General features: G+C 33.5%; 1 protein-coding gene across 1 annotated transcript; it reads left to right on the plus strand.

Moving 5' to 3' along the window:
• Positions 1–36,970: 36,970 nt before the first annotated feature.
• LOC149416687 (uncharacterized) lies at positions 36,971–104,246 on the plus strand. Its single transcript, XM_089641298.1, has 7 exons — positions 36,971–37,127; positions 74,466–74,599; positions 76,963–77,143; positions 89,855–89,973; positions 93,543–93,806; positions 96,283–96,480; positions 103,712–104,246. The coding sequence occupies exons 1-7, from the start codon at positions 36,971–36,973 to the stop codon at positions 104,036–104,038; spliced, it is 1,380 nt and encodes a 459-aa protein (XP_089497424.1). The 3' UTR covers positions 104,039–104,246.
• Positions 104,247–144,179: the final 39,933 nt, after the last annotated feature.

Here is a 144,179-nt window from a genome sequence, read left to right on the forward strand (position 1 = left end):
TTGTACCAGAGAAATACTGAGTATCTTCCACTCTGAAAGTATACTGAATATTATTTTAAATGAGTAAATTGTAATATTAACACCTCGACTCCGGCGATGGGTCTGATTTGACCCAGTGTTTTTTAAATAAAAGATTTTGCCGCAAATATCTCGTTTAGGCTAATTTTCTTTTGTCTATTCTTTCATCAAATATTTACCCACATTTCAACTCAAAAATGATCAAAATCGGACACGTTTTAAAAAAGTTATTAGAATAATTGTGTATAAAAACACGCAAAAATTCCATTTCTTCTCAGTTGAATTCGAGCAGCCGACGAAACAGCATATCTCTTGCTCTGTCCTTCCGTCTTTGTCTCTCACAGTCCCGCGCAGATGTTGTCAAATATTCGGGCACATTTCTAGTATTGTGATTTTTTTTTGTGATTTTGTTTAAAAAGCCTTTTAATTTCATCATTTCAGCTGGGTCAATCTGGACCCACCATCGCCGAATGTGTTTTATTTTGAACCTCCGGGTATTACGTGTTAACACAAATTATTCAAATAAAAATTACTTGCTCACGCCGGGATTCGATCCAGTGACCTCTGGCTTGCTAGTCGAGAGCCTTACCTTAGCCTTACCCCTCGACCACGGAAGCCGTCAAGCTAGTTTAGCACATTGCCAACAGAATGTATGGGAAACATCAGAAATTTAAAATATTATTAATATTATAGGGTATTTGAGAATGTCTACCTCTCTGATATTCTTATATGTGAAATGGACTAAGTTTGTGTAAATATCTATACTTATTAGTTCAATTTTGTATGGTCCACTTTATTCATCGCTTAACAACCCTGTTGTTGCAAGGGCGAACCTTGTGTTATCTATAACAATGGAACAACAGAAAGAAATCAGATTTTACGTTGGAATTCCTCAAACGTAATAAATTTCGCTTTCTTTATTTGAAGACTTGAGAAAACATCACGAATCAGAAGTTATTATTTGTAAAAGTTGAGGTTGAATAACTCAAAGCCTTGTATCATGTCCTCAAACAAAGAAAAAACATTTGTAATTAATTTTCAATTTGATATCAAGCCGAACAAAGGTCTTAATTAAATGAACATTTCAAAGCGAGTAATTTTTTTAGTTTTTACGCGTAAGGTTGTATTAAATATTTACCGTTTTGAATACCACTCGACGTTTTTGTGCTTGAAATAATGAAAACTTTTAGGGAAGGAAATTTGAATACTAAATATTTTATAACTGTCAAAAATGATATTTCTTTTACAAAAAAAATATAAAAATATAATCAACAATCATAGAGCTACAATTAGAGACACTACCGCTTACTAATATCTCATTGAAACGTGTTCCACTATTGGGACGCGATACGCAGTGCGCGTAAACTGGATTCCGTAGTTTTATTTTAGTTTTAGTTTTTAGGTGAGTTGGAGGTCATTTGGAGGTAAAAAAGCAAAACCTATGTTTATATTTCGTCTAAATATAAAAAATCATTGTCTACTATACCTTTGAGAGTTTTAAAATTTACATAAGAGATTCATATTACTTTTTTTAAAACTTCGTTATTTTATATTTCTTCGTTTTAGATAATTTTATTAACGTATTAACTAGGTTTATCGTTTGGTTTTACCCAAGATTTTGACTCCTTTTAAAATGATAGAGATAATTGATCCACCTCACTCATTTTTAACGTCGCTACGCCAGGAGAATTGTCCCACAATATACTACGCTTCAAACCTTTGCCTTACTTTAGTTAACTTTGTTTTTCTGTGCAGGGTCTGGATATTTCAATGTGCACTCTTCGGCGGTCAATGCTGAACTGATGTCTTTGTCGTTCTGATGCTTAATAATTTAAAAGTTTTTAATGCGACTTTCTTGCTGCCTTCTAGTTAAAACTAACTAGCGTGTAACCGACGCTGCTTGGAGTCTTACAAATGGTTTGGGTAAAGCTTTGTGGTTTTTAAGATATACAATTCCGAAATATACACTATTTCAATGTGCATTATATTATATTATATATAGCAATGTAAGCGTCGGAAAATATTTTTTCTACTTTCTATGAGTATTATAAAAAATGTTTTACATATTTGAAATGTTTTACATATTTGTTTTACATATCTCATTCATCTATGGACAAGTGAAAACAACAGCTGATTCTGACAGATCCATATTTAATGACAAAAGTAGTGAAATTTAAGCAAATTTAGCAAGTAATCAAAGTTGAAACATATAAACTAGTGAAAAATTAATCAAAATAATAGTGTATTTCATGGTGACAGTGCGAAACAACTTTACATATTGCCCTGAAAAATTACGCATAACGAATTCACTGTCATTGTAAGCTACAACCACAGACAATTTATGTTTTTGAATTTTTGAAATCTTTTTGAATTTATGAAGAGGTTTTTTTTTGTCATAGACAAATAAGTTAAATTATTTTTAACTCAATAAGGGGTATTTCTGAACAACTCTAAGAAACCTACCTACAAACTAAGAAATAAATCAACCGAAATGTCTAAAACTCGCAAGGTTTGCAGTGCAAAGAAAGATACATCTTCACCTTTAGCAACCACGTCTGGCCCTATTGATTCACCGTCGGCGCATCAATCAATGATTAACATTAACACTGACTCATTAATCAATTTTTTTGAGTCGAAACTTGAAATCATGCGCACTGAAAACAAGAAAACAATTGACGTTGTTCAGTTAAAATTAGATGCGCTGTCTAACGAGTGAAAGGACCAATACACAAAAATTCTGGGATGTGTGAGCGTTCTCCAAGAAGAAAACTCAAACCTCCGGCAAGAAGTCCAGTCACTCCGAGATGCACAAGATGAGATGAAGCAGCGCAGCAGAATATGCAATGTAGACATCCATGAGATTCCCGAAGCAAAAAGTGAAAATTTGATGACATTAATAGAGAAAATAGGATCCAACATTAACGTCCCGCTTCCAAGTAGCTGTGTGGTTTCTGCGCATCGCGTCGCTTGCGGCTACTCGTCGCCCTCCAACCGTCCACGCAATATAGTCGTACAGCTATCCACAAAGCGACTTCGTGATGATGTCATCGCTGCAGCAAGGACTCGCCGCGGCCTCACCACAGAACAATTAGGATTTCGTGCTCCCACCACCAATTTTTATATAAACGAGCACCTTACATTGAAAAATAAAATCCTATTTGCCAAAACACGAGCAGCCGGAAAAGCTAACGGCTTTAAATACATTTGGGTGCGGAACGGCAGTATTCTGGCGAAGAGGAACGATATCTCTCGGGTTTTCACCATTCACCGTGAGGGAGACCTTCAAAAGATAATCACACATGATCAGCAAAACATGTGACTACAAACATGTTACTGCTGTCTTCGGTATCCGCTTTCTCACAGTATTCTGTATCTTTTAATTTGTTTCTTTCAAAGCTACTTTATATTTTTGTTTACCGCGCAATATCCCTATATACCATTTTCTCACATATTCATTCACATTCTAAAATGTCAATATATTTCACATTCCTTGATCTAATAAGTAGTCTATGTTTTTTATGTAATTTCGAAGCTTCATATGCCCTGAATAATGTATCACTCGTGCGATTGTGGAATATGTCAAACGGCACTCCTACTCTGGTGAAATGATCTCATCATCATCTTTATCCGTTTATTACCAGAACTGTGGTGGTATTAGGACCAAAACCCAGGAGCTACTAATCAATGTATTATCGAATAACTACGACGTCATAGTTCTAGTTGAAACATGGCTTGTAGCGAGTATAAATACGGCTGAATTCATAGATTTGCGTTACACGGTGTTCCGACGTGATAGGGATCGTACACTCACTGGTAAAATGGACGGAGGCGGTGTGTTGATAGCAGTGCGCGAGGAGCTTGCATCTTCCCGGCTCGATGACTGGGAAAATGGTCAAATCGAACAAATCTTCATTTCTATTCCGGTAAGGTCTTTCAATCTCATCATATGTGCAGTATACATACCTCCTGCCTCACAACCTACGGTCTATGATACGTTCTCCAATAACCTGGAATCTGTATATTCATCACAACCAAATAATACTTTTTGTGTACTAGGAGATATGAATCTACCAACTCTGACTTGGTCATTTTCCGAAGACAGCAGTCAAGGTCTCGCCTCCTCAAATACGGCTGCATCAAAAACTTTGCTTCAAGCAATGTCATTGATGGACTTACTCCAATATAACTGTATACCTAACCATAATGAAAAATACTTAGACCTCGTATTCTACAGTCGTGAAACAAATTTTACACGTAGCAACAACCCTCTCCTCTCAGAGGATAGACACCACCCAGCCCTTGAATTTGATATATCCTTCGTAATTCAACCAAAAATCAAAAACAAAATTCATAAAAATAAATAAAGCTAATTATGCTCAGATTAATGAGGACATTAATTGTATTGATTGGTTATCTGAAATCGCAAATTTGTCAGCCGAAAAAGCAGTAAATCGATTCTATTTAAAAATAAACAATGTAATTGATAAGCTTATTCCAGTATTGGCACGACGAAATGACAAATTTCCCATATGGTTTACTCCAGAACTCATTAGGTTATCAAAGAAAAAAGATAAAGTCTGGCTCAAATGGAAGACACATAAAGGTCTTTCCATTGTTTTCCAATTTTCCTTCTTACGTGCTACATACAAAAAATTGACTTATGAAACCCGAAGGTTATTTTTTGACAACATGGAAAGTTCATTGCAAAATAATATCAAAAGCTTTTGGTCATACATATCCTCATTAAAATCGTCTGATGGATACCCTGCTGCAATGTCCTTCAAAGGGCGCAAATCTAACGATGCCCAGGAAATTTGTGATATGTTCTCTGAATTCTTTAAGTCAACATTTGAACCTTCCTCTACCAATGACCCAATTATTAACATTGACCAACTTGAGGAAGTTCAGGACTCTGGACTTGCGCACATTCACACAATTAAACTAACGGAAAAAGAAGTGCAATCGAGTTCAAAATCGATAGACATAAACAAGGGTGCGGGTCACGATGGAATACCGGCGTTTTTCCTTAGATCTGCTGCGTCTTTATTGTGTGTGCCGCTTACCATAATATTTAATAAATGCCTGAGTGATGGGATTTTCCCTGATAGGTGAAGTTGGCCTATATTATACCAGTCCACAAGGGTGACTCACGTCAAAGAGTGGAAAACTATAGGCCAATATCCATTCTCTCGGCGATCCCTAGACTATTGGAAAGACTTGTCCATGACAATATATATCCCCAGCTTGCTGCCAAAATTACTGAACAACAACACGGGTTTGTAAAAGGCAAAACTACCATCAGTAATTTACTTATTTACTCAAACAACTCAAAGCTTTCGACAAGGTTGACCACCTTATTTTTATTAAAAAAATTATGTACAACGGAATTAGAGGAAATTTATTACGTTGGTTTATCTCATATTTAACGAAAAGACAACAAGCCGTATCATTACGAGGACACACTTCTACATGGGAACCAGTTACTTCTGGCGTGCCACAGGGGTCAATCCTGGGTCCACTCTTGTTTATTATTTTTATTAACACTGTTACTAAATGTTTCTTGCATTGTTTATATCTTTTGTACGCTAATGGCATAAAAATATTTGCCATTGTTCGGAATTTAAACGATTGTCTGCTCATACAAAGCGACTTAGTAAGGTTCGAAACGTTTTGCAATGAAAACAAAATTTACCTTAGTTACAATAAATGTAAACAAATAAGTTTTACTAAAAATCACAACGCTATCAAACACAATTATTGTATTGGTAATTATTTACTCAAGCGCGTTTACTGTATAAGAGATCTAGGCGTACTTTTTGATTCCAAACTTCACTTCGATGCGCACATTGATAATATTGTGAATAAAGCTTACAGCATGCTAGGATTTGTCATCAGAAACAGCCGTGAATTTCGAAAACCTGAAACATATCTTCTTCTTTACAACACTCTGGTCCGTTCTCAACTTGAATACTGCACCTCCATATGGAATCCACTTTACGATATCTATAAAGAAAATATTGAAAGTATTCAAAAGAAATGTCTGCGATGCCTCAATTACAGAATGAGCGCCCCCAAACGCGGGTACATAAATATGCTCTCGAGTTATAACGTCTCCACTCTATCTCACCGGCGAACCTACCTTGATCTCATGACTCTGTATAAAATCTGTAACAACGTTATTGACTGTCCCGACTTACTGAAATTAATAAACTTCAAAGTACCACCCAGAGTAACAAGGCTTAACGACTTATTCCACATTAGCAGGACGCGTAAAAATGCTGGTGTCAGGGATCCAATCAGAAGAATGTGCGAATCACTTAATCAAAATCAAAACCTCAAGGACTCTGACTTATTTTTTGATACACGCACTTTTTCTGTTTTACCCTCTTAATTTTTTCAAAAATAATTTGTAAATTCTTATAAGGATATTGCGCATTTCTTTCATATCTCTATTTGTAAAATAATATTCTTATGTATATATTTTTTCCCAATTTATAAGTCAAAATATTTGTAAATGTTTTTATCTGCTGTTTAAGTTAATTCGTGAGAAATAGTTTGGATGCAGGTGAATTCTCTAGTTGATGTTTTTTATATTCTTGTCAATTGATATCTGTATCTGTTTTTTCTCCTAAATAAAAAAAAAAAACCTTTCGGTAGAAATTTTTCTAAATGATAGTAAAAATCCTATCAAAAGTCGTTGCGTAGCTCAGAAGAACTAAGCGTACATAAAGACAGACGCGGATAGCGACTATATTTTGTGCTATTTAATTAACTAGCTGACGTGTATCCAGCGTTGCTGGGGGTTATCCTTAAGAGATAGACATATATCATCTTCTACTTTTCTGGAGTCTTTTTTAAGATTTACAATTCCGTATTACATTATTTTGATATATTTCATGAGGTTTAACCAGCTTTAGCAATGTAGTGCCCGAAAATATATTTTTACGTCTTGATTATAAAACATCGACTTTCCTCTACTTTCTATAAATACAGGGTGCGGCAGAGAGGACGGACAGTTTTAAAAAAATCATAAAATAGTTCATTTTTACTCAAAAACAAATTTATTGATGGAATCAGGTTCGCGAGGAAATAGCATTTGAGACAGTCAAGTGTGAAAAATCACATCAGGCATGTGGTGGCCAAAATTGTTGATGCAGTGCTGGAGGCGTTCTGGGAAGTTCGCGTAGACTCTCTCCAACATCGCTCTCTCAATTTGGGCGACTTCCACGCGAATTGCGTCCTTCAATTCGTCCAGAGTTCGGGGCTTGTTCTCGTATACTCTAGATTTGAGGTGTCCTCATAAGAAGAAATCGCATATGGATAAATCTGGGGACCGAGGAGGCCAATGAACATCACCAAACCTGGAAATAAGGCGACCAGGGAAGAGAGGGCGAATAACATCCATTGATGCTCTGGCTGTGTGGGCGGTCGCCCCATCATGCTGGAACACACACGTTGCCGTCGTAATTCAGGGAAAAAGAAATTGGTGATCATTTCGACGTAGCGCTTTGAGTTCATGGTAACAGCACGACCATTACTGTCTTCGAAGATATTATGAGTATGTATCATTTATTTAAATCTTCCGAAATAAATTCTCTAAATGATAGTCAAATTTTTATCATAATCCGTTGCGTAGTTTAAAATAACTAAGCTCACTGTTAGAAAGACGCGGATAGCTACTTTATTTTATACTATTTAGAGGTAGAGAGGACTAAAATATTCTCTACTGCAGCTCTATGCGACATTGAGTAAGGTCGTTTTAAACATATTTATACTAATTAAGATCGTCACCGTATTTTTAAGAAAAATCTCACATCTTTTGCATAAATCGCGATTCCCACAAATATTCCAAGCCATCAAAAATATATTGTTAAATAATATGGTACATCATAATACGTTTTGCCACAAATAAATATATTGGCCTAGGAACGTTTCCTCACGAGAAGCCGGCGCCATATAAATCAAATGAGATTTGATCAATACACACATCAAGTTGTTGTTTGAGACAACAAAAGTATTGTCAGTACAATTTATTTCATCTTGTTGTATACTTTAGACGGGGCTACATCTCGGCGTATTTATTTAAGCCTTCTATGGATCGTGTTTCTTTTTCGAATCGCTTTACTGATTTTCCACTAAGCACATTGTAAGTGTACCACTGCCCGGGGACATTGGAATTATGGCATTCCTAAAGGGGAGTGAAGAAAAATAATAAATAAATTCTGATACTCAGATAATACTTAATTAAGAGAAATATAAGACATTGACAAATTTCGATTTAAATAAATGGTCCCTCATTAAAATGTTAATGCCATTAGAGCGCTCCCAAGTAAGTTATGTTTTCCTAAAATGTAGTGAACCACTTGGGGTTCCCGGGGCGGCGGTACCCAAAGCTGCCTCCTTTATGTTTGCGTGTCCTATGGCTTTCGCTTCTACGGAAGAAACGCCTGTTTTTCAGCCCATATGCATGCCGTTTCACTAGTCAGCTTGTTCACTAGCTGCAGAAGTATAGTTCATTCACTTGCTGCCTACATCAACTGGTAGACTATTCTATTCTCCTGCAATATTAAACGCTGTAGTTGCAATTGCATTTAATTTTTTGGATCTTTGTTCAGATTTTGTATTTTACAATCTCAAAGTATTTTATGAAAGATTATAAACTGTTTAGTAACTGGTTAGTTTATCAGTGTTTATTGATTTATACCAGGTTAACTCATTCCTGCTCTGGAAAAAAACACCTTAGAACCTTCTTTGTGGATGTCGTGTTATTAAATTTGTCATTTCGTTTGTAATTAGTTGAGTATTGGTCTTTGGGCAGATACTTCTTGAATTTCATCTAACTCATAGATCAACCATTTGAAAATTGCGCGTACTAAAAATGAAATTCCTACTCGTTCTGGTATATTTCTATTCAAGTTTTAAGCGCACATTCAGATATTATAGTACCGCCGCACCAAGAACCATTTATTGGATAACCAACACCCCTGCCGTAGGTCACCCCAAGTGTTTCGCTACGTTTGGTGATTTAGCAGGGGTGTCCGGGTTTATCTGGTGAAGTGTATACAAGCTCCGCCTGCCTAAAAGCTGCGTGGAGCACCAGATTGGGAAAGGCGGGTTTTTGGGAGACCCTTTGACCTCTCCAACTGGTCTCTAGACTCATCGTCTTGCGCCGCAGTTTTTTTAATTTTTTTAAATTTATTCATACATTTTTCGATATCTGTCTCACTAGGGTACATCTGTGTCGAGACAGACGTATGCAGGTTCTTAAAGATTACTTACAAAGGGGCCATTATATAATTATTGAATATATTATTTTATTTTGTTTTTTGAATTGTTGTTACTGTTTACGTGTAATTTGGTTTACATATATTTGTGATAGTGGGACGTCCAATACTTGATATCCATTTCTTTATTTCATGTTTGAATTTGCTCGTTGACTCTGTTCGTCTAATAGTGGCTGGTAGTATATTGTATAGTTTGCAAGCTATGTATTTGAAATGTCTTTGCCCAAAGGTGGTTTTAGCAAAAGGAGTTTGGAGAAGTTCTTTGTTTTTGGCTCGGATATTGTGTATCGTTTGAGTTGGTTTGTGTAGTGTTTTGCTGTTTTGGTGTAAATTAATCAAGATGGATCTTGCAAAGAGCTGAGGGAGGGATATGTGCATATGTCCGTCGCTCCTGGACATTTGATCCCTAGATTCCTACCCAATCCTTTTACCTTCCTAGAATTTCTTCTCCTTACTTTCCTCAAAAAGACCCTCCACACAGCATCTCAAAAGATGACATAGACCCTGAGGTGAATTATTTTTTTGGAGAATAATTACTCAGTTGAAATTTTAATAAAAACTTACTATAAATTTATGTTAAATGAACGGTGAAAATTGCGTTTTTTCTCAACAAGGCAAAAAACAGATAGGCAATATTATTTTTGTAATATTAATTCCCGAAAAAGTTAATCACTCCTGCATATATTTCATGGAATCCACGGCAAATGCGAGTACCGAACCCGTTTCAATATTTAAATTTCGTCGTGTTCGCTCCTTTTCGTCGAACCGAAAAAATGCACAAATGAAGAATGGAGAGCTTCGATACTCAAGCACACGACAAACAATGAGTTCTCCACGCGACTGTTCTCCTTTAATCGCCACAATACACGAGTATTCAAACATCCATCACTTGTGCCATTCTATCCGCGCGCGCTACGTAGCCGAACAGCGCACCGCCGAGTAAGTACTCGAAAAAGCCGAACTCGAATGTGAAAGGCTTGCATTTGTTCGAGAAAAAACTGCTCGAATTGCATGTCTCCGGTGAAATCCCGCCACGTTGGTGGGTAGATACTGGTTTCACGTAGAATTTCGGAGCCTGCAAATTTCGGTTTTCATTGTGTGGAATTGTGCTGTAGGGTGAGCCGTCAACGTACGGGTGATTTTTTTAACGGGTCTAATTAACTATCCACATTAACCCTTAAAAAAAAAAATAATTTGTTTTTTTTTTATTTTTGGAATAACTTTATGAGTAAAACCTCAAATTGTAATATTTGATTAATGAAGACAATATTAGCGATCTTCAAACGAAAATTTGAAAAACTTGACCTGATACATTTATTAAGCCCCTACAAATAATTCAAAAACACATAATTAAAGTCATATATAACAAAAATAAAACATTCTCGACCGACCTATTATACAAAGAATTTAAATTATTTAGCATTCGTAAATTATTTATATTACAAACAATGAAATATTTATTTAAAAACAAAAATAATTTCAAAATAAATGAAAACAGAATGAGCAAAAGAACAAATAATATATTTTACACCCCCCAAACAAATACTAAATTAATGCAGACACATAGCAGTTTCATTGGTCCTCGTACATTTAACCTTCTACCACTAAAAACTTAAATGATAAATAAAACAATAGAATATGTAAAGGAGGTAAAATTATGGCTGAATGACGCAGATATTGAAACGCTTTTTATATAAATTTATTGATCCTTTCTACAACTCACTTGCTGAAACTTTATAAACTATTGTACATAATGTTTTCTCTTTACTTTTATAATAACTATACACAAAAGAAAAACTTTTTCTAATTTTATATAATATACTTAGGTACTTGAAATATAGTAATGGTTTTATATTACCCGCACTCAGGCAGTGCCGTAGTGGGTTTACATTTCTTGTGTGTACAATTTTGGTAATATATATTATGTTATTATTTACTGTCTATTATTATGTATTATATATGTAAAGAAATGAAAATAAATAAAGTAAAAAAAAAAAATTTAAAAATTAAAAAACCAAAAATAGGTAAATTTCAAACGTTACCTTTTCGGTATTTTGTGGGTGTTGAATAATATTACTAGTAGGTACTATTATAATATGAGTGTACTATGATTTAATGTCATTTTACCGTTAAATAAATTAGTGAACATGTGGTACTCAATTGAAAAACAATAAAAGTTACACTTAAAAACATAAGCCAAAGTGATAAATGAAGTTAAGTATGGAACATATTTGAAAATATTTATAGGATTACCGGTATTCTAATGCAAAAATTTTGACACCACTGACATATCCGTAAAAGCCCCGAAATGGGGCGTTAATTAATAAATAAATAAATATCAAAAAAATCTCTGACAGCCACCCTATTAGGTATGTACTGTCAGTACAGGTATGACAATGATGGCGGAAACGCAATTTGTGAAATGATTGAAACCGTGTAAATATTGCGCGTTACTGTTAATCAAAGGGAACCGTATTCCATGCTGTCGGTGATGGCAGGCTGCAAAAGTAATACCTACATTTTGTTTCCACTGTGCCAGAATAGTATCAGCATAAATTTTAAATCACATGTTTAAAGTGTGTACGCGGCTTATGGCAGGACGGTAAAGGCTGCGGTTGTAGGTCGAAGATATGTCTTGAGTTATATAACTGGGCTTCTTGATATAGAAACCCATAAGACCAATGCAGCAAATTACTTACAAATTACTAGCTCGATCATGATATAAACGCACTGCGAAAAATTAATGCACTTATATATTTTTTAATGACTCTTTGCTAACACATAAAACTAATTTATAAAATTGATTTGCTTGATTTACATTATTTTAATTGTTATTTATTAATAGTTAATTACAATTCGTGAGCATAAAATTCTTTATTTTTATTTTTCTTTTTCTCTCCACTGACTTTCTTCCTTTTTATTATTGCTATTCACATAATATATTAATTAGTCATGATAAAGAACCGTTCCTCATCGCTTACCAAAATACGAAGATATTATTTGAACGTACGTAATAGGTTCTTTGACTATGTATAATTTAACATTAATCATCACTTAGGTATATCATAATACACTGATATGGGTTGAATTTGACGGATGAGCAATAAAGATCCTTTGCTACGAATCCCGAAGTCGTCGATTAAACAGGGGTACGAAAAAAAAAACTCAACCTTTATGTGTTATTTCCATAATAATCCAACTTGATATATTAGACTATCGGTGGAGGGGAACAAACCAAGTTGCGAGGAACGCGGAGGGAACGGGACCGTCTACCTTTCTGCAATTTGTCAAAAAATTAATATTACGGTATGCAGGCAACTCGCGTAACATCACTATTTAATCCGCAAGGATTAAATCTGCTTTACGATTTACTAATAATTTTTATAGTGGTGCGGAAATTGCTGGCTGCGTAAAAAACTGAACTTTAAAACTTTACAAATGTGTTATAATTTACCTACCTCACTCATTTTTAGCGTAACTACGCAATCCAATTTTACAAACATTCCGAACCTACGCAAAAAAGTCCCACAATGGACTGCGTTACAAAACATTACCTTAACATAGCGAACTTTATTTTTCTGCGGGTAATTTCAATGTACCCTCAACGTAGTTTGATGTCTTAGATTATAAAAATCATTTCGAACCCTTCTGATACTAAAAATACAGTCACTTGATTGTATCCAGCTCGTCTAAATGATAACCGGATTTCTTGCAAGAGCAAATCTATCAATTTGAATGTCCATGGTTATTTCACACAATATCATAAATAATATAAAATAACGTATTATGACAGTGTATTGGTGGCATGTTCCAGAGTGGAAGATACTCCCAGTATCGCTCTTGTAAAATAAGACAATTCTATTCATAGTTTAAAATTTGCTTGAAATGACTTATTAACAATGTGCCTCTCAATCATAATCTTTTCCATCTCCATATTTTCCTCTACTTTCTTCACTTTCACAACACACACCTTTCTTCAGAAGCCGTAGTTTCATTGGCTCCATGAAGTTGAAAATCTTTTGCTGTATTCATATAAAAAATAGTATAAATAATATAAAGACTCGGACGAGTGTCGAGCAATATATAATTTTAAAATATTTTAATATTACTTAAGTTAGAGTTATTACGTAAAAGTTTGTCATTTAAGGCATAAGCAGCTTTAAAATGTATTGAAGTTTATTTCGTCATCAAAGAGCCAAAAACTTTATTAATGTACTCCTTACTTTCTTCCTTCTTTTTCCTGTTACTTTCCCAGGGGAAAAATATGTATATTATTTCCTCCACGGGTTTTCCTTTAGACAGTTACCATTTTTTTGTTACATTTACTCCACACAGGAAGCCATGATGAAAATAATTTCCCTCGGGGCCTATGTCATCTCTGGGTATACTGTGTGGAGAGTATTATTGATGGGAGGATGAAGTGAATACGGGTGTTGAAGATACCCATGTTGTAGGAGGGAAGAAACACAGAGGCCGGCAGATCGTTCCTCAGCCAAGCTGTTGCACAGCCAAACTCAAGAACGAATTATATAAGTCACCCGTTCTCATGTGACAAATTTTAACCCTGTGTAAATTATGTTGGGCGGGCGTATCGGATGCTAGTTTTTCGAAGCATCCATTGTAATACCGGTAGAACAAGGACAGCATACCTGCCTGAAACCTGTGCTCTTCAGATTTCTATCAGCAAAGTTTGATATTGATTACAATTTTTATCACAAAAAAAATCATTTGTTATGATTACAAATTTACTTGTACAAACGTCTCAATTTTTTCGTGGAATGCTTTTGACGGATGCAAATAATAAATTTCGGAGCTACCTATCGACATTCTTCAAGGACTACAAAATTCCCAAACGGTATCCAAAATCCTTGCCAAGGAATGCAAGAACTAAATCTTATATCGTTCACAGCTTGGGAGCTCGTTATATCAGTATGTGCATTTAAAACGCTGAATATATTTTTCAAGAAATATGTTTAATAATTTCTCACATTCTGCGGTGCAAGGCAGCGGGAAGCTAACCACTATATGGCTGAATATTTTCAGACTTGCCGAAAAGCTCTCGGAATGTCGTTATTATATGAAAAGCCTTCCTGAGATGCAGTCAAAAGTGATTCTTAAATTACGATTGCATTTTAACGAGTGAAGCTCTGGATACATGCGGTGCAGCTCTCAGCCAAGTCGGTCCATTGCAAACCACTTGGCGAAGGAAGTTTGTATTATTTGGCGAAATATATGAGAGGAAAGTACCCTAAAAACATGACGCTAAGAAACTATTAGCGTTTTTTGCAGAATTACCATAACGATAATTATAATTTATATTGCGCCGTTTTTGTGAAAAATCACCTCAATGGCGCTTTGCAACTTATTACGAGTTTCTAGGCTTTATCTTATTTTATTATTTATAAACAGATTCAGAAAAACTTACTTATTATTTATTTATTTATAAATTTACGCCCGGTTGGGGCGTTATTTTCTTATTTTTTTACAAAGAACCCAACAAAATCAAAGTAAAATAAAAAAAAATCAAAAAGAAAATAGAAGAAATAATAAAACACAACCTCTTAAACAAAAACAATGTCAAATCGAAATAAAGTGGAAACTAGACACTCCACCTCGCAAGATTTTACAAACAGATACAGAAAAACATACTTACTAGTAGGTCACATCAGATAAATACACTTGTATTATATATAAAATCAAACCATTGGACATTTATTTTAAATTTGCTTTTATAATACCTTTTATTAGTATTTTGACATTGCATCTATTAAAAGATTATTGGCAAATGTAGAGTTATTTTTATAAGCAATAATTGTTATGAACAATTATTGCTTATAAAAATAATTGTTATCCTTTGTGCTATGCATAAATAAAATCTTGTCTTTAAAACATTAATTTATCAAAAAAATAATAAATGTAGAGTTGATATTTATTTAAGCCTGGAGAGTGAAGGACTCCATTTTTTTATGAAATGACCTTTAAAAGCGTAAAAATTCTTAGTTGTTTTTTTACACATTTAGTCATTTACAACGATGTCACAGATTGTGAAAGTGAAGGTTTTTTGACTTTATGGATGTGATACTTTATGATATGTCTGAAAGAAACAGTTAAGACTCTTGTACTGTTTTTTTATTCAAATTCAGTATTTTTAAGGTGTATTCATAAATAGTACCATCTTATAACCACTGAAGAGCTAAGTGCTTGTAGCTAGGGGGACTAAAGCACCCCCATATTGGGGTATCCTTATATAAAGCTGAAGAAATATTGTGGGTTTGTTAAATATAACAATAAAACGTCTCCATTGCGCACTGTACCAACTTCAATAAAACGTACGTGCTCTGAAAACCCTTAAAGCCGATTTGGGTAGACTGATTGTTGTAACTTTGGCATGTAAATTCTCCTTAACTTTCAATATAATATTTTCCTTGGTGTGTGCAGATAAATTATTATTTAAAATTGAAAACGATTTCACGCACGTGTGAGCTGTGCTCGATCTATTGAAAATACGCCAAAATTATATTCCCTCTGTGAACAACGATCCTGCGTAAAATAATATGAAATAAATATATTCTACCTTCAATGCGAAGATTCGTACTTGCAGGAAATACTTTTTCCTAGCACATTTAGCGAATTATAAAATATACATGTTGCTTTTCGAGCCGAGCTTTGCCTACCGAATTTAACATAGCTAAATTTCAGGTTTCCATCTATCAAATACTCTTTTCATTGTTTTTTATACGTGTGCGTATTTGTTTAGGTTTTGGTTGTGGCAAGACCGAGTTTTTTGGCGGTCTGTCATCTCTGCCTACTCCAGAGTAAATTAAGTTCTAAGTTATAATATAAAAAGTTTTATGTTGTGTCTTATATCCATCTTCCTAATGCTGAAAAATAATATTTTTAAAAATTATTTAACTTTGCCCTCTGGCTTCATGAAATACATGCAGTAATGTTTTAACTGTCATTTCACCTACGACCAATCGAGCTGAATAATATAAAAATTATTGTATCAGACGCAAGTCCTTTATATTGACTGTAAATGGGGGATACTGGATCTTCTAGTCGGTGAGCTACTTTATGTTTCGGGGCCTTTTTCGGTTGCTGTGATGTCGTGTATCCAAGGAGAGAGAGGTAGGTAGTCCAAGGAAGCGCAAGGTCAGAAGTCAAAGGCGGTTGTAGTGGTTCCAGCGGGAGAAGCAGTCCAGAATTCGCCGGCTGGGGAGGGTATACGATGTAAATACTAGCTTTCTTATCCTCCCATGGTCAGAAAGCTGCTTTGCGGCCTTTGGGTAGCATTGCGTAATGCGTTCGATACAAATATGCACTTTTACTTTTTATATTTTCCGATTTTATGCCCGGGTTAAATCTTCCCCATAGGAAAAACTAAACCCGTCCACACACTTTTCCAAAAATGATCATTTAGTCAATCAATATTGTGCAAGTGCATTATATAAGCAAAATAAATACAAAACAATACAAGAACAACACGTCAACTCACCAGAGATCAAATGGGAAAATAATTCACCGACTCCAGATATTTTCATATCAGAGGGTTCGGCTCGGTAGAACTCCTAATAACTACTATTTTTATTATTTTTCATCAATAAAATTAGTAACTCATTGGTATTTTGAACGAAGCTGTATAGCAATGCTACTTGATTATCATTTAAGCTTGCTATTATACTATTATAGCGCTTTTAAAATAAAGATATACAGAAATTCTCTCAACGGAGGATAAATATCTCATTATCGCCATTCCAGTCATCAAATGGCGACGTTAATTTAAAGCCTTTGAAAAGGAACACATTTAACAGAAAACGAGCCACAAACTCCTCTCGCCCGGTACCCGCAGTCCATTCAGAATCACAGACACTTTGGATTTTGAAAAGCTCACCGTAAATTTAATGGGCGACGGATTAAAATGCATTCCAATCCTCAATTCATAGTGTCAGCTCTACCACAACCCTTAGCCATTTTAGCCGGCGGGGTGACATTAATTATTATGGCAGGCGCTCTTCCGGCAGTGTTGGGACGGCGGCGGTGGTTACCGGGCTGAGAGCATCTTGGCGTGTGAACTGAGAACTGTGAACTACTGCTCAGATGCAAGGTAAGGAGTGGGTACACCTGCGAAGAGTGGTGAGGTGGAGGGGAGAGCAAGCCGCCGTAAGGTGGTCGGAAGGGGGTTTTCTCAGAACTGGGGACTTCTTGCTGAATGGCAATTTGTGAACTTGTGGGTTCACTGCCAGATGTTGTCAACTTTATAACTTCATTTGACATCATACCTCGTTATCAGAAGGCGTTTACAATATACCTACTTCGAAATTTTAACAAAATTGCGAACTTTGAATATATGAAATACAAAACATTTTTTTTAAACTACGCTTGAAGAAGCATAATTCATGTATAACTGCAGATTAACATTTTTTTATATTTGACCATAACATCCTTAAAAATATTATTACCGTGGACAAAATCTGTCGTATTTCAAACGGCATACCTACATATCTTGTCCTGTATAATTTTAGTGGGTGTTTACGTATTTAAATTCATGATATAGGTACCTACAAAACTTGCAAAATTTCATACTTCTTGCAAAACTGATCGCAACTTAAAAATGTAATGCATCTTAGAAACTCAATGTTTATTTGTATGCAAATATTTCTTTTTTTACCTTCAAATCTGTATTTATTATTAGACACTAGCTGACGTGCACATGGTCGTAGCATTTCCGCCTTAGACGTTCTCAACTTCTTCTAATTTCACATCATACATTATTTTTACACCCCTTTCTTTCTTCATCACACACGCCATATTTTACAACACTTTGATTCATTTGTTCCTTCCCATGTCTTCCTCGGGTGTCCCTGACTTTGTTTACCATTCACTAATGTATACCACATGTCACTATTAACCACTCTCTAAACATTCCTGACACTAATAAGAACAAATTTTCAGCAAAATCGGTCTCGTGGTTTTTGAGTCTATAGGGGACAAACAAAAAACATTATAGATTGTGTCCCCTCAAACATAATTAATAAAACTTCACCCAGACTTGATCCCGCAACCTCCACATCTAAAATCAAATGTTTAGAACCATTTGCTGTGGAGGTCCTTGTGTTCTCCCTACCTTTTCTCTATCGCCATGAAACCTGTAATGATTCCTTTTCTAATAACTTCGTAGACTCATAAAATTTAACATTTTTATCAAACACAAACTAAAACTTAATTGTAAATTTTAATCAATTCGTGATATTCTAAAACTGGGATAAATTAGCTACGGGCTGTTTTTTTAATCAAAGAAAAGGGTTTTCCTCCAACTTAAAAGTTCACTGGTAAAACAATAATCGTTAAACCAAAATACACATTCGTTTTATGGAACATTCAAAACACTGAAAACATTCTTACAGTCCATAACAATTTTGCGAGAAGACAGTAAATCATTTTATCATTATAATTATGTTTCTACAAAATTGATTTTAAGCCGTGGATCGCTTTGGATTCAATATCCCGTATATCAAGGCATTAGAGAAATGAATACAATGAATCCAATTTGGTCCTATCCGTTGCATTCGCGACTGCATCGTACATCCGCATTTCGGATTTACCTTCGGCAGGAAGTGGGTGGGAGATGGGGTGGTAGCGGGATGTGGGGGAGGATACGGAAGTTGGGAGAGCTTAGACTACTACTTGTCAATAGATTCCAATTGACGACGCAGTAAACTTTCAAAATTCAGGTTCTGACTTGCTTACATCCATCTTACCCTAAAAAAACAACCATTTTGAAACTAGTGAAAGGATTGAGAGTTGAGATATATACACACTTTTTGCAGAAATGTTTTATGATGTCATATAGTATTTTGTTAGGAAATCTTGTTGTTCGTCAAAGCTATTTTTAAAGTAACGGTAAAAGAATAAACATGTTTTTCAGTTTGAATATTGACAAATAAACAAAAAATGATCTTTCACGTTGATTTGGTGCCATTATCGAGGTCAGAGGGGAAAAAATAAAACTTTTTTGATTTATTGATGCAGGTTTTGATATTTGTAAAAGTTATATCCGATTTTCATCTTGAGTTCTCCATCGGTTGAATTATATATTTTTTATGGTGTGAAGAAGTACCATGCATGCTTAAGAGTATATTTCAATTACTTTTAGACATAAAATGCGCCTAGAGAAAAGGTAAAATTTGAAGTAGTTTTTATGCATTTAAAAGATGCTTTTTTTCTTTAAAAAGTTTTTTGTTAAATTGATATTAGTTTCACAAGGATATATAATCAAATATCGAAAAATTAATTATTAAAATAATTATTTAATTAAAATATATTTTCAGTTCGTTTGATTTCGAACTTCCAACGTCAATGTTTTTACCGCTTTTCGACGAAACTCGTCGATCAGAAATAACGATTATTGTTTCTAGAAGTACATATTCTAAAGGTCAGTTCTTCTTCTTTCGTGTTGTGGTGGGGGGTCAGATGGGAACATCTTAGTCAGAGAGCCAGTCTAGGACCCAGGCATCGCTTTGTGGACCTCATCAATCCCGCCGGGGAATGAATGCAGCGTGCATTATTTTGCCACATGTTCTGTGGTCTACACCACACCGCATCCACCCATTACCGAACCTTTAAGGCTCCATGTCTGCATAATGTGGGCACATTGGACAGCCGCTATAGACTATGGTTTACGAGGTAGTGAAAATCCTTTGGTTTATATTTATTATTATCATCTTGACAAGAGATAAAATTTCCAATAAAATTTTATTTATAATTCGTTGTCCATTTCAAAGAAATGTGAGCTATTTGTGTCTTTATCACGAAACTTTACCTGGGAGAACGTAAACACCCCATCCCTTAAAACTATTCAATCCCGAATTGTTAAGGTCACTGCTAGATCTTCCTAAAGGGTACGGTAAATTACAACTAGGTACTAGGCATTTCAGTCAAGATATAGACTATCGATTTCACAAAATAATTACCATAGTGACTTGCTCACCACGTAAAAAATATTCGCCTTTATCAACAAAATTTTCAAGTTACCTAGGCAATAGATTTTCTCGATAAAGCAAGGTTCGGTTGAGTTACCATAGGTAAGGTTATTATAGGTTAAATAGGTTAGGTTACGTTAGTTTAGGATAGGTTAGATTAGATTAGGTTAAGTTAGGTTGGGTTATTATAGGTTAGGTTATTATAGGTAAAGTTATTATAGGTTAGCTTAAATAAAATAATAATAATACCTCAATAAATAATAATGCTTTTTACGGCACTTTTCGGCAGTACTTTTTTTTATAATTTACGTTATTCAATTGTCATTAATACTTTTATTTTATTTTTTGAGTTCGGTCAAAATAGTACCTACCTAGTATTTGCATAGAATAAATGGTAAAAATTCTAGCCACTCATATCAGTGCGTGATGATAAATTATGTAGTGATATACATATTATGGAGTATCTATAATTGTAATTATTTATATGAGTAATACCTGTACTCTTTAATTGTTGAATACACGATGAATAATTGGTTTTTAAAATGCACTTGTATAAATCAACCACATTGTAAACTCTTGATTTCCCTAAAATAAGCCAAGAATATGTTCCAGAGCTGTGTAATTTTCAAACAAGCATGTTATAAAATAAGCTAGCATTTCCTACGAAGGAACTTCATCCGTAGAAACGTATAACGTCACTGGATTCCTTTACACGTGGGGTGCATTCAGCGTGAGATATCAACGAGTATCTTATATGCACGTGCCAGTAAAAGGAACAGCAATAAATCAAAAATCTCAAACACGCTCGTCTCATTGGATAAAGGGGTACGGGCTTATTCAATTTCGGGAGACTACTGGCGGGAACCCCCTACCCGGGAACTCGTACCCCTACCCAGGCAGCCCCGACACCCGACGCCCGCTCGCCTCGCACAATGACGCGGGAAATAGCTTTGAAAGATTCTTCCTTCGAGCAGGTAGCCAGCTAGTAGACACCTCCTTTAAGTGTATTCTCAGACACTGAGATTTCGTGGGTGCTATTGCATTCCCTTTACATGGTCGGGCACTCGTTCTTTCGACAAGGCGCGTCAAAATACCCGGATCTTAAACAACTACGTTTTGTATCGTGTGTTTGTTCTGTCTCATAAGTCTTCTGGCGGCCAGCTTTGAAAATTATCCTCGATCAATTATTTTTTGATTGTCAGATTCCTGACGGTTCTAAACCTCCTCAGGTTGTATACATTATTGAAAGCAATACTTTTTGGTTTGGGAAACTGGTATTATGAGATTTTTCATTTGATGCATTTGGATCTTAACCCTTGAATAATGTCATGGGTCCATGGGACCCACGCCGAAACTCCCCCTCTGCATTTCTCATCATATTCACCACAAGTTCAGGGCGTCTCAGTACCTTGTTACATTCTGACTAAGATCGTGAAGGAGGATAGAAATCTCTCTCAAATAAATACAAAAACTTTATACGAAATTCATATGAGTCCCTGGGACTTACTACGACGTCACTTACGTTTTTTTTTTAATTTTTTAAAACTTTTTTCCACTTTAATTGTCGATAAAGCGAGTCGAAACCCCGGACCGAGTACTTTAAATACCATATTTACCTTAAAGATATCACTATCATCTGTTGACTGTTATGGGAGAAATTGTAAAACTAAGTATAAATTGAATTCAGTCCCGGATCGCGCAAGTGCGTGTAACTTCACCTATTTTCAAACAAACTTATCGTTGTTTCCAGTACACAAGTTTTATGTCATTTTATTATACGGAAACATCGTTTTTACGAGTAGTAACAAGTATAAAAGTAAAAGATTTCATATTTTTGTAGATTTTACTTATGGATTTTTTTTTGTGGAAGGAATTTTGGCATCTTAAGTTAAACATTGAAAATATTATCTCCGATTTTTTTGATTTGTGATTGATAATAAACAAAAAATAATAAATAAATGCCATGTAACCTATAACTGTCATGAGACCCACGACATCAAGTACGTAATTTTGTTCACCACGTCACTTAAGGGTTAAGAAGTGAAGAGGGGAAGAAGATGGCAAATATATAAGATAACTGGGCTTTTCAGAACTAGTCAATTTATATAGTCATTGGGAAATTTCACCTGGCAAAAAACCGGTAGACATACTACTTTTGATTTAACAATTAATATATATTTATATATGCATAAGTGGATTCATGTATATTATAGCAGCTTTTGTATTTATTTTGCGTTTGCAGCTCGTCTATTGTGAATAATTCTCCCCCGTTGAAACGAATTACAGTACCGTTTGATTGATAATTACGAAGAGTAATTTAATATTGCCTTCATTTTGACTGGTTTTGAATTGAATATATATTCTGGATTTGTAATATGCTCAGGTTCCATGTTTAGTGCGCTTTGATTGTGATGGGTGATTCACATTAATTTGCTACATGCGAATTTATTGATATATTAGAATCAACCAGAATTACTCGTATTTAACTCATTATCAAAATTATGAAATTGGTAGATACATGTAAATGTCATCATGTTTATTTTTTAATGACGTAAAAATATATTTTTTAAAGTTTATCACTTAAACACAAGATCGATACAAACATGTATGCATAATTATGAAGTTACGATTCTTAACTTACATTGTTTTTACTAACCCAAAAAGTACCGTTGAATAAAATATGAAATGAATAATTTAAAATGATTCAGATATTTATTTATTATTTGATAATTGATACCGACTTGAACTTACAATATATAAATTCGTTATTTTTTAAGAATTTTGCTTACAGCGGTTTATTAATTTACGATGAGATTAGTGTTTATTTATTTATTTATCACAGCAATTATGGTTTATTATTGAAAGCAAGAGAAGATTTAATAGTTATTAAATAATCGAGTAAAGCATTAATAGATTTTAGCAATAGATTTGTATTGGTGTGTGGCGAGTCTTTATTATGTCTTAGGGTACGAATACATTTGAGAACCGAAACAAGAACCGCAACACGAATTACGGAAAAGAAACGAATCAACTGCAAGCAGCGTTTCGCGCCTTTTGCGGTTGCTTCGTTTCTTTCCCATAAGCTGAGGTTCAGTTTGGCAGTTCGACTCGCGGATTCGTTTCGTAGCATTACGAAAATTAGAATAAGAATTTGAGATTTTTTCAATTTATATTTGTGTTTCAGGCTAATAATTATTGCTTATGATAATTTGTTATTTTTTTATTTTTATTTAAAATTATATTTCTTTTATATAAAAACATAAATACCTAAAAAACTAATTACAATTTTTTTTTTTTGAACGTAACTACCCAATTCAATAGAGAAAAAAGTTTTTCGTGTTTGAGTTGGGGAGTAGTGGCATTGCAATATACATAGGGTAAAGAAAAGGAAGAAAGTTTTTATTTATAAAGTAAGAAATAAACAAAATGTATATAGCATGATAACGAAAGTATAGATAATGAAAATAGACTAAAATAGCTAGTTACTAAATTAGATACACAGTAAATGTAAATAAATTAAAGAATATATTTATTTACATTTAACTTTAATTTAAGAATAGTAGGAAAAAAAAATAAAATTATTATATTTCGATTAATAAGTAGGTAGTAGGTGATATAATTACATGGAGTTATTTTGTTCATTTGGAGTAAAAGGAGCTGCTCATATTGCAAGCGAAGGTACGTAATAAATTGTGACAATAAGCTGTTGGTGGTTCGAATGCTGATATAATATTTCAAGAGGATATGGTAAAAATAGATTTTTTTTGTATGTACTATCAAAATTTGAATTTCATCAATTACTACTAATATATACCTGTAATCAAAAGATACGTAAAAAATTAAATTAAAACTTATAATTATTATTTGGTTGATCAAGAAGTTGTTTTATTCGTAATTTAAAGGCTTTGATTTTTTTTCAGATTTGATTTCATATGGGAGTGCATTAAAAAAAATGTATACCTTGATAAATATAATGGTGGTGAGAAGCGCTCATTTTAAATTTAGGGATTTCTAAGTTGCCACGTTATCTTGATCGGTTACTTATTTTTGGAAATGTAGGATTGAAATGATCTTTGTGAGTTTGCAACAATGAGTTTTTTTAAATATATTATCAAGACTGAGAACCCCAAAAGAGTAAAATAACTGTGTTGTTGGAAATATAGATGGTTTACGTAGGATGACTTTTAGAATCAACCTCTGTGCCTTTTCTACAGGTAAGAGGTTAGTTTTGAAAGTCCCCCCCCACCCAATTATACCATATTGAAGAATAGATTGGGCAAGAGAGAAATAATAATAATATAAATAAAATAAATAATATTCTTTGTACTTTGCATGCAAACCTTGTCATGTAAAAACATAATTTTACATTCTGAAAAATAACATTCCATCCAAACCGCATTCTAGTATGAGCGTCTTTTAAGATCAAATACTATTCGATGCGTCATTTTGTTATTGTTCAAGATGTATGTACATATCTAGAATGCATGCATTCTTCATATAATATTGATCGAAGCCAGCGGAGGGTGGTATTCACTCAGAACCTGGGAGACATATTCCATTCCAATATTGAGAGATATCAACGAACAGCGCACAACACTTTACTTGAAAATGCAATGAATAAAGAACCGAAAGCCTTCGCATGAAATAAATGTAACCAGACGGAAAAGGGTTGCTGCACATTTGTAATGGAATTTAATTTTTTTCGTAATATTGCATTGTTACGTATTTTCTTAGAAAGTCGGTTATTATACACAAATTTTCGAAAATCTAATGAATAAAGTACGCATAGCTTACCTGATAAGGTAACTGTATGTTTTGTTAGTTTTTTATGTGAAACTGCACAAAAGTCTCAACTGCTCCTAACTATCTGGAGCCAGTTGTAGCGGTAGGAACCGTCCACTTACATAGTATGACTTCTAGACACGCGTTGTCAGTGGTTTACGGCTGTCACTCGGAGGATACAAATTTGTTCTGCCCTTTGAGTTCCAGAGAAGTCGGTAGTTGGGTTTCGAGGCCGGTGGAGGCGACACGTGTTAATGAGCTGCTTGATTGTCGGGAAATTATTCACACACGTGAGACATTTTAATAATCCTTATGAAATAGACACTTAATTTGTTAGCCATCTTAGATATCACCATGTTTTAAATTTGTTTAGATTAGATTCTAGACTGGCGCTCATTTGGTGATGTCTTATTTTAAGATGTTTTAGTTAATAAAATTTTACAAGTAAATTTCGTTGCCAAGTTCATATTAAGTTTGTGCTTTCAAGTAGCCAACCACCCCTGTCTTACTAAATGTGAGTCCTTGCTCTTGTATTAAAAGTTTTAATTAAATATACAACATATGATTATATTTCAATTGATATTCCGCGTGTTCATTTCAATTCCCATGATTGCTGCAAGGTATGGTGGATCACTTCACCGGAATAGGTTAAAATAAATACATGCGGTGATAATCGACGTTACACAGTTAGACTACGGCATCCCCAATTAGGGTATATTGTGAGGATTATCTGAAGGTAGTGGGGAGGGAAAGGAGATGGGAAAGAGAAAGGAGTTAGAGTACCTGGCTATTCAAATCTGGTCACCAAACACGGCAAAAGCCATTTCAAGTAACATTTCAATTCTGAATAGTGGTCTTACACCAGGGCGATACTAAGAGTATATACTCTCCGATATATATATACATATAAATATGTGTTATTTTAAATTATTGATTTGTGAAATTTTCACAAATTATTCAATAAAATTTATTTACGCACGCCGGGATTGGAACCTGCGACCTCCCGCTTGCTAGGCGAGAGCTTTACCTCTCGACCACGAAGGTTGTCAAAATGGTCAATGGTAATTCACTTCGAGAGCTATTTTTAACAGGTACTGCCTTTAACTTTTTAAATTGAATTGTTTTAAAAAGAGCATTGTGTACCTACAGCTATAAAATAAGGCAGAATATTTCATGATACTGGAAATTTCTTCCCAAAATAAAATTAATGTTGTCTTTCATTCATAATTTGTTTTATTTGTGTTTTTGGAATAAAATTCACTTACTGTTTTCAAAGAAAACATTAAAAATATTTTGGAAAATCATCCTTATAAATTATAAAAATTGGTATTATTTGTAATAATAATATGTAATATTGGTGTGCAGATAAATATTACCTATTTTGCTTATTATTTTATTTTTCGATTTATGAAGCGTAATTGAGAAATTCTTGGTAGGTATTACTTTTAACATCAACAAAAAAGAAATAAAAATTACTGTAAGTACTATAAATACCTTATTAAGTAAATTAATTTCTATTATAATTTCTGTAAGCTACAGAATGTTTCATTGTTCTTTCTTCATACTTTTAAAATGCGAGGATCTAAAGAATTGGGAAACAGCACGATGTTAAAGTGTGGCATTTACTATAAAAATAATCAGTCATAGTATTTGTGTTTTGGCTTAAATCGTTCTAATAAGTTTTTTAGTATCGAGTATCCACAGGAATAATTTTTTTCGTAGACCTACAATAAAAAAGTCTTGATTTATTAGGAGCATTTATAGAATGTGTCTATAATGAATATTTATTAAACCTTTACTCGTATATATATGTATACGAGTAAAGGTTTTAAAGCCATATCTCAGTGTTTTGGTAAGCCTTGTTTGCAGGATTTTTAAGGTGTACAAAAAGGAATAGGTTCTATCAAGCTAGTGTTTAAAGGTGAGTAACGACCCATTTGGCTTCTGATATATTACAAGCATTATTTACTCGGTAGCTTAAAATTCGCAGGATATATTAATAACCACGCTATTTGCCGTATTTTTTTGGCCTATGCAAACCACTCTGGAGTACAAATTATCCCCATTATCCTCCATTTGTTCCCGTTATGTTGACCAATGTTATCGGTGTGTTAGGGGAAGCAGGGGCAAACGGCGGTAGGGTTCAAAGGGGGGAGCAGGGGGGGAGTGGGCGAATTAGGAGTGCGAGGTAATTGGGAGTTTGGGGATGTGGGAGTATGAAGTGGTTTAATGGCGACGTGTAGATGTGAAGGTAGAGGGTGGGCGGTGAGGGTGGCTAGAAGGAGGAGGGGTAAATATGTTGGAAGACCACGTGACAGGCTAATCTGGATATATGGGACGCCCCGGACTCGCTGCAGATTATACAGCATTCAAATTGAAATTCTCCGAATTATCTTACGACTGATGGAAAATAAAATAATCAATTCAACACATGACATTCCATTTGACGGTAATGCAATTCTCAGTTTTCTCAGTTGCCCGAACTTTATGAATAGTTTTTAGAAATCAGACTATGATAGTAATGTTCCTTTTATTTTGAACTCCAAGTGTGAAAAATTTCATCAAGAAGTATCAAGATTTTGCTTTAAGGGGTGGACAGTGACCTTTATTTTGTTCTGAAGGTCTAGTGTGCAAAATATCATCAATCTCGTAATAAAACTGTAGATTTGTATAAACTAATTCATCCACCGACTTTCTTTATATAAACAAATAGAATATATCGTAATTTTTTCTTGTGCGGAAAATAAATTGCTCACAATTTATTGACCGGTTGAGGCCTATGATTCAAACGAGTAGTAAATTGAAGACATCAGTTTCCTTTCAAATGGACATAATAACGATCTTTACATCACAAATCTGAGGATTTGTTGTTCAGGTATAACTTCATTATATTGTTATTTTTAATCTTAGTTTTAGTTGCAATTGAGGTGGTAAATTACCAATCCGGTAGAAGCCTTCGTATATTTTAATTTCCTTTTAGAGGATAAATATACCGACGAGTAATCCTTCCAAAGTTTTCCGCGACAAAGAAACTCGTACTTTGACTAGCGTTTTTTCAATAAGGTACCCAGACGTAACAGCTTAGCGCGGACAGTTTTTAAATTTGCATATTTGTCCCCTTGTACCGAAAAAAATATGTCAAGACCATACAAAACCCGTTTGATCAGAAATACATACATAGAGTCTAAAATCAAGTGTAAAATTTTGCTTCTCGGACTTATAGATTACCAGTACGGATTTCTGAAATAATATTTCTTTCCAACATAATTACTGTAGCGCATATTCAAGTAGGCTAAGGCGAAAAATAATATTTTATTTAATTTTTTATATAAATTAATGAGTTAAACCTAAAATTGTAATGTTTTATCATTGAAGACAGTTTTAACGACTCGCAAACAAAAATTTGAAACGGAAAATCAGAAACAGCTACGTAGGTTTGCATTGCTAGATGCGACCTAATCTGTTTCTGTTCAAGAGTCGTTAATGTCGTGTTCAATGAGTAAATACAGGAAAATAAAGAATTTAAATTATAATCAAAACTCCAAACTATGGTTAAGTCACGCCAAAATGACTTATTTGTGGAATATTTAGTTCTTCCCTACTTTTATTAGTATGCAGTTTGAAAATTAAATCGCTAATAATAATTTAATCGCTATAATTATTATATTTGAATTTCCTTTACTTTCAATTTGGGAGGCTGATACGAGTACAGCCGCCCCGGGAAGCATTTATTAGATAACCAACACTCCTACAATAGGACACTTCATGTGGTTGGATACGTTTGTTGACTTAGCAGGGGTGCTCGGGTTCATGGGGTGATGTTTGTTTAGGTCTTTGCGGCGGATGCGTTTGCCCACCTACTGTGTGAGGGAGACCCTTGGACCTCTCCTGCTGGACTCTCTCTCGACCCATCGCCTTGCACAACAGTGGAAGAGATGGATTCATACATTTGTCACACCTTGACAAATTGACCCCCAAATTCCCTATCCACCTTTCATACCTTTTTCCTGCCCACAACTTGCTCTCCTTACTTTCCCTAAAAAGACCAATCCAGCATCCTCAAAAATGACATAGGCCCTTAGAAATTTTTTTCACTCATTGCCTTCTGTGTGGAGCTAATTTTAAAAATATATAATAACTCTAGTTCTATGACATTATTCTCTAATAATGTAATTTTGGACTTCATTGTTTTATGGCGACGTGAATGTATTACTTAATTGACATTCTCCCCCCCCATCATACTATGTATCTATGACATTATTATCTAATAATGGAATTTTGGACTTCATTGTTTTATGGCGACGTGAATGTATTACTTAATTGACATTCTCCCCCCCCCCCATCATACGAAAGAAGAAGAAGAATTGACATTCTTTGTTACCCGATTGATTAAAAAAATCAATTAAAAGAATTTTGTTAATTATTTTAAGGAATAATATCCTTAGCAATTTTCAGAGATATCGGCAAATCACCAATGGTAGTAAAGGTGGAGAAAATCTACCTAGGTACTGCTGTCGCTGAATTGAATAAAAATATATTCCGCGTGCAAGGCAGGCATAAAATAATAATATTTGTGCTGAAGATGGCATTGATGTTTCGCCAACAGATATTCAATCAATTCTTGGAAAACTTTATCTACATTTCCATCAGTTCACAGTAAAAGCTGGAAGTTTGAAATATTTTTGTAGATTCTTTGACATCAAAAACAAAACAGTTTTGTGGCTGAGTTAGATGTCGGTCATCATTGTAACTAGCTGTAAATTGTTTCAGCAAAATGTGAGATGGCTTAAGATCATATATTTGAAGTCAAAGGTAAGTGATAAAAAAAATTCTGCTTCCAACAACTCAGTTTTTCTCCAAAATTTATAATTTGAACAAAAAATCGATAATGGTTTAAAATTATTTTTTTATTCATTTTGTACTTTTAAAAATAATGTTAAATCATTTGTGCTTGCTGAGGATTTCAAACATTTTATTTCATCTTTGTCCATTTAAATTATGGCATAATATATATTGTATATGTATATTTTGTAATTTTTTTTATCATCTTTTTAAAATAATAGTTCATTATAACTTTTTTTAATCAATATTAATGAATATTATGTTCACTCTGCATACTTATACTGTAATGAATTGGCTGGAATTAAATTAATAAGTTCCATGTAGGTACCTAATTCTTAGAATCGTCAATGTAACAATATTGTTATTTATTTTGTAAAATTATTAACCTGAACACAGGTTTGTCCTAATGAGGTTAAAAATTCTATCTTTAAAAAATATACAATGTAAAGAAATAATAAACAATATAAAAACAATTCTAGCCCCACTGGAGAAAAAAAGAAAAAAAATTTCAAAGAAGGAGAGGAGGTTCTGGGAAGGTAACCTGTATGAGAGTTGGGTAGGAATCTAGGGATCAGCGTGTCCAGTAATGAAGAACGTATGAATATATCACTCCAACTGCGGCGCAAGACGATGGGTCGAGAGACCAGTTGGAGAGGTCAAAGGGTCTCCCTAAGCCAGCCTCTACCTATCTGGCACTCCACGCAGCTGGTGGGCAGACGCATCGTAAACACACCTCGCTTGATGAACCCGGGCACCCCTGCTAAATCACTAAACGTAGCGAATCACTTGGGTTGACCTATGGCAGATTTGTTGTTTTTCCAATAAATGGTTCCAAACCCGCCTCCCAAATTGATAAATAAAACCATGTTCAAATAATCACCACCAAATTTATAATGAGGTATTTTAAATAATAAAATGTCTGTTTCTGAACTTCTATAGGGTTTTCCAATAAGAGGTGTTATTTTGAAATTCAATCGTAAAAGATCAATGGTTTCGTTTCTTGTGTGGCACGTAGCACTGTCTTGTTGAAAGTAAACGTTGTCCAGATCAATACCATCCAATTTATTCCGGCCATAAAAAATCATTAATCATCTCTCAATAGCGCAATCCATTCACCGTAACTGTTGGTCCAGCCTCATTTAAAAAAAGTAAGGTCCAATGACTCCGCCGGACCATAAACCTTACCAAACAGTCACACGTTGAGAATAGAGAGGCTTTTCAACAATAACCCTTGGGTTTTCCGAGCCCCAGATGCGACAATTTTGCTTGCAGAGTGTATCGTTCCATTTTTATCAATGGCGTCGTTTCTAATTGTCAAATATTAAAAAATGACAGCTTCAAAAGTAACATCTACGGAAATAGCGGGCTATTCAAAAGAGCACCTCTTATTGGAAAATCCTGCAGTTGAAATATGTGGGTTTCGTCATGTCGAATAATTTATTAAACAAAGCTATGCTAGCATAGCAATGCTATGCATAGTTGCAGGCGATGCATTGATTTTTAAATATAATATAAACCTTTTGTAGGTTGTTTCATGGGTTTCTTGAGATTTCATTTAAAAAATAATAATTCTGAAGCACGACCGAACAAAACTGCGTTTTGTATGAAATTCGAATGTTGTCACTGAGTATAAACTTGCATTGTTTCCTTGTTAAATATAATCATTCAACTCCGTCTATTTTTCTAAAAATATTTTCATCCATTCAATTATTTGTATTGGATATTGTTAACAAGTAAAAAAAATGTGAAAACATAAATTTAATACATAAAAAATATAAAGCTAACACATTAAAATTACTTTTTTCCAACTTTCATTTACAAAAAACTTATTTTTCGTTTTACAGTCACTTCAGCCAGTAATTCGATTGCTTTCGGAAAGAGTTTGGAGTATTTGAGAAGGGGATTCCGATAAAAATTTTACGGATAATTTTCCAGTCGATCGGAACGGCCGTGAAAAAATTAAAACCCAATTAGGACAGAGTGAAACTGGAGTGGCATTAAGCTCATTATTCCGATGAAAAGCTCTTACAATTATTTATGGTGATTTAAGCTAATTAGCATGAGCAATAAATCGATTTTTTTGTCCACACGAGTGAATATAAATTCCATTATTATTTGTATTCTCAATTAGGTTATTTGGATCAACTATTTTTTATTATATTTTGTACTGGGTAAACTGGTTGTTTTCTGGCACGTGAGAAAGGATGAAGTAAAAATATCATTAAGACATAATGTGCGACAGTGAGATATTATAAAAAAACTCACAGAATAAGGAAAATTATATAAAAGGGGAAAAAGAGATAAAAAAAGAAAATGGCAGTGGAAATATAAAAAAAAAGAGATACATTAAAAGCGATTGCATGCGAATAATCCGACATTATTATGCATTTGATTAGATTGTAAAATTCTTAGCTAACAGAACATAGCAAACCCGGACTCGCGTGAAATATTCAAATTGGGTCTCCTGTGACCAAAAGCTTTATGAAATCGGACAATAACAAATACATTGGGTCGGGGCCACAGCTTTTCATGTTTGCAGAACCTTTTTTTTCAATGTTTGTGGTAATATTGGAGACGAGGCTTTAAGAAAACATTTGAAAAATATGATAAAAGCTGTTTGGCCTTTTTTACAGTAAAATTGATAGCGAACTCAAAAGCTAGTTGTTTGGATCACATGAAATACCAGCTGTTGTGCAAATTCCACAACGACACTTTTGAGTGCTTTGTATTGAATACACAAAATACTGTAAAATACACAAGCTTTAGCAAACACGCCTGTAAAATCAAACGAACTTAATTAAATTTTTAATTAAATTATTGAAGACAGTTTTATTGCCTGGCAAGGCAAAGGTCCTAAATTCAACCCCTGGAATCTAACATATCTTTTTCTGAAATTTTTTTTTCATATTTTCATTTAAAAATCGGAACATTTTCTTCAATAATTTAATATTAAAATTTAAGGTTTTACTCAATAAGTCATTCTAAAAATAAAAATTCATCGCACATTTAAATTTTTTCTTTTTCATATTTTCGTTTAAGAACCGCTAACATTGTCTCTAATAATTTGATATTTTTTACTCAAATCTGCTCTGTGTGCAACTTAATAGACAGTCATTACTTTACGCATTAATGATGCATTCGGATATCTATTTCACGACCAATTTGTGTAACATTTTCAAATTATTCTAAAAAACGTAATCATTGCGTTTGCAATCTCTTAAAGCATTCCGAATGAATTTTACTGTAAGAACTCGCTTTATGAAAACATCCGCATTTGTACAAAGGCGTTTTCCGAACGAATAATTAACTCTTGAAATAAATAATTATAATTATATCAGGGGCGGTACGCCGAGACTTCAAAGTCTTGATGAAATATCTTCAATCGCCATGTCCGAATCCGTTATCAGAGGAGGAAATCTGTAATCAAAATTCACCCTTTTATCGGAACAGTGGTGTTTTCTGCCAATGTAGTTGGAAACACGAGAAAAGCTACGCGATTTTTTAAATAACCCTTTTCTGTTAGAGCATTATTATAGATCTAGGTGCATTATTTACCTTACTTAAAAAATGTTGGTACAATTATTTTATATTATATGCAAGACCATTAATGAAATAACTGAGTCAATACTATGCCAAAACCAACTGTGCCAATGTGCTACCAGAACGGGTAAAGCACCCAGTGAGGCCCACATTATAAAACAATGTTTTGAAAAATGTATCTTAAGTTATTATCTTTAAAAAAATAAGAAGAGATTAAATTATAATTTTATTAATAATATTTACCATTTATAATTTTTTGTTTGTTTGTTTTACAATCCATTTTTTTTATAAACAGTCTTTTTCTTTTTTAATACACTTTATTTGTTAATAAACCATGTTCATCGTATTAAAACATTATTAGAATAATTAAAATGCATCATCCACATAAATCACAACTTACTAAAAATAAATTTGGCTGTATTTTTATAAGATTTTGCTGAAAATAATTGTATTTATTTAATAATTGAAAAGCTAGCCGAGAAATTTCGATAAGTACAACATCAAGTTTTCTCTTTAAGATTATTTGGCAGTTGGCCCAACATAATTCATGGTTGTGCATTTTTGTGAGACCCACTCAGTGCATTGTATTACTTTTTCTTTCCCTCGTACCTTTGCGGAAACCGCGGAAAAGCCGAAACAGAACTCGGAGAATTACCTCTTACTAGTAATTCCATTGGATATTATTACGCTTCTGTAATTGAAAATGAGGTTGAAACCTGATTTATTTAATATCGTTGGAGCATTATTTTTTCATTTCCGCAGTGGGAAATGATTGAAATAACATGTAATTTAATTACAGTAAGCCGTTACAATTATGAAAATTTGCTTTCGGAATTGTGGAGCGGTATATAAAGGTAACTGGTTAGCATTCATAGTAGATTGTGTTCAATCTCTTATGAGTTTCCTAGATGAACTAGCCATCAACATAGTACATATTTGCATGAGGAAGAACATGGTCAGTGAAAATCGCATGAATCGCACGAAGATATTCAAAATTGAAGATTTGAAAATTCGATAAAATATTGGAATTGGATTGGAAAATACGGAACCAGTCTTGTCTTATATTTTTACATTATTTTTTTTTTCTCAATTCATGTTGAAAATAACGTGGCGTGATTTATTAAACAATATAATTTCGAATGTGATGTATGATATAGTGACATTCTTTAATTCAATGATTTAAAATTATTATTTTCAGCACATATAATGAATTTATGTCGCCTCTCTTATAATAGTTGGTAGTGTAAAAGTTGGCGTAGTTGTCTTCCAAATAATTCATCGGGGTTCGATTCTTGGCCATGGTATTTTTTTTTATTCTGTTTCTATTTAAAAAATATATGTATCGGTATAATATTATAATCATATCTGAAATGTTATGATTATTTATTTAAAAAATTCAAATTTTTGTTATTTTGTATCCAGTGATTTTTCAGTTGTTAATTAATCAGTACAATTAGTTAATTAATTCATTGAACTGCAGACAAAATATGGTGCAAGTATATATTTTATATTTCCAACTAATATTTACAATTCCAATATTTTTGCGCGAAACTGAAGGCATTATTGGTTTTCTTTTATTTTTCTTGACAATTTTTTGAACATAAATTAGTTTTTCTTTTCATCGACGGTTGTTATCCCGTGCATTTGAATCTAATTAATCGTTTTTAATTGAACAAAAAGACAAAAGCCACTGGTTCAGTTCCAGAAATCTTGTAAACAATATTTTTATAATAATCTTCCAGTACCGAGAACACAATCGAGACTTAAATCCGTCCATTGCCGGTAGTGTACAATTCTTAGGTGCTGATAATACCAATATGGGAATCCCCCAAATTCTTCAAATGTTCAAATCTTTTAAATTTGTGTAGATCTCAGTAAAGTAAATTAATAGTGAAATTTTTACAAAAAGAGCTTAATCGGTTCCGATAGCTGATCACAGCAATCTGTACAGTGTCAATCTATGCAATATCTTTCATTTTGTGTTATTTCAAGACTAAGTTTCTTTTAAATAGAATATTATACTCCTTGCAAATCCTCTTAGCGTAAATAGTAAAGCTATTCTCGCAAAGCGAGGGCTGACCATCCGCCTGACTTTAGATCTGAAATATTCAATTTGTAGATACAATTTCCTAATCAGTTTAAATTATACCCTTGTTCTGCATATTAAGCAATAGCGACTGTATGAACAGGAACTTGCCGTTTTGGTAAAACATTTATATCTTATCCTGGTTTTGAATTTTGATTAGTACTTACCTATTTTAGGTACGTATTGTAGCAATTGTAGGTAATAATGGTAGGTAATCGTTAAATATTATGTATTATTGAATTAATTAGATTGGAGACAATATTACCAGTTACCTTGATTTAATGAAAATGGTTCCACAAGGTGGAATAATGTTGCCAGTGCTATTTGATTTGAATGTAATTTGTAAGTGTTTATTTAGTTATTTGTGCATTTAGGCTTAAAAATTACTAATTATGGTAACTTATACACTAGTAAATAATTTTTTTAATATCAATATAAGTATTCACAGTGTGATTATCTAAAAACATGAATTATCATTGATAATCAACTAAAAGAAATCAACTACCCACAATTCATTTGCGACAATAACAGTAATGTATTACTTGATGGCTATTTCAACAAAGACAAAAAGATCGAAAATTTTTATGCAATTATCTTAAAATAAATCAACAGTATTCTTACGAAGTGTAAAAATTATGTATTTTATAAAGCCACTGATACCAAAAATAATAGTAAAATTAGCTTGATTCGCAGTTGTGTGTTTTAATATGCTTTGTCTCAACTCGCGTAGGATGTAAAAAAATAGCATTAATTCATTTCTGTCATCTGTCACTTCCATTTCGCAAAACTCTTTTTTATATTTTTTTAAACCTGATAAGAAACGATTTTTTCTGTCAGAAGTCTCTTTTTACTTGTTAATAATAATTAGATGATCAGCTCTACTGCTTGGTTACTTTTTTCCAGGTAACAAGTAATACATATTGATAAATCTAATAATGAAAATCTCCTGAAGACACTGCTTCGTCGAATTCCGTCGAATTATCGGTTCGTATCAGTCCAGGAGAGCATAAAAGTTGGCCGTTCTGTATCCGGGCAATCGATATCAATTTACCATTTAGCAATTCCGATAAACCTGGAGGAAAAGATCCGGGCGAATCCAGTGGTAAATCACGAACAATTATGTGAAACACAAGCCACCGCCTGTCGAATTTTCCAGAAGTAATTACTTTATCATTGGTGCGCATCTCCGCTTCTATAACGAAACCAAAGGGGGTAGCAAAGGAGGCACGCCAGATAAATCTTACTTACACTCCGCAAAACTGAAGGAAGTTTATATTAAAATTAAATTACAATTCCAAGCCGATATTGCCAAGTTTTAAATGTCTGAGAGCTGAGTTAAATTTTTACGATATTTTTCCACTGAGACCTTGCAGGGGCAGTATACGTTCATGGAAATTTTCTGCTAGTTTAAAAAATCAGCTAGTAAATTATATGTAATAATGGCTAGTACTTCACGCATCATCGTCTTCTTACCGTTGATCTATTCGGATCGTGGATTCATCGCTTGGGTAATGCGGCTCGAGGCGTCTCTGTCCTCGGCTACTTCAGCGGCCAACGTCCATTGCAGGCCTGGCCTCTCTTTGCACAATCTCTGGAGTTGCTCTCCCCAACGTTATCTGAGGCGGTCATCCCTCTGAAATTGTCGTCAGAATTTTATGTCGAAGTCATAAATAAATTGATTCAAACCTCTTGCCTTCTTTCGTACAACAGTAAAATACCTACATTCTATATTTTATGTCCTAAACAAACATAGAAATAGGTATAGAGGTGTTGAACATAGAAGTAAATGGGATTATTAACAGCAAGAGAACTATAACCTCAAGAGAGGTGTTTAGCTTTTTGGCATGTAATACAGGAATTATGTAGAGGATTAGGAAGCAGTTATTCGTCTTCGTGGCTATTGTCACAATAGATGAGAAAAAAACTGAAGAAGATACCTTTAGATCTGGGGAGGTAAAAAATTGTAGACCTTGAAAATCTCACAATTAATCTCTAAACTAACATAAAAAACAATAACATGAAAAATTGGATAGCACAATTCTTATTATCTCGAGTGCTTCCAAAAAGCTTACAGATCTCCAACAAATAGAATAATTATGTTCATTGATTGGCAAACTACCGGTACTTATACCAAAACAAGCTTTATATTCGTTTAAAGCGTGCCCATTAAGTTTCCATTTTATTTCAGTTATTCATAAATTGTAAAACGAATAATCGGCATTAATTGGTAGCAAAATTCGAAGACTCCCAAAAAGACATGTCACGTTCAAGTGAATCAGATACTTGAGTCGGGCCATCTCGAGAGTCAGAATAATCGAGTATGTATGATACGATGTACGAATGTGAATGAGGCAAGGAGTGTGTGCCAAGACTGAGTCATTTAGCGGTACTCGCTTCTGACTACCCCTGCGGGCAAATGGCGTGATGGTTAGTTAGTAAATTAGTTGGGGATACATTTTGTTGTAAGTACATCAAAAAAGTAATTTTCATTGACATGCTTCCCATAATATTAATGCATATATTAATTATATTAATGCATTTCAGATAGTACTTGAGGTCAGTCGAATCTTTGGGTTAGAATTGGTTAATATAATCCATAAATTTAAAATTAATAAAGTATTAGCAAAAGCTCTCGAATTGCCTCAAGTCATGGAATTGGGAATTGAACGAATAACTTATTAAAAAGATTAGAATCTGAATAAGCTACGAGCGTGCGGTCGGCCTTTCTATAAATTACTAACTCTATTCAAACAAAGATGTCCTTATTCGAAATTTGAATTTTAATACCCCTTCCATTAAAGCCTTCCAAAGGAGGCTGTTCCAAGAGACGTGAAATAAAGGTTATTGTAAGGCGGTTCAAATTTCTTCCCCACAGCACAAAAGGTGAAAGATGAACCAGTTTTTATTAATAAAAAGAAATTTAAAATTTTCTTTCCTACCCTAAAAATAATTTATTAAATTGGGTATTGATAATATTTAGTTTAAATTATTGATAGTTGAGGTGTTTCAATCTAATCATCGATATTTTCGATATTTTAACGGCTAACGTTATAATAATAATAATAATAATAATATTGGACAAATTGTAAAGAGCCGTTTATGAAGCGCTGTCGAGGCCCGTTTAGCATTTGATCAAATCCCAAACAATTGAAAATAACTAAAATGTAAATGTAATGCCTTTTTTAACATTAACCCCACCCAGGAGGCCCTGAGGAAAATAATTTCCCTCAGGGCCTATGTAATCCTTGGGATGCGGTGTGGAGGGCCTTTTTAAGGAAAGGAAAGATGAGAAGATATGGGAAGGAAAGGGATATGAGAGGTGGGAAGGAATCTAGGGATTGTTTGTCTAATAGTGACGGACTTATGAATCTATCCCTCTTGCTGCGGCACAAGGTGATAGGTCGATAGACTAGTTGGAGAGGTCAAAGGGCTTGGGGTGACCTATGGCAGAATTTTTGGTAGCTGATCACCAATTAATCCAAATCTAAAGCAGTCTGAAAATCAACGTTCAACGGATGCCGTGTCAAAAAATCAAAGTCACCCCGATCGATTGATGATGGTCAAAAGTCATGAAAAACTTTATTCGTCGTGTGAAGTCGAACTTGTTAAATTTGTAATTATTGTCGTGTATTCCATCAATAACGTAAATATATATTTTTTCATATTTACACTGTCTTAAAGAAGGTTGAGTGCAACCGAAACCGGTCGACCTATATAACTCAAATGGTTTTAAACAAAGTGAAAAAATATTTTTATGAAATTTATTTATTTTCCGTTATTATGTGAAACCTGCATTCGAAATAGTATACATTTATTTTACGCAGTTGTTCCAATTTCCGTCTAAGTAGCTAAGTCATTGATTTTATCCCTAAGGTATTTAGAACGGTCGAGGTAAAGGTTTTATCAATAATTTTGGAAACTTGTTCCCAAGCAGGACTGCAGATCACCAACGAACAACAATAGTTTATGACAACTAAGTGCCCTTATTTTATTCGACGTAAACTGTTGGTGGTAGTGATCGGCAGTCGTACTCGAGAAAATTTGACAAGTAATCGACATTATCGATCGACCAATCAACCGTGCTGGATAGCCAGGTCGCCTTCTCTATTACGCTTAAATTAATAATGGGTTACACTGTTATGTTTCTTTTTTTTTTTAAATGTAATATTATAATATTTAAAATCAAATGAAATTATAGTTAATTACTGATGTGTATATTAATAAGAACAACGATTTTAATAATCATGTATTTTTAAATCACAATAAGTATATTTTTAATTATTTAATGCAGAAAAAATAATTGTGTCAGAAACCAGTTAGGTTTAAAACTCAATTCAATTCGTAGATTCAAATAAAAACATTTTTTTACAATTTTTACAAAATCGAACCTGTTATTTTTTGTTAGTACTTCTAGTATTTCGTATAACCGATTGAATTACACTGTGAATCTCGGTTATCATATTTTTTCAAATGAAATATTTTTTTCAGTACCTGTGTTGTTAGTTGTATTTTTCCAGAATGTGTGCAGTAACGTGATAAATTTCCGACTCTACACCACATATAATATTTTTTCCCATTAAAAGTACCTAACCAGATTCTGCAAACATCGGCTTATGATTTACACACGAATTTTAAAATGAGTCTGCCATGTATCATAAATATAATTTTATCGTGTTATTATTTAAGAAAATAAAAATGTATTTCTATTGGTTAACATTTTGAATATCCATCTTGAGTTTTTATTACTGGGTACAAAAGTTTTCTAGTACAGACTGTCTTTTTATGCTGTAAAAGGGACGTCGTCAACATATATTTCATCACATCCGCATATACATTGTCTTTTTGATACTTGTACATATCCAACATAACGCTATCTCAATATTCAATTATCGATACGTTTCATGCATACCTATTCTCTATCCCCTTTTGTATTAATGGATGGATAGCAATCCTAGGGAATTCTATAATAGTAAGGCCAGAATTATATACGTTTTTTAGCATTGTTTTATGAAAGGTGCTCCGAATAAAAGTAGTTGGGAGACCTTCGTTCCCTGTTTGCCAGGCTTACACAATATAAACCTTAGTTCCCTGTTTACCAAGTTAACATAATACTAACCTAAGTTCTTTTTTTGCCAAGTTTACATAATACAAACCTTAGTTCCTTGTTTTCCAAGTTAACATAATATAAACCTTAGTTCCTTGTTCTCCAAGTTAACATAATATAAACCTTAGTTCCTTGTTTTCCAAGTTAACATAATATAAACCTTAGTTCCTTGTTTGCCAAGTTAACATAATATAAACCTTAGTTCCTTGCTTGCCAAGTTAACGTAATATAAACGAAATTATTTCAAGACTTAACTATTCAGTCTAATATGTTCAGCTTTTGGTAACAACTCATATGGTCTCACAGAAATTGTCGTCTCCCTTGTTGCTCTTGTGAAAAATATTCTCTAAACTGTGTTAGAAAGAGATAAAATCATGATTTATATTAAAATCTAAAAAATAGCGACAGAAGTATTAAAATGTGCACCTTTATTGAATTTTTGATTATTTTTTATTTACATTTTATCTTTTTAACGTTAGAATTATATTAATCTGAAGGTTCCGACCGCAATTTGAAAAAACTTATGAGCCCTTGAGAATTTTTTATTCATTATTTTTTTATGTGAAAAGAATGAGAAAACATTAAAATTTGTGAAACATTTTCAAAAAAGAAATATTGTGCTTTTTTGGTTATCAGTAATTATGGTGACAAACAACTCAAAGTGAATTTTTTTATGTTTGCATTAAAAATGTAATATATAATTTATGTTTATTTGTAATAATAAAATTGAAAGCGTATTTTATCACCATTCTAAAACAGTTTTCGGATTTTTTCAGAAATATTCCATTTATTGGAAATTTAATTGCAAATCGTAAATATTCCGACCTTCTGGTAGAATACGCCCGAGGCCTGAGAAAAAATGAGATTCATGAATTTGTGTTTATAAATTTTACTTAAATAAGCTTACTTTAACAAAAGTTGTAAAAAGTTATCCATCTATGCAAATCCGATTCATAACATTTTAAAGGAAGTTAAAAAATATATATTAAAGCTTTGTTGTATCCTAACTGTTCCGTGGTCCCATTAAACTCCAGCGTGCATATCGCCAATGATTTACGTCTCAAAAGCAAACTTTTTAAGTCTGCGCAGATTATGTTTTTAAATTTATCGCGAGTAATTTGCACAAAATAGGTTATTCCGCCGGTAATTTACACAAAAAAGGTTATTTCGCGAATTATTTCGCAATATCCCGCGGTGAAATGGCTCGCGCTCGGCGCATTTTGCAATTCAAATACTGAAATTTTCATGCACTTTCTGCCGTTTATTGTGGAAACGAACCAGACCTTATACGTATTATAATGTACCCAGCTTCCCACTTTATTCTAGTTGAAGTTTGCGGACTCGCCATTACACCTCTGAGCTAATTCGATTACCAGCCCCATGGATGGCGGTTGGAACTAAAGACATTAATGAAACGAAAACTGTTAAAACACTGTCGACTCTCGTTTTTCCTGCAGCGATAAACGGTAGTTCATAAGCGAACACTTTGTCGTGTAACTTTATAAATGGAATATACCTAGGTTACTTTGTTTTAACACAACTTCTTATTAAAAGTTTAGATGTCGACTAGGTTTCCTAAATTAGAAAAATATATTGACATTTATCATCTAAACATACAAAACTAAATAAAAATAGCAAACTTTGTTTAAATCACTATTTAAATAATATATATTTTTTAACATGTTTCAAAACAAAGGGTTTCGTTTAGTGGCTTAAACGTTTTAAAATGAATTAAAAATAATATCACAAAGAGTATTTCAAATAATGTGAATGATTATAAAATCACCAAAATTATTTAAATATTTGTGTGAAACTCTTGTTTGATTCTATCTTTGCGAATCAAAGCAAAAGTTTAATATAAAAGATTTGAATCAATTACAAACTTTAATAAATAAAAAATGCATTTTGTGATGGTTTACAGTATGTAGTAATAGTAAAATTGACAAATGATTAGTCTTAAACCATAAAAAAATTATAAGTCTTCAAGGGCTAAACTTAGAAGCTTAGGAACATGATTTAGAGGTGTATAAAAGATGGACGAGAGAGGGGTGAGAGTGTCACAAGAGTATAAATCATCTGATAGTGAACGTATGACAAAGTCAACGATGACCCAGGAAAACACGGATCAAGCACAATCAACTTCATCGCGTGCTTGATTTGATTTGTCAATGACAGAAGACCATGTCTCAATATTGATTATGGATGAAAGAATAGGAGAGTAGGTACTTGTAAAAAGTGGTGAGCGTCCATGCCCATGACAATTACCCTCCTTATTTAACTATTACTTTACGTGATAGTTTGAGCTATGAGATATAGATGGCTGCAGTATAGATAGATTTTAGAGGTTATGGACTAGGTTTCTATCATCAGGGAGATTTTGAGGGCCTAATAGAGAGGACGTTAGCCTCCAGGCCGCTCTACACACTCCTTCCTAATTATAAGAGTTTTTAAACTTTTGGACAAAGTGTTTTGTTTCGAAGGAGGTGTAATTATTTCCAAAAACCATATTCACAACACGAGTTGTCATTTTCGTCTCTCTTTAGTTAAATTGTTTTATGGATCGTCAACATACCTGATTTACAATTAATTCAATTCGTGCTTGATTTAAATACATACAGAGCAAGTAAAAATATATTTTCTCTATAAATCCTAATAAAAATCCAACCGCCATGAAAATGAAACACCCAAGGGAACGCTGGTAAAAAAAAAGTATTTGTAACTCTAACCTGATGAATGGTATCAAATTAGCCCCAAGTGTTCCCCAGTTAAGTCTCGATGCATCGAGGTGGTTGGTTCCGTAACAACGAGGTGGTAGATGCCGTAACACCGAGGTGGTAGGCACCGTAACACCTTAGAGTGAACGGTGAAAGATGAACAGTGAACACTGAACAGTGAACAGTGAACTGTGAACGGTGGGCACCCCGGGGACTAGCGTGCTTAATGTGTGAAGGTTTATTCGAAAGGCGTGCAGCAATCCAAAGCCTCGTTAAGATTTAAAGTGGATTTGGGAGTTAAGAAAGCGTTTTACTTTAGCGTGTTCCGATAATTTTTAATCGTGTTATAAATTTTTTTTAAAATACGATTCATTTTTGAAATCGCAGACGTGTTTAGGCGAATTATGCTTACTACTAAGGATACGTTTTAAAAGAAGCGATTATATTTTTCGAAAGATTAACTTTATTCAACATATTGTGTTGCACTTAGAATAATTCATTAGTCACTCGAGAATAATTTTCAGACTGGGGCTGTCAAGATGCACGCTGGTTCGCCAACGCGCATGCGCAATGTAGTGCAATTTCAAAGTCTTAAAAATACAATAAATTATTTATCTATACACAAGCATTCACTTTGAAGAAGCGAAGTAAGTACATAGAATTTTACAATATTATTTATAACGAATTATGTAGATATATATTTTTTGATGTGATAAAATCAAAAGTGTCCGCTTCATCAAATGGCATTTTACGAACTATTATAGTACATAGCTGAGTTGCCTAACTGAGTTAAGTGAATATATAACAGATCGACTAACCAGATCATATAATATATATATATAACAGATCGACTAACCAGATCATATATTATATATATTTATTTCAGTATTTGAAAAAGTTTGTCAACCACTGATGCATGTTGGAGTAAAATTGATTCACGGACTTTGTAAATTCACTGACAGACCTTTGTTGAAGTTTTGCTTTGTTCAAACGCATACCTTTCACATCGGGCCTAGTAATCACGACGCGTAATAGAATGGAAGAGATTCTATTGGATTCTCCGATACCTAATTGTGTAACTGAATATGAACATAGGGGGTAAGATTGAATTCCTTTGGTCATGAAATAATTTATTTCAACCTTCGTTTAAATCTTACCCTTGTTCGTAATCAATAAAATACAGTGTGACTTTTGAAGGGATCTTGTTTCTTGATTAATCACTGATTATTAATTTACTTTAGAAAAAACTAGCTGCATTCCCCGGCGTTGCCAGGGCTTTACATAGAGTTTTTCGAAATCAGAATTAAACAGTGACCTTCATGTTGCTTAAAAGATTAGTTACCGGTCATATTTTATATTAATGCCATCCAGAACTTTGCAGATTTTCTGCGCGCCAATACTCGGTCCTCGAGTAATGTTCGGGATGGGCAGAGCATGAAACTGTCGCCAAGGCATGGGCACACAAAGGATTACAGGTTCTACTAATTGTAGTGAAATGAAAGATGATAGTTTTGTTTTTGCACATTATAAATCATGGAGAATATATTTAAGTTAACATGTTACATATAATGAGTCGACACTTACCCCCAGGGATCAAAAATTGGTTTTTAATTCTATCTAAACTGACTAACCACTGAATAACGGGAAGTGAGCGGGGAGCTTCTATCCGGCCGGCGGTGGTCTGTCCCAGACGGATCCAGCTGGCACCATCAGGGCTTTGGTCCGAGAGTAACGTGTCCAGGAGACGGGTCCAGCGTCTCCGACAAGGTGACTGATAAGCGATTCTGGAGCGTAACGGGTCTAGCGTTTATGGAGCGGATCCATCAATTGAGGAGCTGATCGGCAGATTACTTGAGCGGGTGCCGTCCGGGCGTGTGATTTTATTATCCGTTTCTCGTTTAGAAAAATACGGCTTGTATAGCGCCACTTGAGGTAAATGCTTCAATTCGCGGAATCCGCGGAATACCGATTTGCGAGGGATCGCGTATATAATCTTCAGTAGAACATTTGTGATTTTCACGAGCACACACACGGTGAACCATTATACGGACGTTTATTTAAAAGAACCTGCACCGACTTGGTTTTTGTAAAAAAAACCGAATAACCCGCATCAGGAATACTGATGTACACGTTTTTAATACGATCGCCCATCCAGGGTAAAAATAAATTATGATCTAATTGACTGTGCGATCATTACACGGCCGCCCCGCTCGTGTAACCATTCCAGAGTCCCAAAAGAAAAGGAAACGGAAACAAACAATAGACTCCCCGGCGGTCTATGTGTTGCCAGACCGTACTCTCTATAATTTTAATCAAAATTAATGCTAACAATGGTACTTGTTCTGAAGAGGTGTTTTAAATAATTACTTTTAAATAAGACTTAACACCGCTTCATAACATTACCCCCCGCGCCACACAAATGTTTGTCCCCAAACATTAATACAACCCTAAAAAAACTACAACTGCAATAACTAAGCTTGAAAAGATCCTCTGGGTTTCTAAAAAAAACAATCAACAATTATACATGAGCATCATAATTTGTAAGATAAGTAAGGAATAAGACAAAATCTACGATTTGGATAGCAAAACTTATGATGAATGGGTGTGCCGCAGCTCCAATCGCACCCATCGAGCGTGCAGCCGGATGGTTGAGCCTGCGATTCAGCCATTCTAGAACTTAAGATTAATGTAACTTAATTACAAATTTTAGAAGATATTACGTGAACGGAGTCTGCAAGCACCTACAGTATCGGAATACCGGGTGATGATAAATTGACGATTGTCGAAGACTGCCGTTAGCGTTACATCTGTGACGGAAAATATTCTTAAACAAAATTGTAGGTAAACCTGTAGGTATATAAAAAAAATATTATTGTTCTTCTCAACACATCTAAACAACTTAAGCGTTAAAGCTTCACTGGCCCTTTAATAGGGTGATAAGCCACTCAGGCAACACTTTTTTAGGGAGGTAAACCAACCCTCACTTTTCACTGAGTCTACTTCTCCGTTGGAGATAAAACACACTTCGAAGAAATTCTATCTACTCTACCTGACCTGGTTATTGGGTAAGTTTTTCGAAGAGAATTTATACAATAAGACAAAATAATCATCCTTGGAAAGCATCATTTCGTAATAGTAGAAAAAACTTTTAACCTTTACACGCACGCAGGTGTGTAAGGTGGTTTAATCGAGTAGAACTGTCAACAACCAATCTTATAGATGTGGTGCAATTAGTAGTAGTATACATCCATTGTTGTAAATGGCGTCATTGGTCGAAAATTGTATACATCCATTGTTGTAAATGGCGTCATTGGTCGAAAATTGTACACATCCATTGTTGTAAATGGTGCAATTGGTAGAAAATTGTATTATTGTACTAATTTATAGATAAAACCTACTTTTACTTAATATAACTAAAGTTATAGAAGGAATTTAAGGAAAAGACATATGCTGAACCAGCTCTTATAATTGTATCATTAATTACTATGAAATTATTAAACAAAATATCAAGAGTACTAACATAAGTATACCATTTCCAAACATGACAAGATAATTATAATAAAGTAAACAAAAACATATTTGGTAAAATTCAATTCTTAATAATAAAATTTTAAAAAACTGCTTAGAAAACAAAGATGTACTGGACCGGTACATCTTCACTTTCTAAGTAACGGGCGAACGTATACAATATGCACATAAGTATATATTAAGAAACCTAGAATATACGGGGATAGTGGGAAAGTATCACCGTGCATTCCAAGATTTGGGCAGTTTATATATCCCATGCTACCTAACTTTCACTTGTTTAGTCAAAGCCATATTTCACGTCGTTTTTTTTTTTTTTTTTTTAAATTATTGTCTTATAAGCTTATCTGAACAACATCATTGTCGTGTAACAAACTCGAGTAGGATACTAGAGTGTTATACTAAATTTATTATGTTTCTTTCTATTATTTACCGATTATACTAACCATTTTACGAACTTTCTATATTTTCTAAAAGAAAATTAACTAGGACAGGACTAAAGACTGTCATAATGCTGGGTCGCTCCAACTCGGGTGATCAAGCCGCTTTGTGCTCCCGTGCATTGAAAAATATTTGAAATATTAATTAATTGAGAGTACTTGGTAGGGTGGCCAGACCCACCAAAGCACTATCAGAAACATATTAATCCGGTATATTTTCTGACTTGACGATGTCTTTCACGTGAAAGTTACCAGTTTCCTTACCTTTGAGGTCTGCTAATGTATAGATTAAGTCTGATTTTTTCTTCACGACTATATTTTGCACAAAGCGTGGAGCTAGTTTCTGTGCAAAGTAATTTAAAGCGTTTGATTGGACGAAATTTCTACGCCAAACCCTGTCTCCGACTTGAAAACTAACATGTTTTCTCCGCAGGTTATAATGGTTTGCTCCTTTTTGATAAGCTTTTAGTAAAGCATCTGAGACTTGCTCATAAACTGATGACAGTTCTTCTAATTTTTGTGCGTAGATTCTCTGACTAGTACAATTTTGTGAATTAGATTCCGTATCAGCTATAGGGTTACGATGCAAATCGCCGTCTAATATTTGCTCCCGACCATGCATTAGAAAATAAGGTGTAAAACCCGTAGCGCAATTTACGGAATTGTTCATAGCTGATTGTATTTGTGGTAAAAATTTTGACCAATTACGGTGGTCTGATTCAACTAATATCGATAATGCGGTGCCCAAAGTTTGGTTATATCTCTCTACCACATTATTTTGAGGGGTATAATAAGAGTTATAAAACGGAGGTGGTATATTATAATTATTTAATAAGTCCTTAAATTCTTTGGATACAAACTGACGGCCGTTATCACAAACAATGGTGCGCGGTACGCCATGTACAAGAAAGATACTTTCTTCTAAACTCTTCACAATGCTTCGCGCGGTACCTTTGCGCAACGGGAACAGCCAGGTAAACTTTGAAAAAACATCGACACAGGATAAAATAACGGTAAAACCAGAGTAACTTCTCGGTAATGGACCTACCAAATCCAACGATAACATTTGCATTGGACGTGTAACTTTTTTTGGATGTGATGAAATACCGTTAGGTGAGGCCGTACTGATTTTGTGGGCCTTACAGACCGTACAGCGATTTACAAATTGTTTAATGTCTCTGTACATATTTGGCCAAAAATACCGTAATTGTGCTTTTTTATAAGTTTTAAAAACGCCGGGGTGACAAGATCGAATAGACTCGTGAACACTACTTAAAATGTCTAATCTTTTTTCTTGAGGAATTACTTTTTTCCACGCAGTGTCTTCACACAGTGCTAAACGAGTTTTCGTGTGACGAAATAGTTCGTTTTCCCGAATTTGGAAGTTCTGAAAACGTTGGGGAAATTCTTGACAACCCTTCCAAATATTTTGATACCACTCATCTTGAATATTTCCTGAATCTATAATGGAGATTTCGGCAAGATCCATTCGCGAAAGGACATCTGGGACTATGTGTTGAGTACCTTTACGATGGATTACATCAAACGAGAATTGGGATAGGCGTGAACTCCAACGCGCGAGACGACCGCTGGGGTTGGACAGAGAACCTAACCATTTTAGACTTGAGTGGTCGGTTACAACTGTAAAATGAGTTCCTTCAATGTATGGTCTAAAGTGTGTAACGGAGTCTAGTACGGCTAAAAGTTCACGCTCAGTTATTCCATAATTACGTTCGTGAACGTTTAAGCATCTCGAAAAATAAGCAATAGGGTGCTCCTGTCCATCTATAGTTTGAATTAATACCCCCCCAATGCCTACGGAGCTTGCGTCACAGTGTATAGCGAAGGGTTTCGAAAAATCTGGGCAACTTAAGACTGGGGCAGAAGTAAGTGCTTGCTTTAGTGCAATAAATGCGGATTCAGCTTCCGGTGACCATTTAAAATTACTAATTCCCTTTTTTGAACCAGTAATACTTGTTAAAGGAGCTGCAATGCTTGAAAATCCCTTGATAAACCGTCTAAAGTAACCGCACAGGCCAACAAATGCCCGAATTTGTTTAGCATTTTTCGGTATAGGAAAATCTTTAATACTATCTATCTTACTTGGATCAGTGCGAAGTCCCTGGGAATCTACCATATAGCCCAAGTATTTAAGCTCGGCTTTACAAAATTCTGACTTTTTTAAGTTAATGGTGAGACCCGCGTCTCGTAGACGTTCGTACACCCGATTTAACAAGTTTAAATGTGATTTCAAGTCTTCCGATACTAATATAAGGTCATCTAAATAGCAAAAAACATTATCATCGAAATCAGGTCCAAACAATGCATCCGCTAGTCTTTGTAATTCGCTAGGAGCATTTTTCAAACCAAACGGCATGCGAGTGAACTCAAAGAGGCCCCGCCCAGGAACAACAAATGCTGTCTTTTCACATGATTTTTTGTCCAAGGCTATTTGCCAAAATGCCTTGGAGAGGTCAATCGAGGAAACATATCTGGCACCGCCCAGTTTATCTAGGATACGCGCAATATAGGGAAGAGGGTAACTATCACGTACCGTGACGTTATTAATTTTTCGAGAATCAAGGCAAAATCTAGCTGTTCCGTCTTTTTTTGTTACAATTATTACTGGACTGGACCATGGTGAACGAGAAGGTTGAATAACCCCTAATTTTAGCATTTCATCAACTTCTGTTTCTAATTGTTTCTGCCGTGCGGGTGAAAGAGGGTAATACCGCTGTTTGATGGGTGGTCCTGTTGTAATTATTTTGTGTTTAACTAAGTGTGTTAGACCTAACCCCTTTTTTTCAAAAGAAATTGACTCGAATTTTTTAACTATTTTAGAGAGTTCCCTGTTCTCTTCAATAGTTAGGGATGAGGCTGGCCGAATAGCCCGCAACCCACTAATATTTCCTTCCGAAACAGGAAGAGTAGCTTTCGAAAACAGTTCCGGTGCGATGTGGAACTCCTTCCAAAAGTTAACTCCTAGAATAATTGAAGGCGACAATGTCGGGATGACGTAGAAAAGAATTTCCTTTGTGGATGATTTATACGTGACCGGCAATGACATTGTCCCTAAGACTGGTTGGTTTGAACCGTCCGCTGTATAAACACTAAACTTAACTTTAACTAACTTAATACCTAATTTTAATAAAAATTTTATAACTATTGCCTCCTAGACATGACAATGAAGCGCCGCTGTCTAGCATTCCACTGTAGAAATTATTTATAATATGTACATAAGTATAAGGACGGTTATCATTTTCAATAGCCATCTCCCGTGGCAGCGGGCCCACTGTTCCGGTTGATGGGGATGAAAGAAATTTATCAACTATTCGGAGCCAACTCTCCCACTCGCTTTTCCTCTGCGCCAAGGACGGCTTGTAGCAAGAGAGACTCCGACCTAGTTTTTTGACTTTTTATGAGCTTTGTCATTGATAGCTCCCACTTTAGGATTGTTAGACCTTGAATTTTTCTTCCTGCAATCTTCTATAACGTGTCCCGATAGTTTACAATATGAACAGAATGGTTTATTGTAAAACGTTCTAGAATTTTCGTGTGCAGTTTTTGTATATGTGTTAGAAGTAGAAGAAGACGGTTTATTGTATTTATAATTATTATCTCTGTTTCCAAGACTAACTTTAGTATAGTTGTTGGAATAATTGTTGTTATTTGGTTTTCTGTACTGATTTTGGCTATAACCTTGGTGTCTATGAATATTATTATTATTAGGTGTTTGTCTAGCAGTACTATCAAATTTCTCAGGTTTATTAGTGACAGGTAAGTCTACTTTTGGTTGAGAAACGTTGAAAGATACGAAATCATCCGACAGTGTTGCATAAGATTCCAAGTTGCCTGCATGAGTGGTCAATTGATCGAATGTCGATATATCTCTTGAGACTAGTAAATTTGTATACATAGGCAATAAAGCTTTTTTTGCCAACCGCAAAAGTTCTAATTCCGGTAGTTTAGCTTCAAGCATATTGTTTAATGACTTCATTCTGAGAGTGAATTCTAGCACTGACATACCTTTAGGTTGTGTCATGTTAAATAGTTTTACCTTAAGATCTGTTTGAAGGTCGTTTGCTTCAAATTGTCTTATCAAAAGTTTTGAAAGATCGTCCCATTTCAAATCCTGAGTGTAAATAGACCTGAACCACAGGAGTGCTAAACCTTCTAAAAGATCAGGAAAAACGCGTACAAGATGATCCTGGTTAAAATTTTTTGTCCTACATTTCTCCTCAATTAATAGTAAGAATTCCCTTACACTACTTTTTCCGTCATATTTCAGTTTCCAACCGTCTACGTTATTTGAGTGTGAGTCTCTATAAATAATCTTCGTTTGTTTAATTATGTGGGCTTTCTTAATGGTTGTGTCGTCTAATTCAGAATCCGATGATTCAGAATTCACTTCACTTATAGCAGGTATTTTAATCTCTTTATTATAAGCGCGCGCCTGTAAACGTAACTCATGAGAAGTCGACGATGGATCAATATTCCTGTCTTTAAGTTCTTTAATGAGAACCTCCTTCGAAGCCCCATTGATATTTGGTATTGGTATTGGTGAAGACATGATTACGTTCTTTGATGTTCAGATAGAAAGAAAGAAGTAAAGGAAGAGAAAAATAAAACAATTATTGTTAAAAAAAAAATTAAGGTATTTAATTTTTTTTTTGTTTTTGTTTATAAAACAAAAGAAACTCTTCATTGACGGCTGTAGTATCATTAGTCGTAATAATAGCTCAACTTCTATTGCACAATTGTGAAAAAAAAACAAAAAAAAAATTGTTAAAAAAAATATGCTCCACCCTAATGAGAATTGCGAAAAATGGACCACCCTATTATATTGTGAAACGTTATTAAACGTCGGCCTAATGTAATTGTCAATCAAAGATATCATTTAATTTGGGCGAGAAAAAAAAAATGACGTAGGTATGTATATAAATAATATTGAGTGTTTGTTGACTTACGAGTAATTAAAACGCATATCGATTGTAATGTGGACTTACAATTTGTATTGTAGAACGCCGACATAAATGTTTTTAATATTATGTATATTAGCGTTAAAATCTAACAATATTATAAAACGCAAATATGCCTTGATCAAACAAGTGAATGACATCGTAAAATAATCGTAAATAATTATGAATTAGACAGTTTGACATAACCTCCCATATAATCATCTTGTTTACCAATTAGTGTTGACATAAAATTTGACAGCTACAAAAGCATAGATAAATCATAGATTTCATGAAAGATGAAAGTTTACGCAAGATTTTACCATAGAATAACGCAAATTATGAATTATCGTTACAAGAATACTGAGTGTATTTGAGGTTATGAAACAATATTCAAATCACTAGACATATGTGATACAATATTATGTCAATTAATCATGAAACATTTCACCAAAATCAGCACAACAAGCAATCACCACGAGCCAAAACACGTTGAGGCGCCAATTTGTTACCGGTCATATTTTATATTAATGCCATCCAGAACTTTGCAGATTTTCTGCGCGCCAATACTCGGTCCTCGAGTAATGTTCGGGATGGGCAGAGCATGAAACTGTCGCCAAGGCATGGGCACACAAAGGATTACAGGTTCTACTAATTGTAGTGAAATGAAAGATGATAGTTTTGTTTTTGCACATTATAAATCATGGAGAATATATTTAAGTTAACATGTTACATATAATGAGTCGACACTTACCCCCAGGGATCAAAAATTGGTTTTTAATTCTATCTAAACTGACTAACCACTGAATAACGGGAAGTGAGCGGGGAGCTTCTATCCGGCCGGCGGTGGTCTGTCCCAGACGGATCCAGCTGGCACCATCAGGGCTTTGGTCCGAGAGTAACGTGTCCAGGAGACGGGTCCAGCGTCTCCGACAAGGTGACTGATAAGCGATTCTGGAGCGTAACGGGTCTAGCGTTTATGGAGCGGATCCATCAATTGAGGAGCTGATCGGCAGATTACTTGAGCGGGTGCCGTCCGGGCGTGTGATTTTATTATCCGTTTCTCGTTTAGAAAAATACGGCTTGTATAGCGCCACTTGAGGTAAATGCTTCAATTCGCGGAATCCGCGGAATACCGATTTGCGAGGGATCGCGTATATAATCTTCAGTAGAACATTTGTGATTTTCACGAGCACACACACGGTGAACCATTATACGGACGTTTATTTAAAAGAACCTGCACCGACTTGGTTTTTGTAAAAAAAACCGAATAACCCGCATCAGGAATACTGATGTACACGTTTTTAATACGATCGCCCATCCAGGGTAAAAATAAATTATGATCTAATTGACTGTGCGATCATTACACGGCCGCCCCGCTCGTGTAACCATTCCAGAGTCCCAAAAGAAAAGGAAACGGAAACAAACAATAGACTCCCCGGCGGTCTATGTGTTGCCAGACCGTACTCTCTATAATTTTAATCAAAATTAATGCTAACAATGGTACTTGTTCTGAAGAGGTGTTTTAAATAATTACTTTTAAATAAGACTTAACACCGCTTCATAACAATGTGTGCAAAATTCGGTAAAAAAATATCAATCTCCATGGTCGAGGGTTAAGGCTCTAAATTTAAGGAATTTGCAAGTACATTTTTTTTGACGTAATTGTATTATTTCAAAAATTACTCATTTAAAATAATATATATTGTATATGTGCGGCACGTTCCAGAGTGGAAGATACTCTCAGTATCACCCTGCTGTAACACCGCCATTCAGAATTGAAAAGTTGCTTGAAATGGCTTTGGACCAGTTTGGTGTCCAGATCTGAATAGCCACGTACATCCCCACCTTTCTCTTCCGTATCTCCTTTTCCTCCCCACCACCTTCAGCCTCACAACATACCCCAATTGGGGAAGGCATAGTCTCAATGGCTCCAGACAGTTGGGAGCAGTTGGGAACAAACGCCACCTGCCCGCCACAGAAAATCAATAAATAAATAAATAACTGATTTTATTAGTGTTATTAGTTAATTCAATTATTATAAACATTGTCATAACTGTAGCCAATAGTATTGGTAATAGTATATAATATAAATAGATATTGTGGACAGTCCGTAGTGTCTATATTTGATTGAATGTGGAGGAAGGGTTCAAGTACGTCACCCAACGCACTGTAAGAATGGGGTATCCATTTAGAGATATAATTTATTAACAGCCATCGGTACACTCGTTAGGACAGACCTGTACTTTACGTCCTTTCATAACTGGAGGCATCCTTAAGGCGTATTAACCAGCGGCCGAGAATTCGAATTTGGTCAAAAGACGGTCTCGCGATCGGACGTTTTTTTAGAACGAGACAGAAATACCATATTCATTCCACGGCGAGCCGTACACTCCGCGCGGCGGTCGAAACCTACAGCATGGTTCCGATGAAATAACAATTATTGTGTTTGAATTTTCGGTTGTAGCTTTCTTCCTAATAAGTAGTTACATACATATTTGTAAATTATACGTCGGAGTGCGTAAACATAAATAAATACAAATGCAGTGCGTTGACATAGTAGGTACAAAATAGGTAGGTATTTGAATAAACTTTTTTTTAAATTTTTCAAATATTTTATTCACTTGTTTTTTTTTAATTTTATTTTACATAGGTTTTACAAAAGTGATTAACATTAAGTTTGATTGTAAAAAATCTTTCGTTTTACATATTTATCCGTTTGTACGATAGGTATTACCAGTAAGTTATATTTATAATACTTAAAGTAAGTATGTCAAAATAACCTCGTTTTTTTCTCCTAAAACAAGAAGCTCGATTCAAAACATGACATTATGAAATTGACAAAAAGTAACACTAAAAATATTAAATATGTTGAATTATACCAATATAATAGGGAATTGGACAATAGAATAGAAATTATTAACAAAAACATGATTTGAATCGCACATCACGAATCAAAACCGTTATTTTGACGGGAATCATATACGCATAGACTAAAATGTGGCATTGCCTGCTCTTTTGTAGCCAGTTAAATACATTTATATGAGGAAGATTTCGAAACCTAAATTGTACAGCTTAATGTGAAACTAAGAAAACACTAGTTAACGGCTGGGAAGTATTTTTTTAATAGTAAGGCTGTAAGTGACTTCTATCCAGTGTGTAAAGAGTTTTATATTTAAAAAATAATGATTTAGATTAACTAAGTCGTTCTTAACATAAAAATAATTATTACCTTTAAAAAAAATACATATGGAGTAATAGAATGGGGCAGCACCATCAAACCATGTAAAAAAATAAAACTAAATTCCTTACTACCGATACTTATCTCAACGTTGAATCCATGACTGGAAACATTTTACCACTAGTTACCCGACACCGTGTGTACAAGGTACTGTTGCATCCGTGTTGCTCGCGCAACGCCGGGTAGTAAATTATGGTTTATGAGTATCGCGGTAATTACAGTTGAATCGGTCACCGTAATATACCATGCATTTCCCGAGACCATGTATACAAGGGTATGGTTTTGTGCGTGTAACTCGTGTAATGCCGGGAATTATTGATATTTTATAATTACCGCGATATTCACGGTTTCAGTCACCGTAATTTCACCACGAGTTTCCCGACACCGTGTTCACGTGGTAATGTTGCATGCGCGTAAATCGCGCAACACCGGTTAGTAAATGCTTGTTTATAATTACCGCGGTAATTAGAGTTGAATCGGTCACAGTAATATACTACGCGTTTCCCGACACCATGTATACAAGGGTATGGTTTTGTGCGTGTAACTCGCGTAACGCCGGGAATAATTGCTAGTTTATAAATACCCCGATATTGACGGTTTCGGTCACCATAATATCCATGATTCACAATATATTATAGGTATTACCTATTTACATAATAAAATAATAATAATATTAATGTAAATTACACATACCGACGGAATTTTAGAGACAATATTTGCTTCAGAATCACAATCATTCGTTGGTAGTTGATTATTTTCCCTGAAAATTAAACAACACAAAATTATCGCTAAATGTTATAAAAAATATATACGTATTCTGACTGATTCGTTTGAACGACCCTGTAGCATATAGAGTACGTACAATGTATTGTATAAGGATAATTAACCCATTTACGCCCAAGACTAAAGTAATCGTAGAAAAAAGAATAAATGCATTTTATGTAGTAGGAAATAGAGTTTTTTAACAAAAATAAAAAATAAATATTTAAATTTTTTTTATTTACTAGAAAAAAAAGTGCCGTGCTCAAATGGGGACACTGGGCACATTCAGTATGGTATTTCTCGAAGCATGGTTTTTCAATACACAAAGTTTTTTTGCATTTTTTGCACTCCCAACGTGCCCTATGGCAAATAGTGCATCGCAACTGTTTTGTCAACTTCTCCGGAAAGTGGCCAAAACCATCAAACTGTAAATTGAGCACTACAGAGGCTGATGGGTGAAATTGTAGCTGGTCCATCTTCACGTCGTTACTAAGTATGTGTAGACGCCAGGCATTGCTAATGCATAGATCGAACATATATGTAAATAACACCCACCACTACTTCTTGCCTCGTATTGAAGTTCGATACATTGAAATCGACTGATCGGCTTGATCGACACCGTCCATGCCTCTGTTGTAATTCATAAATACTTGAGGAATATTTTCATCGGTTTTCTTCTTTTAGATTGAACTCGGAAGAAAATTATCGTAGTTTGTTCCCATTGTACAAACGCTGTTATCCAGCCAGCGAACAAACAATATTTTATTGACCGTGTCGAACCGGTAGTCAAAGTCAGCACGACTTTTCTTTTTCATCTCCTTGACGGGTGTGAGAGGAAATTTGCTGGTCCTACCCTCACGTACAGTTCCTGTAGCCAGATTCCCATAAATCCCGCAGCAATGCATAGCTAGTCAAAAAATTATCGAAGAACACAACATGGTCTCTAGGATCTGTGTTTAGCTTGTTCAACAGGTTTTTCACAACCCGTGTACTCAACGGCTCATTGGTGGGTATTTGCGACTTGCCGCAATAAATATCAAAATTGTAGCAGTAGCCATCAGCACTAGCGAGCATCCAATTTTTATAACCGAAGCGTACAGGCTTACCTCGAATAAATTGTTTCGATGGATGACGTCCAAAATATTTCACCATGGATTCATCTATTGACAGATTTGTGTGAAACACTCTCCATTGCATAAATTTTTTCATGAGAACCTCAGCAAGGGTTCGCATCTTGAACATTTTATCTGATGTTTCAGCAGCTACAGTATTATCACAAAAATGTAGGTACTTTTTGATATCTAAAAATCTGTTTCTCGTCATTGCCTTAGAAACAACAGGTACATTACAGTCCTCGTCTAAAGACCAAAATAGACGTTCGCGAGGCAAAGTGTGATAACCAGATAGAGATAGAATGCCCAAAAATGTTTTCAACTCACCAACGGTAATATTGATATCATGTTTATTGTTTTGTGATGCATACAAATCAGAATATTGAAGAATCATATCGATTACTTCCTGATCAAAAATCTTCTCAAAAATTGAAACAGGATTTTTACCTTTGAGATCAGTAATTAGGTTTTTGCATCGTTATTGTACATTATTCTCATCAAAAGGCATGTGATCGTAGCTAAGCTCGCATTTACGCCAACGGGGCCCAACATTGCATCGTTGCCTTCTGGCGGAATTTGACAAAGGCTCTTCATCAGAACTGTCCCAATATTCTTCGTTTCTGTTTACAAAAACTTCGATATTTCCAGGAATATCTCTTGGCATGTCATTGGTAACAATATTGTCTTCATCGCCTTCTTCTTCATCAGTGAGGATACTTGTTTCTGGGGGAAGAGCAACGATATCAAATTCAACATCTGAGTTTTCTTCTGCCATAATAGCATCAAGGGCCTCCTGGAGTCCATGATAGTTATTGCTTACTTTAAATTGCCGTTTTGACATATTTATATGCAGTCAAAACTCTGTAAAAAAAAGAATATTTTACTCTTTATGTGCCCACTGTCCCTATTTGGGGACACCAACAAAAAAAAGTAGTTCACAGTTCAGTAAATTATATATTTTACCTTATCAAATTTTTATTCCAAAGTTAACAAAGTGTTCAATAAGATTATGTAGAAAAATTAAGAATTTACGAACGTACACATATGAAAAAAATACTTGCATTTGGTAATCACCGCGACTCTGAGATTCACTTTATTTATGACACTAAAATACTTTTTATAAATGGTGTTATCCAAAATGTTTGATATAAAATGTAAGACACATCAATCAACTCGACAATAATGCACTGTTAGCAAAACTTACCACATTAATAACAAAATGGTGGGTAGATTTGAAGGCGTCCTCGTTTGGGCACGGCAGGCGTAAATGGGTTAAATACGACTAACCCTTTTTTTTGCAAATATTTCTCCCATGTACGTTTTTGATGACGAAATTTTTGTTTTCTTATAAAACTTTTATCCGATAGTATTTTTCTCCCCATTTTTTAACGAGGAATTTCGTTAAAATGTTATCAAGTAGACTGGCGTGGAATAGACGTCCGCTCGCCGCCCTGTCGTAGCGGGGAATGAAAAAATTTCGGCTTGTGCCGTGGTAATCAGAAATAACGAACAAGCAACAAACGCGAATCGAAATTAATTACTATTATATACTTTAAGAATATATTTCTTTGTAATAAATTATTTTTAATGTTTCAATAATATCATAGTAAATTATTTTTGTAAAAAAATCTCAACTATACCAATTTGTAAGGTCATAAATAAATAGTCAAATTGAGGGATTTTCGTCACAAAACGCGTCCTCGGATTTATTTATTAGTAATTTTATTTTAAAAAAAAAACAAAATTCTTATACATACATATGATAGATAATTTATTAATTGTTTATACTGTATTATTATATGATTTGAAATATATGTTGTATAATACAACTTCGCCTTTGAAAATGCAACAAATCTGCGCATCGTCCAACGGTAACACTTTATTATGGTATGAAAATACTATTATTTTTCAAAATTTAACATCTTACTCTACTAGATAAAATAATGATCTTTCTAAATCAATTTGTGTTCATCTCTAGAAAAGTGTCCATACGTCTAAAACTGGCCTCAAAAATGCCAAACTTCAGGTCAAGTTTACCTATTTCGCCTTGAAGCTAAAAAAATGTGTTTATTCTTTGTATACTTTATATCGTCACGAATAAAGGTAATAGGCATGAAATCGCTTGGCAAACGGAGTCACAAAACGCTCGATTTCAAGCGCAAAAGTGGTTTTTATTTATTTTGTAAACATTTTTGTAAGATCGCAAAAAAGTTAATAAAGGGAAACCGTCACAGATTATCATAGCCTCAATATTGTAGTTTTTTAAAGTTTTTTTTTCATTTCTTCTTCTTCTTCAATGGCACTACAGCCCATTTCGAGCCTTGGCCTCCTTTAACATGAGCCTCCACCGCCCTCTGTCCTCGGCCGTCGTCTTCCAATCTGCAACATGGAGTAGTCCTCTGGCATCTTTCCTGACATCGTCCTCCCATCCCAGCCTAGGTCTGCCCGCCTTTCGTTTGCCTCCCGGGTGTCCTGTTAGAACCTTCTTTGGTACACGTGTGCTTGGCATTCGGTGCACATGTCCGGCCCATCTTAGTCTTTGGAGCTTTTCATTTATGCGTTCATAATTCATATTGAATAAATACATTTTTTAGTAGTTTACAATTTTATTTTTATTGAGTAATTAAAATATTTATTTGTATTCTACTCAAAGGAAATGATAGAAAAAGCTTCAATTTATATTAGCATTTTTATATATCACGAAAAATTCATTCAAAGCTAAATCACAAATGCGTCTAAATGCGTCAGTGTTATATAGGTCATTTATCTTAACAAAAATACATATTTATGTAGATATCTATGATCTAATTTTTTATTACATTCGCTAAATGCCTACATGAAACCATAAAATACAAATACTCGATGAAAGAATCACAAGTTTTAAAACTCTCAGAAGACTTGAATGCAACTTGAATCTTTTCAATGTTATCGGAATGAATATTGTAAAAGGGAGACCATAACGTAGAGTTATATTCTAGTTGGCATCTAACAAGGGTTTTGTACAACATGATAAATGTGCCTAAATTATTGAAGTCTTTTGAAACTCTCAAAACAAATCCAAGAGTCTTAAGAGCCTTATTGATAATGTTATTAATATGATACACAAAAGTTAGTTTGCTATCGAACAATATACCTAGGTCAATAATTTCATTGACTCAATTTAAGTTTTTATCATTTAATGTATATTGAAAAAATATTGGATTAATTATTCTGTAAAAATTAATGAACTGACATTTCTTTATGTTCAATGCAAGTTTGTTGATAGAGCACCATTAAAAAAAGATTTCTCAAAGTTTGTAATATAATGCAATCATTTATGTTATTAATCTATTTATAAAGTTTCAAATCATCAGCAAAAAGTAATACTTTTATATTACTAAATATATCAACAATGTCATTTATGAATATAATAAACAAAATGGGCCCTAAATGAGAGCCTTGTGGTACTCCACTTGTGGCTATAAATGTTTAAGAATTTGTGCCATTTATTTTCACACTAAGACTTCTTTTGGACAAATAACTAATAAACCAATTTAATAAACTACCATAAACTCCAAGCGTGGCTAATTTATTTATTGATATTTTGTGACACACCTTATCAAAGGCCTTGCTAAAGTCAGTGTATATTGAGTCAACCTGGAATCTGTTTGCGCAAGAATTGGATATGAAGTTTTCGTATATTAGTAAATTAGGTAAAGTAGATTTATTTGAACAAAAGCCATGTTGGTAGGAAGTTATAATTTTTTGTATGTTTGAAGATATTTTAGAGAGTACAATTTTTTCAAAAAGTTTGGGTATAGCTGATTGGAAACATATCGGTCTATAATTTGTAATGTCCGTTTTGTCCCCTTTTTTAAAAATGGGTGTAAGAAAACTGTGTTTCCATGTATCAGGAAAACATCCTGTTTCTAGAGACTGATTAAAAATTAGGAAAAGAGGAACAGTTAGGCCATTTAAACATTCCTTAATTAACACCGGTGGAATATTATCAGGTCCAGCATTTTTTCTAACATCTAACAAATTTACATGCTTTTTGATATCATTAATTTCTATGCTTATTTCAGATATATCCAGACTAAGATTTGATGAGAATTTGGGAATTTCGTTGCTAGGTATATCCTCTTCATATACAGACTTAAAATAATCGGCGAATAAGTTTACAATGTTTTCATCATTACAACCAATTTTCCCATTGAAGTTCATACAAGGAGGAATACCCAAGTTATTATTTTTTTGAGAATTAGTGTAATTTAAAAAAAATTTTATGTTTACACGAATATCATTTTCAATTTTATCAATATAATTTTTACAGCACAATTTTGAGATTTTACAACACTCTTTTCTTAAGTAATTAATTTCATTTAGTAATTAATTTATTAATTAACGCCCTTTTTGGGGGCTTTTACATATGAATATTAAGAAATATACATTATTTATTGTTAATAACTGAATAGCTTCATTAACAACATTTTATATTTATTTAAAGATAAATTGAAGATTTCCATTGACTTTGTATAATTTCTCTCCATTAGTATTCAGGGCAAAATACATATGGTAGTTTGTACCAGAATTTTTGCACTGAAATAAATCTTGACTTCTAGTATTACATTGTGGAATCCGGAAGCTAATCAATTCTAGTAATACCGGACGATCAACCAAATCATTTAGAATTTTATATAGAAATACGAAGTGAGTGAAAATTCTTCTGTCTGTTTTATTTGTAAAAGTATTTTTTTATGTTACAAACTTTTTTTAATTAATTTTCGCACAAATCATTTCAACAAACTTCCACATCTTCGGTGGGATAAATGTAATTGATGTATTACCCGTTCTACGGGTTTAAATATAGTTTACAATTGATAAAATATTCTTCATAATAAAAGACAAATTTGATAATGGAAATAAAGTCAATTTACAAATCTCTCAGCAAAATAACTTTTCAAATTGCAAGCATGTTCCCTGTGGAATCCCAAGTGTAAGCAGGCGATGCTCTTACAAGGTTTCGAGGTTTTAGACCGATGCACGGATTAAATCAAGCGTCCAAACCCTTAAGGATACTCCCAGGAGTTGCGGGGGTTGGAAGTCTTGAAGCTGGACGGTTTCAGCGGTGGCTCCTTCCCAGGGGTACTTTTCTTAGGGGATGTTTTGGTTTTCTAGGGCGCTTTAATTGAATTTGGTTATTTACAATAACAACAGATTTTCATCGCGCGTCTCTGTGAAATACCATATCCCTACGTGTTGCGCCGACCATTTGAGTACTTATGCTCTGAGCGTGCCTAAAATAAACATTTTGTTATTTTAAATAATTAATTGTGAAATAACACAAAATTTTCAATTAAAATTTTATTATCGCACGCTGCGATTTGAACTTCGGGTTGTAAGTGAGAACTTTACCTCTCAACCACGGAGGCCCTCTATTATGGTAACCGAATAACTCAACACACCTTTAAAAAATGATGTATTCATGAAAAGTGATAAAATAAAAGCTAGGTAAAATCGGTCACATATGCTAAATTTATGGATTCAATTTTTTTTATCGGTTTTAATGACTTCAAATCACTTTTTTGAGATGTTTTGAACTGTAATTATGTTGAGCTATCATTGAACCGTTTATTATGTAATTTTAAATATTCTTACTAGAAAATATTCTGAGAGTCATAATAATCCATTTAACGTCAACATTTAACTTAAAATTCCCAGAAATGAGATCTATACCGATTTGAATAGAAAATAGATCTAAGACCATAAAATCTTTCGAATCGTAGATGTCGATGAAATTGAATACCTGTTCAAGAAAAATAAATTCGATAATTGAAAAATTTTCGGTCAAATTGAAAATTGACGTTAGGCCGGACACACAGACCTACAACACAATTATAATGGTTCACCCTTCAGTAGGTTCAAAAGTTATCCCTTGCCCTTGACTGCAAAGCAAACTTTTTAAAATTCAATACGTAAACACTGATCAATATTATAATATGGTTTATCCCTTTACCCTTCCTAGACAGCGTTTAAAGCTTTTGCCCTAAGGGTCGGGCCGACCCACAGCCTTCGAGAGTGTACACATACGTCGTACAAGGTGTTTTACCTAAGCGTATCGGCAGAGAGCCCGATATCAGCATTCGATTCTTCAAAGCCTCAAAGCACTTAATACGTGTGGTTAGTGAGGAGGCATTTATAGGGGTACGATGGTAGAAGGAGGAAGGATGACTTTCATGCAGTCGTATTTTATGTTCTGATGACCACCTCTTACCGTAGGTTCAATTCCTGAGCAGCGCGAAATTACTGAAATAAGACTGTCAAACTGGGAGAACGGGTAGAGTTGCATCTTCTCCAACTAAAATATTATTATTTATATATTTTACAATCCTATCTATGGTTGGACAGGGTTCTCTCTTCACTGTACCTTATTCTGAAAATTCTATTCAATGTTTGGAAATACAATTACTTTTATGTATTTACGAAACTCTGATTTTTAGATTGCATCATGTGTAAAGTATTTTAGTTCGACATATTTAAAAACATATAATTAAATATGACCTATGCCTACCATTTTAGAACAAACCTGCAGATAGAATCATATGCAAACAGCTAAGACATAATTAATCATTGCACATGGTTCTGACCACATTTATTTAATTCCATTCCAATCAAAGCCACGTCCAATTATATATATTTGAATAATATTTAAGGCGCTAAAAAGTGTTTCGTTAAGCCCAGGGTAATTTATTATCCCGACCGTCGTTGATTGCGGGCACAATGCACCACTAACACAATCACCAGGAACAAGATTATGTGTAGATGAATGATGGAATTGCCGAACTGTTGTCTATGTGAGGATACTGTGTCAGCGCTTAATTAGTAGACACATACCTGGACAGATGACGAATCTCGTGCTGGCACTGTTGGTGGACGCGGTGGACTCTCACGCTGCAGCAGCTGGTCCAGTTTCTTAATCACCTAGGATTCTTGCTGCAGAGTCTCCATCTTCTATCATCGTGTCACCTGTTCCTGTACTTCATCACTTGTTCCTGTACTTCATTTTATTTAACTTTATTTTAGTAATATTTATATATTTTTTAATACCTGCATCAATTTAAAGCGCCCCCGAAGTGATATCTCACAAAAGCGGCGCTATACAAATTGACCAATAAATAAATTAAGAGACAAGGTTTTTTATGCAAAGCAAAAAAGATAACGTATTATTTTTAAACAATAATTTCTTAAACGAGTAACTTAATTTCTTAGAGTCTTAAACACCAATATATTTTTTTTTAATTTTCCGATATAGCCTTCTGATTGCCGGTCTCTACCAATTGCACTACGTTTGCTTATTAAAAACCCGCCAAATTATTCAATATGTGCAAGTATTATTTATTGAACAATTATTACTTATTAGATTTTCACTAGAAAACAAGCAAAACTTTATGTTTATGGGAAAGGCATTGATAATGTTAAATCTCCTACTAGATGGTGTCGAGACATTAATATTTTACCCTAAAATGCGTTAAACTTTAATACTTTACACAAGATTAAACGTCCAAATCAAAAATTGTTTACTAGATTATGAGAATTCATCTTTACAAACGTAGACACCTCAGTACACAGTAAAGCAAAAATGGAACGTTATCCAACCAAATTGGCAAACTACATTACACCTCGTAACAACGATCAACTGTCAGATACAAACAAAACAGCGACAGTAAATGGTTCAATGTTAGAACCTTGTACAATCACGGTAACGCAAGTTGAAAGAAATGTCAGTTAGAACCTTGTTCAATCACGGTAGCGCAAGTTGAAATAAATGTCAGTTAGAACCTTGTTCAATCACAATAACGCAATTTCAAAGAAAGAATAATAATTTTATCGAGTGTTTAGAGTTTAACGTTTAAGTAACGCACCATTACAGTTCAGCATAATCCAAACAACAACAAAGTTTGCTCCTAAAAAGGCTTAAAAATTAATTATAGTTAATTATCGCCGAAATAGCTGGCACAGTTATAAAATCTTAAATACCCGCAGAACTATAATATTTTAAAATTGATTAACTTTAAATTACAAAAATTAATGGTGTTACTAGAACTTAACACAATAATAAAAAAAAATACCAATCATTTCCCTTCCATACACAAGCAAATGCTTTCAATGGAAGAGTAGTAAAAAAATACAAGATGTAAAATGAATTATGTACCATGTAAACATATTATTAAAAATAAAAAATAATTACAAAAAAAAAATATATATATATTTTACCAAAAAAAATCTATCATAAAAAACACTTTTAAAATGTTAAATTTCTCTATCGACCACTGTCTGATATGACGCAATATCTATCCATGATATCTGTGATATTTATCAAATGGTCTATTTAGCAGTGACAATTTTCTCCGAGGTGCTTGTGCAGTGAACTCCCAAAGAGTAGCAAAAATGAAAAAAAAAACAAACAAATAGTTATTATAATATAACAACGTTGTTTTGAGTAACGTTCCACTTAAAACTCTACTCATAAATCCGCCCGTGTGAAAATCCGTTCATAGGAGCATAATTCAGAACGCACCTTAAACAGTAAATTTCAATTTTTTTTTCTTATTATAATAGTATACAAAATTATATAATGTTTTTTCCTAATTATTCTACTACTCCATAAGGTGAGCTGCAGTAGTTGGTGATTATGGGGGAGCTTTACATACAAAAAGAAAATATTGCTTTAAATGCAATTTTTCAATTTCAATATTCAAATTAACTACAAACGTAATTCGATATACACGATTTTAGAAAATTAGTTTTAGAAAGTTTAATTTTTTTATATATATGTAGGTAAATTGTGGAGTTGTACTCGTGCATTAGAGCTTTTATAAAATTCGCTGCGCCTAGAATGAAAACCAAACACAATAAAGAAGACATTTTTATTATTATCACTTTTTCTACAATTTTAAAAATATTTGACGATTTTCCAATAAAAATAAAAATTTTATGTCAACGGAGATACTTAATTAATTTTTCCTCTCTATAGAACCCACATTGAGAATGACCACGAGCCAACAATGACAAAATTAACCAGTGAAACTCGCAGACTCCCTGGTTTTAAGGCTCTACGGGTCCCCAATAATTATTGATAGGCTTCAATCCCAAACAAGACGTTTAATATTATGGAGTTATCATAATAAATATGTACACTATGCATACATTATCTATACTTCGCTACTAAACCAGTAAACTGTTAAAGGTTTAGGTTGTAATAGTACATGGAAATTTGTGGTGGAACAAAATAATATTTTTGACCATATTTGTTATGTTTCAGGTATGATATTAAAAATAAAGCCGTAAAAACAATGATATTTTTTTTAATACATTTATCATCATATATCTTTTAAACTTAAAAAAATGGTTTCACTGAGATTGAATCTTCTTACACAGGAACTAGATTCGATAACTCTACTAACCGAGCCAAGTCTCGATAATATAAGACCGAGATTTATTGCGTATATTAACTGCTCTAATGTAATCGAATTTCAAAGACATGCGTATATGTCGTAATGCGTAATTGTCACCGAAAGTTGATAGAATGTATTGTCATCGACAACAAGTCTATCTGTAGAGTTTCAGCTCGATTGAATATAGGTAAGTGGGTTAATTATCACTTCCTAGATTTGCATTCATTCACTAAAACAAAAGTGTAAAACCTTTGTTGTTTTAACATAATAACAACAAGGTACTCATTTTCCCAAACTTAACTTCAAAGAACCCTAAAATACAAACATTTTCCAGCATTTTTCATTTATTGTATTTCTAAGTAAGTATCCGTAAAAGAATACACACTAAGGTTTTTTTTTTCAATACAATTTGATAAGATTAACGTATTGTGTTTTGTATATGATTTTAAACAAGAACATTCACAGACATAACACAAGGACGTACAATGATACAGAGTGTCAAAAAGGTAAAAGCCAAGACGCAAAACATTAAAAACTCATATAACAAACTATTTTTTTTTATTTTTATAGTGAATACCTCACAAGAGTCCCAACTGCTCCCGTCTGGAGCCAGTGAGACTATGGCATCCTCAATTGGGGGATGTTGTGAGGAAGGGAAAGAGGAAGATGGGGAAGTACCTGGCTATTCAGATCTAGTCACTAAACACGGCTAAAGCCATTTGGAGCAACGTTTCAATTCTGAATGGTGGTCTTACACCAGGGCGATACTGGTAGTATCTTCCACTCTGGAACGTGCCGCAAATATACTATATATTATTTTAATTGATTAACTGTGAAATAACAAAAATTAATCAAATAAAATTTATTTGCGCACGCCGGGTTCGAACCCGCGACCTTCGGAATAGCAGTCCAATGCGTTACCACTGGACTATGCCGGCCGTCGTATATAAACTCATTAACATAAAAAACTCATATGGTCTCACAAAAATCATTTTGTTTCCCTTATTATCATGGTGAAAGGTATGATATAAACTGTGTTAGAAAGAGATAATACCATACTTTATTTCCAAATCCATAAGTTAACCACAGGGTAATTAAAATGTACATCAGATGAAATTAAAGGATCGACAATTAATGGAACTTTGTGAATTTTTTACTAATTATTTTTATAGGAAACGATAAAAAAGTGAGAAGACAATAAACGTTTACTTTACATTTGTGTAATAAAATAGTGGTGTTTTTTCCGTCGCTATCGGTAATATATAAAAAAGTATTTATAATTTAGAAATAGAAAAAAAATTAAAAAGTAAACATTTTTAAATTAAAAAAATTATGTTAATTTTTGATAATAAAATTATTGTATTTAACCTTCACTTTTCACCTTTAAAAACAGTTTTTAGTTTTCGGATACGTTCAGAAATATTCCATGTGTTTGGTTTTTATTGCAAAGCGGAAATACGCTGATCTTCTAACAGAATATGCCAGAGGCCCGAGGAGTTAACAAAAGAGCATGATAAAACAACAAGAAATATCGTCACCTTAAAGCAATAGTGGGATATCTTAAAAAATGCTGTTCTGAGATAATAGGACTTTTAGGTTTGCGTGAGCTCTAGCAGCATCAAATTAACTAATCTTGCAGATTAATGATATGGTATAAGAGAGGTAAATTATTTAACTTCAATACAAAATTGTAAAAATAGAAAAATAATTAATTTTTTCATACTAATTTTGACAAAGTATACGTAAATCTGGAAATATCTCACTGTTGCGCGGAGTGTTTGGTAATCATCTCAAATTATCTCAGTGTAGCATAGTAATAATATTACGAGTTTAGATGGATAAATGAATTAATAATTGACATAGCACTCTTTTTAGGGTGAATTGCCTAATACAAAAAAAATAAATTAATAATTGTTTTTTTGGGAGATTTTTTCACTGTGGAAGGCTGTTTCAGGCTAATAATTATTGCTTAAAATAATTAATAATTGTTATTTCTGCATGTTTTTCCTTGCTGTTTATAATCATAAATACATTTTCAACTGTACACACCAACTCACTCCTATAGTTTGTCAATTAGGCAATTTTATGGGAGTAAGGTGGAATAAAAATTAAAAAATATATATATTTGTGCTTATAAATTTATTTATGAGAAGCGTCATATAATGTATGTAACAAAAATAACAGAAAACCTTAAGAATAAAAGTATGTAACAAAATTAACAGAAAACCAAGAATAAAAAGTAGGTAAGTATCAAAAATAACAGAAAACCTTTAGAATAGATAGTATTCAATTTTTTTTTACAGAAAACTTTAAGAACAAAAAACTAAAACAAATATGTGTTGATTCCCTGGAAACCTACAGTGAACATCGTTATTTTCTTCTTGTACATCGCGGTCTGTATTGGCAGTTTAATTCATTTAAAAAAATTATGAGTTTTTTTTTGTATAACACCACTTTGGCAAAGAAATAAGAAATCACGATTTTTATTCGGTGGAATTGTAGATGGAACTGCATAAGCTGGTCCTAGAATTATATTATTCTCATTCCGAACATTCTTTAGTCGCTCTCTCACATTAATACTCTGATTGAATGGATCCTCGGTGCAGGTGCTTTTGTATTTGATAACTGACTGTTCATCTTTAGTGATCTGTAAAATCTTAACTCTATTCCAAATACATTTATTTTTGTCCACGATTATTGAGAATTTTTTTCCAGTCTTCTCACATACCTTCTTCAAGTCAATGAAGTCCGTTGTTTCCATTTCTGTTAACTTTTCTTTAACGAGGTTCATTCTTCTTGGAACACTTTATGATCATCGCTAACTCCGTTGGAATAAATATTAGGCCTTGTTTTAAAACCCTGACCTTTTCTCTGTCGATGCAATAATGAATGGAGTCTCCTTCGTTCTCTGAGTGCCCAACTAATAGATATTTATATTTGAGGTAATATTTAAATATCAAGTGTTCATAGTGCATGCATGTACATTGTACATGGAAAATAAAAAATTGTTTTTATTATGTGCCACACAGTTATCAGAATAAAAGATCACTTCCCATTTCCCTCGGCATAGGTCTTTTAAAAATGTGTACACGCAGGTAGACATTTCAATTGCGCCTCTTTTAGCTACACCCTCATGCCGCATGTAACAATGGCCCTGTCGTGTTTTGGTATTGTAAATACAGAAGTTATAACGTTTAACTTGCTCTTATAAAAAATAGATATATTGCCATTCGGCAACGGCAAAACAGCTTGAAAGTCATGAATGGCAACTACAGTATCATCAGTGGTCTTGGTAATGTTTTTATATTTTTCTTGTCGAGATAACTTTACATCCTGAATGTGTTCAGAATATTATTATTTTTATAATTTCTCATTTGCAGTACTAAAGTTATTAATATACACAAAATGCGCAAAGGTTCTTTTTTGGTTTATAAAAAAATATTGAATTTGGTATTGAATATTTTCCTGTATGTAGAGTGTGTACCATAGAGATTACCTACCGAGACACACTTCTATTTGTACAAATTGTACATCTTTTGGATATTTGGAGATCCGAGCTGATCCTGCACGACAATAGTGCGATTCCACTCTACTAAAGCTGTTGATGTGATTCATAACATCATCAACTAAATCATCCCTTTGCAGGAAGCTGTCTGTTTTCTTTTTTAATGTAGTGCTTATGGTATTATTGCTTATATCTAAGGTTGCCATAAAAAATCTTACACGTATGTTATGTCCATCTCTCTCAAAATAATAACCACTATTAGCTTGGATTCATGGAATCATAAATATTAAAATATTTTAATCGATCAACTTCCAAAACAGATTCAGAACATTTGTATTTACAATTGGTACACAGTACAGGCTTAATTTGTTTTGCTCTGCATACCTTTCCTGACTTTGCGACATACTCCTGACCAGTATTCACCTTCAGTTTCTTTATGTTTCTCTTCCAAGATCACCCAACTTGTTGAAAACTATAGAGCTACAGTGAGACAATGAATTTATTTCAGTATTTGAAACGACCTTTTGAAAGCAACAGTGAGACAACATCAATATCTCAGTGTTGCTCTGAGTGACCGAACATTTCAATACTGAGATTTTACTTGTAAAACTGCCATTTTTTTTTTTACAAAATATCCCAGTAATGCATCATGTAGAGCTCACAATTTTACATCGAACTGCATACTTATCTCAAAAGTGTATTTTTCGAAGATATTCCACTATTGCTTTAAGGTGACGATATTTGTATGCTTTCAGTAGGTAATGGCAATATGCATACGTATAATATAATATACGATAAGCCTGAACTAATAACATTTCTTCATCACATATTCAACGTATATTTACACTTGAATGTTAAAATCACTGACTCTGCTAGATAATCCACTCCTCTCTAAAATGTATAAATAAATCCTTCTGCTACGTAGATATATGTTACGCCTCGCAGTACCCCAGTGCTTCCTTTAATACGCTAATACCCGAGATTCTAGCAGATTGTGGGAGGCGCGGAGGACATTAAGGACCTCCGGGCAATATCCTGCAGAGATATCAGCCTCGTCACACGTGACATATAGTCACTAGTTGGCCTGAACTTCGCATACGGAGTCAAACCGTGATACACGAGATTCTGACTAATATTATGTACGTACTCCTGCTAGCTGGTAACTACTAAATACTTGGCACCACTGAAGACATATACTGACAGAAGTGTATCGTAGGCGTGCCATCTAACCAAAATAAGCTCTATTTATTTTGTTGGTACCATTGAAGAGATAATACTCGAAGGTTGGCGTAAACTAATACTGGTTGGAGGATAATATAGATAATGGAGCATAATTGGTTTTATTTTGGCTATATAATACTTATGTATAAACTGAAATAAAGGTAAACTGTGGATTTCCCAAAAATGAATAAATAAATATAAAAAAAATAAAATCTTATGGGTGTACCGATGGGGATCCGTATGAAAAATCTTTTCTTTTCAGAATAATTAATTTTATTCAGGAGATTTCATGCATATAGTTGCCATTAGAGAATAAATAATATTCTGGGACGCAACTAAATCGTCATCAAACACCTTAAACATATAACTATAGATCACATGAAAGCATAATATGTTTTCCCTTCCGTTGCCATCAACAAACAGTCCATAATTGTGACGCTGCCGACAACAACAAATTTTAAAAATAATTTTTGTTTTTATTTTAAATAGATAAATAATATTTACATCAGTGTTATAAAGGAAAAAAAACCTTCATCACCAAATTTATTAGTATAAAGAGACAAGTCTTCTGTGTTTAGTAAGGAAATTCCAACTCAATTATTAAGTCATATTGTAAATTAGTATCATAAAAATACATAAGAAAAAGGCAAGATTTTTCAATTACAAAAAGTATTTTTTTTTTAAATTATATATATATGGACTCTTACGGTGGTTTCAGGTATTTTTTTTATAATTAAACTGAAATTCATCAATATTTTCAATAAATTTAAAATTTTACAAAAATTGTTAAAAAAGGTTATAAATATTATTTTCATCAGCTTATCCATACTATATCTTCTATCTATCTATGGACGGGTTGTTTCGGAGGATTTGAACAATTCAATTCGTGTTTTAATTAAAGCAATTATTTATTGCCAAAAAAAAGTTATAAAAAAAATCCTAATAAAAACGTGACTTTGTAAATTTGTGATTATTTAAACTTTGTAAGCCACATATAAATTATAAATTTATAATTTTTAAATTTTTTTATTTTGACACTAACGTAAGTTTTTTATGAATAAACCATCACCCCTCAAAATTTCACGATTTTACACAGTGTATACATCTGCAGAAGAACCGTTTTATAAAATTTAAAATTGGCCAAATTCACGGTACAGACTAACGTGTTACGTTGTGTATTTATGTACCCACATTATTGTAGGCTCGTCTTTCCTGAGAGTCCTGAATGGGTTATCTAATCAGCAGGCATCGGTGGTGATCTTTGTTGAACACCCCGCCATGATTACTTCTGAGAAGCGGCGGCGGTGAATTATGCTAATCCTTAGGTTTTCAAATATACATACATGAATACAAATATGATAGATAAAGTTATGACGCTAAACAAAATAAGATACATATCACTTACGGATCAAATTTTCAAAGAGACGGAGATATTCACGGTTTCCTTTGTCTCGTTGGATTACGTTATGTATATCAACGGAATTGTGATATGCGGTGTTCATTCTAACGTCTTCATGAATAAATGCTAATAATATTATTTTGCCAAGGGCGTGTTTTGGCATTTTTCATTTGTAATTTACATTAATATTTCACATCTGGAGACAACCACTTTCCAGTCATTACCTGTATGGAATATCCGTTGAAAAAAGTCTAAAGTATAATTACTTACATTATGTTATTATTTGTTATTACCTAAAGCAAAAACGACGTTTTCTTTATTTGGAATATAATATACACTTCAATGCTTTAAATTGATTTGATACTTGGTTAGACTTGTATTAGAAATGTATTTGATATTTGGTTGGACGCAAGTTAAGCTTCAAAGTGTAATGCGTGCTGACCATATTGAAGTCTCGAACGTTGTAGTAGCGTGCCGCTACATGTATATATCAGTTATTTAATAAATAAAGTATTGTGTCTCATAAAGAATAACATTGATATTACAGTTATTGTCAGGATGTTGAAGTAAGGCCATTCCGAGAGTCAGAATAACAGCAGAGTACCCTTCTTACGTATGAGACAATGAATAAGTTTGTTTATCCCGTCTTGCCGTGCGCCATTGATTCCATTTTTGTTATAACTTATTATATTTTTGTGAATGGTAGCATCGTACCAGATGATGTATTCATCTAATATTTATAATAATATACATGATCTGCCATAAGTTTATAATCTTATTTTCCATAAAGCTAAAAAATGTTCTTCACGATACAAAATATACGAACTACACGAACGGTGCGTTAGACGGGCGCATTAAAGTATTACGCGGTAGACAATTTGCTATATTTTATATTATAGAAACAAACAGTACATGATTTACAGTTATGAAACAATATACAGGAATTAGATACTTCATGTTGGGTACCTATGATATGTATGCTTAGTGGTATGTTTATTCCTTAATTACCAGGTGACCTATGTAAGGTGTGTATGTATAATGTATGTGTGAGTGTTTGTGTGTGTATGTATGTATGCGCATTGAACAACTTATATTATTGACATGCTGCCACGTTATTATTTTAAAATGGCTAATCTTTACAAAACCACTAACAAGAACTCTTTTATCATTGTTTATTTTGTTTTGCTTTTTTCTTCTTCTTATGGTTGGAGATAGTGTGTGAAGGTCAAAGTGAGATGCTGCAATCAGTCAGCACAGATGTACCATAGGGGTACTGATTATTGGAACATTCTTCTGCTATGTTATCTGTTCTTTGAATATGACACATTCACATAATTTAGAATCTTTTGAGCCACATTTATGCATCAGATATGCATACACAACGGTTCCATCATAACTCAACACAGTGACAATTCAACACACCTTTAAAAAGTGATATAAAGTCATTAAAAACGATGAAAAAAAATTAAACCTAAAATAAGTTCAAAAATAAACCTGAATATTTTTTTTTCTTTTTTCACAGGACGACCAGACCAGGTTCACAACTGCAGCATCCTGAATGTGTCGATGAGTTCTTTCACAGTGCGCTGTGCCGAAGGCTTCAACGGGGGCCTGCCACAGACCTTCCTGCTCGAAGTGAGAGAGACCAACTCGCAGGTAAATGTGTGTATTAAACTTGTTTATTAGAGTTGAAAATTATATGTAGTCCTATTTATTTAGTGTGCATGTTTATATATTAGGATGGCGACACTTGCAAATCATAACAGTTACATATACCTACCTGAAAATTGTTCCATGATAACTCAACACAGGGTCAATTCAACACACTTTTAAAAAGTGATATAAAGTCGTTAGAAACGATGAAAATTATTTTTTTAAACTATTCTAACCTAACCTACATAACCCAGTTAATAAAGTTTTTGTTCCATCACTTTCCATGACTTTATATAACTTTTTAAAGATGTGATGAATTATCATTGTGATGATTTATCCGGTTACGCATGAAAATATATATTATTTAATTTAAAAAAAAAATTTAAAAAATACGCTATAATTTAAATAATATTTCTATTTTTGGTTCTGAATATTCGTGATGGAATTCCATCATTGAAAAATTTATACACTTCTATAGAATAAAAAAATAAATAAAGTGTCAATTTTTTTGGTAAATCATTTATAACAACTTTAAGTTTGTTGCAAAACATCGCTTTTCCCGTGGATAAAAAGAAGAACATAAGAATTTCAATTTGGGTGTATTTTCTGTCCAGTCTGACCATTTTTTTGCTTAAATTTCATAAGATGAATACAAGTTTCATTATCAATATGAAATTCAAATGTGAAGGCGTATTTTTTTGTTTAAATTTCATAAGATGAATACAAGTTTCATTATCAATATGAAATTCAAATGTGAAGGCGTTATACGTGCAAGAGAAAAAATAGAGCGTGCTAATTGGGCTAGACCCAAAGGATGATACGTCAGTGGCGACATTAGTTTCCATTCAAATGTATATGGAAGGCATTTCTAGTGTTCTTTTTATTTTTAAATAAAGCTCCTAAAAAAATCATGAATCAAGGGAAATTTTCAGATTCCTACTAATTATTACTTCATGAAATTCGCTTAAAAAGTTAGTATTTACTTAACGTTTGAATTATTTAAGAAATTCTTTAAAGTCACGTTTGAAAATCTGTAACATCTTTTTTTTTGACATTTTTGTTTAGTTCGGGATAGGTGGAAGAATTCACATTTTTTTATTTTAATCTTATGTGGTTATTTATGAGATCCTTGATTCATACTTATTTATGTTTAACACTATCAAATTTTTTTTAAAGTAATGAAGGTATTAGTATTTAATTTATTACGACCTACCTGGGTACTTCAATTATTTTTTCTGTTCAGTAACCAACACAGCATTATTTTCGTTAAATATTATGACTTCGTATTATCACTGCCAATTTTGTATTAACACTTTGACTTTTGAGGTATTTCTGATGATAAACACTGCAAGGCTATCCGAAAGGTTGGTTCCGAAGATATTGTAGGAGGCGCAACATTATTCAATATCCCAAATATCGTTAATTTTCTGACAAGGCAAAAATTACTAACATCATCTTCTACGTTATTAAATTGTGCGGTTTCGCACATAGCATTCTAGGAATATTCTGTCAAGTTTATCTTCCAAACTACCTGGTGTTAACTTCAGGAACACCTACAGATTCTAAACTGAATCCCTAGAGTGCCAAGACATCCACCATAGATTTGATGGTAGCACATTGCCTCAATTTCATAATACCTTTTTTTAACCTCCGTGTTCGAAGGGTAAGGTTCTCGACTAGCAAACTGGGTATCACGGGTTCATATCAGGGCGTGCGCAAGTAAATTTTATTTGATAAATTTGTGTTATTACTCAATTTACTCCTTTAAAATATATTTTTTTAAATAGTATATTTGCGGTACGTTCCAGAGTGGAAAATATTCTCAGTATCGTCATGGTGTAAGATCCAAATTCAGATTTGAAATGGCTTTGTACGTTTGGTGACCAGATCTGAATAGCCATGTACTTGCTCTTCTCCATCTACTTCTTCTCTCCAATACCTTCAGCCTCAAAACATACCCTAATAAGGGATGCCATAGACTCCCTGGCTCTAGACATTTGGAAGCAGTTGGGACTCTACTAGTACGGTTTTTTTTTTGTTTAAATGTCTTGGGAACTGCAAAGCTTTTGAAAAACCAAAATTGTGGCTAATCGTCAATCATCATGATACCATTTGACTGTGAAAATAAAAAATCATATTGTGCGTCATGATCTAATTATGTAAATGCCCTGATGATCAACACTGCAAGACTGACTTAAACATTACCTACGGAGAAAAAAGCCTAACACAACTTTCCATCCACAAATCAATTATCGTGATTCTTTTGGCCGTGAAAATCTTTAATAGTATCTAAATAATAACTAATACTACTGAATAAGAAAAGTTATTCTGCATCAATCAAAATTCGTTTATTTTTTCTCCACCAGGCGATGAAGGTAAACCTGAGTTCGGCCGTGCCAAGGTTCGCAGCATCAGGCCTGGAGCCGGGGCACACTTACCTGGCGGGGGTGTTCGCCTACAACCCCAAGGGTAGGAGCGAGCCTGTTGTCATGCAGGCTGCCACCCTCAGGCTACCAGAGAAGCAGCTTACTGAAGAAAAAGGAATCGGTAAGATTATTAACAACTTATTTATCGAATACTTTTATTTGAATTTCATGTTTCATTTGAAATTGGATGACATTACAGCTGTTAATATACTAATTAAATGTCGGTCTTACCCGATCGACATTTGGCGAGGTTGTGAGCGCGGTTGACTCCAGTCTGTCTGAGGATGTTTTTATTTGTGTTTTGACCCTCCAGACTAGGCCCTGCCCGAGTTGTTGCCGTCCTTTTTTTTGCTAAATTTTTTTTACCATGCGTGAATTATTATGGTAAGATTTTCAGAAGTGATCGCAACCGAGTTCCAACTTCCCGTAGTCCGCGTCTTCAGTCGAAATATGTTGTTAGAATTAATGGAATAGAGAAAGGAAAGGAGAATGTGGAATAACCAGTTCTGTGAACAGTAAGATTTTCTATAATATTGATTACTTCGACTTGACAGCTCCTAACAGTCGCAACGCTCAGCGCTCTGGCGGGGTAAAAAGGCACTTTTAAACACTGCTACCATCTTGAAATGGTTTACCAGACACGTAAAACACAAACAATTTACAGACAGGCAAAATGCAAAGTGGTTGAGTTAAAACAAACAATTATAAACGTAAGTACACACTTTATTTTCTAATAAAATGGTACAATTTGTCTTGAAACATAATTTTGTAAAAATTATTAAAATTACTGTGAGAGTCCGAAAGGAATGGAAAGGGGAATGAGATGAGAAAGGGGGCGGTTAGGAGCAGTGGCGTGAAGTTCATAAAGTCTTTTGTTTTTATTGTTTTTCTTCACCATGATTTTCGTAAGAAACGTCTAAGCTATTTTATTCAGTTTACCATAAGTTATGATCATTGCAGATAATATGATGATTAAATAGATATTGTCAAACATATATTTCAAATTTCATTTCCAAACTTGAAAACCATACAGAGCCTACGCTTGGTCACTGAACAATACATCCCACTAGTTGGGAGGTATATACGAAAAGGTCATTTAAGTAAATTTTACTTAAATATTTTTTTTTGCATACTATTGTGTATTTGAGGCACTTTCGAGTGTGGAAGATGCTTTCAGTATCGCCCTGGTGTACGACCACCATTCAGAATTAAAACTTGGTTGAAATGGCTTGAGCCGTGTTTAATGACCAGATCTGAATCCCAACCTTCCTCTCTCGCATTTTCCTTCACCTCCCCACTACTTTCAGCCTCAAAATATACTCTAATTAGGGATTTCATAGTCTCATTGACTTCAGAAGGTTAGGAGCAGTTGGGACTATTGTATGGTGTTCACATTTAAAAAAAGGTAGTAAAAACATTGAAACCCACATTTTTTAATGCTAAATACCGTCGAAGCTCAACGTTAAAAGTAATATGTTTTTTTATGTAAGCACTTATTATGAATTACACTAATTGTGCAATAATTTTTAAAAATAATAATCGGGTAATGAATATAGGTACTATAGAATTGCTCTCAAAAGCTTCAAAATCTCACTTGAATCACTAAAAACATCGATGGTTCAAATCTTTATGTGGCCGAGACAAAGTTCACTTATCATCTTGGTATTAACTTTTATCAGAATAATCGGTTTATTGGCTAACCACCGCAGGCGTACAATTAGGGCTCAAAATGAACAGGTAATTCCGCAGCGGCAAACAATTAGTGTACCAATCACATCCCCTTAATACCTCTCAGGTAGACACGAACCTCGGTATTTCACACCGTCCACGCCGTATCCCCTTAATTCTATCCAGTACTAACGGCATCAGGACAATACTAATAAATGTTCACGATAATGCATAAGACAAATTACGTGTTGGCCTGATCGAACAACGGGGCTTATTGGGAGGCTCTGCAATAGGTAGTACCTACTTCCGTCTCATTGTATCCAGTTTCTAGATTCCATGAGACCACCATACTGTGCTTTACTATTTTTATTACTTTTGATTAATATCTTTACATATTTTAAAACATTATTTTTTTCTAGTATGGGCTTCATTGGGTGCTTAACCCATGCTGAGCCCCCCATTTTACAATTTAATAAAATTCAATAAAAAGAACATGAAATAATAAATTCATAAAAAATAAATGCGATATATTTTGTTTAATCGTCAAATATTATAGGGTACGGTTGTATATTTATAGTGAACTGTGTTTGATAATGGTAGTGTGTATTACATATGAACGTATTATTTTTTTAGGTAAAATATTATTTTATTTTTGTGATATTGCATAATTTGTTCTTTAATCCTTCTTTCAATTTTGTAACGGAGTTTTTTTTGTTTTCCTCATTTTTTGCATGGAGTGAAAGATTGTTAAATGCTTTTATTGTCTGGTATTCGTGGTGTCTTCGTCCAAAACTTGTATCTCGGATTTTTTTAGGTTTTTTGTCTCTTGTCTAACTGGTTTAACAATGATTGTGATGAACTATTGTTGATCTTTTTTTTTGGTTAAAAATATAAAAAGACTTCAATAATAATTGATAGGTACCTACCGACTTTCACATTACATACATTATTGTTAAATTAACCCAGTTGTTTGAGACTTTGCCTCGCGTGTCTCGAAGTTGAATTGAAGTTAATTGATGGTATTTGTGTCACGTCGGGCGTCTTGCGAACGGCCTTTGTCAATGTTTGTGATATGAAACCGTAATAGATACATATCTGTATTTAGTTTTTTTAAAATTTATTTTAAACATACTAATTTGTCATGCTACACATTGATAGGTATGCATTCGCAAAGAATTGGTGGATAGTAAATCTGAAATCCTGCAACTGTCCCACTCACCCAATATACTCCCAAAAATTTCACCATGTTGTTGTTGCAAAATGAGCATAAAGTCAATAATAAACAATAAATAAATTAAATAAATTAAATAATGTGGCATTATGCTCATTTGAAGCTCTCCAGAGCTCAGTATAAAATACATAGTATCTCAGACAGGGAGGATTGACGTATAACCATAACTATGGAATAAATTATTGTGAATATAATTTAACATTCATATTTGGCCCCAACTGCAACGGATGACTTCCTTTTTACCTTTAATCCAATCCTGGGCTTCTTATGTCCCAGTAGCCCAGGTTTAAATATTGAAGAATAATGTTTATCAAGTTTAGCGGATGCATTCAAAATAAATTTTCCTAACATTGCAATTATGATAGTTCTGGGAATGTTCCTTCGGGTGTGCGGCGTAGAGATTATTCCAGCAACACCAACTAATAGAGTGGAATCGCAGTTTTGCAATACCACTAATTGAGATTGTTCTTGCATGGGCAAGTAAGTAATATAAAAAATTCCTGCGTAATTCGTAGCAATATTTCTATTCATTTGAAACTACTCACCATATCAGACAAGCGACAAATCTGATATGAAATTTATTTTATGACTGATCATAATTATCAAAAATATATAATTATTATTTATTCGAAATGTGAATTTGCTTTCTTCAAATACTTGAAAGATGCTTAGATGGATTATTATTAGAGTGAGGATACGTTGCTGGGTATCGATTATCCAATCCAGGCCGCTCGCAATTGCCGTCGAAAATACGTACATTAGTTGACATTCCTTCTCTTTAGTCTTGTCGAAGGTAAACAATTACATACGCCAAACGTCAAAAGTCATTCTAATGACTTCGTCGAGAATCGAGGCCTCGATACAACACTAAACTATGTCCAGAAGACACATTTTCGCTGCCCGTTCTTAAATATATATTTTTTGAATGGCTATCCTTTTCATAAGCGGTGCTACATTTACTGCTCGATTAGTATAAATATACCGTATCTTGAATTTGAATAATGTAATTGGATATTTTGTCATAATTTTTCAAGCTAACCAAAAGTCAAATATATTATTTTGAAAAGCAATAATGTTGAGGCAAATATTTTTTTATAAATACTTTCAGCTTCCCAAATCCTCGAATTATATCATTCCGTGATTCTTAAGGAGTATGCGCTGCTAATATTATTAAAAAAAAACTTTACAGCAGTGAACTGACATGAGTGAGTCAGTGTTGAAGCAAGGACCCTTAAGGATGTTTGGAACAATTTTACGAAATAGGTGTTTAGTCCTGCTGACTTTAGGTATTTAATAATGCTTATCATGTCTGGAATGAAGAGTTAAAATACGCCAACCATCAGTTTCGTTCATATCTGGTGCAGTAAAGGTGTTTTCAATAAACTTGATAAAGTTTTTTCTCAAAATCATGTTAAAACAGAAGTTCCCTCGAATTTTGTTAAAACGGAGATCGCAACCTTTTGAACTTTGAATTTATCTCTTATCCATTTATTATTCATCTAAAGTTAGTTTTACTGACAAATACAACTTAAAGTGCACCTTCACAAATTCAATTAAAAATAATTACAGTGCTTACATAACTAAGTATCTAACCATCAAACCGTTTCCCAGAAAGGGTAGGCACATAGAATAAAACTAACATTGATACATCGCTTCGTCTCATACATACCCTGCTGTCATTCTGAACCCTTACATGGTCCGATTCAAGTATTCGGTTTACTTCTCATGTCTTCTTCGGGCGTCCCCGACTTCTACCACCATTCACGTTCATGTCTATTATTCTCCTTACACTTATTGCTTTGTTCATTCGCTCTGCATGCACAAACCATAATACGTCCCTTTTTTAAATCTTATAATTTTTGATAACGCCTCGTGGAACCCATTTCTACAGCATTTAGCATGCCTCACTGATATACATCAGAGTTGGTATCAGCACTACATAATGGACTGCTAAACGCTTTGCGAACCCTTATGAACATATTAAAATATAAAAATATGAGTCGTTTTATAAATTTGATTAGAATATTTTTTTCTACTTTTGACTGTTATTTTTCATTTGGTTTTACGCCCAGCCGGGCTTTTACAAGGATTTTAAGAACAGATAGTGACACTTAGTAAGCCATCATTAAAAAATTGGTTCCATGATAACTCAACACGGTGACAATTCAACACACTTTTAAAAAGTGATATAAAGTCATTAGAAACGATGAAAATTTTTTTTCCCAGTTAATAAAGTTTTTTTTCATCACTTTACATGACTTTATATAAGTTTTTAAAGATGTGATGATTTATCCGGTCACCTCCAAATTTATACACAGCAATTTAAATGCATGAAATAACAGTAAAGTGAATATTTAACAATACTAGTAAAACTTGTAACAGTTACATAAAATAATACAGAAACTAGAACAATACTACACACAAGACAAATCACTAAAACTACATTACCAACGCTACTACATTTGTAGGATTCAGCAGTGTTGGTATAGATTACGCTTAACTCTATAAATGGAGTCAAAATTATTTCAATATTATCCCCAAACTTGCTGCCCAGATCATGCATCATATTGGTAAGTAAGTGTGTCTGATAGTTGGTTGTGTATATATTGCAGAAGAATGTAATAATACTAATAAATCTGAATGAAGCATAAAACAGAAAAGACAGAAATATTTAAAAAAAATGGGAATCGAATCTAGGATCTCTGTCTTACGGGATAACGCCTCTAACAACTCGGCCATTGTTTTATAAATAATTATCATTCGTCTTGAGAATTTAACCCACCGACAATAATTAAACAGCTTATTTCATAAGCAAAGAAATAATTTAGGGTTTACTGTCGAGTCGCTGGGTTCTTACTATCCGTCCTCGAGGCTTTCAAGTATTAAAATTGTTTAAACTTTCGCCCTGTTTCAATGAAACATAAATTAAACCTTAAGTACCTACCTGCTAGAATTACCGCCATCATTATTTATTAATAGGATTAGTGTGAAATGCTCGGTGAACATTGGATTATCGCTAAGAAGTAGGTACCTCGCACTAATGCTATTTCTTATATCATCAAACATACGAATTTCGGTTGTCTATTTTCGTCCTGCGTGAAATCTGATTCAATGAACTCAAATTTGCTTCGAATGTAAGTATCATATTCAAAATTGGAGATGTTTGGTATAAGAATTCAGACAAGCGATAAAGTAAATATTAATTGATATAATATTTTAACATTTTTTTTTTAACCCATTACTGTCCAGATTATTTTTTTTATTTCAATGATTCAATTTCTGATTCATCTAGGTATTCCTTAATCATTTTTGGATTAACTAAGTGAAAATACATGTCATTTATTTTTCACTGCAATAATGGGGCTACCGTATGGTATCGCTGGGCGGATATGGGTGCAATTGGTGCAAAAATATGGTAAAAAAAAAGAAAACATCTTAAATCAACTGTTAAAACAAAATATATTCAAGTTTTTTTATCGTAATCATGACGTCTAATTGTTTTGTGTGATACTTGGCAAAGCAAGGAATACCCAATTCACATTTTGCACATCGTTCGAACAAACGGTTTGCAAGATTTTCTTTCGCATCAACGTGGAACGACAAGATGGTCCAGTCCATCGAATGGGAGTCTATAGGAACTCTCAATGTCTTTCTTCTGGGACATATATGAGATGTATCAAAACGAGTAAGATAAATTTGAGCGAGTTCTCTCAAAGTTTTCAGATTTGGTACTCCATTGTGAATTGGTTTTCTGTATAAAAACTAGAATCGTATGCAGCATTCAGTAAAAATGCATAAATTACCATATATTATTTCCTACTGCATTGATTAATTCCAGAATTTGAGAAAACGTTGTCCGTTTGATCAGTTCCACCCAAATTTTCATTGAATTGAGCAACACGATCTGGACGCCACATGCGTTACCAAAATGACCTCTCCGTATTTGCTTATTAATCCTTATAAGACGGGTAATATTTTATAAATAGCTCAAAGGGTAATATAATATTTAAAATTATATTTGAAATAATTGACTGACATCTACTATAATGTCAACGTTTTACTTGGGAATTTTCATGGACAGTACTGAAATGAGTTCAAAACTTCTAAAAAATCTCTACACACTGCATATTGCAGTGCACCTGAAGGTAGTCATGATTTCACTGAACTGCTATTGTAGTTGGTAAGATCTTAAGGGTTAATACGTAGGCACTTAAATCCGTTATTTTTGTTTTTTTTTTTAAATATAAATTGTTCTATTCATATTTGAACTATTTTTATATTAGTTTTAATCCATATATGTGTATCATTGTATTGTTTAATATGTTCTTATTTGTATTATGTTACCACATTGATACGGGCACTTACCTATTTTGGGGAATTTAAAAATAAAAATAAATAAGAAATTATTTTACCACTTAGAGTAATAATTAACCTAAAGTGTTAATCGCATTAAAAGAAAATTACGTCCACAGGAGATCATTTTATCTACCCCTTCAAAACCGATCTTGTTCATTTTAACCCATGCTTAATAAGTAAATGAATTCTAAAAAATGTTTCAAATTAATTTGTTCATTTTTGTATTATATTTCAAATTTGAATTTGAAATTGCTTAACTCTTTTTGCAAAATATTTCACAAAGGCGAGAGTTCACTGTTTGCAGTGCCTGCGGTCTATTTAATTAATTTTTTCTTTGATCACGATTTAATCCAATTCAAAATGCTAAACGAAATTTCGATTACGCTAATCACGTAATTATATTTTTAGATTGAAAATTAAGCACACGAAAATCACTTTACCTTCTTAGACGTTTGTAGGCATAAAGACATATCCAAATCACTTAGAATATTGTAATGTAAAAAAAAAGAATAAAAAATAACTTAAATATTACTTTATACCTACATCATGTACAAACTTTGCCATTGAAAATAAAAAAAATAAAAAAATAAAAAATTAGACTTTTAACGCTTTTGTTCAGTTTGCAATGTTTTCAATCAATATACATTTTTTTCTGTAAAAACAAATACTTTTAAGAAATTAGATACAATTTTATGCATTTAAAATAAACATTACTATTTCTAAATAGTAACATTTTAATATAAAACGTGAAAAATGTTGTCAAAAACGCTAACCACATATTTATTTAATTTTTTACCAGAATCGTAAACAAATTGAAAGAACTTGATATTTCGAAAACACATTCGTTTTGTTTGGGGTATTTTTAAGAAAATTGCAATTTCATTTTTATCTCGTCCATATTATAAAAAAAGAAATAAATTTTAAATTTAAACCGATGGTTACGATAGCGACGCGGAATATGAATTATTCAGTTTGGCAAATTTTAGGATTTTATTAATGGCATCCAGCTTAAATATTTGAGACAAACTTAATAGAATTATTATTTTTCTATATAATGTCCCAAAAATTACATATTTCCGCATGACAGAAAAAAAATTATATATCTAATATGGACAACCGGTCATATGTGACCCTGAAATGCTGGAGGGGTTAAATGAAAAGATTCATTGTATTAAATGTTGTCTCTCGGATAATGAAACAAAGATCACTTTAAAATAAATAAAGTGCGTTTGAGAAGTATCTTCACGATGCACCATTCTTGAATAAGCAATATTACAGTCACACCTACTCCTGGCTACACCATCTATGCATTTATTCAGATAAATCAGTCGTGAAATGGATCTAAGCTAGCTTGGCGTGGGAGGATCGCTTGTTTGTTCGCTGATTCGTGAGACGTTTGCCTCAGTATGAAGTTCGGGTAAAATCTAGGAATTTAGTTTCAATACCAACCTAATGCGCGGTGAGGTGATTTTACCACTTGCAGGGTCATCACACTCATATTAATGGTTTATATTAAATAAACAAAAAGAACAATCCAGAAGTAAAATTTTAAAGCTCTTTCTCCCTACTCTCCTCCCACCCCTCTACCTACCACGCTCTGATGCTCTGTGCCCTTCTTATATTTTTTCTCTCTTTCATCTTATTTTTTTACTCTTTAACTTATTACGGTCCTAAAAAAGTTTAATAATAACTCAAACTATTTGTAAAAATGAATAATAAAATGGTTTGAACAAAAATAATGTTTCATTTAAATTATAAAGTCAAGCCACGAATGTATTGCTTGCTGCGATAATTCTTCCTTTTTGTTGTCACACAAATTAATTAATAAACATTTCAAGTAATTACTCTTACCTTTTGACAATTATTGCGGAAACTTCCCACAAAACTATAATTTCTTAGCCAGTCAAAGTCACAACTCTAATACATCGTAGTTGAAAAAATACTGGCTGCGATTAACACATTTTGAAACCTTAAGTTGGAAAGAGCAAAGAAAAAAGATCTTTAGTTTAATTTTAAGTAAAATTTCCTTTTATAGGCCTGTGGTGACAACCCTGCTTCGGAATGTTTCGTCTTTGAATTTTGATTTCGATTTATTGGAACAAAGCCCGATATTGTGTTTTGCACAACAAATGAACTAATAATAACGAAAATTATAATATTATTCAACAAATTGATATTGCAAGAACTGTTGTTCCATCCGCGAACATGATATATAATTTAGGATTGACTTGTTCCGAGAAGGTTTGATATTTGATATTAATAATAATTTGATTTAGAGAAAACTTGCGTTTGTTTCATAGGTACCATTCATCTTAACTTCAGCAAAATTCTAGCCGTGATGTTAAAATGATCGAATGAATAAAATGTTTGTACCAAAAAATAGACAATATATTTGTTATAAAGAATAGGTCTTAAAAGCAGTCTCATGCTGAAAATAAAGTATATTTTAATGATATTTGTATGCACATAAAGGAAATATTTTTTTACTTCTAAATTAACAATTATGTTAAAAGTGATGTACAAAAAAAAATTTTAGCCAGGTTTTTCTGAAATAAGTTCACCAAAATCTAGTTTGATGGAAATGGTTTCATTTCAAAGAAAGATTTCCATTCTTTGGCCTCGTTTTAGAGTTGGTCCTAGAGTTTGCAAGGACCGTTTTTCAGGGAAGTTATCCATAAATTTACCTGCTGACAAAAGCTTGGATGACATGGATAAGGCGTGATTGTGAAGGTGGAGTAATTTTTCTGTCGAAAGATAGGTCTTGAAATAGTAGACACAGATAGTGGAGAAACTTGATCAAAATATATTCATAGAATTGAATGCGTAGTTGCAACCCTGTGCATTTCATTCCATCGTCATCTATTAACAATGAATTCAAAACATATTTTTACATACACGAATTCAATATTTTATTGATTTTTAGGTAAACAGTGATCAGATAGCTCGATGAAACTGTAATATCCTTACCTTGTAAAGGTTTATCAAAAAAAAAATGTAAAATGTACCAATTGAGTATTCCTTACTTTTATGATGCTGTTACACGTTCTATGTTCTTGGGATAGGCGCGAACTGTCAACAACTTTTTAGTTGTTTGAAATTGAACTGTTTTGACGTGATGGGACATACTTAGGCTGGTTTACAGTGGAATAAAGTAAGTTTAGGAAAGAACGAGGATAAAAACGGGGTTAAATTACGTTATGGCGCAAAATTTTACGTCTAAAATGGCGATAAGTTAGTTAAGTGTATTATTTGCGGAAAGCAAGTTACTGAAAGTGTACAAAAAGCGATAGTTCAGCTTTCGTCTAAATTAGCGATTAGTTGGTTATGTTATGTAAATAGTAGGTAACCATAATCCACGTTAATATAAATAATTGATAACTTATGTAGCACCGTTTTTCGTGAAGAATTACCTTAAGGACGCTGTACAACTTATTATGAGTTCTTAGGCTCTATCGTATTTTATTATTTACAAACATACACAGAAAGAAAACTTACCTGTCACTTTAGATAAAAACTATTTTATTAGAAAACTTAAGTTTCGAGAAGATACGACTTTGCAATTATTTTAAAACCCTATACATGAATGGATCCAAATTATGCTTTATATTTTACTTAATTACATAAAGATTTAATTTTATTTACCTACCTATTGTTTTTTCCATTTTAAATTTATTACTTTTATTTTAAATGTAATCTTTGCACATATCTCGCGTTATATAGCAGATTGGGATTGCACCATCCACTCATTCGTGTTGGATTAAATTTAAAAAAAAAACATTATTTTACATTTGCTAATTTATTCTCCATAATCATTGATTTGAAGTTTATTAGAATATTAGTGGCAAAAGTAGTTTATATTTAAATTAAATATAAAAATTTTTGAAATGACCTGAAAAGCTTAAAAATTTATTCTACTTTAAACACGAAATTATTAACCCTACGCTACTACTCATGTTGCGACGTATAAAGAAACTACTCATACGCCCGCGAGTCGCATCATATTGACGAATGATTTTATTCAAAAACTATAAGTATGATTGATATGTTTTGACTGTTTCTATAATTTTGTATGTTACTAAAAAATAACACAATTTCATATTATATTTATATATTTTTTATTATAAAATCTTTAATCTCAAATGAAACTGAGGGAATTAAACAGTCTTCTATTTAAAAAAAAATACTAAAAAACTACTACTACTAACTACTACTACACTACAGAAAATAGTCGATTATGAAGTAATTAACTAAAAAAAAGTAACAAAAAAATATTTTAGATAATAATTTGACTAATAGCGCAAAACTTACATACAAGCTACTCGTACGTCTTTGGAACGCCAAGGGTAGTAATATAAATATAAAAAAAACTAGCAAGCTGACCGTAACGCCACAATCGTCTTGCGACACGTCTGAGATGCATGATCCGCCGATGACTGAGATGTCCTTGAACGTCAATTCGATACGGGCGATGAATAAAAAGAGAGAGAGCAATATATAAAAAAACGCGTGCGCCTCTGCGAAGTAGAGTAGTAATCTAGGGTTAATAGTTATTTGAATTTTTACATATTTAGTTATTTACAAGGTTAAAGGATTATGACTTTTTATTTTATTTTTCTTTAATGTTTTATCCCGTTGGAATACAATTAAGCAGTTTGTCTTCAGGATGTACATGTTAAAATAAAATGTAAATATGTATACGTTAGATTATCACATATTAAAAATGAACATAATATTGTTACTACTTATAAGATATTCAGATTACTATTATTGGCACACATAATCTAAAATAACACTTATGACCGGTTATTTCCAAAACAACCCATCCTTAGGATTCAGAATTTGAACAATTCATGTGAACGTTCATTTGCGAGTTTTGTGAATGTCCTATTCAAGTTCTGTCACTATATCATTATAGGCCTGTTACTTGACAAAACTGAAATATTAACAGAAATGAACTTTTACAGAACTTGAAAATTGAATAATTCTTCAAATTCTTAAGTCCTAAATCTACATGCTAATAAATAACAATTATTGATTGATAGTGATTAAGTATAAAGTATTTCTACGTATGGCTTTTAACGAATAAATTGACAGGTGTCCTGACAAACTGTTGGTAAAACACAAATATGTTATTAGGATATCGGAACACGTGTTCATAAAAATATTCTCTCATTTTGTCTATATATTTATCATGAAAAAAAGATGTTCCTATATATTCCGAATGGTCTAATAATTGCCCTAGTGTACGACCACCAATCAGAGTTAAAAAGTTGCTTGAAATGACCATGGCCATGTTCGGTAACCAGATCTGAGTAGCCAGGTTCTTCCAAGCCTTCCTCCACATCATCTTTTTTCCCTCCCCACTACCTTCAGCCTCACAACATACCCCAATTGGGGATCTCATAGTCTCACTGGCTCAATACGATTGGGACAGGTGGGACTTTTGTGCGGTTGCACATAATTTTTTTTTTATTTATTATGAAATGGATTACAAACACGCCATATTAATTTTTCTCCGCGTTGCCGTTGAAAGTGTAAGTTTGCTTGAAAATCAAAATGTTGTTTTCTTTGTTACAGACCTTCCTCATACCGCCTTCAAGTTTACTCCGATGATGACTGTCGTCTCGGGCGCCGCTGGAGCAATCGTCATCGTGGCCATGATCATCATTGCCCTTCTCAGAAATCAATGCAATAAGGTAAAAATCTTAGATCCGTATTTATCAATGATTTACCACGATAATCTTGATTTTAAGTACCTATCAAGCATCTTAAGAGGATGCAGAATACCTTAACAATAATAAAAAAAAATTAAATAATACGGCCTTTGCGGTTGAATGGTTATAATCCTCGGCTACGAATCCGGAGGTCACGGGTTCAAACCCCAGCAAATTGAAACAAACCCTTGTGAAAGACAACCATTTAGAATCGCAACGTTGTTTAAAATGGCTTTAGATACACCTGAATTCAATTCAAACAAATCATTCGAAATTCGAAGAGAAACTACATTTATTTTGCGTCAAAACTTCACAACATCCTTCCCCCAGATATAAAGCGAAAAGAAAAGTTTAATGATTACAAATTAGGTAATACCAAATAAAGATCTGTCTGTAAGAAATTAATGAAAAAAACGTTAAAAATGACATAGAAAACAAATAAAATAAAAAATTAATAACTATAGTCCGCCTTAGCACAGGTCATCCTAGTGAGGACTAAGAAATACATACGAGCTCATATTTTGTATATACAGGGTTTTCCAATAAGAGGTGTCATTTTAAATAGCCCGTTATTTCGGTAGATATTACTTTTGAAGCTGTCATTTTTTAACATTTGACAAGTATTAATAAAAATGGAACGATACACGCTTCAACAACGCATTGAAATTATTAAAATTCCCTTGAGTGAATCAAATGCAAATCAACTTGAGTGATGAGGCCCATTTCCACCTCGGTGGCTTCGTCAACAAGCAAAATTATCGCTCGGAAAACCCAAGAGGTATTGTTAAAAAGCCTTTCTATCCTCAACGTGTGACTTTTTGGTGCGGTTTATGTTCTGGCGGAGTCATTGGACCTTACTTTTTCGAAAATGAACAGTTACGGTGAATGGATCGCTATCGAGAGATGATTAATGATTTTTATGGCCAAAATTGGATGGTATTAATCTGGACAACGTTTACTTTCAACAAAACGGCGCTATGTGTCACACAAGCAACGAAACCATTGATCTTTTACGATTGAATATCAAAATAACACCTCTTATTGGAAAACCCTGTGCATAATGGGGATGCCATAGTTTCACTGGCTCATATTTATTATGAAAGCCAAAATTACTTCAAAGTTTTCATTCAAGTATTTTTCTAAAATTCTCTTTTATGGAATAGCAACGGCATTGCAGTATGTTGATCCTATTGAACTAGAATCTAGAACAACACTTTAACTTCACTTAGTTTCCGACTTCTTAGTATAATAATTAGTACTCAAGCTTAATGTAACTAAGATGACTGTTTCATACCTACTTAGATGATGATGAAATATAATGTCCGTATTCTGAAAATATATCAGTACTATTTACATCTTGCTAAGCGGAATTAACAATGTCGAATAGAATGCTGGTTAAGAAAAAAAAATCTTTATTTTATTAAACTAACAAAAAAAACATTGAAGACAATATTGACAAAATAGGAACTAAACCAAGAATCTCTTCCTTTCCGGTTTAACTCATCAAATTGTTGAAAAATTAAAGTATTAATTCTTGACTCGTACAAAAGACAATAGATGTCGCACATTAAAATAAAAATGGATATATTTATACAAAGCACTATCTAGATTGTATTTAGTTCGGGTAAGATTCTAGCCAAAAATATGCATCGAGATAGTGAAGATACTGTTGGTAGCTCTCAGTTGAAGTATGAAAGAGTAAAAAATGACGTAAGTTTGTATGGTCCAGTTGTTATCTTAATGTTGGAACACTTCTCCGAGGAAAGAGTTCTTGGGTTCAGTGTCTAGAAATGACTGAATCTTTTTCTATTTCACATTTTTCGTTATAAGCTCGTTATTATTAAAAAAATTAAAATTACCACTGATGGTAAATTTAAATGTTAAAGTTGGTTTTTTAATCACTGATGAAGAAGATAATATTATAAAAACTAAACCGTCTGGTATCAACAGCTCAGTGGTAAGAGCTCTGTCCTGGTAAGACAAAATTCCTTGTTTTGATCCCCAGTTGAAACCGTCATCTTTTTTACTAGGTGCTTTTCCATTTCATGTTTCGTCTAGATTTATTAATATTAACTTCTTCTACAATGATTAAATAATATTAATTTAATGTGCATATTCTTAAAAAATGTTCAAATCAATTGAACATTCGTTTTAGCACTTCAATTACGCAATAAATAATTAGGTAGGTACCTATCGTTAAGATTCATCAAATATTAAAAATGACAACAAGTTTAAAATATAATGATATACTGCCTTTTCGTTTTAGATTTATCTGCTAATTAAATATTTGTATAATGTTGCTTTTATCAACCGCTGTGCTATCTTTCAGTAATGGATATTTTCAATTGAACCGTTGTACATTTATTATAAAATAGTAGATTAGTCCGGTTAAAATTATGTTTCCAGCTAAATCACCCGCATATTTTATCTTTCTATTGAATCGTGATAATTCCTAGTGATTTAACTTTTGGCGTGTACTGTAAATATGGAGTTATGATATCACGAGTTGCCTAGTGGTGGAGGCCTCAAAAAGGATCGCAAATGGAATACTTCAACAAAACATTGTCCGGAATACTAATAAAAAATGATCGTAATACGTTTATATTTCTGGCTGTTAGATGGTTTAAATATTTGTCAGCTACTACCACTGCCGTATTACGGCCGGTCTATGCACTACGCGTGCGCTAGACTATGAATAAAGTTTTCTACTAACCCAATTTTTATTTTTGCCTTTATATTATGAGTAAGAGTGTATAAATTTTTATCAAAACAAAACAATTAGGAGGCGACCCCCTTTACATTATTTTACAAAACACAACAAATTATTAACTGACAAGTTTGGTGCTCCCCCTCAATACGGGTAATAATCATAGACATTCAAATTGATAAGGAATGGTTTCCTGTTTTATTATTACTTTTCAAGACTTAAATTTTTCATTCTAAAACATCAGCTTTATTGATTTTTTTTATCCACTCTAGTTTCGACATTCGTGGCCTCACCACCAACCGCGGTAATACATTTTCATTTATGAACATTATTTTGGAATTGCATTATTTATCGGTAATCGCGGATTTATCGGCCGCTGCCAAATACGTGAACTATTCCAGGCGTCTATTTACGAATGGACGCTTATCGGATATTTGATTTAAGCGGCGAATTGCGTAAATTTACAAAATATTGTCATTCCAGTACAGCGTCAATAAATAGTAAGTGTTCGAAAAAGTACTCAGGATGCTTTTTTGAGCCTCTCCGATTGATGGAAAATATTAATTTCGTTCTGAATTTCAAAGAAAATTTTAAAATTGTATTTTTTAAACCAGCTCTTGAGAGGTGAAATGGTTAAATTAAAGATTTTGGCAGTAGGGTGAATCAATTATTTTAATGATCTTTATAAAAAGAAGCACAGTTTTGACTTCATTATCTTTGATGAGGAAATGCAAAAATAATGCTGCCCGTAGTACTTCAAATAAAATGTATTTCAGGTTTGTGTACATATTCATGAAGTATGGTCTATCATTATGATTAATTATCTGTTTTTTCTTGTTACCAGGACCGCAGAAGAAGGGGCGGCAAATCCGGCGCGCGATCCCCACCCTTGGGCGCCGAGGGTGGCTCCACCGGCAGTGACTCGGGCGGCGGTTCCCCTGGCGGTAAGGCCGTCACAGTGGCCGCCCTGCCACCGGGCCAGTGTAAGGGTGGCCGCGCGCCAATTCCCGCACACCGCCATCACCTGCTGCAGCCGGCCGACGGGGCGGCGGACAATGATGAGAGGAACCCCGACATCATCCCGGACCAGATTGATGGAGATATCCAGGTGCGTGAGAGTGAGAATACCACTGGTCCTCAATGCGAGATCCATTCAAAAGGAGAAAAATAATACCTTTACATAGCTTCTAGCACATTCATTTTGACGGCCGGCATAGTCCAGTGGTAACGCATTGGACTGCCATTCCGAAGGTCGCGGGTTCGAACCCGGCGTGCGCAAATAAATTTTATTTCATTAATTTGTGTTATTTCACAATTAAGTAATTAAAATAATATATAGTATATTTGCGGCACGTTCCAGAGTGGAAGATACTACCAGTATCGCCCTGGTGTAAGACCACCATTCAGAATTGAAACGTTGCTCCAAATGGCTTTAGCCGTGTTTAGTGACTAGATCTGAATAGCCAGGTACTTCCCCACCTTCCTCTTTCCCTTCCCCACTTACCTTCAGCCTCACAACATCCCCCAATTGGGGATGCCATAGTCTCACTGGCTCCAGACGGGAGCAGTTGGGACTCTTGTGAGGTATTCACTAAAATACTACGACTTGACAAAGCCGCTCAACACTCCGATAATTGTGCGAATTATCCCGCTTCTAAAGTTGCTACATACGCCCGCGGCAACAGGTCAAAATAATCCATGAGGTGACTCATGACTGACAGTACGTTTTGCCCCTCTATAAATAAGCAAGAAATTGCTTGATGCGGACAATACTTTCTCCTAATAGTGATGTTGTCAAAAGGACTGATCTTTTGGTGGGAGGGCCGAATATAATAATGTTCAAACGCTAAATTTCTTTTATTCTAATTTTGCCAGGTTAAATATTTATTTGATAGTTGGTAGTCACTCAATATATTTTGTGCGCTAGTGTGTACGAAGCTAACAACATTCAAATGTATCCTTTTGTCTTATGGTATGTACATATACACACGAGTCTAACTCCTAAGCTGAATCACGACTTATGGGAAAGGAACGAAGCAACCGCAACTGGCGCGAAACGCCGCTTGGGGTTACTTCGTTATTTTCCAATAATTAATGGTTCGGCTTGCGTTTCCGTTGGCGAATGTATTAAATACTCCTTTCTTCACATAAATACACTGCTCCTAAGTGTCAAAACCTTCCTAACACCCCTTTTAAAAATGCAATAGATATCTATAACACATAATTACATAAGTAAGTTTATTAGAGAATCGTGCTAGAGAGAATGTGCTTCAACCGACTGTTCATTCGTTTATCCACTTCTGGCGGATTGCCTGAATACCAAATCAATCCTTTTGCAAAAAAACTTTTTTTTCCATGTGTTTAAGCAGATTAATTTTAAATATGAATGTTAATCTGATAAATCGTACTTTCTTATCAGATTTTGTATTTGTAGTACATTGTTGATAATTTACTAATACAAGTTTTCTGACCGTGGCTAAGGACATCAATAGACAAGTTATTTTTAAAGGATTAAAATTATATTTTGAACTTAGAGGATTAGAAGCATTATTAAAAACAACCTGATTAATCCCCGACTGTTAATGAAAAATACCCACGCTCAAAAATCTGTTTAAAAATGGAGTAGAAAAAAGTTGGATATAATTTTAATCATAATCGTGTATTACCCCTGAAAAATTTTACGTAACACCGCCCTCGAGGACCTAGCCTTGTTATAGTTGGCGCTGATTTGGCGAATTTGATGGAAACTTTTTAATGATGGTTATTAACATATACTACCTTATGGAGCAAGAGAATTCGAGTGATTTATTCAATTGAATCAATTAAAGAAAAAATGTAAGCCTTATATTTGACGAAGCTTTTACGAAGGGCGGGTTATTTCGTCGAATTTAAACAATTTATCTAATTTCAACTTAATTTTCGGGTTCTGTTTAAGTCCTTTTCAAGTTTTGTTACTATATCATTATAGGCTAGTTGCTAGAAATAACTGAAATAATAGCAGAACTTGAAAAAATCTTTCACAGAACTTGAAAATTTACATTGAAATTTGAAGTATTGTTCAAATTCTCCAAAACAACACGTCCTCAGTAACAATGACATTAGAAACAAAATTAGCTAAATAGAATTTGGCTGATTATTCAAATTTAAATGAGGTATGTTGTAAGAATGAAGGATAAGGTAAAGGTAAAGCAACGGGATAGAAGAATGTTGGGAAGGGCTATTCGGATTTGGTTATAAATAACGACTAAAGTCGTGTCGAGCAAATTTTCGATTTTAAATAATGGTCTTTCACTAATGGCGTATTGAGAGCTTATAGTTTGTTTTGTTATGCAATGAAATAATTCATTAAAATAATGAAACAAAATTGCTCACATCGTGTTTCGAAGCTTTGGATTCGTAGCCGAGAAATTCTCAGAACAGAACCACATCGATGGTAATCAAAGATTTATCTACTCGGCTATGAGGATTATTATCTTAAGTGATCCGCCACAAGTTTTGTTAACTGGACAATAAATTGATAATTATATTTATAAACACGGTTGAATCATGCCTAAATTATCATCCCATTTTCTTCTCTTCAACAGATTGACTACATTCGCAAAAGACAGCATGTGTCCACCATTGAGACAGGCTCCCCCAGTCGGGCGGGGCTCATTCAGACCGGAGGCGGAGTTCCCCAAGGGGGCCCCAACCGACTGGGGGGCCCCTACGGCACGGCCCCCAGAAATGGCATGCCCCTGCCGGGCATGCACGACTCCCATCATCAAATGACTAATAATGTGGTGAGTGAATTGCAGAGAACAAATGAGAATAACTGAAGGAGGAAGCGGAACACAAAAATTTATCACAAATATTGTTTGTCAATAAAGCAAGTAAGCTGAAGCTGCACAATTTTTATGGCGCACTCAGTTTTGTCGGTTAGAAACATGAATTCAAAAAAGTTGCTTTCCCAAAACAGAATTAAGCATTTATTTTAGGCATTCATTGGTTATTTTTTATCCTTACTAGTGATATAACAATCAACTGACGAAACACCGTTTCCCCACGTTCAAATCCTTCTTCTTTCATTAAAAAGCAATCAATATTTTTATGGTTTAGGAGTGATTTTTTTAGGAAAGCTATTTATCGACTTTGACGCCTTTCATTTATTTATTCATATAATGGCTTTTACAATACAGTGATAATCGAATTACATGCGTACAGTGATAAACGCGATAATAATAGCAATAAATTAATTAATGTGTAAACAAAAACACTATTGCAAGTGATGCAGTTATGAATATAAGTGCTGTAAGACAATTCATAATTGAAAAGAAATATATATCAGTGTAACAATAGTTGAACTACTTTATACTAGGTTTGTATAAGACTTGTCATAAGTCGAAGTATATACTATGATAATAGTCAGTATTGAGTTTATTGTTACAACAAAATGAATTGTACTTGGAATAGCTATTTGGTTTTCACTAAATAAAGTTCCTCATGTTCCAGTGTTTGTTACAGATCACCTGAAATGATTTTTTTATTTGCAGACTACCTGCAATTATTAATTAGGGAGGAGGGTTTGGGCACCGTAGTCCCGGGAACTATTTATTGAATAACCAACACCTCTGCCACCCCACCCCAAGTGGTTCGCTACGATTTGTGATTTAGCAGGGGCAACCGGGTTCATCGGGCGAAGTGTGTTCAGGATGAAGTGCCAGCCCACCAGCTGCGTGGCGTGCCAAATCGGGAGAGGCTGATTTGGGGAGACCCTTTGAGCTCTCCAACTGGTTTCTCGATCCATCGCATTGCACCGCAATGGGAGGGATATATTCATATGTCAATCTTATACACACTGATTCCTAGATTCCTACCATACCCTCATAACTTTTACCTTTCCAGAACTTCCTCACCTCCCTTTCCTTAAAAAAGACCCCCACACAGCATCCCAAAAGATTACAAAGGCCCTGAGGATTTTTTTACCTCAGGGCGTCCTGTATGGGGATAATATATACATATAACAAAAAAATAGTAATGCCTAGTGAAACGATTAATTCCTAGGAGATAATAGATAATAGTAAAATAGTTTGATTGTGTAAACCTTCTTTATTTTAATTATTATTATAGTAAACTGAATTAAATCGTTTAAACAAACGCCGATTTATTGGGACTGATAACTGATTTGTCTCTGAGAGAGAACAAAGCGTGACCTCTAGCCTGTAAAACTCTGGCCTTTTGTTTGCCCCCGGTCTGAAAATTCTCATTGTCTGAGATTCTTATAAAAATACAGGCGTATAATTACTAATATTCAGACGTATTGAGCTGAATTTAAATGTTTTCTGATTTCTCTGAGACGCAAATCAATGTCAGTTAGGATAACCGTCAAATTTAAATGAAAAAACTGTAAAAGGTTTCATGAATATTATGGAGACAAAATAAAAACCCCTCTAAAAAATATTAGAAGATTTATATTTTACAAGACAAAAATTTCCTTCCCAACATAGCACCAGCTAGTTTGTATAAACCAAATAAATAATTTTATATTTTTATAGTGAAATAACTAAAAATTTATATTTTTATAGTGGAATAAATAAAAATTTATATTTTTATAGTGGAATAAATAAAAATTTATATTTTTATAGTAGAATAAATAAAAATTTATATTTTTGTAGTGGAATAAATAAAAAATTATATTTTTATAGTGGAATAGCTAAAAATTTATATTTTTACAGTGGAATAAATAAAAAATTATATTTTTATAGTGGAATAAATAAAATTGAGTAAAAACAAAAGGTATTTTTTTAGTCACTGCATTGACGTATAACGATAGCAGCCAAGAAGTATGTGTTAGGAAAATTAAGATAATGTTGGTAGTTTTTAGTCGAAGTATGTTACAGTTAAATGTGACGAAGGGGATAGGATCGAAAAAGCTTAGTGGTAAGAGCTGAGGTCCTGGGTTCATTTTCTAAATGCGACCGAATCTTTTTTCTTATTTCTCTGTTTTACCTTTTTCTTACTATCTTCAATTATAAAATTATTATGAATTTATAATTTATTTAAATAGAAATGCATCAATAAATGTTTTTTTCATGCGTGAAGGGCAAAATAACAGAAAAATAATGAGATGCATGCTGCTCGTGCAAGATACAAATCTAGAGCTTCAACAGTAATACTTGGTTGAAAAATCGAGTTTATTTTGTAAGTAGATCTCAATAAGTCTTCATTTGGATGAACTCAATTTTCAGATTACGATTTAACATTATTTAATTGATTAATACAAGTTGTTAATTAGACAAAGGAAGATTGAATTGAAAAACATTTAGTGTGGCACTTCAGTTTGTTTCTCGTGCTGGCACAGTCTAGCTCGCTGACAATAAAACACAATATCTTATATTATTTCTCTCGGAAAACCAAGATAATCCCTTAACCTTTATTTGTGAGCCCGGGCAAGGACAAATGGGTGATTTGTGTAATTGAATCTGGAAAAACCATTACAATTTAATATTTAGCTTCGATGCTATTTCTTATAACTATTACTAACATGTTCGCCACTTTCAATCTGAAAGTTGTCAAAATAAATGTGTTTAAAGGCATCGAAAAATATAAAAAACAAATTGCTTAGCAAAAACTTTTTACGTTTTTGAGTCTTGATGACGCTCTTCTAGAGTCTTGAACAAATCCTCACCAACGCGTTTCTGAAACACTATTTTTCTTTTTAGTTTTCTGCAATATCACAAACAAAGGTTTTAAACAACCCTCAGTATTCAATATTTTTATGACAGTCTTACAAAAGTATCACATACTTTTATGACAGTCAAATATGCATATATAAGTATCACGTATTTTTTATGACAGTCAAATATGCTTACATAAGTATCACATATTTTTATGACAGTCAAATATGCTTACATAAGTATCACATATTTTTATGACAGTCAAATATGCTTACATAAGTATCACATATTTTTATGACAGTCAAATATGCTTACAAAAGTATCAAATACTTTTATGACAATCAAATATGCATATATAAGTATCACATATTTTTATGACAGTCAAATATGCTTACATAAGTATTACATATTTTTATGACAGTCAAATATGCTTACAAAAGTATCACATATTTTTATGACAGTCAAATATGCTTGCATAAGTATCACATATTTTTCGTCAATATTTTATGTCAAATAAGCATACATATCACATATTTTTACGGCAATAAAATATGCATACATAAGTTTCGCATACGTGAGAAATTCGAAATTTTCAAGATTTCATCAACATTGCTTTTAACACTTTAGGCAACACTTGTTTTGGGAACAACTCAATCTCAAAGAAATCGTTGTATCTCCCTTACGATCCTGATGATATATGCCCTAAGCGGTGTTAGAAAGAGAAAACGCGTTGTTTTATATTCAAATCTAAAAATTAACTGCAGAAGATTAAAATTAAAAATTATGAAACTCCGCATATTTTATATAAAATGACGAAAAAGTAAGGTGAAACTAACGTTTGTAATAAATTTGTCTGATAAAATATGTGTGCTTTCATATATTTTTTGGTAATCAGTAATTTTAAATACAATAAACGTTAGGTGAGCCTTTATTATTTCACTTTATTTTTTTTTTTTTACAGTATTACCGCACAAGAGTCCCAACTGCTCCCGTCTGGAGCCAGTGAGACTATGGCATCCCCAATTGGGGTATGTTGTGAGGCTGAGGGTATTGGGGAGGGGAGGGAGATGGGGAAGAGGAAGGTGGGGAAGTACCTGGCTATTCAGATCTGGTCACCAAACACGGCTAAAGCCATTTCAAGCAACGTTTCAATTCTGAATGGTGGTCTTACACCAGGGCGATACTGAGAGTATCTTCCACTCTGGAACGTGCCGCAAATATACTATATATTATTTTTAATTAATTAATTGTGAAATAACACAAATTAATCAAATAAAATTTATTTGCGCACGCCGGGTTCGAACCCGCGACCTTCGGATCTGTAGTCAAAAGCGTATACCACTAGACCACGCCGGCCGTCATTCACACATTGTTCGCATTCATAATTTAAATATATCAACATTTACATTTTAATATACCGAAAATTAGATTTAAATCGATCAAAATTTACATTTTAATATTTCGAAATTTACATTTTAATTTATCAAAATTTACATTTTAATCCATGGAAATTTACATTTTAATATATCAAAATTTACATTTCTACATATAAAAATAAAATTTGAAAGTGTGTTTGATTATCTTTCTAAAGCAGTTTTTAATTTTTTGATACTTTCCAAATTTTTAATTTGTTTGGATTTGATTGAAAAACGGAAATACTCCGACGTTCTGTCAAAATATATCGCATGGAAACCAAAGTTAATCATATTATTTCTTACGTTTCCCGGCTACCTTTGAGGGTGTAAAAGGTATTTAGGGTGATAAGTAAAAAATAAAGTAGAAATTAAACAGCAATCGATTAATATTGGCAGAAATTTTCAAACTAAAAATAATGATATTAATAATCCCAAAAATTATCGCCTGTAAATGAATTACATAACCGCATAATATTATTTCAAAGAAATAAAATAACGATTTTTTTTGAAACCACTATTTAATAAAAATTATCAATATGATTCACAATCAAGTATATTTTGTATGCAGATAAAACATGGTAAGTTTTTAGATTTTCACGGCCAAAAGCATTTTTGTTGTTTGTTTTTGGGGTGTTATGCCGTGTTGCGCTAACTCCTTCTTTAGCCGACGTTTCGGACAGCGTTGCAGTGTCCATCATCAGGGCAGATCCGGTAGATCCGAAGATGTGTCACACATCTTCGGATCTACCGGATCTGCCCTGATGATGGACACTGCAACGCTGTCCGAAATGTCGGCTAAAGAAGGAGTTAGCGCAACACGGCATAACACCCCAAAAACAAACAACAAAAAAAAGATAAAACATGTTGAATATTTTTACTAAACAGTGATGTATATAAAATTGGTTAATTTATCTCATTAAAATGATACCACACAGTGATTTTTCCATTATTGTAGAAATATATTATGTTTATTTTTGTACACTAAATACTAATGAAACTTTCAATCAAAAAGAATTCTAACATTGTAAAAATACTTTAAAACCTTCTAATTATCAACTCATACTAATCATTTTGATTCATGAGTTCGATTGTCAATAAAAACGTTGACAAAAAAATTCGTTTCTTTCTTTTTGGAAAAAAAAGATTTGTTTTCATAATATTGACTGAATAAACTAGACCATAACTTCATTCTTCCTATTTTTGGTGTAAGTGAGGATAACAAAAGAACAAATATGAACTATGCCCCATTTGACACTTGTGTTACAAAGATAAGGAAAACCCTTAGTAAACACGGCCCCCTGCCCAGATAGATCGTGTATCTCATCGAAGCTTGTCCTAAGCTAACAATGCCGAAAGTTTCCCAGGTCAGATGCCTTTCAGAAGCTAACGTATAATTTAAATCGGTAAAACTATCCACGACATGTTTGCTTTGCGAGATAACAATAGTTCTGTACATAAAAACAGTTATTAATGCCGCTCGTAAGAATAGCCCATTAAAATCATTAATCTAATTTTAACTACTGTTTAGTGCGGATATATTTATATTTTGATAACGCTACCACAAGCATCTGGTATTGATTATTTTCGCTTTTAACAACTTTAAATTGTTGGTTATTTTAAAAATGACAAAAATAGCACCTGCCCGGTGGTACGGCATCATAATTATAATAAAAATTAACTTCTGTGTTAAAATAATTTTGATTTTTCAAAGCCCGCCAAAATGATCGAAATCAGTCAGGCTGCGCATGACGTAATAAATACCTCGGTTTTGTCGGTTAACAGTAAGGTCAATCCCACTCGGGTGGGAATGAAATTTTAAAAAATCCAATTTCAATATTGCAAAACTTCCCAAAATATTCATTCTTTTGAAATAATTTGTATACCGCAGTGGTGAACCATGCGCAAGTTTACGCAGCTCAGCTTGGCACAAATTTATCGGAATTATAATGAACGCGGCTGACCTACCCGTGTAGTAGCGGCGTTACGTCTGTCAGAACCCGCCGACCAATCACAGGGAGTTTTAATACTTTTACGGTTTTGATCGTTTTAAGATGACGCTTTTATTAATTCTACATGCAATTAATTATACGTGATAAAATTTGTATATTCAGAGTCAGCGTTTGTTGATCAACATGAATTCATGTTTTTTTTATGTCATAATATTCCGTATTCGGAAAAGTTTTTTCCGTTAAGAACGATTTTGGAATAGATATATTCCACTTGAAAAAAATATAAAACAGAACTGTCTTCAACTTCTATCTACGACGATTGACGTGCTTGGATAACTAGCAAATCAGAATCAAAATAATGGATGATCTGACCATCTTCATCTTCTTCTCTGAAGACTTCCTTCGGCATCACCAAAATACCACAAATATTTTGTATAACCATAGGCCTATTGGCTCCTGACAGTTAGGACCAACATAAAACATCTATATAAATTATAATATTATATAACTTATATTTGTTGCTCTTCCATTAGATGTACTATTTTACTACTTACCATTCTGTCACTGAGAATGTAACAAAGATCGTAATCACTGTCTGTAATCTGCACGGATAATCTTCTTCTCAAAGGCTTTTAAAGGCTCTCTTTGAAGGCACTCTTCAAGGTCCTGCGCTAATTTGAGGGCCAAGGATACCGACGTACCGGAATCCAGTGATACTTATTCATTCCAACGCATTGGGGACCTTCCACTGCTTCAGTGACTACAAGTTTCTCCAAGTTGGAGACCTCAGTTTTGCGAGCAATGTGTTCAAAGTATATTAAAATATATTCTATGCAGATAGTTGAGCCTATTGTGGATCTTCCAGAATGAACCCATTTGTGCATCTGACTGTCTATGGAATACAGAGCATTTTTTTCCAGCACCACATCTCGAGGGCGTTTATCCGCTGGCACAAATTTTAACACGAAATAATGTTATTTTGTTTGTCAACAGAATGCAATACCTCCACCCCTGGCGTACAGCACCCTGCCCCGAGGGGGCCACTGGCCCAGCTACGGGGGCACCATAGCAGGCGTGCGCCCCATGGCCCTACCGCACCCTGGAATCCCCCTACAGCATATGCGCACACTGCCCCGGGGTTACTCCTGCGCTTCCCCCCGAGTGCAGGCCCACGAGGAGGCCATACGAGCCAACCACCAGGGCTACCACGCCAACGGAGACCCCACCGGCTCCCCCAGCCACATATCTGACGAAGACCTCACGGGTGCCACCCCTGAGACCCCCCTAATGATCAGAGACAAGAGGGAGAGTACTGTCTGACAGACAACGCAGTTGTAAGAACCATAAACAATTTTTTTAAATGGTCCTCACAAACTAAATAAACGTTTTTAAAATGTGGTTTCGCGTAAAGTTTGAAGGAGATGATGACAGTTTTTCCTTGCGTTAAGTAAAATTTAAATCAATATTGTATCGTTTTAAAATTGACGATTATTTAATCTCCATAATATCCAATTGAAGTGAGCGATTTTTAAAAAATCGCTTAAGTATTATAAAAAATATTTTGTGATATTACAATAATAATTTGAATAAATTTCGTTGAATTGACATTTTTAATGTGAAAATGTGCTTTTAAAAAATAACAGTTTAAACCGTGTAAAAACAGCATTAAAAAATGTATATTAAGAAAAATTTTTCATTGTAGCTCAAATTTAATAACTGTGTTTTTTTTAAATATTTTTTACTATTACTTTATTCAATTTGCCTAATGAATATGAGATGTTTGTTAATCCTTATCAACATGTGTACATTTGTTACTATAAATGTGTTAAATCTGTGTGATCATAATTATGATCGGTTAAATTATTTATTTAGCTAGTTTTGAAGAATGTTGAAGAAAATCAATGTGTAATAAACAACCGATGTAAATAAAATATTAATTCATCTAAATATATATATCGCAATTAAATACTATAAATAAATTGTAAATATTTTGTGTACAGGTTTAGCGAACATAAGTTTTCTATATATAATCACTAATATGTTAATAAATTTTGTTAAAATATTTTTTCCTTAGTTTTTGCAGACGAATAATTCAAAAAACAAACGATTTATTAAAGTTTTGACTGGATATTTTTAAGACTTTTTTTAATAAGCTCATAAACCTTGGCTCTAAAATTACCACATTCCAAATTAATTTGCAGTTCTTTCGTGGACTAAAAAAGTTAAAGATCTCATTAAAACTAATGCATTTCACATAACGTTAAATTGCGTTGAAAAAATATGTTTTTACGATAATTTAACCCATTTAACTAACCGATATTCAGTGTTTTGTTTTCGGTAATCTCAGACATCAAAGCATTATGACAGTTATCCACAATGGATAGTAATTTTTTAAAAATTCAGTATAACCGATGCACACGCATATGACGGATCAAAAACTTTTTTCACTAACGTTTGGTAAGTTGGACAATAAAGACACAAGAAACACCTCATTATTAAGTTCGTGTTTATCATAACTTTGCTGTCATTAAAAATCACTAATCAAGAAGATACATCGTATTAAGAATATCCTTACCATAAATGGCGTGAATACAAATATCATATCGGCAAATGCGTCTCTGTATGAGGGAAGCGTTGCATGTATTAGGATGAACGATGGTTTTAAAACACAAAAGCTGATAGGCACAGCTGCGTAATGACACCATGGTTATGCAATCTGTACATAGATAATTGTATGCAGGAATTGAAAGGAGTGGGATTGGACGCGAAATTGAGTAATCTGAAAGCATGTTGTCTGTTATACGCTGATGATGAAATGCTGATTGCTGTATGATTTAATTGCTGATTAACAGTATTGAAGATCTACAGCCTCTTGTGTGGAAGATGAACAAACTATGTATGAAGAAAGAGCTAATAATGAATCTAATTAAGTCTAAAGGTGTTTGAAAGAGAACAATCTCCAAACTTTATTTTGTAGAAAAAACGCACAGAAAGGTCTAGCCCTGAGTTGAGTCAGTAATAAGTTGACACTTACATTTTATTGAAATAATTGAGAACTTCGCACATAAAATCATTCGCTTAAATTGAACAAAGACACAAGACTGATTTATTTTGCCTCATTAAGCATCCGTAGTCTTTTTTTGTTTTCAATCCAAATGATTGTTTCGAACCTTTTTCACCTACCTACTCTTATCGAACTGTCATCATTTGTTCGATAGTCAGTTTGCTTTACTTTGTGAGTTGATTCAACTTAGAGAAGCCAATTCTGTTGAATTTTCGATACTGTTTCGAGATTTTGTTCTATTTTTTTTTAACAAACTTTGAAATTTTTTTTTTCTTTATCTACAAACATCCTTCTTTATATGACTGTGAGTAACTTAGCATGTTTTGAAATATATTGTAAAAATAACTCTTTTACAGTGAGTTAGCCAGTGAATTTTTATCGGACATCTCGGTTTTAATAATCCAAATAAAACAACAGCGAAGACATATTTTCGGAGAAACTGCATTAACTTATTGTTGGCTTGCTGACGCTGAAATAACTTCTTTGTAATCATTTGACTACACAAATAACAATAATAGTATTATTAATTGCACCCTTTTATAATGTTACGAGGCGTGAAGTAATGGGAGTAGAATTAAAAAAATATATATTCGGAAGAGCCTCGCTAAGTACCAGCTATTTCAAACAACGATGCAATTCAGAATGGTAAGCTTCATACATAATCGCACTCACTTAATGAACTTTGCAACCTTACTTCAGTTACTTCTTTTAGATCTTCAACTGTGAGAGCAAGTCGTTTTTTGCGAAACAATGCGGTTTGAAATTGTTTTCCGAAATTGCATAATGTGTTTAATGAGTTGTCAATAGCAGAGCTAACTTGATTACATTTTCTACACTCTCGGCAAGTTATCTTCGTCTCATCGTGATGAAGCCCGAATTCTACGTATTGACTTGAAAATTGCGCAGTTGTTGCGTATATTGTTATCGGCTGCATTTGCCATTACGTGTCACCTTCTAAGCCTTTACTTCCGCCACCATGATGGTTTATCTGAAGTCTTTTGACCTGGGTTCGATAAACATGTGACCATACTAGTAGACTAGATTAGGCAAACGCGTTAACACGCCGACGCCATATATAGTTCTCGCCGTCAAGCAATGAATTAAAAATTCAGTCATCGCTTTCCAAGTTTGGTCAAATCCCCATTGTGAAAACGTGGGCCGCCATGTTTCAGCACAGTTATAATATTTTCTTACTTATGGAAAGAAAGACGGAATTGGCTCGCTAGCTTTGTCGACGGAATGTCCCTCCTGGCTGTCATTTCAATCCCCCACTGACCCATGCTACATCTGAGTGCCGACACTCTTCTCGTCTACCCTTTCTCTCTTCTCTTCCTTATTCCGTCGTTCCCATTCCTTTTACCCTCTTGCTTCTTATATTTACTCTCTTTACAGTCTTTGTTCTTTCGAAAATCCCACATCGATAAGCTTCAAACATGCTTCAAACCGCTTTAACCAGAATTATCTGATTTTCCGTTATCGAAAATACGCATTTATTTTTAAATAAAAGAAAACTGTTGATAATAATATTCAATAATGTACAATAATAATTCGAATAAATAAACCACACGGCATTTTTTTGTTTGTTTAATAACTAAGTTTTTTATCGGAAGGATTTGCAAAGAATGGACCGCTACACAACCTTCATTACTTCATTCACATTCATCCATCTTCTCATATTTTATACTCTTCTGTTTTATTTGTATTGTTATGTCGACATGTCCCAACTAATGATGTATTTTATTTACTTGGTTATGGCGTGACTTTCTCGGGTGTCTCAAACTTCTTCTACATTCGCGTTACATATTATTTTCCTGCAGTTTTCAAAATGTTCGCTATTTTAAAAATTGTACAAATTCATAATTTTAATTAAGCATACGGAAGAGAAGCCCAAATAATTTACGAGTGGTTATGCAAAGACACGTCAGTTACAATGACATGACAGTAACAATGACATGACAATTTTAAATAGAACATAAATATGCTTACTACAACATATTGGTATTCAACTTTCCCTGAGCTTTTGTTTATTATAACGTAATGTCATTGCCGAAGCCATCAATTGCCAAATTTTAATAGAAAACATTAACTCATTTCATTGATATTGTAAAAATAATTTTGTATTTGTTTGCTGAATTTACGTTTTCTTGTATTATAATATTATCCAAACTATAAACTATTGAAAAAAATGTTTTCTTAAGGTTGTGATTTAATCAATCCCAAATTAAAGTTCGTTGTTGTACATACTCATCGTAACCAAAGTTTTATATAAAAAGTGTACATTTCATTAAAATAAGGTGCTGTTTAAAATTGTTAGTAGTTAACATTATTTTATGATAGATACATTTGTACAAATTCGAATGAAACAATATAATATTATACTTAATGAAATATACTATGGGATATAAACTTAATTTCAGATTTAGGTGAGAAAGGTTTTTATACGAACTTAAATGATTATTATAACCACTGTAATTATAAGATTTGCGTGAAACAATGGATTATAAGTGTATATTTATTATTGTTTATTTCATATCAAAGTAAACATTCCAAAAATATGCAGGTTCCTTGTTAATAATGTCTGAACCAATGTTATCGTTTGACTATACTTGTATTTTAAATTATTAACGTGTATAACACGTTTTGGGAAGTAAAAAACTTTCCTATAAAATTAGAGTTTTATTATTTAATGTACTGCTCCGAAATCAACATGTTATCAAAATAAACTTAATCATCCCTTATGAGCTTCGTTTTCATACGCAATGTCACTATTTATGTAAATTCTAAGAGGACTTTCTCTCGGGTAAATAACGTCAAATTCACGTGTCCAATTCATCTAAATAAATGACGTTTTTCGGGTTTTTCCAACAAAGGAAGCCTATTGATTCAATTTAATCCGGAATCCCTACAATCGTTCGTCAGGTATGAACTGCTATTTGTTTTACTAAATGGGGCTAATTCATTTTTCTATCAAAATTAACGTTTTTCAATTAATTTGCAGAATGTTCAATAGTTTTAGCGCTTACATCAAAATACCTATTTTTGTAAATGATCGTACAAAAACACATTATTTCTTTATATCAATCTTAGTTTTGCAATTTGAATGACGTCAAAAATGAGTTGCAAGTTTATTTTGGAGCAGTGTTTATGTGACATAATTATACAAAAATAAAACGATGCATTAAATAGGAAAAACCATTTTTACATAACGCATACATAAAATGTACTTAATAATAGGTAAATTAATACTTCATCATTTGTTTAATTGAATTTGTATAAACCGAATTATGAAAAATATTGTCGTGTATATATATATTAAATTTTACATTTAAATTGAATCCACTGCTGTGAAATATAGATAAGTGAAAATAATAAAATTTGAATCAAAATAATTTTGTCTTTTTTGTGTTTACTTAATTTAGTTATTCTTCTTCTTCTTTTATATGGAGGGGGGTTAGAGGGGGACATCTAGGCCTGCGAGCCAGTCTAGGGCCTCAGGCGTCGCCATGTGGACCTCATCAATCCCGCCGGGGAATGAATGGAGCGGGCATTCATTGACCACATGTTCGGTGGTCTGCACCGTACCACATTCACACATCGCCGACTCTTTAAGGCCCCATCTGTGCATCATTACGGCACAGCGGCTATTAAAACACCTTAATGGCGGACAAGGTTTTGTGAGGCAATGAGGACCCAGGCTGTCTCTCGGTGGGGTCCTGTATGAGATGGGCATTTCCCACGTTGGCCGTTGGCCACTCAAGTTTCCAACTATCTTCTGGGGTGAGAGGTAATCGGAGGAGCCTCTCTCCTTCCGCCCAGAAGGGCTTTCGGGACTTCAGAAATGCCGAGTGGGAGACGACATCTTCGTGCAAAGGTATTGCGCTTTTTTGCAGCGCCTTCTTGTATTCCATCAGTGTTGCAATTTCTCGCCTGATATTTGGCGGGGTTATGTTTGCCAGTACGGGGAGCCAACGGAGAGGAGTAGATTTTAATTTAGTTATTAAATACATATGATACAAGAAAACTATAGGCATAGAGTGTATACATGCCAAATAATGTAGGCATGGTTATAATATACACAGTAAATAATGTGTTTTTAGTAATATGGATGAGTATATTTATGTACGACGAGTCGAGGATAGGCAGAAATACAGGTGTGAATACATTGTTCTCCACACAATAATAGTTTCATAATAGGCAGTTGGTGTTATAATTTTTTATGGTTCCAAGCTAACTCAACACAGTGACTATTCAATACACTTTTAAAAAGTGATATAGGGTCATTAAAAACGATGAAATTTTTTTTTTTTTTAGCCTAACCTCCTTAACCCAGTTAAAGTTTTTGTTTCATCACTTTCCATGACTTTATACAACTTTTTAAAGACGCGATGAATTATCATTTTGATGATTTATCCGGTCACCAAGAAACAATGAAACTATGACCAATGCTTCTCTGAATTATCGGGTTCAATCCCGCCACATTTCCAATGATTTTATTAGTTCATAACAAAATATTGAATCAGTCAATAGAGGTTTTTTGTAAGAAACGAGATAAGGCTGATTAAATCGGTTTGCTTTTATCGTATGGGACATTGATAAATTAATATGTACATATAAATAATTAATAATGTATTTCGCATTTTAAACGAAGAAAAATGTGACCGCATGCAAACTTCCTGAAAAAATATTAGTCATTCATAATTTATCGAAAATACGTGTCATTTTCGTAATTGATATCATGACGGAGTGCTACAATATAAATATCTCAGTATAAATATCAGTATTTGTATGAACAGGTGTTACGCCGTCCTCACAAAACATTTGCTTTGACTTATACATTCTTAGGAATCCTTTCAATTCATTCGTCAGAGATCTACTCTCCCATTTTTAACAGGAAAACAAATAATTTAAACATATTCAGTAAGTTTTCTCCGCGTACTTGGTACGAATAAAAACTATCTCTTGTTTCCCGGGTTCATATGTTATTAATACGTAATGTCATTTTTTTATTAAATCCAGAGTAATCAGCCACAACAACAGGAAAAGAGAAACAATTCGTGACCGTAGAGAAAACATCTCCACCTTATGAGGTAGACCACTAAAGGAGTAGAGAGTTGAAAGAAGAGTGTATAGAGTACAGTGTAGATAGGAGTCAGGAGACTGGCAGAGAGCGGAGACAAGCAATGATTGATTAGCCCGCGCAAGGTCCGCTCACTCCCAGCGCCCGCACCGCCCCGCACAGCACAACACGCACCCTGCGTGGGAATTACGGACAGGCTGACACGTGAATACACAGGGGTGGACTTATGCTTATACTTATACTCTTGTACAACCTTTGTTCTGTCATTTTTTTAATTCAGGATTATAATAATGTATTCTTTTTAAATATCATTTCGCACGCCCGCCACTATTCCGTGAAAAGGGTATTTTATTCAAAAAGTCCGTAGGTAAAAATAATGCGTGGAGTAATCTTTACTACAATTTACTACGGTAAACTGCCTATAATATATCTAGGACTTGAACCCAGGATCTTTGTCTCGCCAGGGCGCTACTTTACCAACTGAGATAATTTGACGTTCATATTTAACTGTATTATTCTTCGAGTAAGAACTGCTAACATCACCTTTATTTTGCAAACATAAATTTTTACTGGCATCTATCTTTATGTATGATTGCAAGATTTTTCCCGAATTAAATGTAATCTAGATAGTGTCTTTGATAAATACATCAATTTTTATTTAAATGTGCGACATATTTGGAGGGGACCCTACCACATTCTTCACGGCGTTATCATCAAACATATTGTGTCCTCCTTCACCGCACACGTCAAGACTCTATTTTTTTGTATAAACTACATTAATTTTGAACGACGCTAGACCTCCAAAGTCCTTGCATACGGGATTATTGAGCAGTATGCAAGTACTTACAGTAACATAAATAAAGAAAAGTTTAAACAGCAATCCAATGCGACGCTGTTCACTTTGTGTATAGGGTAAATATATATATATTTTTTTATTTATTTAAATTTTGAAAAAACGGTAGGGTTTGATTAGCTCAATGGTAGAAAAAAGCTCCGTCAAGGCTGAGGTCCTGAGTTCAATTCCTAGACGACTAAATCTTTTCTGATTTTTCCGTTTCAAATTTTCGTTAGCGAGTTGCTAATATTGTCTTCAATGATAACATATTTCAATTTAAGATTAAGTTACTAATTAAGGTATTCCAAAAATAATATGACTGACTAAATAACATTAATACTGTATATTATTATCCAATGAATATGCAATACTTCAAAGTACATCATCTCAGCTTGGCATATTTTTAACAACGTTAGTATAAATATAGTTGGGGGTGCGCGATTTATTATTTTCTTGCCACATGTAAAATTTTCTTCTATCTCCACAAAACGCTTGTTTTTAATGGGACAACATTAAATAAAGAGAGAAAGAGACTTCGTCGAAATAAGAGATATCGACACTACAGAAGTAAAACTTATCACGTTACATTTACATACTTAGCAGGTAATCAAGTTTTAGTGAACAGAGAAAAGAAATTATAAATATGTCTGAAGTCCAATCAATGTTTTTTTCGGAACCTTTCCAAATAATGCAATTTGCAAAATGTGAAAGAATTTTTTTTTTTATAAATTAAGTAAGCAAATTGTTCTTAATTACAAAATAATAAGATTAAAATACAAAATAGTAAAAAAAAAGTGAATATCTATTTTTTAAATTACTTTAATAAAAAATTGTGTACAGCGAACACGTTTATGTGTAATTTAACGATGTAACTAACAATAGTAATTTACTAAACATCACACCGTTTAAGCAGGTTTAGGCAGAGATGGTGGCTCTATAAACAGCGGCTCACACTTCTCGCTATTCACATTCAAACATTGTTTCATATATTATATTACATGCCCTTCTATTATTCTGACTCTTGACATGGCCCGACTCAAATATTTGATTCACTTGAACGTTAAAGCTTAAAGCTATAACTCAAAACCTTTCAGTTGAATTCTCCAAGCTCAGAGTTTAAATTCGCTTGCGCATCGTGTATTCTTCTGATTCGTAATCATTACCACGCTTACTCCTCGTGACATCTTCCTTTTTTTGATGTGGTTTTTATATTCTTAAGTAAATGTTTAATTTCTACCAGAAATATCAGGAGCCCTTAATAACTAAGGGGGTGAACGTAATAATAATATTTTCTTCGACGCATTTTTTACGCCTGCTTAAACGATTTTCTGCAATACACATGACTCCAGATGTGAGAGGATTGCATATATGACATTTCTTGGCTAATATTTAAAAAATAAAACCCGTTCATATTCTTGTTCTACGGGTAGTTTTTTCCATAATTTTATCGATAGATGTTTTTTCTAGGAATTTAGAATACATTTACTTATTTAGTTACGTGCTATTGTTATTTTCTTTACTAAATTATTTCTACACGAAACTTCTAAATAAATCCAAAAAATCTTATTTTAGTCGGGTTCGACATAAACATCATAAAAAAAGTTGAGAAGCTTATAGCTTAAAGCTCAAATATTAAATTCCTTAGTTTAAAGTTATAACTCATTTTAAAAATTAAAAGCTCCAGAGAACGACATGTGAATAATTCTCCTGATTCGTGATGTGGCCTAAACCATACAGACACCTTTCTTTTGGTTGATGTAAAATAGTACACCATTATACCAGGAGTACGAAATAACTTCAGAGTAATAAAATTTAAACCATTAATAACAATTATATATTTTCATTTCATACACCATGCCTAATATTTTCTATGACATTCCGAAAAATATGCAAATGTTAATTCGATAAATCCTGTTAAAGACAAACATTCCCGGGTCACGAATAACCTGGCAATATTTAAAAATCTCCTACTACCACCTCAGCAGGCGAAAAATGTTGCTTGAGTTTTGATGGAGGACTTTGCCAGCCGAAGAATTGAACACACACTAGGCATGGGTAGGACCCAAACGCGATGCCAACTCGGCCACTGACCGGTGGAAAAAAGTATTAAGATTGCATGCCTCCTAATAATTTTCGTTCAATAATTTATTTTATTAGTTATAAAATACATGCTCTACTAGTTATATTCTAAATCCAGCCCTATAGACCTGTCATACGCCTTGATGGAGCAGGCATATGGAAACAACATGATAACACTCATAAAAAACACACATGGTAATAAATACGTTGTTATTTACGTTTTGCGTTCTAAATTGAAATAAATTTTTAGACGTATCGTTCATCTCGTTACGTATATTATTTTCGTTTGGAGGTCACAGAACCATACAGGAAATGAATACACATTTATTTTTTGCAAAAACAATATTTTCTTTATTTTTTAGTATTACCTTTTGTCGAGACTTACTTTTCGTAACCTTACTTGATCTGTTTTACTGTGATACAAGTAACATATTAAGTAACATAAAGTTATAAAGTGATGTAGTTTGTTCTCAGTCTCCTCACCAGGTATTCCTGTTCCGAGGCGGACTGTAGGTTGTTGTATGTGTGTTGATCATGATTTCCTCATCTTCTAATTTTTTGGTTCCCACAAAATATAAATTAAGCAAAAGTATTTATGTTTGTTGTCTGTAGGTTGCGTTGGGGTTACTTCATAAATTTAATGATTTCCTCATCTTCATGTTTAGTAAGCTGTTATAATTTGATGTCTTTTTTAAACTTTTCTATATCCATGGTGTTTTTAATTTCAATAGGAAGGGCATTATATAATTTTATAGCATGGAAATTGTGGTTTTTCTGGCCGAAAGATGTATTTAATTTTGGAATGTTTAGTAGATTTGAAGTTTTCTTCCTTGTAGTGTAGGTGTGTTGTTCAGCAAGGTACTCATATTTTTCTTTAAAATTGAGTAGTGCATTTTTTTAGTACAGTTTTATAATGCTGAACACGTTTAATTTTAAAAAAAAATCTTTTGTAGGAGTCCTTATGGGTACTTTCAGGATTATTTTTATTATTACTTTTTGTGTTTTAACGAGCTGCTTCATGAGGAGTTTTGAGGCAGATCCCCATTAAATAATCCTACATTCTAAGCGTGATTGGCAAAGAGCATGGTAGACTTTATATAGATCATTTTTATTTAGTATATTGCGTACGTTTCTAAGGTAGTAATTATAGCATTAGTTAATCTAACTTTTTTTAAACCTCGCGTTTCGTGTTCGCAGTAGGACAGATTCTGTTCTTATGATTGAAATTTGTAACAATAGTATTTGTTCTTTATATCTCCTGTTTATTCAGATTCACCTGTTAAATTAAAGCAGAACAAATTCGGTCCAAAGCTGTACACTTCAAATCGTGATAAATTTAGGTTCCATCCCGAAAAAAACTGTTTGTAGATTATTCTTGTTGATAGGATATTACTTTTCATAGAAAAAGATACTAAATTTATTTTTGGCAATAAAATAACTACGAAAATCACTTTTACTGGAAAATCGAAAAAAAAACTTTATTAGTGCTAATAGATGAGATTCTCTATTAATGTATATTCATGTGTAATCTGGGATTATTTTCATTGAATTTTTATTGGACCAACTTTTCTTTAACTTTGGGTATAACTATAAAGAGTCAAATAAAAGTTGAATATCTATTTTGACTTAATTATTTGGAAAAAAGGTAACATGTAAATAAAAATCGAATATGTTTATCCGAGACACAATCTAGGTTACAAACAACTTCTTTAGAAATTTGTACAATTCAAATTTTTTTTTGAAAAATACTGTTATTTCTGATTTTGAAATATTAGATTGTAGTGGTTAAGAAGTTGTCCGGTAAGACAGGAGATCCTGGGTTCAATTCCTTTTTTTGACCTTTACCTTTTATTTTCTGTGTCTTGTTCTGTTTCATGTTTCGTTCAAATTTGTTAGTAATACCTTCTTCTTCAATGATATTATTATTATTCAATATTATAATTGTTTTCGATACGAAGTTGTTTAAGGTAATACATGATGTGTACGATTGCATAACCTTGCAAGAGAACCTTATTAATATTTTCAAAAGGTAATCCGGTAACTTTATCTAAATATTAAAAAATGCCACGTTATGCAATATTGACCCAATCTCTGTAGTAAGAAATACTAGGCATCATTTTTTGACCAGAAACTCAAGTAATGATACGTTCCATTTAATTGTATTGCCATTTAATTATTTAATTTTATTTGAATTTGTAGTATCTAATTAGGATAAAAAAATACGACTTTTGAAATTGGCATGTTTATAATCAAAATTGGCCAAAATAGCTAATTAACGTCATAGCGGTGCTATATACATCAAAAATCACATCCCACACTCAGTCAAAGAGGTCAGAATTAAAAACGCCAACTGCCTTCAAATACAACTTGATAACCTCATAACAATCCTTACTATATACAGATCTCCGAATACACATAATATAACCCCATTCTTATACTCACTACAATAAATATTAACAAACATAAAACACTGCCAAAACACTTACATAATTGGTGACCTTAAAACTGGGAACTCATCTATTCTTGTACTGATGCCAACTCTGCATGCGATTTATTTATAAATACTTTACATAACCACTTGGCCAAAGCAACATCATATTCAAAAACTAAAACAAACCGATCGCAAACAAAAATTAAACCATGGATCACTGCTGGTATTCTCCACTGTATCAGAAAGCGTGATAAGATCCATCACTTCTGTACGAAAAACCCTAGCGACTATGCATCTCTCATATTCTACAAACGTTATAGAAATAACTGCAAAAAAATAATTGAAACTTTTAAAAGGGATTATTACAAAAAAAAATCAGTGAAGCTACCAATGATAAAAAAAAATTTTGGAATATCATAAAAGATATAGCCAACATTAATAAAACTGACACACCTATTGTTAAAATTAATATCGAAGACAAAACAATACATGTAAATTCTGAACCTGAAAAAATATCCGACCATTTCAATCATTTTTTTTGCAATATCGGTCCCAACTTAGCAAAAAAAATTTTAGCCAGAAAAAACGTCTCAGAGAAAGATCTTGCAAATGGTATACCTATCAGTACTCTGACCTACAACCCGTTTCACTTCATTCCCACTTCTGAATCAGAAACTATGGAAATAATAGCATCTCTCAAAAACAGTAACTCCACCGGAATAGATCACATCTCGGCAAAAATTATTAAACACCTCCAAAAATTTATCGCCCCCCCTCTTAAACACATAATCAACTCAAGCTTCAAAACTGGCACTTTTCCTAACTCCTTAAAACAGGCTACAATAATCCCAATCTTCAAACCAGGTGACAAATTATTTGTAAATAACTACCGACCGATATCCTTACTAAGCACAATATCTAAAATTGTAGAAAAAGCTGTGAAACATAGACTCTGTAAGTTCCTCGAAGATAACAACATATTATCAGACAACCAATATGGCTTTCGCAAAGGTAGAAGTACATCTGATGCAATAGCTGCCCTCACGAAAATCGTTTCCTATAATCTTGACATTGGTCGCAAACCACTGGCTGTCTTTCTCGATCTTGCGAAAGCATTTGATACGGTCTCTCATTCCTTACTGCTAAAAAAACTACATCGGGTTGGAATAACAGGAGTAGCCTACACATGGTTTGAAAACTATCTAATGAACCGAAGACAACAAACTCTCATCCACTCTGACAAAACACATATAAGCGAAAAATTACCTATGTCCTTTGGTGTACCTCAAGGCAGTATACTAGGACCAATTTTATTTCTTGTTTACATAAACTCACTTTGTGCCATGAATATTGAAGGTAAAATATTATCATTTGCCGATGACACTGTTCTAATATTTAAAGATGTAACATGGGAATCAGTCACTAACAAAGCTAATAATGGTCTATTAAAAGTAAAACATTGACTGGACACAAACCTCTTCACACTTAACATCGACAAAACCCAATATATGACATTTTCCATCCGCAAACATAATGTACCCAACAACTGCCCTAAACCTATTATTCACTCGTGTTCACTCAATTTACACACTCACGAAATCACACCTAATATAAATTGCACGTGTTCTACCCGTAAATCATCAAATGCAGTTAAATATTTGGGAATAATCATAGACAACCAACTACGGTGGGAAGCCCATATCAGTGACACAGTAAACAAACTTCGTAAACTCTGCCATGTATTCTGCTCCCTTAGGTCCATCCTTGATTTACAGACTTTAAGAAGCGTATATTTTGCCCTTTTCCAATCTATAGCAACGTATGGTATAGAAAGTGTATAGTGGGATGGGGTGATTGTGCTGAATCCATTATTAATCCTATTATTACAGTTCAAAAACTAATTTTGAGAATTATATTTAAATGCCAACCTACCCATCCCTCTAATGAACTCTTTGCTAAAATCAGGGTCTTAGATATACGACAGTTATTTACTAAGGTAAGCATTTGTTACATACGACAAAATAACCTACTGTTGGCTCCACAACACCAAGCTCACACCCGCTTTTCATCAAACCTGGGTTGCGTGGTTCCTCAAACTAAAACCTCTTTCGCTCAACGGCAATTCTGGTTCATCGCGCCTAAAATATACAATGCATTGAGTACCGACTTAAAGTCAAGTAATTCTATATCCATATTTACTGCTCGTGACATCAATGGATATTTGAAAGGGGACGACCTTTCTTTAAAGATTATATGAGTTCCTAACACAAAAAAAAAAATTAAAAACTTCTTTTCCAACTTGTCTCATATCACGAAAATTAAAATTAAGTGTTGAACATAAACATGTTGTCTTATAGATAATACCTAAGATAAATAAACTTGCACACAAACAATTATATGCATTAAACAATCTATATTAATTATGTTTATATTTTAATCTTAATGTTTAATATTTTTAATTTTTATTTGTATCTTTTTAATATACATATACTTTTTATTTATTTTTCAGTTTACTATTAATTTTAATATATTTGTTTTTAGTTTTATTTATCATGAAATTTGTTTTTTCTTTTTTTTCTCTAATTCTTTCTTATGTTTCTATAAAATAGTATTTTTTAGTTCTTCTAAGTTATTTTTATTATTACTTCATTATGATTTATACTTACATACTTATGTTACTATAAGTATTTTTTAGTTCTTTTATGTCATTGTTATTATTATTTCATGTATAACTACCACAACACGGGCATTAGCCTAGTATGGTAGTTAAAAAAAATGTCTAAAAATGTAACTTATAAACATTTATTAAATAATAAAAAAATAAAAAATAAATATACCAAACGTGAGGTTTCGCTACCTCTACACATAGCTAATTAGCGCCGCTATATACCAAACGTGAGGTTTCGCACCTTTACAAATATTCTTTGCCGCTTCCGGTCTCCAGTCATTATTTTTCAGTCCCCAGAGACATATATCTATCCCATCCTACTCCAATCTTAACCGCGCAGTCATACCTCGATTTGCCTCTGGGTACCTTTCGCATACACAGGATTTTATTGTCTTGTAAGATATTTGTGTATTCCGTTAGAAAAACTTTCAAGAAAAGAATGAAAAATTTTAAAAACAAAAACTAAAAGATCGAAAAAAATTATTAAGAACAAATTAAGCATTCAAAAAACTAAACTCACCTAACATAGTCAAACATAGCCTTTTGCACCGCAAGTTTGTTTCCATATAATGAACACACAGGTAAATTTTCATAATAATTAAGTTTATTTTTCTATTTATTTTTTTTCATTTTTGGGATAAAAGGGGTTATTTATTTTGAACGATAAAAACAATTAAGCTACTAACAAATTTTTCTTAATTCGCTTACATCGTAGTATGACTTATAATATTCATATTTGAAATGAAATGTTTTCCCACTGCATTTATCATTATTTTGATTGGTAACTGAAGGTTTAAGTACATACGATGTATTTCGGCAAAGTATTTCATACACATATAGTGAACTTACATGCATTGATTAATATAAGAGTTAATAGCTGTTTCGTTAATATCTAAATTACCATCAATCGTTAAATATAAAGTTTATAGATTTTGTATTTTAATTATATGTTTATATTTAAATTACCATTTATAGATAAATATAAAGTTAATAACTGTTGTGTTTTAAATAGGTGGGTATATCTTAATTAACATATATCGCTAAATATGAAGTTTATAGCTGTTGTTTTTAAAATATATCGGTATATCTAAATTACCATCAATCATTTAAAATAAAGTTAATAGCTGTTGTGTTTTAATAAGATGGGTATATATAAATTACCATCAATCATTAAATATAAAGTTAATAGGTGTTGTTTTTTTAATAATATGATTATATCTAAATTACCACCAATCATTAAATATAAAGTTAATAGCTGTTGTGTTTTTAAATATATGGGTATGTCTAAATTTCCATCGATCGTCAAATATAACCATTACTTTTGAACGAATCATACAGAAAATAAATTTGGCATTGAATTCATACGTTAGTCTCCTTATCAGCATTGTGATTAATTGTGTGTTGAAAAATTACATTTATGCAATTAATCAAATACCAAACTCACATTAAACTTTCCTCGCTCCTTTGAAAGCCGAGACGTGAAAGTACCAAGCCAAACGAAGTCAAATAGCGGTTATGATTAGTTTAATCGTCACACTTGACACTTTAAGTTATTATTTAGGTAAGTTTAACCCTTAACTCGCGCATGCACATACTCACACTTAAACTGCAAGATATTCTTGATATAAATCTCAAATAATATTATTATCGGAGTATTTATTTCTGTAAAATGAACTGTTTTTATTTTCGCAAATGGAATAATTGAAATTACCAGGGCTACAACCGGACCGCTGTACATGGTAACTTTGCAGTCGGCGGGGTCGCAAAACTTTTAAAAATCGTATTTTTTTTACTAAAACAATCACAGTACGAAAAAAGCGTCGCAGGCGAAAATTTCGATAAGTTCAAGGTCAAATCAATAAATTTTGTTGATTTTCATCGGAAAGTTAGTGAAGAAAACTTTTGATATTTTAATGCATTAAAAAGCACTGCACTCCGAAGTTGATATATTTTCTACAATTAGGTTGAACCATGAAATTTTGTCTTTTTAAAAATGTGTAAAAAATAAAACATTATTATATTATTTTGAGCGGCTGATTCAAAACTTAGATGAAAGTCCAAAGTAAAGTTTTCCCATAAAACGAAACGGAAACCGTTGAATATTTTTCTCACGGTAATAATTTCCCTAAGGGCTTATGTCATCTTTTGGGATGCTATGTGGAGGTCTTAATTAAAGAAAGGAAGGAGAGGAAATTATGGGAAGGTAAAAGGTATGAGGGATGGGTAGGAATCTAGGGTTTAGTGTGTCCAGGAGTAACGGACTATGAATATATCTATATATGAGAGGTCAAAGAGTGTAATATTCTCCATCTTTTCTCCATTCTTTTATTTGTTTAAAACAATATAAAATTTTCTTCTCTTTTGGCTATGACCGATATTTAATTTTTTTTTTCTCTAAGGCTTTGCATATGTGTTCGCAGGGATGGAAAATTCCTCCCTACAACACATAAGCCTCCATGAAAATTGGACCCTTAATTTCTTTGATATCTACAGAAAGCTACTTAAAGCTCTCTTGTACTATATATCTTTATAGACATATGTACTTAACTAATTAATACGTTATTTACGAACTTGAACGCAAATATTTCCGTATTTATATTGTAATTAAATTCCATCAAACGTTGTGTAATTTTTTGATTTATGATAAAGGATTTTAATTACTTTCATTTTGTGGTAACCCTCTCGGTTCTGATCAAGGCGTTGCGTTTCAAAATTGTATTGGTCTTTCCATTGCAAACCTAGACTTAAATGATTTCTCTGAATGAGCTAGCTTCCCTATTGTAACTATTCTGATTCCCTGCACCCTAACAAAGTCGTAGTTAATCGCAGGTAAAAGATATTATACATGTTGATTTGAACAGGTAATTAAATATAACTCAAATGGTTAATTGTTAGTAAATTTGATTTTGGTAAACTCTTGTGTCTGTTTGGCGCCACTCTTTTATGATTCTGCTGCTATAAGGTACATGTAAAGATTGATTTAGTAGGTTAATGTAATTAGTTAATTGCATATTTGACGAACTCGGAATAGCCCATTTGCTGGCATAATTTGGCTCTTAACCTCCTACAAGTAAACGAGATGATCGTGAGTCAACGAGAAATTCGCACAATCTTTTGACACGGTTCATTGATTGGTGCCTAAGTCACCGCGTCCCAATGAACCTTCCACGTCATCATGCACTGCCTTCAAGTTTCCCCTCGGGTCCCGAAACCCCCAAATTCCGACCCCTCCTTGGACTATAATTTACTTAGGGCGAACCGGTTTCGTCCTATATACAATCATATACTCACGGTTGGTGTGGACTTACGGGTCGTGAATCCTCATTCCACGTTTAAAAGACAATGCGAGAGTGGTCCAGAAGACCTAAAATGCAAGCTGTATGCAGGTCCGCATTCTCCAGTAAACAGTACATACGAATAAATATATGTATACATACAGTTTTGGAAAGGTTTATAACTTGCAATACAAGACTACTTGTCTCGCATCCCAAGCTCGGATCTCGTGCCAAGAAGCTCTAGGTTTGGTAACCGAATATATACGTAAGAATAAGGTTATACGAATAAATACTAGTAGAATAAGATCTTATTGATAGTTTGTTTTGGAGAGCTATCGAACTCCAGGTTTTTTGTTTGGTTTTGACGTTTTTATTTAAGAGAATCGTCATCTCTATTTTGTTTGGTTAATGGTCTTGTTATAGGAGCGACCACTGCCTCCTATTTGATGAACTGTATTTTTCTTTCCCCAGGATTCAACATTAGATTTAGTTCATCCTATCCCGTGATTTTTCAACTGTTTCATGTAATTGATTGCCACATAAGAGGGTACACGACTCTCAACTGTCTCAGGCAACTGATGGGGGTCTGTATGAGCACCCAATCAATAATATTCAAATGTTTCGTATAATTATTCGATATAAATCTTACTAACCCGTGATCTTTCAATTGTCGATTGTGAATGATAGGTATTTGTAAGCACGCAGCTTCCAGCTGTTTCAGGTAACTAATAAAATCTATGCGACTATCTAATCAATGGTATTCAAATGCTTCATGTAATATTTCGATATAAATCTTGCTAAACCGTGACTTTTCAATTGTCGATTGTGAATGATAGGTATTTGTAAATACGCAAAAATCGCTGCACATTGTACAATGACATCCTGGTAATTTTCTTTATAAACCTGATAAATTATCTAGTTACGGCCAAGGTCGTTTTCAAACTATGCGGTTGACACAGTTCTCCAGTGACTTTATTTATAAACATATCGAATAATATAAACACCTCCTTTGACACACTAACCCAGATGCGAGACTGTTTATTTAAGAAATATTTCTACTTCTCCTCGTAATTCAGTTATGTTACCTTTTTTTGTGCATAGTTAATTAAAATATTTTTAATTCCTTTTTTGAAGTTAGACTATTATTTCATTTTCCGAATTTAGTAAATTTACTAGAGGTTAGATGGAGAATAAATATAAATATATATTTAAGTACACATATCTCGACTGTCAAAATATGTTAAATAAGAGTACATATATTAATAAATAAATATAAAATATATGATTCTACATATAGACTTGAATATTAATAAATACATATTTTCTTTTCCAATAATATAGATATGTCCTCGGGTAGGTATTAAAATAGCTACCATTTCGATGCTTCGATTAATAAATAAAATACATATATATAATAACATTACTCATATATATATTCTTTATATACAATATATTATTTTATATTTATATATATTTATGTGTATTTGTATATATATATATATATATATATATATATATCCCGCTACATTTGTTGCGTCCGACCCCTAAAAACTCCATAGCATTGTAGCGTCCACCGACTTACAGCGTCCGATATACGGACGCTGCAATGTTTTGACGTCAAAATTGGCCAGAACGATGCTTACCCCATGTAGAATCGTATGGCAAAAATTTTTGTGGAAGCAAAAAATCTCTCGGAGTGTCTGGAAACGAATATTGAACGTTTGACATTTTGCCGACAGGTTCGCTTCACAATGTATATATCGAGCAGTGTATGTTTTTATTCATTTCTACGATCTTGCCGCGTCCACGAAGTAATATAATTTTCGATACATAACGACGATCTTGCTGCGTCTACGCATTACGTCGATAGTATTGCGTCCGCGAGACCGATTACGAGTAGATATTATTTTATATACATATCGACGGTCGTACTGCATCCACACATTACGTCGATAGTATTGCGTCCCCATGGCCGTTCGCGAGTAGATATTATTTTGAATACATTACGACAGTCTTGCTGCGTCCACGCATTACGTCGATAGTACTGCGTCCCCGTAGCCGCTCATGTGAAAATACTATTTTTAGCACATAATGACAATCGTGCTGCTTCCATGCATCACGTCGATAGTATTGCGTCCCAGTGAACGATCACGAGTAGATATTATTTTGAATATACGACGACGGTCGAAATAATTTTCAATACATAACGACGAACGTACTGCGTCTACGCATTACGTCGATAGTATTGCGTCCTCGAGACCGATACGAGTAGATATTATTTAATATACATAACGACGGTCGTGCTGCATCCACACATTACTTTGATAGTATTGCGTCCCCATGGCCGATCACGCTGAAATATTATTATGAATATATAACGACGGTTTTGCTGCGTCCACACATTATTTCGATTGTACTGCGTCCCGTGGCCATTCACGCGTGCATTGTTATGTATTATTTGAGCGTTTGGTTGAGTAAATCATCAGATTTGGCAACATTGGGTTAATTTACAACGATGCCGCTTGACATTCAGAACTAAGAAGCGTCCTGCGTGGTTTTTAATGCATAACGACGATCGTGCTGCGTCCACGCATTACTTCGATAGTACTGCGTCCCGTGGCCATTCGCGAGTACATTGTTGAATATTATTTGAGCGTTTGGTTGGGTAAGTCATCAGATTTGGCAACATTGGGTTAATTTACAACGATGCCGCTTGATGCTCAGAACTAAGAAGCATCCTGCGTGGTTTTTAATGCATAACGACGATCGTGCTGCGTCTACGCATTACGTTGGTAGTATTGCGTCCGTTTACGAATAGATATTATTTTTAATACATATCGATGGTAGTGCTCTATCCACGCATTACATCGATAGTATTGCGTACCCGTGGCCGATCTAGATTAGGTATTATTTTTAATTAATGAAGACAATATTAGCGAAACTCAATCGAACATCTGAAACGAAAAAATCTGAAAAAGGCACTGTCACATTTGGGACTCGAACCCAGGACCTTTGGGTTTCTGAGCCGTGACCCTACCAACTGAGATAATGTGTCCCTGTCTGATTCGGTCATATTTACTGTAATATACTTCGACTAAGAATTACCAACAGAGTGGAAGTTACTCCCAGTATCGCCCTGGTGTAAGACCACCATTCAGAATTGAAACGTTGCTCCAAGTGTCTTTAGCCGTGTTTAGTAACTAGATCTGAATAGCCAGGTACTTCCCCACCTTTCTCTTCCCCATCTCTTCCCCTTCAATATACCCCGATTGGGGATGCCATAGTCTCACTAGCTCCAGACGGGAGCAGTTGGGACTCTTGTGAGATATTCACTATAAAAATAAAACATACTTAATCTTAATTTTCTTAAAGCATATTTTTATTGGCTGCTATCTTTATGTATCATTGCAGGATTCAACTCGAACTAAATGCTATCTGGATAGTGTCTTGGATACATTTATCAATTTTTACTTAATATGCAACACCTATTGACTTTTCTTCATGTCTAGGATGATTATTATTTTATATTATATCTCTACACTATGTTTTCAAAACTCGTATGAGCGGAGTTTACACAAACACACTATTTTACGTTGAAATCATTATCGAACGAAGAACGAAACAATATTGTTTTTTGAAGAACATTCGGTGGTAGCGAAACCCGGTCGAAACAAAATATAAAAAATAAAAGTGGTGTTTACAAAGTTCTTGTTAAATTATTATTCAATTGCAAAGAAAATCGATTTAAAATTCTCTAATACCACCTCATAACTTTTCTTATTGTTTGATATTATTTATTTTATTTCAGGGAAATCAACAGTTTACAATGTGGTTCATTAATACATGTGTAATTTACCTAACTAAGAAACCAATTACAGATTTCCTCAATATACTATTCTATTATGTATCTAAAAATTTAAACACTATACTAACAAGAACTAAAAAATACTAATTTTATCGAAGAAAACAAACACTTTGTAGCTTGACATTATACAAAATGAAACAAATACTTTGTTTTAAAAGACTTTATTTTAATTTATATTTCGTTGACCGGTTTGGATTGAACACAAATATTGAGATAAATAAATATAAAGTGGTTTAAAACAAAGTACGGTTTTATTTTGTAAAAAATTAAACGTTATTCAAGAGGGAGTTTATTATAACACGAGGTTATTATAACATAATATATGTCATTAGTCATTACATAATATAATTACATTTTATGCTGTTTGGTACACGTTTAATACATTTTAAATTGAGTTTATAAATTTATTTTGGTTACATTGAAGATAGAATCAGAGAGAATGTTATTATACATATGTTGAACATATTCTTCTAAGACAAGCATTTTTATTTGAATTGGTTTTACAGTGTTTTTCTTTAAATAGATTACATGAGCGTGTGTGCCGTGTAGGTACTTTAAAATCAATTCTGCTTAATAAACTCCACATATTATGTTTCTGCTTATCATTTCTTGGTATTATTTATATCTAACCTGTTTTTATTACTTTTATTGTATTTTCTTGTAAGGTTATAAAGAGTTTTTGTAATAATATTTGCAATATAAATATATGTAAAAATATATAGTTGTCCTCTCCTAAGCACAAGCATCTTATTTATCAGAAAAGTGATTGAAATATTACATAATATTATGTAGTAAATATTGTAACACTAAAGATGTTAAGAGATAAAAATAAATAAATATTTTTATTTCTAACTTAATGATAGTAATAAGTTTAACTCATTAATTAAAATATTACAATTTGAGGTTGAACTAATTAAGTTAGATATAAAAAACAGATATTATTCTATTGAATACGTAACGACGGAAGTGCTTCGTCGATGGTATTGTATCCTCGTGACCGATCACGAGTAGATATTATTTTGTATACATAACGACGGCCGTGCTGCGTCCATGCATTACGTCGATAGTATTGCGTCCTCGTGTCAGTTTGTGAATATATACATTGTTATGTATTGTTTGAGCCTTTGGTGAAGCAAAACGGTAGATTTGGCAACATTCAGTTCATTTACAACGATGCCACGTAGCACTCAGAATTAAAAATAACCCTGCGCGGGTGGACATTTTTGTAAGATGGTTTACAGTAGACGGTAAATTGATGTCCCGACCTAAAAAGGTCCGACCGCCTTCTGCAATGGAGCGAACTGGCGAATTATGAAATGATACATTTTTATTCAAGATATCGTTGTAAAAATGATTTTCGCACGCCTGCGCCCAGTAGATACTTTTGTATACAAGATGCAACAAGATATTCATTCAAAAGTCTCACTATCAATAGACAGTTTTTTGTCAGGTCTGGTGTGTTTCTGGATGTAAAAAAAATAAAACATATATATATATACATATATTTTTTATATACCGCACAAGAGTCTCAACCGCTCCCGGCTGGAACAGCGAGACTGTGGCATCCCCAATCTGAGTACAAGGGTGAAGGTATTAGGGGGGGGGAAGAAGATGGGGAAGAGAAATGTAGAAAAGTACCTGGTTATTTATATCTGGTCACCAAACACGGCAAAAGCTTTGATATAACGTTTCCATTCGGAATGGTGGTCTCACATCAGGGCGATACTGAGAGTATATTTCACTCTGGAACGTGCTGCAAACACTCTTTATATTATGTTTAATGTATTAATTGTGAAATAACACAAACAAATAAAAAATTATTTGCGCACGCCGGGTCTGACCGTCAGATTTACGGGCTTCGGATTGCGAGTCGAGAGTCTTACCTCTCAACCACAGATGCTGTAATTAATTAATTAATTCACTATGAACGTGAAAACTTCACCAGAAAAGTAATAAATATTTTGTGTTGTTTATTTATTTGTTAATTTATTTATTACACCTAATAGACGTTTACATTCTAGTTTAATAGTTGAGTATCGCAGTTATAAATTCTTCAAAATTAAAACAATAGAGAAAACAAAATACAATGAAAAAAATAAAATGTTACAACAAAAGCGTATAATAAAATAAGATACATTGGTAAAAATGATAAGAAGTCTCACATAAGTAGATATTCAAAATAAACAAAAGATTGCAAAAATTATAGATGTCTATTTGTCTCGATATATAAAAGAATTAAAATAAACAATATTTATATTGATTATTTTTAAGGTGAAATATATCTCCCATATCAGAATAAATCATGTAATCCTAAGGGGTTTAATAATATAAGGGGCATAACAACGGCTTAAATTTACCTTTTGAAACTCTCAAAACAAATCCAAGAGTCTTAAGGGCCGTATATACGGAAGACGTAAAAATTAAATCGACCTTCAAAACGCCATGTAACAAACAAATAATATACACTCGGACGCAAGAATATATTATTCAGTATGGACGTGAAACCTTTATTAGAATAGTCAGCAATATACGGCAGACGTAACAATTAAATTAGAGTGAACGGACGTGAAACCTATATTAAAAGGAACCTTCAATATACAAAAAATATACACCCGGACGTGAGTATGTACGTGACGCTAGAAATGTATGAGAGTGTAATAAACATCAAAACCTGCATTATTATGAATATTAAAAAAATATGATACTAGCGATTATCGTGAGTAAAAGATAGTGCAATATTCACAAAAACAATCTAAAAAAAAGAACTAGAAGTGCTGGACGCCCAAAGACGGATTTACGCACGGACGCAATAAATGTTGTGGGACCTATATATATATATATATATATATTTATCCCCTCTCGTACTATGTTGATCTCGCGCGACGGTACGCCAGGTATATGTTGATCCGTTTGCATTTGTTGATCCACCCCGGATATGTTGATCCATTACCCAAGCTGGCATACATATGTAAATCCCTACAGATCAACTTGTGTCATCGAGATTTAGCTGTAAGCCACGCCCATTTTTCGGTCGCATATACATTTTACACGATTTATTTTGTTGATCTATATATTTCAGACAAACTTGACCGCTTGTATGTGTTGTAACTTGTAACCGCCAATTTCGCGCGCGTTGTGGTACTTTTTAGATTCCGTAAGAACATCCATATTCTATGAAAATGACTCTGTACTTAAAGAGGATAGACTGCCTCACGCGTATTTATATTGAAATGGAACTTTCGCAAACGTCAAATCCATGCTTAAAAAACCTTTTGAACTTGATTAAACAAAAATGTAACTTTAATGCATCATTTACTACGTTTCGTGACTTAGCAGGGGTGCCCGGGTTCATGGGGTGAGATTTGTGTAAGTCATTTTATAAGAGAAGTTTTGAACATGGATTGAATCAAATTTTATTATAATGTATCTTTTACCATCTCTCCCGACGTAAGTTTCTTGTAATGATTAAGTTGAAACAAAGCGTAATATCCATAATATGTGCCTATTAAAATTGCGGCGATTAGATTGGTGAGAATTTAATCTTTCAAATTTTAAATTGAAATTGCTGAAAAATTAATTCCAATTTGTTTTTTACTAAACATGGCTAAAGTCATTTCAAGCACCGATTCCAACCAACGATGTTTTAGTATATGTTCGTCAATCAACAGGAGCCATAATGTCTGTACATCAGAGCCCTCGAGAACTATTACAATTATGTGTACCGCCGCCCCGGGAACCATTTATTAGATAACCAATACCCCTACCATTAGTCACCGCCAACGATTTAGCGAGAAAGTTGTTTATTTTTTGTATTTTTTTACATCGTCTCCACACAGGAGGCCCTAAGGAAAATCGTAACCCTCAAGGCCTATGTCATCTTTGTGAATGCTGTGTTGGGGGTATTTTGAAAGAAAGGAATGAGAGTGAGTTCTGGGAAGGAAATAGGTATGATGGGTGGGTAGTAATCTGGGGGTCAGTGTGTTCGAGTGATAAACATAAGAATCCAAGTCTCCTACTGCGTTGCAAGGCGATGCGTTGAAAGAGGATTAATCGATCCGGCCCACCACGCATTTGGTAGGCAAGCGCATCCGCCGCCAAGAACCGAACAAACCTCACCCCATAAACCCGGGCACTCCTGCTAAGTCACCAAACATATCAAACTACTTGAGGTGGCTCTCGACTAGCAATCCGAAGGTCGCGGGTTCAAATAAATTTTACTAAAATTAATTTGCACTATTTTACAATTAGTGTTTGGTTATATCTGAATAGCTAGGTACTCTCCCACCTTCCTCCTCGTCATCTCCTTTGAGGTCTCTTTGAGGATGCCATAGTCTCACTGGCTCCAGACGGGAGCGGTTAGGACTGTATGACTCTGGTGCGGTATTCACACAAGTTTTTATTTGTAAAAAATGAAAAAAGAAATATTGACAATATTATAATCAGATATCATATTTCCTACAAAAAGCTACAGCTTGCTTCGAGAAGTTGAATAAAGTATTTTTAGCACAAACATGGCAGAAGATGAACTAACACGTGCAGTTTATAGTAATACCAACTAAAAGCACTTCAATATATTTTATTTAAATTTTGTAATTCCTTCATGCCTCATATTAGTGTTTCATAAAAAAATACAAATCATATCACACCACATCTTAACCAAAAAGCCGATATGTTTTTATACACAAAAAAGGGTTATTTGGATATTCTCTGTATGAAAACTAATTTCATACAGAGAATTTCATATATTTAATTGTTTTGTCTTTGATAATCAACGGCTATGGAATTCTACGTCTTGCCACCGCGTTTCCCGATACTATTGATTACTAAACACGGCGAAATATTTCAAAATGACTTATTAACGATTCCAGAATGTACTTTATTCATAATTGTTTTAAAAATTTATCTGTTTCTTTAGACATTTTTTTTTATAAAGTGCCTATAAACTTCGTTTTATTACTTATCCACTGGAGCGATTTCTGCCATATTTTGCCAATATTGTGCAATATCTTAGTTTTACCTCTAGGTACACAATAGAGTGGGTACTTATGGAATCTAGAAATATGGGATTATTGATTAAATCTAGGTGGATTCGTTAGCTTTAAACCGCATTTAGTAGTTTATATGGTTTCTGTGTTAATGTTTTTGGGGGATGATTATACCGGTACAATTGACCCCGTATTACAACTAAACTCCAGTTTCTGTGAGTACAGCTCCCAAGTTTTATAAACTCAAGTGCATGTCCGTCCGTAACACTTAGTCAATGTACTTATTTGTTCGTTGTCCTCTCTTTTCTAATGTGAAGTTGCTATTTTAATTTAAAGGAATATATATATACACATTGTTTGGGAATTAAATGACAAAATTGATTTAATATAATAGTATTTGTAACCACCTTGTAGCTGTTTTTTTAGTTCAGCTGATTTCCGGTCATATTGTTTTATAATATTAAATATGGGATGATTTTAAAAGAATCATCTTTAGAGCTATTCGAAACATTCGCAAAAATCAAATCCATAAAAAAATCATAACTTAGCAGGGGTACACTGTTGCGTTTGCTCAGCTACTACGTGGCGGGCCGGATCGAAAGAGACTGGTTGAGGGATACCTTTTGGCCATAAAAATCTAAAATGGCGGCAAAAGGAAATTATTCCATATTCAAATTCGGCGGTATGATTTTTTTATGTGACACCTCTCGATAGAGCGCCCCTATCTTTACACGTTAAATACAGAGAAACTATGTCGCCAACCGGTTGGGCAGCGTTATGAGGCGGGTTAAGGTAGGGGCTGTAGGAATGAATTTATTAATGCTGGTCTTAAATAGGCGCGAATTATATGGAGGAGGAAAAACAGATGCTGATAGCTCGTTCCACATGCGAGCCGACTTACGGTAAAACGAGTCGGAGAAACGACCCGTTCATATATGTATAGATAACATCAACTTAACTGTGAACGTGTATTCCGCTCGGACCGTCGAGTATCAAGCACGTGCACAGTGCAACGGGGATCAATGCTGCTAGCTCCTTTTAACAGGCTCTAATAAAATATCTGTAGAATAGACACAGCATACGCACATTTCGTCATACATGATTTTACTGCACATATGCCTCAGGGATTTCATTTCTACAGTATTCTGTCTACTTTCAGCCTTCTTCTGCCAATTCCATGCCTCATTTCCATATATTAGGGTATGTACCAGCACTACATTGTGGACTGCTAGCTTCGCTTCTTTGGACAGTTTTTAGTTAGTTCCATCCGCGTCCAATCATCCATTAATTACCCATTATAATCAAGAACCCGGCCTCCCCTACTAAGTCACGAAGCGTAATCAGGGGAGATGGTAAAAGATACAGGTTCAAAATTTCCTACATAACATTATTCCTTTTGCCGCCATTTCGGATTTTTATGGTCGAAAGGTATCCCTCAACCAGTTTCTTTCGATCCGGCCCGCCACGCAGTAGATGGGCAAACGCATCCGCCGCCAGGACCTAGACAAACCTCACCCTATGAACCCGTGTACCCCTGCTAAGTTATGATTTTTTTATGGATTTTGTTTTTGCGAAATTTTCGTTTCAATCTAAATACGCATACATTTCTTATAAACAATTGATCGAAGTTGACCTAATACGATAGTGTGGGCACGAACTTCGCTTCGCTTCGGGCATCTTCGCTTCGCGTCGCCCGACTTCCGATTGTTGTCGGTAAATGCGCCCGAGTCAAAGGACTCGAAGCGTCCGTCTCTAGCCGCCGGCCGGGATATAACGACACCCTGATTAGAATACATTTAATTGTTTTGTCTTTGATATCATAAATATTTTTAATAAATTAAAAACGGCTATGGAATTCCACGTTTTGCCACCGCGATACTATTGATTACTTAACACGGCTAAATATTTCATAACGACTTATTAACGATTCCAGAATGTATTTTATTTATTACTGTTTTAAAAAATTTTCTGTTTTTTTAGACGATTTTTTTTTATAAAGTGCCTATAAACTACATTTTATTATTTATCCACTGGAGCGATTTCTGCCATATTTTAGACCGGTCGGTGGCCGAGTTGACATCGCGTTTGGGTCCCACCCAGGCATAGTGTGTTCAATTCCTGGGCTGGCTAAGTCCCCCATCACAACACAAGCAACATTTTCAGCTGACTGTGGTGGTAGTAGGAGATTTTCAAATATTGCCAGGTTATTCTTAACCCGGGAATGTTTGTCTTTCTTTTCAAAAATTAGTTTATATTGTTTATGTTTTTATGTTTTCGGGGGATACCAGTACAATTGACCCAGTACTACAACTAAACGTCAGTTATTTTTTTAAAGTTTCTGTGAATACAGCTCCCAAGTCTTGCTCAAGTGCATGTCCGTCCGTAACACTTAGTCAATGTACTTATTTGTTCGTTCCTAACGTGAAGTTGCTATTTTAATTTTAATTCATAAATGAGATCCCTGAGGCGTATGTGTGGTTAAGATTAAGAAAGGGACGCTTAGATGGTTTGGGCATGTAGAGCGAATGAGCGAAGATAGGAGTGTGTAAAGAGGATATATGATGCAAATGTGAATGGTAGCAGAAGTCGGGGAAGCCCGAGGAAGACATGGCACGATCAAGTGAATCAGATACTCGAGTCGGGTCATGTCAAGAGTCAGAATAATAGAAGAGTATTATGAGACGATGTATGAATGTGAATGAGGCAAGAAGTGTGTGCCAAGACCGAGTTGTTTGGCGGTCCGTCCTCTCTGTCTACCCCTGCGGGGAAACGGCGTGATCGTTAATTAGTTAGTTAGTTAAATATACACGTTGTTTGGGGGAAAGTTTTATCTCATTCATAAAAAAAAAACTTTTTTCCTTCTTTTTTATTGAGATTAAAGCAAACTATGATATAAACATAATTTTATTTTTTTATTTTATTACACTAAATAGTTACGGTTCGTGACTAGACTGATTTTCTTGATGCCAGATAGTGTATTACGTTAAACATAATTGAAATTTTGAAAAATTATTATTCAACTAATTAAAAAACTTCTTTTCCTCGTCGAAGTTATTAAAATTGGACAACTTTGGTTGAATTGGTTAAATTGGCCACATATAGAATTCATTTGGCCCACTGTAAAAAAAACTTCATATAAAATATAATCGAACAAATTGATTAAATATAATTGCATTTGTAACCACCTTGTAGCTGTTTTTTAGTTTATGATTTATTTATTTCAAAGAAAGATGCCGACTTCCGGTCATATTGTTGTATAATATTAAATATGAGATGTTTCTTTTAAGAGCATTTCATTTTATTTAGAGAACTTTAAAATATAAACATTTCCGGTAAGGGTTCCATGATAACTCAACACAGTGACAATTCAACACACCTTTAAAAAGTGATGTAAAGTCATTAGAAACGATGAATACAAAATTTAAACCTAACCGAACCTAACCTACTTAACCCAGTTAATAATGTTTTTAATAAAATAAAATACTTTTTTGTTTTAAAACCACGATATTTATTAATTTAAGAACCGACCGGTTTCGCTTTACTTAAGCATCATCAGGGTACAAATTAATACTAAAAAAAGCGAAACCGGTCGGTTCTTAAATTAATAAATATCGTGGTTTTAAAACAAAAAAGTATTTTATTTTATTAAATATGTCAAACCACAAAGTGATTGCTTTCTACAATAATAATAATGTTTTTGTTTCATCACTTTCCATGACTTTACATAACTTTTTAAAGATGTGATGAATTATCATTTTGATGATTTATCTGGTCATCTCCGGTAAGATGTAACAATCGTTTATACAGAATATTAATATTTGAAGTTGAGTTGAGTTCTGCGATTATTAAGCTTACGAGTTTTTTTAAATTCTAAAATAATGTGATAATCGATAAAAGATGGGTGGATTCATTGCTTATAATATAGATCATTTTGTATGTCTCTATATTCAAATTCGGAGGTATGACTTTTTTATGTGACACCTCTCACAAGAGTGCCCTTGTCTTTATACGTTAAATACATAGAAACTATGTCTCCACCCAGTTGGGCAGCGTTATGGGGCGGATTAAGATAGGGTCTGTAGGAATGAATTTATTAATGCGGGTCTTAAAGAGGCCCGGATTATATTGAGGAAGAAAAACAGATGCCGATAGCTCGTTCCACATACGAGCCGACTTACGATAAAACGAGTCGGAGAAACGACCCGTTCATATATGTATCGATAACATCAATCCGCTCGTGTCCGTCGAGTTGTCGAGTATCAAGCAGTTGTCGAGTATCAAGCACGTGCACGGTGCACTGGGGATCAATGCTGCTAGCTCCTTTTAACAGGCTCTAATAAAATATCTGTAGAATAGACACAGCATACGCACATTTCGTCATACATGATTTTACCGTACATATGCCTCAGGGATCTCATTTCTACAGTATTCAGTCTACTTTCAGCCTTCTTCTGCCAGTTCCATGCCTCACTTCCATATATTAGGGTAGGTACCAGCACTCCATTGTGGACTGCTAGCTTCGCTTCTTTGGACAGTTTTTTCTTAGCTCCAACCTCGTCCAATCATCCATTAATTACCCATTATAACCAAGAACCCGGCCACCCCTACTAAGTCACGAAGCGTAATCAGGAGAGATGGTAATAGATGCAAGTTCAATATTTCCCATATAACATTATGCCTTTTGCCGCCATTTTGGATTTTGATGGTCAAAAGGTATCCCTCAACCAGTCTCTTTCGATCCGGCCCGCCACGCAGTAGGTATTTTTTTAATGGATTTGATTTTTGCGAAAGTTTCGTTTCAATCTAAATACGCATACATTTCTTATAAACAATTCAAGCAACAAACAGTCGAATGAACACGTCATTTTGATTTGAAACGGTACCATCTCACAGTCATTTCATGCGATATCCGACTCTAGAGACTAATACTTTGAGTTCAATATCACAAAAGATTACGGAATCAGATAAAACCTTGTGATGAACAGTCCACCGATTGCTCTTGATTGGTTCATTTAGTAAAACCATATATAGGGACACAGATCAACTTTGTCCAATAACTTCTTACCTGGATCAACATACTACGGGAATAGATCAATATATATGAGATCAACATAAGTATGCCAATTTAGGTAGATCAACATAAATTATGCATCCGATTTCCATACAAATTTAGAAAATTTTATGAACAGTATATCAAATGGTTTTTCTGGCAAACTGGCAACATTGATAATTATTGTACCACTGTTGTCAATTCATTCAGATGTATTCCACAATAGCCAAGTTATATGGTGTTAAAGGTGGATCAACATAGTCTAACAACTTCTTACTGGATCAACATACTACGGGAAGAGGTCAATATATATATATATATATATATATATATACAAATACACAATATACATATTTTAATGTGTAATTCTTTGTTTTGTTGTTTTAATAATTTAATTGATATACCATAATCAGCTGTGCCTCCTCACTCCTTGGGCCTGAAAATTATTTATAAAAGGAAAACTTACCCTCATCAAGATTTTTCCGGTTGGGTGCCACACAACAAAATCTTGTCGAAGAAAACCCTACCTAATTAATTGTATTTTCCAACTAATTTCAAAATAAATCTTTTCGACTATTTATTCCTATTTAATATTTTATTTCTTGCTTGATTCATATAAATTAGCTGATATTTAATATTTGTGATATAGATGTGCCGGAAAACTATAAATTATTTAGTTCGAACTATTTTTGTTATTTTCACTCCTTTTAATTTTTTTTTATATAAATTTATAAGAAAATTCATTCCGAATTGCGCAAACTTTTAATTATTTCGATTCTGAATAAATTAAATATCTGTTAAAACTTTCTTCTAAATTGCACTGGTTTCATCAATATTTTAACCTATCCACAATTAGTTTTTTTTTTTTTTGAACTGTTTATTTTTGAACAAAAGGTTGGGCGTTTATTATTATTGAATCTTTTTTTGTTTTTGTGTTTCTTTTAAACTAAGATGAGGGTATTTACTATTAATAATTTAAACAAAATTATAATCTATTTTTAAATATTAATTCGCGAACACGTTCACTCTTGATTAACGATAAAAACTCTCAATTAGATTTGAATGTTTTCACTTTGAATGAAATAATAATTTTTAAAATTTTAATTAATTCACAATTCACTTTTTAGCACTTCTCACTTTACACTTTTAAGCACTGAATTTAATATCTATCTTTTTTTTAACACTGTTTGATTAAATTAAACAGACTTATTAAAATTTTACTGATTCTAGTACTTGTACTATTCACAAATTCTAAATAAGTCCAGGGACTTATTTAAAATTTAACACTTAGACTTGTTCAAAATTTAACACTTATAGATATTTCACTGTCAATTTTTACCAAGAAACGTAGTACTGCGGCGTATGCACCTCTTCAAAACCTCGACTGACTGTCCCAAAACTGGTGTGTACCTTTATTTTATACCCCTCTCAGGTTCCAAAAGACGTATCTGAATTTCCTTTGATAATCAATTCTATCTTTTAACAACTCGCAAATCCGAACATACCTTCCCCTAATTTCAATTGTCTCTACATACGATCTTCTGTTTTCCGGCTCTGGGCGGTGGTCAGTTTTTATCTCACGACTCTAAATCGATAGGGTCCGAATCGGGTAAGTCTGCGTTAATCACCCAAGCTTCCTTTGTCCCCTGTTCATACAAAATGTAGTTAAAATCTCATGATTTTGCGTTCCTTTTTTTTCTCAATTCGCGATAGGTCCATCCTCAATAACATATATATAGATCTCAATTTTATGCATCTCGCGTGAAAAATGATCAAATCCATGTTGAAATCTTTACTATGCATTTTTGAATTTCGATTTGTCTAAAATCTACTTAATTTTATTGTCACCTATATGAGCTTTTCCATTTTCACCCGTACCTTCTCTCTTTATGTCGCAGATTTGAGTTTTCCTTATTTTTTTGGATTTTCTTTTATTCGCGACGTTTTCCTGCACAATTTTCTTCTTTATTCTTTTGTTATTTCTCATAACTCTATAACTAATTATTTTGATAAATTTGAATTGTATCACTTTTCTCCACTTGGATCATTCTTTATCACCGTTCTTTACCCTTTCTTTTATCTTTTCTCCACTTTTTCCGATGTGTGTGGTCTCCCAGGAAAATTTCATACTTCATTTATTATTAATTAATATATAGTTTTCCACACTTCCATGGGAGATATACCTAATTTGACTCTGGGGTATCTGTCACTTTTATTGCCTTACTTGATCTCCGCCCCATCTCCTATCTCTTACATACAAGATTTTACATATATCATACGTCTGGACATCTGTTTACGTTCCAAATTTTGGTACTAGACTCGTAAATTTTATTTAATTTCAAACCTATTAATTTTAATTTCTTTTGCTTCATATAAATATCTCATAAGCCCAACGTTAAAGTTAATCGCTTTTCTAATGGCTTATCACCTTAACGTAAATAAGAATCATGTTCGAATTTCGATTGTTTATCCTCTGAAATACACATGAGACTGTCAACCTTTTATCTCATGTCACTTTTTCTGCCGTCTTGTGTAACTCTAATATCTATCTACCCTGATAATCATGTAAAATGTCTACTTTTCCTGAATCTAATCTATCGCTATATGTTTAACTTTACTGCCTTCCTCTGATACTCAATTTTCATGTCCCTAGGACCTTTGTAGCAGCTCAAAATCTCTGTATTATCCTTCCATTCGGTCGCCGCACTTTTCTGAAATGTCTATTTTTTTTGCGAGATTTTCATTCAAAATTGATTTACCAATATGTCCGCTTCATCTTAAATTGATAACGATTAGTTTCCATTGTTTCCAAAACTCTCACCTCTCTTTAGTACGATCTTTATCGAACTTGACACCCTCCTTCTATCATAAATAATTGTACTATAGTTGAAAATTCTGCCAGTAATTTCCCTAAGTTTTTCCGCCCTCTCTTATACTATCACGTTTATAATTTTTTTCATTGCATTTTTGTGTGTGTGCTTTACAACTTGTAAAACTTCCAAAGCCCTCGATTTCAATGGTTCGATACCTCATAAATGTCTCAGTTATTGTAAACATTCCCAGGACTTGTTCCCTTGTACGTCGATGTTTACTCTATAGTGCATTTACCTCTAATTTTTGTGGGAAAGAAGAAGCCATTACTTATCTTTTTTATCGCCGGGTCCAAAGTTCATTTCTTTTGTCTTCCGTAGACACACGCCTTTCCGTTCACTGATTGGTTACTCAAAATTTTATAGCTTTCGTTTAGATCTAATTGGCTGACACCCTTCAATATTTATTTTCAGGCCTAGATAGGGGGTTCCTTTCTCGTCTTAGACGATTTTACGACCTCTCTGCTTTCGTCCCGGAACCTTGATTTAATTCCAACTATTACAGGTGCCTATTGCAAGCAAACTTAATTACTTTTTAAATCAACAGATGTCCCTAGAATGACGGTTTTCATAAATAATTTGCATATTTTTTTGCAGCTATGGTTTATCTGTTTTTTCACTGTGATTTAAGCCTTTCATCACAAGAGTCTCTCCAAACCACTGCGTGGCATGCCTCTCCGGATCTGGCACGCCACGTAGTTAGTGGGCAGAAGTATCCTGAACACATCTCACCCGATGAACCCGGACACCCCTTCTAAATCACCAAACGTAGCGAACCATTGTGATGATGATTGTGACCTATGGCAGAGGTTCTTTTCATTCAATAAAAGGCAGTAGCTAAACCCGCCTCCGAAATTTAAAAAAATATTAAATTCTCCAATCTTCTGATCCTTCTTCAGAAACCTTATTGTGTTCAGATAACATATACATTCCTAATATCAGTCAGACTGCCAACACATTTCGTATGTGTAATCGAAAATATTCGTATTTTCATGAACACGTGTTCTGACATCATGATAATATATTTGTAAAAAATATAAAGTACAAGTTTAACAAGAAACTGTAAAATTCATTCGTAAGGCCTGCAATCCTGTTTTTAACCGGAGATACCAATAAATTTCAGATATTCTTATTAAAGTCATTTTTCTACGTGAATGCTCCTCAATATCAACCCGAACGCCATCCGGTCATTATAGATTCATTGTGTGTTTTGTTTATGTAACTTGTTTTTTTCTTCATCGGATGGTAAAACATTCAATTTAATTATATGATATCGTGTTTTTCCATGCGCCAACAAATAGAGGTGGCTAGATCAACTATTTTAAAATAAAATTACATCACTAGGATATTATTAAACAGAGAATATTCTTCGTTTTCCAGAGTATGTACGAGTCCCAAATTAGAACGTTGAATGATATTATTATTTTGGCCATTGCAATGGAATTTAGATGACATTATATCTTATATAACACGTCTGCGCTGAATGTCCCGTTTTTTTTTGTATTGCAAAATAGTAAAATGCTAATAATAAGGTTGCTCATAAGCATTTAAAATCTACAGAATGTTTTTTTTATTTTACATTAGCTCCATTCAGGAGGCACTGAGGAAAGTATTTTACCTCATTGCCTATGTCATCTTTGGGGTCACCGTGTAGAGGGATTCTAAGGGAAAAAAGAGATGAAGATGAAGAAGAATCTGGAGGTCAGTTTGTCCAGCAGTGACGGACGTTTGAATTCATCCCTTCCACTGCGGTGCAAGGCCATGGATCGAGAGAGTCATGCTGGTAAGGTTAAAAGAACTCCATCAACCAGTCTCTCCAAACCCGGCCCGTAACACTATCCATCCATTCTGTCCACCGCCAAGACCTTGACAATCCTCACCCCATCAACCCAGGCACCTCTACTAATTCACCAAACGTAGTGGTAACCAACGTCAGAGGTTTTGGTTATCCAATAAATGGTTCCAGGGACGGCGGTACCCATACCCGCTTCCCAAATTGTATAAGAACATAAATCCACTTACAGACATCTTTGTTTTGACAGTACCCACCTCATTTATAAACAAAATAAATATTAAACATAAAACTACCACTTTAATTCACTTCATTAATTGGGTCTAGCTTTATTACAAAATAATAAAAAAATACGGAACATTACATGAATAAAAAACAAATAATAAAAAACAAAAAGCTTAACCTCAAACATTATTAAAACACAAACAAAATCCTAACGATTACAAGAAAGTCGCTAATTACTCGAAAGATTAAATTTGAAGACGTCTACGTCTGAAATAACGGTATGAATTACATAATCTTATCAGGTAGGAATTTGTTAAACAGTGATTCACTTTGAATATACCTACAAGAACACGTAGAGTGGAAAATTAGATTAAATTGCATTAGGTTCATTTTTTTTTTATTTTTTTTATTTTTTTTTATTGTTTTTGTGTTTAATTCGTAGAACTCCATTTAATTTTTTTTATAAATTTAATTTAGATTAAATTTGATAATATTATTATTAAGTTCTGCAAGTGTTTTAGTTTTTTATTATTGTGACAGCTGTTTCGGCTTACAAGGCCATTTTCAAACTGTGGTTAGTCCACATTGAGACGACGTTTTTATACTATTTCAAATTTAAATTTTGAAGGTGCATACATTGATTTATTACTGGTTACACCGATGACATGATCTATTGTTGGTTAAACCAATCTATGTTTTCCCCTCAGTAAATGGTAATGGGTTCTTAATTATTTACTAATGACTTTATTGCTATGAATTATTTGGGTGCATTATACTGCTTGGGTTTTGTGAAAATACTAAGAAGTGGTGAGTAAATTATTTTCCGTACTTTATTAATTAGTGTTAAATTTGGGTCATTCGTTCGTTTATTGATTTCTAATTGTTCAAGTAAATTTAATCTAATGCCCTTTTTTTCTATATGCAATGGTTTAGGACCCTTGTTGTTAAGTGGGGTATGATTATTCACCAAGAGATGTTCTGCGAATTTTGAGGATGTGTTTTTATTATTATAACATCGTATATGTTCTTGGAATCTAGTTGAGAATGCCCTCCCCGTTTGTCCGATGTAAGTGGCGTTACAATCGGCGTGGTCACATTTTAATTCATATATGCCACTGTTATTGAGTATAGGGATTTTACTTTTAGAGTTTTTAAGGCTTGTTCCTAAATTATTGTTTGTTCGAAAAGCTATATTTAAACCACATTTTTTAATTTCTTTTGCAATTTTTTCAGATATTGGGCCGAGGAATTCGAGACATGCAAATTTTTTTTTTTTTTTTTTTTTTTTTTTTTTTCCATATTTTTGTTATTTACCGGATATATTAAATCAATTTAATATATCCGGTAAATAACAAAAATATGGAAAAATTTGCATGTCTCGAATTCCTCGGCCCAATATCTGAAAAAATTGCAAAAGAAATTAAAAAATGTGGTTTAAATATAGCTTTTCGAACAAACAATAATTTAGGAACAAGCCTTAAAAACTCTAAAAGTAAAATCCCTATACTCAATAACAGTGGCATATATGAATTAAAATGTGACCACGCCGATTGTAACGCCACTTACATCGGACAAACGGGGAGGGCATTCTCAACTAGATTCCAAGAACATATACGATGTTATAATAATAAAAACACATCCTCAAAATTCGCAGAACATCTCTTGGTGAATAATCATACCCCACTTAACAACAAGGGTCCTAAACCATTGCATATAGAAAAAAAGGGCATTAGATTAAATTTACTTGAACAATTAGAAATCAATAAACGAACGAATGACCCAAATTTAACACTAATTAATAAAGTACGGAAAATAATTTACTCACCACTTCTTAGTATTTTCACAAAACCCAAGCAGTATAATGCACCCAAATAATTCATAGCAATAAAGTCATTAGTAAATAATTAAGAACCCATTACCATTTACTGAGGGGAAAACATAGATTGGTTTAACCAACAATAGATCATGTCATCGGTGTAACCAGTAATAAATCAATGTATGCACCTTCAAAATTTAAATTTGAAATAGTATAAAAACGTCGTCTCAATGTGGACTAACCACAGTTTGAAAATGGCCTTGTAAGCCGAAACAGCTGTCACAATAATAAAAAACTAAAACACTTGCAGAACTTAATAATAATATTATCAAATTTAATCTAAATTAAATTTATAAAAAAAATTAGGTTCATTAATGCAGATTAAATTTGAAAATGTCCACGTCTGATAGCACCGTATGAATTATACCCTATTGTGTACAATTTGTTTAACAGTGCTTCACATTGAAAATACCTAAAACGTCGTACGTTCGCATGCTTCATCGCCAAAAGAAAAGAAAAAGTGAGTAATTAAATGTTGTATTTTGAATCACACCATTCTACTTTCAAGCCAAATCGGTGGTCATCTTGTATACTATATATTATTGTGGGGAAGTGTGTTTTAACCACATTTTTATGAATCGATATGTGTTGACGTGTTTCTAACCTTACATTTGGTGGCCTCGTCATTATGTGTGGCTCAGATTATTAGAGTGGCCATCTAACCCATAAAATTGGAGAGACGGCTTTCTTATATAAGGGTGGGGTTGCCATATGTGTATATATGAATTCCGTCATTTTTACAATTACAGAATGTTGGTTTCAACCTAACCTAACAGATACAAGCGGTTGTTCATAGGTCTTCGTGGCAACTGGACAGAATAACAGTTACGATTTGCAATACATACGGGGAGAACTACAAAACTGAAAAGACAGAATACTAGATAGTTGATACCGTGTAAGTTGTACAGCAATTGGTTGAATTGATACTGCACAGAATCGTTGACGTTGAAAAAATGAAGGAACGAAAGGAAAGAAAAATAAAAATTAGGTATGACCATCTCTACCAGATACTCTGGAAAAGATGGCCAGATGAGTTTTTTTTGTTGTTATTTTTTTTACCCTTATCTCTTTTCATAATTGTACAACTATTGAAGAATTATGTTTAAAAGTAATTAAAGTTTTAATTACTCTTATCAATAAAATTTCATTTGCTACAACCAAAGAAAATAACTATGACTAACTACCCCGGATTTACCCCAGCATCTACGTCAGGAATGAATATTATTGTCTCTATACGATATGGCACATTTATAACTTGTTTTTTATATTGTTGATTGTACGGCTTTTTATTATCAAATTATAATGGACAGCGAAGGTGAAGATATTAATAATAATTCTTAATACATATGGTAAAATGGACAGTAAAATA

Source organism: Hesperophylax consimilis, chromosome 16 (genome assembly GCF_061612785.1).
Source record: "Hesperophylax consimilis isolate HC1 chromosome 16, BYU_Hcon_1.0, whole genome shotgun sequence".
Lineage (NCBI taxonomy): Eukaryota > Metazoa > Arthropoda > Insecta > Trichoptera > Limnephilidae > Hesperophylax > Hesperophylax consimilis.

Excerpts from the sequence above, each read along its gene's own strand:
- LOC149416687 (XM_089641298.1), top strand. The coding sequence starts at position 36,971 with ATGGCTAGTACTTCACGCATCATCGTCTTCTTACCGTTGATCTATTCG. Across the intron at positions 93,807-96,282 it reads AGATTGATGGAGATATCCAG|ATTGACTACATTCGCAAAAG; the intron begins GTGCGTGAGAGT and ends TCTCTTCAACAG. Across the intron at positions 96,481-103,711 it reads ATCAAATGACTAATAATGTG|AATGCAATACCTCCACCCCT; the intron begins GTGAGTGAATTG and ends GTTTGTCAACAG.